This window comes from Vigna angularis, chromosome 1 (assembly GCF_016808095.1).
Source record: "Vigna angularis cultivar LongXiaoDou No.4 chromosome 1, ASM1680809v1, whole genome shotgun sequence".
NCBI lineage: Eukaryota > Viridiplantae > Streptophyta > Magnoliopsida > Fabales > Fabaceae > Vigna > Vigna angularis.
The window spans coordinates 34,201,990-34,346,168 of NC_068970.1; the positions used below are offsets into that span (position 1 = coordinate 34,201,990).

The following is a 144,179-nucleotide window of genomic DNA, read 5'->3' on the forward strand; positions in this document are numbered from 1 at the left end:
AAAACAAAGGGGTGGGGGGCTATCATACAAGGGGTTACATATAATAAAATCTGAAACAAATAATAAAAGCATAAAAATAAAATAAAAGCAAGAGAACATCCCAATAAGAATAGGGGTGCAGAGATAAAAACGAGAGGTGCGGAGTAAAATTGAGGCTCTTTAGTTTGGGCCCAAATCCCCTTTTTTTCTTTGTATCTGTCATGGGTGTAAGGATAAAACTGGAGGTGCATCCCGAAATAGTGTGCTCAAGCCTAATTCTTTCTCTCTCTTTTTTTTTTGCATAAATAGAGTGGGCCTAAGCCCGAACGAAATGGGGGTGTGAATGGAGTTGTGTATGTGGCAGGAGGAAAAGGACGCGGCCCAATAGCTAGGTCCAAAGACTCTTTATTCAGAATCCCATTAGGGGTCTGTTCACACCTTCTTCATTCTTCCATTTGCCAACCACAAGACAAATATCTCTTCTCCCAGTCAGGAATTCTGATAAAAAGCGTCTTCCTTGCGTGCATTCAGCCACCTCCGTCAAATGGTTGCTTCCTGCCACAGTCTCCTGTTCTGGTCCGCTAAGACAGTGTAGATGCAGCATGCATAGCATGCATGGCGAGCAGAAGATTCCCACCAGAATGGGAGAAGGCGTGATGGAACCAAAAAGCCAAAACGCTAAAGTTGGCTCAAATTGGACTGACATTTTTATGTTTTGTTTCTTTTTTTTAACATTTGACAGAATGAATTAAAGTAAAAGAACATAAAAATAGAATAAAATAAAACAAAATAAAATAAAACAGACTAAAATAAAATAACTCTAAATAAATAAATAAAATTAGAATAACCAAGAATAAAATAAGAATAAATAAAATAAAACACAATATAATAAAATAGAATAAAATACAATACAATATAATAAAATACAATGGCTCAAAATAACAAAATAACCTAAAATAAAAATAAAAATAACAATAACATAAACAGAACAACATAAAAAATAAATAAGATAAAATAAATTTCATTATTATTTATTTATTTACCCGGACAAAATTGGGTGTTGACAATCTCCTCTTATGTTTTTAGTAATAGCTCATATTCTGCTTCTTTTGACTTGTCAAATGTTGCGTAGTGAGCCTATTTTTCAAACTCGGGACATTCATACTAAAAGTGGCCAAGCTTGTGACAGTGAAAGCATTCAATGAGTGCTCGGTTTAATGGTTGTCGTCCTCGACCTCTCCCACGACCACGACCACAGCCAAGGCTTGTTCCAGATCAGTCATCATGAGTTATTTTCAATACTTGTTCCTCTAGTTGAAGACTTCACATTCTTTGTTCATGGATGAGCAAACTGCCATGAAGTTCATCAATGATGAGAGTGCTTAAGTCGTTAGACTCCTCAATGGAACACACCACGTAGTTGAATTTTGCAGTTAGCAATCGGAGTATCTTGCAAACTATCGTGCTAGAATCTACTTTCTCATCGTTTGATTTCATCTTGTTAACTATACTAAGAGTGCGTCCTAGATACGCATATACTTTATCCCCTTCTTTCATACTTAAAAGCTCAAACTCACGGCGTAATGCTTGAAGCTGAGCACGTTTTACTCTCGTTGAGCCTTGATATTTCTTCTGCATGGATTGCTAGATTGCCTGCGATGTACTTTTGTCTAATATGGTTTCAAAATCTCCCGAACAATAGCTTGGAATAGGTAATTTTTTACCTTTAGATCCCTTAGATTGGCCTTAGCCACATTCTTGAATTGAACCTCAGTGGATGTGGCTTCAAGGACTAGTATGCCCTCTTCTACGAGCTGCCACAATACTTTACTTCGTAAGAAGTTTTCCACCGTCGTAGACCAAAAGTCATAATGGCCATCGAACCTTGGTATGGCCGGTTGCACGAAATTCTCTGTGGTAGACATCTTTTTTTTTTTCACACGTACTGTATTTTCACACTTGGATGTTTTGTGGTTCTCTCACAACACTCTATACTCACACTTTGTACAAGGCCCCTTATGGAGCTTTGATACCAAATGTAGTAACTCAGAGTATACAAGACACAGAATGATGCAACAAGAGAATCTCTTATTCAATAAACAGAGGTGGCTTATATAAGCCTTTAAAATAACTACAAAGCTTAAAGTGTCATACTACAAGGCAGTAAAATAGGCACGTAAAAAACAACAACGTAACAACCTAAAACCAGTTCAATCCTATAAATAGGGAACCTTATGAGTACGTGATAACAAAAACTTAACAACTTAACATGTGTAGAGTTAACTCACTAAAAATATGAGTTAGTGTACGAATAGACTGATATAATGTGAACTGTAAGACTCATCTAATTAATGTATTGACAAACACATTCAATATGTATTGTTTGACTTGTCTAATCAGTATATGGATATATTTGTCTAATGTGTATTATTAAATTCGTCTAATTAGTATATGAAAAAACTTGTGTAATGCATATTGCAAGACTTGCCTAATCATAAAATGGATAGATTCGTCTAATGTGTATTAATAGATTCATTTAATATGTGTATGAACATATTTGTCTAATGTATATTGTTAGATTGGTATAATCAGTGTATGGACAAACTCGTCTGATTAGTGTATAAACATAATTGTCTAATGTGTATTTTTATACTCATTTAATCAATGTATGAATTGACTCATATAATATTTTTTGTTATACTCATCTAATATGTATATAGACAGACTTGTCTAATGTGTGTTGCAAGATTTATCTAAGTCGTAAATCAACAGGCTTGTCTAATATTTATTAAACTTGGGTAATTTATATGTTCAAAGAGTTGGCTAATGTATATTACTAGAGTTGTCTAATAAATATATCAGTGACTTGTCTAATGCGGATTGTTAGACTTGTTTAATTAGCATATCGACAATCTCATCTAATGTTTTTTGCTTTCATCATTTAATCAATGTATTCCCAGACTTGTCTAATAAATTTTGTTACACTTGTATAATCAACGTATGAAATGACTTGTCTAATATTTCTTGTTATACTCATCTAATTATTGTATGGACAATCTCATGTCATTTTTTTTACTATATTCTTCTAATTAGTGTATGAAAGACTTATCTTATGTGTATTTCTAGACTCGTCTAATCAATACATCGATAAACTCACATAATATGTATTGTCAAACTTATTTAATCAATATATAGACACACTCATATAATGTGTATTGTTAGACTCATATAATAAGTGTGTATTTAAGTTCATGTAATGTATATTGCAAGTCTCACCTAATTAATAAGTGAACAAACTCGTTTAATGTGTATTACTAAAATCGTCTAATTTGTGTATACTCAAACTTGTCTAATGTATACTATTAGACTTGTTTAATCAGTGTATAGACACACTCGTATGGTGTTTGTTGCTAGAATTATTTAATTAGTGTATAGACGTAGTCATCCAATCAATGAATCAACAAACTCGTTTAATTAGTGTTTGTTGCTAGACTTATTTAATTAGTATATGAACATCTCATGGGTATTTCTAAATCTGTCTAATCAATAAGTGGAATAATTCATTTAAGAGTTTTTGCTATACTTGTTTATTAATTGTATGGACATATTCATCTTATGTATAGTGTTAAGCTTGTTTAATCAATGCGTCGACAAACTCATTTAATGTTTTTTTTACTCATCTAATAAGTATATGCTTAAAGCCATTTAATCAATGTAAGAAATACCTCTTCTAATACTTTTTTTTGTTATACTCATCTAATTAGTGTATGTAAATACTCCTTTATTGTGTATTACTAGACTTGTCTAATAGTTTTTGTTATACTCGTCTAATTAATGTATGTACAAATTCGTCTAATGTGTATATTGTTAGACTCATAATATTTTTTGCTATATTTTTCTAGTGTATGTTGCTAGATTTGTCTAATCAATGTATGTCTAATATATATTTGTAGACTCCAATAATGACAATATAAATACATTAGTGGTATATCTTAAAAAAATTAGTTTGTTAGTGTTTATTTTTTGTTTCTATCTTACAAAAGTCTTAAACTTTAAATTTTCAAGTTGAAAATGGAAAAAATTATATTCAAATAATATAAGCAAAATTTATAATATTATGAAATACGATTTTGTTATTACAAATATCTAATTTAAACCTTACAAATAAACAAAATTTATAATATTATGAAATATGATTTTGTTATTACAAATATCAAATTTAAACCTTACAAATAAACTATTAAGTGCAATATTTTAATTTATTTTATTAAAAATATAATTATTTAAAACTTTAGGCCAATTTCTATGTACATACTAAAAATATTAAAAAATATTCATAAGAATATTTATATTATAAATTAAAATAAAAAAGATAAATATAATTTGTTTAAGACAAAAATATTACATTATAATTTATTTTATATTATAGTGTAAACAATTTGTAGTATCAATAAATATATATTATTTTTTAAAGGTTTAATTATTCTAGTGATCCTTGTTTTTATTGGAAGTCGTAGATCGGTCTCTCAATTTTTTTGTCTTAGTTGGATCTATATTTTTAAAAAGTTGAGCCAATCAGGTCATTTTCATTAGTACAATACTAACATAGTTAAAGAGGGTGTTACGTGTCAGTTCACAATTTTTTTTTTAAATATTTTTATTTTTTTCTATTTAAAAAAATTAAAAAGATTGCCACATATCAAACTAAACATAGCACCATGTGGCAATAACAGTGTGACATGACAATGACGGTGTCATGTGTCACTGTCATGTCACATGTAATTGAAATAGTCTCAATTTGGTCCTTATATTTTTATTTTGTCTCAATTCACCAGTGCAAAAACAGTGTATAACGTCACGCGTTCAACGTCCAACCACTCAATAGCCAACGTTAAAAATTACTGGTGACATTTTTGTAAATAAATGCAATTATTAAACGTCATTTAGAATTGTAATTCGACGTAAAAGAATATTAAACGTCGAATGCCCCAACATTAGACATCAAAAGGTTAGTGAATTCAATAAAAATTTGAACGGGAGATTGAAAATTCATTCACTTCATCTTAGCGCGTGAAACCCTCTTCTTTGCTCAAACTTTTCTCGAGCGAAGTTTGACGACCATCACATGTAATTTTTCTTTCATTTGATACAAATGCATGTTAATTTACTACTTTGGGTATGATTTTCGTTTGTTTTGACCGATTATTTTCGTGTTTTTTTCCTTCATAGGTGCATTCTGTTTTCTCTCTCACTTGTGGCAACACTTTATTCCGATGAACCAAGGTTAGTTTTCGTTTTCGTTTTCATTTTGAAGAACTTATTTGTTGAATTTTTTTGTTGTTATTTTTTTGTTAAACTTGTTTGTTGTTGTTGTTTGGTTGAACTTGTTTCTTGTTGTTGTTTGATTGAACTTGTTTGTTGTTTGATTGAACTTGTTTGTTGTTTGTCACTGTTGTTTGTTATTGATACTATATTGCACGTTCATAGTGCATAATTTACAAAATACCAAAAACTGAAATTTGTTATTTTTCTGCTTTTCAGGTCTCATAGAGTTGTAAAAAAGGATCACAATTAATTAAAAAAAATAAAAAAAAATGATTAACGTTGTTTATTGATAAAATTCGACGTCAATTTAACGTCTCCCGATATGATGTCTGTTCACGGTTGAAAATACCGTTATTTGTGATGTAATTTTGATACTAAATACACCATTTTTCACTTAGAAACTTGCTTAGACTCATTCATTTTCATTTAATTCTGTGAATAAGAGAGTTGAGGTTGAATTTGATGATTTTATGACTAATTTCCCTTGTTTTGATAGGTAATGAGAGAATGTGGAAAGCAGAGATGAAGTGCTAAGGAATTAGAGCTCAAAAAGGCTTGGAAAAGTACCTAAATGAGGAATCGCACGAAGCTTGGGCGCCCTGTCCGAGGTTTGAGCCTCGAAAAATCGACGTCCACCGCCCGGGCGCCCTCCTAGGCCGCCCGGGCGGCGGCCCTCGAAGCCTGGGCGTCCAATTGAAGGCTCAGGCCCTACATGAGGATCGTCCACCGCCCGGGCGCCCTAAATGGGGCGCCCGAGCGTCGCGCGTCGCAGATCCGACCAAATTTTTGCTCTATTTAGACTCTTTTGGACCAAGCCCTGTTTCTACTCTTTTTCCAACTTTATTTAAAGGACCCAAGCGCTCTAGGTTTTGTATCTCTGGCTGGAGCAACACAACAACACACTCTTCTACTCTTTAAAGGTGGATCTGGAGGCGGGAGCTTCCTCTTCTACTCTTAGGGTTTCACTATCTCATGCTTTTCCATTATTCATATAGTTTCTCAATTTCTGTGGGGAACTAAACTCTATTTGTTGTTGGGGAATGATGTAACCTTGTGAACTCTCATGTATTTGAATTGATTCTTAATTTATATGTTTTTTCATTAATTATTAGGGAATTCATTTGTTTCAATGCTTGCGCTATTTAACTCATTTAGTAGCATGATTTATGAATTGCATGAGTGCCGGGAGGTTCCTTACAATTCAGGTTCTTGTTGAATTCTCCCAAGGGAAATATTTCTCAGGGATGAGAGTATGAGTACTTGGTCGTCTTAAGCTCTTGATCTTCAGACTTAATTTTCTAGGAATGCTAGGATTTGCACGAACTAGGAATTAAGGCAGACTTATTACGCCGAGGGATCGGGTTCTAAGTATTTTAGTGAGTGACGTTAATATTAATGTAAAAAGAAGAATTCTTATATACATGAGAGTAAACTTGGTGAAATCAAACCCTAACAACATACTCATCTCATTTTATAAACAACCTCCGTTCATTTTTGTGCTACTCTACTATTGATCAATTTGCGTTCATATTTAATTTTTTGTCTTTGCATTTGAAACCAACAATCTCATTTTATTTAAGTTTTAATTAATTGAGTTATCACACAATTGTTTAGTGTCGAGAGTCTTCAGGGATACGATACTTGGTCTTACCATTTTATATTACTTGTGCGATTCGATACACTTGCCGATCCATCAACAAGTTTTTGGTTTCGTTTCTGGAGATCAAAAATATTGTTAATAACGTCGTTCTCGAATTCGACGTGAAAGGCCCAAAATATTCGACGTTGTACGGTGTTTTTGTACTAGTGATTTAGTTCTAATTTTTTTTAAAATAAATTTAATGTGTATATAAATATTATACAAATATTTGTACTAATTTTTTTTTTATTAAATATTTTTAACAATATTAATTTTCTTTATATTTTACACTAAGTTAGTTATATTATGTTCTTTAAATATACCTGTCACATTTAAAAAAGTGAGTGGTGAAAGTAAGAATTGAAATAAAATGTGGAAGAGTCTGGAAGAACATGGAAGAAAAAGAATGAGCAAGAGAAACGACTTTTAATTAGGGTTTTCAAAAAAATTTCTCCAATTTGTTAAAAGAAATAAAATTCTACGTCATTAACTTATTCACTAAGCCACGTCATTTGAAAAATTCACACATGTGTGCTACATCAATGTTTCTTTTAAAACTCTTATAAGTAAATTTAAAGAACATAATTAACATTTATATAATTAACTCAGTGTAAAATATAAAGAAACTTAATATTGCTACAAAGTGTAAACCTTTGGATGGTCTTCATATTTATAGGGAAATCTCAATTGGGCCCTCTTGTTGAAAATAGTCTTAATTGAGTGTTAAATTTTGAAAAATTGTAACAATTACGCCTTTTTCGTCAAGTGTTGACAGACAATGTCAAAGTATGCTGATGATGGGGTGATGCTGATTTGGATTATTTTGTTAAGTGGAAATTTTAAATTATGACTTGTAATAATAATTTTAAATTACATCTCTGATTCTAATTAAGTAATGCAATTAAATCACCTTAACCTTAATTATCTCAATTAGCTTTTGAAAAGAACTAATTCACCTAATAACCCTGATCAGAAACACATTTTTCCTAAATTTGGCTTCCTCTTCTTCGCTCACAAACCCCAGCATTAGAGGTTGAACGAGGAGAAAATGTAAATCAGTGGTAGTGGAAGTTGAACGAGGAGAAAACAGGGCTCGTGGAAGAAGATTTGTGGTTTAGCTTTCACAATTTGGATTCGCGCAAGTTTGGTTGTGGTTTTGAATCGAAGATGGTTGACAGTGGAGTTGAATGGAGGTTTCACGGCGGCGCGATTTGATTTTTAGGGTTTCCTCGACATGACAAAATTTAATTGGTTTTTGGGTTGCGACGAAACCCATTCGACAACACTGATGAGTTGTTGGAAGTACTTTCTGGCGAGGTCTTTGGAGAGTTTGGATTTAAGGATGTCGCACTAGTTTCATGACTGAAACCTCATGCTTGATCTGCGTCACCATTCGCTCTTTCTTCAACTTCTCTTTCTTTATGACCTTGACAGCGACGTTGTCATTGGTGATGAGGTTTCTGCCGTAGTAGACCTTGGCAAAGTTTCTCTGCCCCAATATCGCCCCATCTTGTATTTACTGAAGATTATATTTCTGGGATTTGCATGGATAATAAGATTTACTCATTCATACAAATAACTTATGCCCAAATTTTATTAACATGAGTGTTATATTTTTATAAGGTTTATTTAGGGAAACATTCTTCTCATTTTTGTGCTCTTGTCTTACATATTTTCCGTCAAAGTAATAAAACTTTGCTATTTTTCATTTTTCAAGTAGATGATAGTTTTTTTTTGTTTTATAATTTTATTAATTTTCATAATCATTTAAGGTTTAATCAAAATATTATTTTAAAATGAAATAAAATGTCATTTAAAGATAGAAAAGAGGTGAATGATATTTATTTAAAAGAGAATGTTTATTTAAAAAATAGCAAAAGAGGAGAATATTATGTTATTAACTTCAAGAGAGATAGTGTAGTTTCTTGGGATGATATATTCTTTTCAAAATAATTTTGTTGAAAGCATAAGAATGTATCAGGAGTGTGCCCTCCACTTATCAAACTTTTGGTAAAAATAAAAAACATTATAAAAGAAATGCTTCTATATATCAGAAGCCCATGATTTACATGAAACTGGGTTGAACATAGAAATGCTATAATGGGCTTAGTAAAAACACCATAAAAATAATGAATTGAAAAAGAAAAATCAGTAAAAGTAGGAAAACCCAGACCGAAATCCGTTGGCGTCGCCCGGACTCGAACCGGAGACCTTCAGTGTGTTAGACTGACGTGATAACCAACTACACCACGACACCTTTACGTTAGTACTGGATCAAAGTATTTATAATACTTTTAAATAAGTGGATGAAAATTATTATTTAGCACGTTTCTTGTATTATCGAAACAAATTATATATCTCGGTATTGTTTTCCTTATATTAGTCGTATACGTTTTCCACTAGAATAATAAAATACGATAAATATAGTTTTGAATGAATGCTTAACTAGCAAAATTTAACCATATTTTTCTACAATATCATATAGTTCTTAAAACATCAGCTAAAGTGAAAAATATTCATTATTTAGAAACATTAATTTTTTTTTATGAAAAAGCATTAACATTTATATTTGTCTTTAAAAAACTAAAATGTTAATAAGTCACTGTTTGCATATTAACAAGTATTACGTGTATTGTATGTGTATTTGTATATGCAAGTTAAATGTAAATATAAATAAAGAAAAAATAATTTACATCTAAACAAGCATTGATTTAATAAATAAAATAAGTGATTATATCAACAATAATTTCATTACAGAATGATTTGGAGTCACAAAATGAATCACTTCAGTTTAGAAAAATTATATTTTTTCTTATAACAGTTGGAACAACATTTACAAGATATAGACATGTCCTTTTTAGATTAAACATGATTTGTCTATACTTTGATGATCAAGTAATAATTTGTTTCAAGCTATTTGGTCTATCCGGAAGACAAAATATATTTGAATCTCGTAGTAAAATATGTTAGAAGTAGTCAATTATACTTATATATGATACTTGAGCGTAATGGAAACAACTATTCTAATTATTCTTGTGTTTGGGTATTATAATATTCTTGTGTATGAATATTCACAAGTATCTTTGTGAATTTTATTTAAATAAAAAGTAAGTAATTAAAATAAAATTATTAATAGAAGAAATCTTAATCATTGAATAATGGTTAGAAATTTAATTTTACTTATTTATATTTTAAATCAGAGATATAAAATTGAATTTATTTTTAAAGATATTAACTTTTTAAAACTTATACTTTATGGTATTACTGGTTTTTATCTTTTTTAAGAAAAACTAAATTTATTTTCACTACCACTTTATTATTATGCAATTTTATTTAGGTTATACTTTGAACTCAATTTTTTGTCTAAATTAATTTTCTAAAAAATTATTTTTAAAATGATTTTATTTGAAATAAAAAATAATGAATTATGTTTTTTAATTATTGTAAATTAACCACAACATTGAATAAGGAAGCGGCACTGGCCTACGTATTTTTTATTTGAACATTTACATTTCTCTACCTTTTTTATTTATTTATTTTACTTTTCAATTTTCCAATCTGTGACCTGGGTGAATAAGTGATAATTAGGGTTTTCAAATTTTCCCAAATTCATTCTCCATTTTCTTCATTTTTTTAAAAAATTATTTTAAGTAGAGAAATACTTTGCAGAAACTAGAAATGAAAATTTGTTGGGCTTAGTAAACCCTCTTAGAGAACTTGAAAACAGAACCCGACCCGTTTAACGTTGAATAGCAAAACCCCATACACGTTCTTTTAGCCATTCTTCTGCAAGTTCCAAATTCCAATTCATAGTTACTTTGCAAGTTACCACGCAGTTACTCTCATTCCACCATGCATTTTCCTCCAATTTCTCAGCAACCAAACACCACCTGATTCTGTCATGAACTGCTTCTCGCTGATATCATCATACGCCGCCGTCGTCGGAAGCGCAGCTCGATTAATCGCCAACCGTTCCCCTCACGGCTGCTCTTTCCCGACGTTGTTAGAATTTCGAGGAGTTAGGTCTTTCCGTTCAGAATTCGTGTTCACCACTCGCTGCTTTTCAACGAAAAAAGGGCGCAAAAGTGGTTCTAGTTCTTCTCGGTTGCACAAGCCCGAACCTGAAGCACCAGTCATGGAGAAGGAGAAGGACGCTTTCTATGTCGTTCGGAAAGGGGACGTTGTTGGAATCTATAGTAGTCTCGCTGATTCTCAGGCTCAAGTTGGACCTTCTGTAATTTCTCTTCTGAACCTCTCATCATATAATCTTGGATTGAGTTTAATTTTCATATTCGGTCGTATTATAGTTGTCTTATATAACTTTTAAATTATTATTAAAAGCAAACAATCCTATCCTACTCGATGAAATGTGATGAATGACACAGTAAGGACATTCTAGTTAAATTCAATTTATTTTTACTCTTGTTTAAATGACAAGATTAAGTATTTGTGACTGTTTTGAAATTTTCTTGGGTAGCAAAATTGTTAAGTGAGGGGAGTGTTTGATTTCAACTGTGGAGTGGTTTGATTGACAGCTACTATGCCATCGGGAAAATTATTCTTATGCCCTTGTGATTTCTTGAAAGTTCACACTTTACCCCTGCCCCTTTTAATACTTGCATAACCCCTGCAGGAATACATCGGTAATGTCTTTCTTTGATTATAAGGATATAGTGTCAAGATATAATGTATTTCAAACAATTAAGAGGGTTACCATAATCATTATTTGTTAGAAAGCCAGGGATTCAGTTGAGATTTGCCAGTGTTAGGATAGTTACCCTATTTATCATGATTATATTGTGTCTAGGATTATGCTATTTATCATGATTATATTGTGTCTAGGGTTACCCTATTTATTATGTTAGTGTGTATCAATTAGGAAAACATGTTAGATCTTCTTTTCCTAAAAGTAATTCTAGTTTTTCCATCATCCATTCTGATATATGGGAACCTAGTCGTATCTCCTCCTTTGGTTTTAGATATTTTGTTACCTTTATTGATGAATATTCACGATGTACTTGGGTTTATCTTATGAAAAATCATTCTGAATTGTTAACTATCTTTACATCCTTTTTGAATGAAATCAAGAATCAATTTGGTCAAGTAATCAAAATATTAAGAAGTGATAATGCAAAAGAGTATTTCTCATCCTCCTTTTCTGCCATCTTGAGTTCCCATGGTATCTTACATCAGTCTACTTGTCCTCATACACCACAGCAAAATGGTATAGCAGAACGAAAAAATAGACACTTGGTTGAAACTGCTCGTACCCTTTTGCTTGGTGCCCATATTCCTGTCCATCACTGGGGATGCCATCTTAACTGCATGTTATCTTATTAATAGGATGCCCTCCTCCTCTCTTAATAATAAAGTCCCTTTCTCCATTTTGTTTCCTAATGATCCTCTCTTTCATACATCTCCCCGAGTGTTTGGCTGTGTATGTTTTGTTCATGACATGTCTCCAGGTCTAGACAAACTCTCCGCTCGCGCTCTCAAATGTGTCTTCTTAAGCTATTCTCGACTTCAAAAAGGATATCGGTGTTACTCTCCTGAAACTAAGAAGTATTACATGTCTGCCAATGTCACATTCTTTGAACAGACTCCTTACTTCTCTCCATCTGTTCAGGATGTTTCTATCCTCCAGCAGGTCCTTCCTATTCCAATGGCTGAGTCAAATAGCTCCACTGTCTCTGTCATTCCAAGTCTTGATCACAATCCTTCTACACCTGTTTCTCCACATACTGAGATCATCCCACACAGGGCCCCAATGGATAGTCCACCTCCCCAAGACAATGGTGAATCTCCTACTTCAGATTCTTCTCCCTCGTCACCTCCTCCCACGCCTCCTGGTGCAAATGATTCAGCATGGCCTATTGCCCTCAGAAAAGGTACTTGTTCCACTCGAAACCCTCATCCCATTTATAATTTTCTAAGCTATCATCGATTGTCGCCCTCCTATTTTTCTCTTTTATCCTCAGTGTCCTCTGTTGTTATACCCAAGAATGTGAAAGAAGCACTTGGTCATCCTGGATGGCGACAAGCTATGATTGCAGAAATGCAGGCTCTTGACCACAATAATACTTGGGAGTTGGTGCCCCTTCCCCCAGGAAAAATGGCGGTTGGTTGTCGATGGGTGTATGCAGTTAAAGTTGGCCCTGATGGTGAAATTGATCGGCTCAAAGCTCGACTTGTTGCAAAAGGTTACACTCAGGTTTATGGTCTTGATTATTGTGACACTTTCTCTCCTGTAGCCAAGATGACTACTATTCGTCTCTTCTTTGCCATGACAGCCATTCGTCACTGGCCACTTCATCAATTGGATATCAAGAATGTCTTCCTACATGGTGATCTTGAGGAAGAAGTTTATATGGAGCAACCTCCTAGGTTTGTTGCTCAGGGGGAGTCTGGTATGGTATGCAAATTGCATCGATCTCTATATGGCCTCAAGCAATCCCCACGTGCTTGGTTTGGAAAGTTTAGCTCCATTGTTCAAAAATTTGGGCTAAAATGCAATGAAGCAGACCATTCAGTTTTTTATTGTCATTCTTCTCTCGGGAAATGTGTTTACTTAATAGTATATGTTGATGATATTGTCATCACAGGAAATGATGCTGTTGGAATATCTCAACTAAAAGAGTACTTGTGTAGACATTTTCAAACCAAGGATCTTGGAAGTCTCAAATACTTCTTAGGCATTGAAGTAGCGCAATCAAAAGATGGAGTTGTAATCTCCCAAAGGAAGTATGCTCTTGATATATTACAAGAAACAGGCATGATTGTAGACCAGTAGACAGTCCCATGGACCCAAACCAGAAATTAAGGACAGAAATTAAGGACAGAAGAAGGTAAATTATTCTCCGATCCAAAGAGGTATAGGAGGCTGGTTGGAAAACTGATTTATCTCACTATTACAAGGCCAGATCTATCCTTTGCAGTTGGAGTGGTTAGTCAGTTCATGCAGGCTCCATGTGTTGACCATTGGAATGCTCTCATTCGCATTCTAAGGTATGTAAAGAAGGCTCCCGAGCAAGGATTGTTATATGAAGATAAAGGAAGCATTCAGGTCTCTGGGTATTGTGATGCAGATTTGGCAGGTTTACCTATTGATAGACGGTCTACTACAGGATATTGTGTTTTTCTGGGAGGAAACATTATTTCATGGAAAAGTAAGAAACAAAATGTAGTAGCTCGATCAACTGCGGAAGCCGAGTATAGGGCAATGGCATCACTAACATGTGAACTTATATGGGTGAAACAATTCCTTCAAGAGGTTAAATTTTGTGACATCCATACTATGAAGATGTATTGCGACAATCAAGCTGCTCTCCACATTGCATCAAATCCAGTATTTCACGAGAGGACTAAACATATAGAAATTGGTTGTCATTTTGTTCGTGAAAAGTTGTTAACCAAAGAAATATGTACTGAGTTTATTGGGTCAAACGATCAACTCGCAGATGTATTGACCAAGTCATTAAGGGGTCCTCGGATTGAGTTTATTTGTTCCAAGCTTGGTACATACAATTTGTATGCTCCAGCTTGAGGGGGAGTGTTAGGATATTTATCCTATTTTATCATCATTATAGTGTGTCAAGGGTTACCCTATTTATCATGATTATATTGTGTCTAGGATTACCCTATTTATCATGATTATATTGTGTCTAGGGTTACCCTATTTATCATGTACTTGTGTATCAATTTATTCTTATAAATAGAAGATTGTGAGAGGATCAATCAAGCCCTCTAGAATTATTTTACAGTTTCAATCTTAAGTGCCAGTATGTTACTGATCTTGGGGAGCATGTTTTTTCTTTGTTAGCAGTCGAAATTCATATTACCTTTTATTGTGCTTCAACATTACTCTTCATTTCATTGTGTTATTATCTGCTTGACTGGATGCAGTGGCTATATCTGTTTTGTGCTATTGAGGATAAGTTATTACTTTTTTCTGTCGGTAGTAGGTTTAAATATATGCTTCCTTGTGTCACTGGGTAGGTTTGCAATCCTCCTGTTAGTGTGTACAAGGGATATTCGTTATCAAAGGACACTGAGGAATATCTTGCCTCGCATGGACTAAAGAATGCATTATATACAATTAGAGCTGCGGATTTGAAAGAGGATTTGTTGGGCATGCTTGTTCCCTGCCCATTCCAGGTAAACAGCTGTTGCAACGCATTTGAATTTTAATTCTTTTCAACAAAGGCAAGGTTATCATTAGCTATATATGCTTGATCTCAAAGTAAGCATCCTTATTGTGAGTTGGTGATGTTTACTAATTTTTAACTGGGGGGAATTTGAATTGATGATAAAATATGCTCTCATGATGTAAAATCTTTCACATTCATATTACTAGTGCATTGGTCGATTGATGGGAGTAAGTCCTCTTTTACATGAAATTTTAACTAGACAAACTTATATATAGAATTCTTTAAATTCATAGGTATAGAAAGGTATATTTACTGAATGTATTGTGTGTGTTATGCAGACCACACAGTATGTATTTATACTAATTTACAAAATCAATTATAATAAATTTCTACCTAATAATCAGGAATCAATCATCCTAATTTCCTAGAATATGTAACTATTAATTTCCTACAAATCTGTAACAGCTAATTACATTCTAACAATAGGTTTTATTCCTTCCTGATTATAATTTTACATACAAAACCCATTCTGTGGTATTATGAAGTAGGTAGTCGGTTGTTGCATTTAAAAAGTTTGCTAATAAAGATATTGATCTATACTTATAGATGGCATGGCACATTTTTGTTTCCTTGAACTGTGTTTTCTCAACAGATATCCTCTTAATTTCCTTTAAAGTTTGAGGTTTGTTAATCAAACAAATAAGAAGATTTATTATGTATGTCCCAGGAACCTCCTACCAAAGAGGGCAAATCAAATATGGACGTATCTAAAAAGAGATCTTTGGGAGTGCATGGACAGGATGAGGTGAGATCAGTACAATTTGGAACTATAACACCACTATCAGCAAGGCAAAGTTCCAGGGTTATGTATCTGTTACTTACTGGCTATCACTTCTGTTACAATGATTAGTCATATGCATCTATCAAGTCTATTACTTCCATTGGAATTATTTAAATATTCTTATGACGTCCTCTCAAACCTTGTTTCTTTCATTCATCTTTGTAAATCATAACTTTATGTTATAGTTGACTGCATGGGATTGCATATCATGGAATCTTATAATGGTTTTGAAGCATTGTACAATGCTATATCTATGACGTAAAGATTTAACTTATTAAAAACTTAGGTCAATGTTTGGTAGTTGGTAATAACTCAATAAAAAGAAGATTACAGTACAGCTTTACTGGACTATCATCTGCATTGGATACTACACTTGATTTCCACCAATGAAACCTTATTTCTAGAGTCTGAAGTAAATTGTAGCATGAGAAAGTGTAGTGCCGCTGTGTGTAATGTCTGTGAAACCAGTTGTTTTTATTTCAGTGCACTGTCAAAACTTGTTTTTATTGTAAATATTTTGATACATTTATTTGCTTTGCAGAAAGCAATAGTTGAAGATCCCTTGAGAAAGCAAGTCAAGTTAGATCATAATGCTGTAACCGAAGCACCTTCACAAGCAACTGTAAGTGAAATCATATTGATACTCATGTATTTAAAAACATGTTTGCTTGACGCTTTCCTATTTCCAGAAAAGTTATACTTGCATCTCTTGCAAAAAACCTTCATGTGGTTCAGAATCTAGCAATCTAAATTGGTAAAGTTGAAAATTATGAACATTAGTATCCACATCATTTGCTGAAGAAGCCCTTGTAGAGGCTCAATATGCATGGTTTGGTAAACTGAAGAAGCCAAGATGCTAAGTTTTGAACCACTGGGTGTTTTCCAATTGATTTATAGTTGAAGGGGGCTTCCATGCATTTTAGCCAATAGTTATCATTTTAATTGGAGACTCAATTTATACTGTGGTCATTTGATGGCTCTCTTGTTGATCTCTGTACAATATGGAATGAAATGTTTTATAACTCATCAACTCATTTGATGCTTTTAGATCTCTCTTATTCTAGCATTCTAGTAAAATGTAGCCTCATAGTTGCCTATCCTTTTTTGGTTAATCAAACTTATGTATCATTGTGCAGCGGACTTGTATTCTTGAGTTTGATGGTGCGTCGAAAGGAAATCCTGGAAAATCTGGTGCTGGGGCTATTCTGCGAGCTATTGATGGAAGTTTGGTATGCATTTGATGTCTCTGTATCTAGTCATCATTAGCATACAACTATAATCTCTTTAACTATTTTTACTTTAAAGATTTGTAGGTTACGTGAAGGTGTGGGTGTGGCAACTAACAATGCTGCGGAGTATCGTGCAATGATATTGGGAATGAAATATGCTCTTAAGAAGGGATTTACTGGTATTCGTATCCAAGGTGATTCCAAACTTGTTTGCATGCAGGTTGGTTATTTTATATTCTTTTCTATGTTATTTTATTCTAGTATAGTAGCATTATTAAAGTTTTAATGACATTTACACCCCTTCATTATGTAATTCTATGCCCTTGGATTCTTTATGCAATAGCTACTGCCTGAAACAGATTGATGGTTCCTGGAAGGTCAAGAATGAGAACTTGTCTATATTATATAAGGTGGCAAAAGAACTGAAGGATAAATTTTCTTCATTCCAGATCAACCATGTTCTAAGGGTAGGTATAGTTTACTGAGCTATTGATGTAGATGGATTTACATGGTGTTTGTTATAAGTTATAGCTTTGATTTGGAGAAATAATTGTATATTTTTCAAAAGATCTCCTAGGAGCAGGCAAAAATAAGTAATTATACTTTCAAAATAAGCCAAAACTGATAATACACAATTGTCATTATCCAAAAAGAGAAAATTAATGTTTTCTGAAAAGCTGATAAAAGCATAAAATGAAGCATTGAAAAACTGAATAAAAATTTCAATAAGGTAATGCTCCTGTAACCTTCTTAATGGCGTGATTTCTCTCCCCCTTGAAAGATTTTTGTGCTTGCGAGATACAAATAAGTTGTAGGAACAAGTTTAATTCAAGTGGCCATCCCTTTAATTATTTAACACTACAAAAATTCAATGAAAGAAGAATCGTTTATTGCATATGCTTTGCTACAGAAGTGTTGTACTAAATTCTAATATACATCATCCCCTCTTTGGTAGAATGTGCTTTCCTAACGTCAATTTTATGATGACTTTATGAGCTTTATTTCCTTGTTAAATTTACTAGATAATCGAGTTTTGCATTTAAGTATTATATACGTATCAGAATAATACCACTGAAGGTTTTCTTTAAGCATTTCCTTAAAATAATTTTCTTTTTACCTTGTGAAGAACTTCAATTCTGACGCTGACGCTGAAGCAAATTTGGCTATCAACCTTGCAGGTGAGGTCTTGAGAATCTTTAGTCTTTTATATTCATTGATCTCTTGTTAAATGCATGTATTAAATTATTTTAAGCTTTCGCTGTTTATACAGATGGCCAAGTCCAGGAAGAGTGTGTATAATATTGACTGATGGCTGCTGCTGGGTGGGATTTGTTGCTGGAACACGTCTGCAGTTTGAAGAAGTGTCTCAGCAGTTATATAACTTATGGGCTCAGCGTTTTGAATTTCCATAACTTTTTGGCCGCAATGGAAGATTCCCATTACGACTTATAGACACTGCAATCATATCAAGTTGAGTTCTTTTTTTTCATTTTTGAGCATACTATCTTACAGTCTAAAGAAAACACGATTCTTGTTCAATAACACTAATATTATTACTTAGTTGAAAATGTTGTTTCATTATTAATTTTGTATCTATTCAGGCTCGATTTACATGCACGGTAGTGTTTCAATTATTGTAAGAATATTCTGTAAACTAATGCTTTCAACTCCTGCTAACCAGTGAAGTTGATATTGGGAGTATATTACGGTTATGTATTGATGTGGATCAGTTTAGATAGACACAAAGTTCAGACACTTTCTGTATTATATTAAATGACATGTAAAATTAATCAATTCATTACAAAAAAAATATTTAAAAATTATAAAAATATTTAAAAATACAATATGATCAACTAATAATAATATTAATGATATTTCAATAAAAAAATTACAATATCATACAACAATATATTATTATATTATTTATAATATTTTAATATTTTTTATTTAAAATAAATTTTTACAAGTTGAGTTTATGATTGAACTTTCAAATTTACGTAAATTTTCAAGTTTAATAACCTTTCTCAAGTTTAATAACCTTGCTTGGGACACATTGATTCTAATGAGGATGTAGCAATGGATCCATGGTGTTTTGAGGTAGATTGTCCCAATAAATGCAAAAGGAGTTGGGGTTTTCAAGGGCTACTATAGGAAATTTGTTAAAGATTATGGGAAATTGGCTAAACCTTTAACTGTTCTGACTAAGATAGATGAGTGTAGATGAACTTCTTTTGAACAACAAGCTTTTGACCACTTAAAGGAGAAGATCACAACAACCTCGGTTCTAGCTTTACAAAATTTCAACCAAGAGTTTGTAATTGAAAGTGATGCTTCAGGAGGAGGAATAGGAGCTATTTTCACGGACCAATCACGTATTCCAGCAAGGCTTTGGGGGAGCGAAATTTAGCTAAGTCTGCTTATGAGAAGGAGCTCGTGGCCATGGCATTGGCCATCCAATATTGGAGACTGTACCTGTTAGGCAGAAAGTTCATGGTGTCCACAGATTTAAAAGAGTTATTTTTACAGAAGATACTACAGGGGATCAACAAAATTTGTCTGCAAAGTTATCCAGGACCTCATTACTGGCCTACCGAAGTCCAAGGAATATGAAGCCGTTTTTGTTGTGGTGGATCATTTGTCAAAGTACAACCATTTTATCCCAACCAAACACCCATATACTGCAAAAATTTTGGTTCAGATTTTTGTCAGAAGTTGTAGACTGCATTGCATTCCAACCTCTTTCCTGGTTGACCGTGACCCAGTTTTTGTCAGCAATTTCTGGAAGGAGATCTTTAAATTGCAAGGAGCTCAGTTGAAGATGAATACGACCTATCACCTCCAAACAGATAGCCAAACACAAGTTACGAATAGCTATTTAGAGACATTTTAACGATGTTTCATCGCAGATCAGCCGCGGACATGGGTGGTTTGGATGTCATGGGCTGAATATTGGTACAACACCAATTTCCACAGTTCCATAGGAACCACACCTTTTGAGGTGGTGTATGGACGGCCTCCACCAGTCATTACCAGATTCCTTCCAAGGGAGACATGTGTTGAAGCCGTGCAGCGTGAGCTGTTAGACCGTGATGAGGCACTAAGTCAGCGGAAGCAACATCTGCTTCGATCATGGAGAAAAAGTTTCAGCATAGGAGTATGGGTGTTCCTTAAGTTGAAGCCTCATAGGCAACAGACCTTGAAGTCTGAGATTTGTCCTAAGCTTGCTCCTAAGTACTATTGTCCTTTCCAAATTACGGGGAGACTAGGGGCTGCGGCTTATAGACTTCAACTTCCTCCGGAGTCACGTATACATCCTGTATTCCACGTGTCACTAAAACGTTGTTGGGACTTCGATATTGAGAAAACTTTGCCTCCCGGACTGGATTTGGAGATTGTTCGAGATGTTGTACCTGCTGCAGTGTTGGCTACACTCTGTTGGAACTGGCTCTGGGCAAAATCTGATTTCTGTATTTTCCTTTCGTTTGCCATTCACTAATACTGGGATTTATTCCTTTCGTATGAATTGTTCTTTCTATTATAATAACTATTCTGTCTTTGGGTTTCCAACAGTTTGTTTAGAAATAATTAAATATCAATTGGTGAAGAGTTAAGGCAATGTGTACAAACTTTGACAAGAAGTTGAAAAGAGGATGAAAGCATGGTAAACAGTGAACGAATTAAACCTCTATCTGCATTTTGTTGTCCATCTTAGGCTCAGGTTATTTTCTCTTTCCCTAAAAGGAATACACGTTCTAATATAAATAATTGCTAATAAATAACTATTTCAAAATCAACAACTCTAACAATCCTAGACCAAAAAGGCACTAAAGAAATGGATATCAAAACTACTCATTTAGGTCTCTTACAGCAAAAGCACCACAGTTGTAACAGGACCCTATTTACTATTTCTTATCAACTTTATTCCATTCTCTCCAGTCTTTGTCCACGTTATTTTGTGCCCAAGTGATAGCAGCACGTGCAGCTATTGGTCCACCAGGAAATCCTTGCTCGTTCAGGGTATCCGCCATGTCAACGAAAGGAAGGACCAGAAGTGTACCAGGACCTCCATACTCGGAGTGTAAGAAAGTGCTAAAAATCTACTCCATTAAACATAAATCACACAATTCAAAGCAGGGTTAGTATGGACACAAATATTTCATTAGTCAACTCAACTCAAATAGCAATGGTGCACATAGAAAACTATCAGTTGAGCTGAATTCAAGAACAAGACATTCCGAATGCACAGTTCCAATTACTAAAATATGGAAATATTACAAAATAGACAAATAAAATCACATCTTCCCTATTTTCTTTTCCTGGTTGTTTAAAAGTCCTTACATTGTCAACTCCCTAGTTTCATAAACTAATACAGGAGTTTAACTCAGCTTGTAAACTTTCACAATCTGATAATAAAAATAGATGAAACAAGTTTAAGTGCAAGTAAAACAACCTAGAACACGGGTTTCTCTAACATACACATAAAATCTCTCTTACGATGCCAAAGCATAATAGAGATGACTACTTATCTGAATTTTATATATACAAATTAAATATTTTTTATCAGAGGCATATTAATGTTCGAAAGCCAAATTACTCAACATCCATGACATATTCATGATTAACAGTAATAGGCCACGGGTTTTAAGCAAAACCTACAAGAAATAACAACAAAAGTCAACGAAAAAACCCATTCAAAAGACTTTCATAAACATTCAATAAAAGGAAGAATGGGTACTGCACAGAGAAAAGAACAGGAAAAGTTGAGAGGTTAGAATTAGATGTGTAGGTAACTACATCTAATGAAGGATCTTCTAAATCCAGAGATCTCAATGAAGCTGTCATTGAGGTCAAAATGAGATTTCGGAAAGCCTCACTCTAGAGTTGTTGTCATGGTATGATTGCTATTTGAAAATACACCACTAGTTCAATATATGTATCAGAAGACGTTAGTTCATATGCTGAGGGAAACCTAATGTAATAATTCGCATCACTTCTTGGTGACTAAGATCAGAGAAACCAAAAACTCAACCAGGAAACATCTATAAAGGATCATTCATAACTTACTTCTCCAATAAAGGTGCACAAATACATTGCATGCAAGGTGACAAGGAATGCTTTTAATGATTCTTTAGCATGCTGAGAATCATACTACTATAACCAACTAATCATTAAATCATATTCCCACTCCCAAATTCATGGTAGTTATTGTAGGTTCTTTCCCAAATTGAAAAAAGAAATACATAATTCAACTCAACAAAGGGTAAAGAAACAAAAAAAAAAAACATGAGGATAACCAAATTAACGAAAGAAAAAAAGGGGTAGTAGGGGACATGAAGAAGGAAACCAACGAACCTCAGTGCAAATTCCTACAACTTCCTCAACGGATTCTCCATATATATCCTTCTTTGTAAGCTTTTGGTGAAGGTGGCTTTTGAATTTTTCCGTCTCCTGCAAAAGAGAAGCAAAAATAGAAAGAAATTGGAAAGCGAAGTTAATTTATTAGTTAACAAATAGAGAGAAGAGAAGAAAAAAATGGAAGAGACAACTGACGGCATCTGCGAATTCGGGAATTGGGTCAGGGAATTTGTACTCAGCAGCTCTCACAAGGAACCTTTTCGTGGATGAAAATGGTAAAGTTGGGAACTTTCTTCTTCCTTTGACAGAAGGAAATGAGAAGCGGTGCTGTTTAAATGTGGCAGAGGTTGAGATTAAGCGGGGTTGCAAGAAGCACAAGGGAGTGGAGGAAGGAAGCAAAGAAGCAATGGTTGAGGAAGAAGATGAAGAAACGGAGAAGGGTGGAAGAGAAGCAGAAGAACTCATTCTGCAAATCGCCTCCTTCTTCGTTATCTCTTCGCTAGTTAGTTCCCTCCGTTTACTCCTATTCCTCCTAAGCTTGTATATTATCAATTTTTTAATATTTTTAAATAAGGTATAAATCCTTTTTAAATTAATTTTATCCATCCCGTTATATATACATAATAGTAAAATACTTACCAAATCAAAAGTTAGATCTTTAAAATATTAAAATTATCAAATTGTTAATTAATTATTTTTATTATCATCATAGTTATTATTATTGTTATTATTAACATATTTAATATTTAATAGTTACTTTTAAATATTTAATATTTAATATCATCATAATTATTATTATTATTGTTAATTAAAATATTTAATAGTCATATGAGGTGTTATTACATTTAAAATCAATTCTTTTATAGAATGTGAGGTAAATATGTTTCGTATTTATATTAAATATATAATTAATTCATAACCAATTATGTTTTTTAAAATAATTTTTTGTTTCCAAACTTATATAAAAAAACACGTATGCAAATTATCTTATCCATTATTAACCTAATCAGGGGACATTACAAAACTTTACTTTCTTACAAACATAACATACATAATGTTGATCTCCATTTTCTTTGGAATATTTGATAAAATAACGAAAATTAAGTTGCTTTACATAAAGAGAAAAAAATGACTATAGTGAAAATTGAATTGAATGGTATGTATGTATATATGTATGTATGCATGTATGTATGTATGTATGTATGTATGGATGTATGTATGTATGGATGTAGGAAAATGTTATTTGGACAACGAAATTTTGACACTGATTTCACAACGCCACGTGTCGGCTCTGCATTGGCTAAATAATTTGAAAATAAAACAGAGAAAGGGTTACGGGGCGAGGGGTATTTTGGGATTTTCAGACTAAAATTTTAAGTTTTGGGTTTGGCGGTTTAGGGTGGGAAAGACGTGCGTTCAACCCTTCCATCTCGTGTCTTGCTCTCTCGCTCTGTCGTCCATCTTCGAAGCTTCCATCTTCGCTGTCGTTCTCTCCTCCGTCTTCAATACGTGCGTTCAACCGTTCGATATTCTCTGTGGCTGTGTGGTCCATCTTTACCCTAATACGGGCGTTGAACCCTTCCATCTTTTGTGTGGGTCTGTCGTCCACAGGGAAACCCTTCCATCTTGTGTGTCGCTCTGTCCTCCATCTTGCCCTTGAAACAAGATTTGGAAACATGGACATGGTCATCACTACAAGGTTTGATGCGTTGCAATCGCGCGTTGGGAACATTGAACAACAACTGCAACACTTCCAAAGTGCTTCTGAAAACAATCCTCAGACTTAGAATTGGTTGTTTAGGCTTTATTTTCTGCATTATAAAGAACTATGTACCACAGTTCCTACTTTGATAATTTCAAGTCTTTAATTTAATGAAGTTGTTTACTTTAAAACTGGTTCCTCAATTCTCGACATTTATTATGTAATGTTCAATTTATGATACACTTAATACCATTGCAGTTGTGAGTAAAACACCAATACCACTAACCAATACCACTTAATGACATTGTAGTTGTCTGTAAAACTAAAACACTGTTGAACCAAAGTAGTCAGCTGTGGTGTCATGGGTGATCATTGGCAAAAATTGTTACTTTCAGACACAAGTCCACTTGTATTTACTTGGTGTTGGTGTTTCAGTGGTGGTAGAGAGTGGAAAGTGATGGGAGGTGACCCCAAGAAGTGGAGAAGAAGCCATTCTTACTTAGGGGACCAAGTTGGACAAGTGCAGAGCTAATATGCAGAAAAAACACTATGGTAATCGTTTACAGTGTCCTTGTAATCGATTACAGTGTCAAAAAAGGTGTAAACTTGATTTCCAAGGCATAATTTGAAAGGTCTTTGAGTCTAGATTCCAACAAAACAAGAATCAACTCATTTGGAGTTCGGTGGAGAAAGATATGAGCAAAAGAATAAGCAAAGGTAAGAGTTGGCAAAAATATATGAAACGCTAACTTGAAAGAATAAACTGTAACAACTCAGATGTCCAAAAATTACAAATTAGTAGTCATTGGAAAGATTTTTGAGTCTAGTTTCTAATAAAAAAAGAATCACATCATTTGGAGGTCGGTGGGAAAAGTTATCAGTAAAATAGCCAGCAAAGGTCAAAGTTGACAGCATGTTATCTCACCCAAGTTGCTCATCTCATAAACATTGTTTTTTTCCTCCATCATGGGGTGCCAAAACATCACTTCTCACCCTATACTCACACTTAACAACAAAATCAAGTGAAAACCATGGGATTTATGCCAAAAAATTAAAAATTTTGACTATGGTCACCTAGGTTACCACAACTGACTCCTCCAGTACAAGTTTTTGTACAAATCCTGAATTTTGTTCGTGTAATCGTTTACAGTGTCCTTGTAATCGATTACAGTGTCAAAAAAGGTGTAAACTTGATTTCCAAGGCATAATTTGAAAGGTCTTTGAGTCTAGATTCCAACAAAACAAGAATCAACTCATTTGGAGTTCGGTGGAGAAAGATATGAGCAAAAGAACAAGCAAAGGTAAGAGTTGGCAAAAATATATGAAACGCTAACTTGAAAGAATAAACTGTAAGAGTTGGCAAAAAACCATGGGATTTATGCCAATCATACTGGTTTTCACAATGGTCGCCCACGTTAACCTGACTGACTACCTCTGTTGGACTTTCTGTACAAAACCTTATTTTCTCTCGGGTAATCGTTTACGAGGGAGTTGTAAACGATTACCACAGCCTTTCTTCAGCACTCTCAGTCATCCCTTGCACAAGTTGCTACCCCCACTCATGAGGGGTCACTCCACACTCCTTGGGACATAATCACATCACCAATCACCCTCTCCCACCACTGAAACACCAGGACCAGCCTAAGACAAGTGCAAAAGTGCCTAAAAGTCACTTTTTTTTACAATGGTCACCCCTGTGAATCTGACTAACTACCTGTGTTGGACTTTTTGTACAAAACCTTATTTTCTCTCGGGTAATCGTTTACCAGGCACTTGTAAACGATTACCACATCCTTTTTTCAGCACTCTCAGTCATCCCTTGCACAAGTTGCTCCCCCCACTCATGAGGGGTCACTCCACACTCATTGGGACATAATCACATCACTAACCTCCCTCTCCCACCACTGAAACACCAGGAACAGCCTAAGACAAGTGCAAAAGTGCCTAAAAGTCACTTCTTTTGACAATGGTCACCCCTGTCACACTGACTGACTACCTGTGTTGGACTTTCTGTACAAAACCTTATTTTGTCTCGGGTAATCGTTTACCAGGCACTTGTAAACGATTACCACATCCTTTTTTCAGCACTCTCAGTCATCCCTTGCACAAGTTGCTCCCCCCACTCATGAGAGGTCACTCCACACTTCTTGGGACATAATCACATCACCAACCACCCTCTCCCACCACTGAAACACCAGGACCAGCCTAAGACAAGTGCAATAGTGCCTAAAAGTCACTTTTTTTGACAATGGTCACCCCTGTGAATCTGACTGACTACCTGTGTTGGACTTTCTGTACAAAACCTGATTTTCTCTTGGGTAATCGTTTACCAGGCACTTGTAAACGATTACCACATCCTTTTTTCAGCACTCTCAGTCATCCCTTGCACAAGTTGCTCCCCCAACTGATGAGGGGTCACTCCACACTCCTTGGGACATAATCACATCACCAACCACCCTCTCCCACCACTGAAACACCATGAACAGCCTAAGACAAGTGCAAAAGTGCCTAAAAGTCACTTCTTTTGACAGTGGTCACCCCTGGCACCCTGACTGACTACCTGTGTTGGACTTTCTGTACAAAACCTGATTTTCTCTCGGGTAATCGTTTACCAGGAGTGTGTAAACGATTACCACAACCTTTCTTCAGCACTCTCAGTCATCCCTTGCACAAGTTGCTCCCCCCACTCATGAGGGGTCACTCCACACTCATTGGGACATAATCACATCACCAACCACCCTCTCCCACCACTGAAACACCAGGACCAGCCTAAGACAAGTGCAAAAGTGCCTAAAAGTCACTTTTTACAATGGTCACCCCTGTGAATCTGACTGACTACCTGTGTTGGACTTTCTGTACAAAACCTTATTTTCTCTCGGGTAATCGTTTACGAGGGAGTTGTAAACGATTACCACAACCTTTCTTCAGCACTATCATTCATCCCTTGCACAAGTTGTTCCCCCCACTCATGAGGGGTCACTCAACACTCCTTGGCCTCACAGGACATCACCCCCCACTCAAATTATGATTCAAATGAACTGGTTTTCACATAAGTCACCCATGTTACCCATAATGACCACTCAAACACCAACATCTTACAAACAAGCCTGCAACTTAGCAAACACAAAACTTTACCACATTCTGAAATCCACAAACCCACAACTCATAATAACAATGGTATTCAAAAAATAAAATATGAGACCAACTCAAACAAAAACTCAAATTTTATATCATTCAAATAAATCCGATACATTACACTTTGTTTTCTTAATCTATTTACAATGATTACAATGATCATTTACTTTCCATTAATCAACTAAATACACATATCACTCATTTTTTATTCTAAGCACTACGGTTCCGGTGTATGGAGTCCTAAGTGCTCTTCCCTTGTAACGCATTCGGGATCCAACCCTAACATACGTCTTCAAAGGTTGTTCATTTCCGTCGTCGGACAATGGTCACCGGACCTTGCCATTCAGCACGATAACTTGTACGAAAAACACCACCTTTACGAAAATGGAGGGAGACAACACCACGCACACAGAACAATCACATACAAAGCTAAGTCAAGAGGCACGAAACACGACCTTCAGGAGATGGGACCTTCACGAGACGGGAACTTCGTTTCCAATGAAACAGAGAAAGGGGTATTTTCGGATTTTCAGTTAAAAGAAGGGTTACGGACTTCCATTTCGAAGGTTTTTATAAAATATTTTTTTTAAACCAAACCAATGAAAATAGGACACGTGGCGTTGTCAAAAAAGTGTTAAGAAATGGTTGTTGGAATATCGCGATCCATGGATGTATGTATGGATGTATGTACTGTATGGATATCCGTCATGGCAATGGACCGGTCGGGGAGACAATTAACAACTCAGTAATCAATTGGTAAAGATAACCATTAAGGTAATTAAAGGATAATCAATAATAGTAACCGTCATTGATTGACAGTTAATGGATTAATGAAAGTTGATAAACTCATTTTAAATATATGTTTAACAGAAAGTTAGGTAACTAATTCTGATGACTAACCTTTATTACAAGATTATTATGCAAAGTCATTAACTTGAGTTATAGAGTGTTTTCTACTAGGATAAGGAGAAGAGAGAGAATAACGTAACTGGATGATAGAGCGAACAACTTTGAATGTTTTGGAATAGAGATCTCAATCTTACCGAAACAAAATATATATATATATATATATATATATATATATATATATATATATATATATGTGTGTGTGTGTGTGTGTGTGTGTGTGTGTGTGTGTGTGTGTGAGAGAGAGAATTTAAGCATATATTTTAAACATAAAATAGTAGAAACCAAAACTTATGAGTTTTTATGAATTTATTCAACTGTTAATTTTAAGGTAATTTATCATAAATTATGTCAATTTTCTATCAAACTTTTATTTTGTTTGAATTCATACTTTTTTTTGAATGATTGAAAAGTAAATATCTCATTTATAATTTAACTAATGAATTTTGTTATTTTAGTGACCAAGTTATGGGATTAAGTCAACTGCTTATTATATTATATGTCTTGAAGATTTGTTTGTCTTTGTCATCATTTTTCTTAAGTGTTATTTTGGTTAAATTAGAAGGTTATTTATAAAAGGTAGTTTAATACTAAAGTTAGTAAAAATTTGGTCGTTCAAGTAATTAATGTATATTAAATGTAATTATCTATCTTTTTATCTTAAACCTCAATTTATAAATTTTGAAATAGGCTTTGAATTAGCGTTGGTCTAATTACGACCCAATTGATGATAATCATGTTTTGCTTTAAGCTAATTAATGTCAATGGTAATTTCTTAGTGCTTAAACCATTTGACTCATCGATAATAACTGATCGTCTGTTCATTTATCTATAGCTGATTGTCTGATTATACGATACAATTTGTAAACAAGTTATTCTCTCGTCCCATATATAAAATGTTTACCAATTATTGGCTTAATCAAGTTTAGTTTATAGAATTCTTTTTATCATTTGTTTTTCAATCACTTAAACACCTTAACTCTAAAGACCTATGTTATCTCTAGTTCATTCTTAAATTTATTGTGATTTCTCAATCACAATATAAGAACGCATATCTCCTTTTATATTATACTTCTTTATAGGACTCATTTACAATTAGAAATACCTACTTGATCTCATCTATCATATAATTACTAAGGCATAAATTATCTCACCCTGATCTCTAATCTCATGATCTTTGAGCATCAATATTTTTCCATAAATGTTTACCTATCCTTTTATCTCATTACAAATATTTACTTCCTTGTAATATTTTAGGAACTTTTAATTATATATATATATATATATATATATATATATATATATATATATATATATATATATATATATATATATATATATATATATATATATATATATTGTAAAACAAAATATTAGAAAATGGCAACTTATACTTCAAGTTATAGAGAATGTTAACTTTTCTAAAAAACAATCAATTTAAAGCAGAAAGTCATTACTTTATCATTATATTATTAATATTTATTGTCAAAAGAAATCAATAAAAGCAGGAAGGCTCTAAAAAAATTGAAGATATGTTAAAGTTTTTAAATTTGACTTAATTTTTTACATATAATGAGATGTGTTAATATCAAATTACGAGAGAGACAAAAATAAATCAACTTTTTCTCTTATAGATATGATATTAAGCATTATTCGAGAAGAGTGACCAATTTCGATGGATGGAAGGACATATTTCAATAATTTAAAATGCGTTCCCAATCATGTTCAAAAATAAAATGGTAATTATTTTGAATATACCAGATTTTTATAAAAAAATAAGTAAAAGATAAAGAACCGAAATATCTTTTAAAAAAAGATTAAAGGTAAAAATGAATGTTATAAATAAATATAAAATATTAAGTATAATTTAAAAAAAAAACTATATATCATGGTATGTAAAATACGCCATTATTTACTAAGGTAAAATATAAATAAAACAAAATATAATTTATATTAAAAGAATTAGATAAAGCATAGTTACAATTTCTACACAAATTTGGGTTCAATTATTAAAATTTCAGAAGAAAATAATTACTAAATAAATTCCGTTGCTGAGTGGTAATATTAAAATGTATGATCTAACCTGCCACATATTCTGATTAAACTCAGATATTAACTAGCAATTATACATGCCAACAATGGGTCATACACTTAACAAGTAGTGTACCCTATTTTTGAGTTCAAACTCCAAATGCAACATAAAAATGTGCATGTTATGAAAGTCATTCAAGGGAGAATCACATTTTCTTCGATGCGAATACAGGGTTCGTTCAATTTAAAGGGCCGCCATTTAAGAAACACAGACAAAAAATTAAGATTCAAAAATATAAACTTGACATATCTTGAAAATTTTCCGAGCTCCATAACAACTACTTAAGCATCCACAAGCTAAAGACAGATCACTACAATATGTAATCAAGGTCACAAACAACTATCTGTTTCCTCCATCAGATAACACAGCACAATAAAATGTCAAAGGCTATATAAACTGTACTGTGTGATTAATCCTCTTCTCTTTCGGGAGGCAAACCACAAGGCAGGAGCATTTTCTGCACAAAAGATAGAACTTGTCATATAAGGAATAGCTGATGACTGAAGAGTTGTAAACAACGACACTAAGGAGAAGGTTAACATGACAACAACAAAAATCAGAGTTCTCTATTAAAAAAAAGGGACATTCTCCGTGTTCTCATTCTCTATAAGAGACCTTTTCCATTTTTCTCCCACTTCAATCTCTTCATACATCGCTCTCTATAATTTTGGCTATCTTTCACTCCGACATTCATAGTGTTCAGAACACCCATGCCACCCTCCCATTTGTGAGGTTTACTGAGAAAAAAAACGAGGCAAACCTTTTGCACGTGTATGGTGTGTAAGTTGTACCCTGGTTCTCGTGGTTACAAAGGAATGCAAAATTTATTAAACATAGTCTTACATTAGTGTTGGGAAATTAAGTACAAGCTCACTGGAACAAGTTTAAAGAAAAACACAAGAATGCTTAGAATACCATTCACAAACAGCAGCTTGAAGAAGAAACAAAGCATACATACTAGAAACAATTTAGCATCGTTTAATTAGAGGATTAACGAAGTCTACTCTACACCCACAAAAAATTACTTTGAAACGAGTTTCTCTCTGTCGGAGATACAGTTAAAGCTTCATAGATTACAATCACTCTCACATACAATGAACGTATAATTTCTTTCTCTATTATCGTTTGGTACATAAGATTTCTCTCTCTCTCTCTGAAAAGAAACAATAAAATGTTTTCCTTGTTTTCTTAAAACAAATGGCCCATTGGTAAGTTGCTTTTGAGTATCTTTCCTAAAATATAATTAATCTTATTTTAGATTTTATATGAAGAGATAAAATGATTGATGGTTCTTAATAAAGAAATTGCATTATGCATATGCAAAAGACCCGGTGTCCTACGTTTTGGACATTGGTTGCGTTGAGGAGTCATGCATGCTCCATAGCTCTTAAACAAAAAAACTACTCATCCCTCCCTACACTTTCCTGATAACCCCTTACCCCCGGGCCAAAATAACACCCTCCAAAACACGGGTAATTAAAAGAGAGTTCTAAATAATTATGACTAGTACTTAGCAGACGAGCAAGTTACTGATCGCAAATAGTCAGAACAAGGTAAGTCCAAATGGGATATTTCGTTGAATAGACAGATCAAAATCCCATAATTTGGATATTAGGCTACCAGTCTGATTATGCATTTTCTATATAAAATACAATGACCCTTGAATTCACTATAGGACACGACAGTGCAAGCGGTTACTTGTATCCTATTTATCAGAAACAACACTCTCTGAAAAGAAATAACAACAAACTAATAAGCAAGCAACATGTATCTATAGTTACAGAACTATGTACCTAGAATAAATTCACATATAAGAATGGAAAAAATAAAACAAAAAAGGACAACCTCTCTAAAATAACAGGAATAAAGGTATTCAAAATGACAATAATAAAGGGATGCAACAAGTTTACGAAGTTCACTTCCTCAACAAGCAAACAATAACAGCAGCACTCAAGAACCTCATCAGAAAAGCATTACAAGTAACAAGTGATTTTCTTTTCATCTTTTGTTTCAAAAGCCCATAGACAACCTGGTTGGTCGAAATATATTTCACTACAAAGAAATGTTAGCAACGCACTCTTGTCTATGCAATTGGGCAAAATTAACATTCAGTTACACTAGTAACTGATCCCACTCCTCGTTCATGAACTCTCCGAATACAGTAGAACACTGAAAAAAAAGTGTATTGCTAGCATTTATCTTTTCCTAAGATGACAGTGAAACAAATAGTGGTTATAGATAAAGACCTGATTCAATATCAAGGTAGAAGACAAGGCGCCTCTATTATAAAGTAGAACAAAAAATGAAACTATGTTGGGGAAACAAAGAAGAAAAAAACACATATGTCCAGAGAGAAAGATAACCTGCATAAAGCTATAGCGTTCCCTTCCGATAGATTCATTTTCAGCAATACCAAAGTATGCCAGTAAAGGGTAGTGGCCAATGTATGATGCATAGCTATCACGTTGAATGTTCACTGCCCATTCACTGCAAACACATACAAGCAAGAAAAACAAACGATTGGAAAATAATTTATAAAAAGATTAAAAGAAAACAAATTTAGAATGAATTTTGGGGAAAAAAGAGTGAGAGCGAAACTGACAATCTGTTCAAATCGGCATGACCAGTTCCAACATATTTGGCTTGTAGATGCTCGAGCTGAGAGTTGATGTTAAACCTATCACTGGCCTGCATAAAACGCCCAAATTAATTTTTGCATCAAAATTTCAAAACCCTAATAAACTCCATATCACCCTCTGATTGGAAAATTGAAAAGTAAAATAAAAAGTTGTATTGCAGCCTTGGGAAGAAATTGGTAAAAGAGTGTACCTGCATGGTGTGTGATTAGTGGGTTGAATGGAGTTGCTATGAACCAAATTACTCCACCAATGCTTAAGGATAGATACTGGGAAGAGAGGGTTCTTGGTGGAAGCGCCTGAGGAAACCCTAGAATGATGCAGAGACACTATCTTGACCGATTAATCGGTGGAACAAAGGTTTTAAACGGTGGAAAAGAGGAATGAACGGAGGGAAACAGGTTCAATCGGTGGAAAGTGATGTTTAATCGGTGAAAATGGAATACAATCGGTGAAAGATGGTGGAAAACCTAGAAATAGATGTTCGAGGGCTTAGGAACTCGAGGCTGGAAGAGGAAAATGCAGATCTGTGAAGGCGATGAAGATTTACGAAGGAGACGAGGTGGTTCTGTGATGATAATGGTTGGCTATGAGGAGAGAATTGTCTAAATAAATAAATTTGATGGTTTAATTTTATATTTCTTATTATTTTATAAATTAAAATTAATATTATCAACTATATTTAATGATAATGTGGGATTTAAGGTGATGTGTAACGTAACTAAGTAAAATCATTACATTATTAATAAAATATAAAAGTTAAATTAAATTTGATCGTATTTACTCTGAAGTTATATTTTACGATAAAAGATTTGGATTTTGACAAAAAAATATGAAAAAAAGAAAATCATAAAAGATTTATTACAAAATTATAAAAGCTAAATTAAATTTATCATATTTACTCGTCTGAAGTTATATTTTACGAAAAAAGATTTGGATTTTGACAAAAAAAAATTGAAAAAAAAGAAAATCATCAAAAATTTATTACAAAATTATATAAAAAAGTTTCTATAAATTATTTTTAATTTTGGTAGAAATTCATTTAATTTTTTTCTATTTTTCTCTGCTATTTTTTTTAGTTTGTCCCCATACAGAAGTGATAACATTGGTTTAAGTTTGTCCAATCAGAAGTGATAACTTTGGTTTTATTTTGTATTTTGTGTAGTTATAATAAGATAATGAAACTTATAGCTAAGAAAATGTAACTAATATATATTTTTATATTTTATTATTTTTGACATTATAATGTGATTTTGTGAAAACCTTTTTAAATGAAAATGTAAATTTCTTTTTTCTCGTATTAAAGAAAAAAATCAGACTCTTTTAAGAAAAATTAGAATGAAGTATTTATTTATGTCAAAAAGGAGTTTTCTTTCTCTAAATTTTTTGTATTTTTTTACAGAGATTTCACTCAAATTTCATTTTCTCTTTGAGCATAGACTTTTGAAGTACCTTGAAAATACTAGAAAGGATTGAATAGTGAAAATTTTTTGCAACTCTTCTAAATTAACACTTTATCGAGCTTTTGAAATTTTTTTAAAATAATTGTAGGCTCAACTTAATTGGATTTTGTAATAATTGTTTTTAATGTGTTATTCAGAATATATATATATATATATATATATATATATATATATATATATATATATATATATATTACAGAGGTTTATTAAGAATTTTCTTTATGAAATAAATCGTTTAGCTTGAAAGATTCTTGTGTTTGGAAATAAAATCAATTACAAGTTTTTACAAGATGATCGTTTAGCTAAGAGAAGAGATAATTGCACAACAGATTCTATACTGGTTCGTTCCAACTAAGTTATGTCTAATATCTTCCGTTGAGAGTTCCACTATAATCTTCACCTGATTACAAATGAGTATTAGCACCATTGTTGATACTTAGCAATCCTGTCGAGATTTTGTTTGAGTATTCACATCATGGTACTTAACAACCTTAGCCGAGATTTCCTTTGAGTATTCACATCACTCATGGTACTTAACAACCTTGCTAAAATTCCTCAACTCAAACAAAGTTCACTTGTAAGTATTTTAATTCTCTTAAGAATTACAATCAACTATTGCTTACAAGTAGTTCAGACTATATCTCTCTCACAGAGAGGATTTGATTACAATACAAAACAGTCTAAACACTCACAAACGTTTCTCTCTTCTCTTTTACAATCGTGAGTAATATGACAATGAAGCTTGAGAGTATCTCTTTCTCTTTTTCTGTTCTGTTCTCTTTTATTTTCTTAGCTCATATGTATTTTTTCTTGAGCTCTTTCTCTTCTTCTTTTCAGGATGAATATGTGTTGTAAACTTTTCTTTTCTTATGCTCTTGAGCTATTCTCTTGATTTTCTTCTTGAAAAATTTTCTATTTATAGGTTTCATGGATATATGTTCATTAGACTCAGTTTGTAGTGTTTTCTTGATACTTGTGCTTTTTCTTTTTTCTTTGCCCAGCAGCCGTTGCGTAAGTCAACTTTGTTAGAGCAAACATGCTTTTTGAGACTTTGCTTTAAGTGAGGAGGAACATTTTGTGAATATCTTCTTTGTCTGTAACGTCCACTTTTGAGACTTTGCTTCAAGGGAAGAACATTTTGTGAATATCTTCTTTCTCTCTAATGTCCACTTTTTAATATTTGAATATTGAGTATTTAATGTCATTTAATGCTGACTCAGAACAATAAAGTTCTTTTTTATTTTCTACCATTAGATAACATTTTAACATTTTTTGATCAAGCTTTTCTTTAAGGATATCAAACATAGATATATACTTCAAAGAGATATTTATTAAACTCATGACATCATTTAATGAAATAAACTTCTTTAGCTTTTGCATTAAATTTTCTTACATAATTTAATATTTAAGTCTTTTAATATGTTTTATCAAATACATTATCGGACCTATTTTTGTTTTCAAAAGACACTGAATACCTATTCAAGATATTATACTTATTTGCTTACTTTGAATGTTTTAATAGTTTTACCCTTGTATTTTCAATTCCTTATTTCTTATAATCTTTTATTCAGAAAAGTATTCAAAAACATATTTTAATTATATCATAACATCTTATAAACACGCAATCAACTTTAGATGCAAATTGTCGCTTAATTATTAAAATATTTCCTTACTTTTTACAAAACTAATGAATGAAATATATGTTTGGATACTTATAAAATTGGAGCATATATATTTAATTTAGTTTTAAAAACTAATCATATTTATAATTTAAAAATTTATCAATATAATAACAAAAATAACTTTAAACTTAACTCAAATATATAAAATCAGTTTATAAAATAAGTTTATAAAATAAAATTTACAATTATATATATATATATATATATATATATATATATATATATATATATATATATATATATATATATATATATATAATCAACACGGAATCTCCAATAGTAAGAATCCAAATTTACATATCAATTCTCAACAAAAAGAACTAATTTTAAGAGTTTTTAGAAGTATGCCTACCTATTTGTAGTTTTTGAAGTAGTAGAACACATATTCTCTACAAACAACTTCAAAAATTATGCTCAGATGAATATCAAACTTTCATTTATAATTTAGCTTTTTAAGAAAGATAAATATTGTGAACAAAAGTACAGTGACTTGATATTCCAGCCTCTAAAACAAGGAGCACACGACCTCGGGTATTTGACATACCCCAATAATGTGATATATAATTTCCTGTTCATTGTAACAGTGGGGTTTTCATCTTAAAGCAAGCATGACTTCAGCAATAAGTGGCTTCTCTTAGACAGTATAAATTCCAAACTTTAACTTTAAACCAAACACTTCAGTTGCCTCACTTCATTAAGATCAGATGGAGCTTTTTATTCAACCAATAAAAGCAACAATTTAATCAACATTTTTTCTTTACCTTTGCAGATCATGATGCTAGAGTTGTAGGTGGACAATTATCAACGGAACAAGCCAATATATCCCTGTACTCCCTGGATATTCTGAAAGAGTCATAAACTTGTCCATCACTGCTTTTCTTGTATTCAAGCAACAGGTTTGATTGGTCAAATGCTGTAAGCTTGACAAATCCAAAGTCATGGTCTTTAAATATACTCCATCTGGTGTTTATGGGAGCAAATTCAGCAAGGGATGCTCCTCCTCCCCCAACCACTAGATGTATTGTACCATTCAAGGGGCCCTTGTAACTGTGCTTCTCTTTATTAGTGCAGATATTCTGTGTAAGGAAAATGGCAGTTATTTTTTCATGTTTAATGGTAACAGAAAACAAGAAAAAAGTGTCTAGGATAGTTCAATCATTTTGATTCTTGATGACAAAGTGACGGCTAGAAAGCACAGATTCGATACCACATAAATATACAGGAACATGGTAAAGTTAATAATCATAAGCTATGACACAGCTATAATACCCTGTATTAAATTAATCTTCATGTAGTTAAAAAAGATGCAAAGTTATTTTAGACAACAAAATGGTAGAATTTATCTTATTATAGTGGGGTTCCAATTTATTTTGGTATAAAGTTCACGTACCAAAAGTATAGAAAGCTAACAAGTAAGAAAATTTTTAATAACAAAATGACCATAATTTAATGTATATCTTGATGATCAAGCTGACAGTGAGTAAAGTGAGCAACAAGAAAAGGATAAGATGAGTTGTACACTACCAAATCGAGAAAGGCTATTTTCAAGCCATGGCATATACTCATCTCGAGCTTCTACAGAGAACTCAAGGAACAAAGTAAAAACTATCTATCTCTGAAGTTAGACAAAATACCTGATACACAGGGCAAGTTCTTTCGTAGTTATGGACATGTCCATACATTGCTATGTCAACCTTATACTTTTGCCAGAGATATTGAAGCTCCTCCCTTCCCATTGGTTCTTCAAAAGAGCCTTCTGCCACATAGAAGTCAGCAGAAGAATAACCAAGTACCCTATGCGCAAGAAATATCAGCCATGGCTGTTTCTGTCGGTCAACCGAAGCTAGGCAATTTTCAATGAATTTATACTGTTCTGATCCTTTTCTCCAATCGAGTTCTGTGTTAGCTATGCAGAATCTGAACATACCATAATCAGCTGAGTACCTGGCATAGTAAAGTAAGTTTTGAAGATCTTTCTGGAGGAAATAAAATCATTAACATCTTTTTATGGGTATACTGAAGAAGCTAACAGAATTTACTAGGTTAACTTAGTTTAATAGGTTAACTTAGTTTTATTTGGTGCAAGAGAAGGGCACGGCTGTGCAACTTTGATGTTTTGAATATATGTTAAAGATGCTAAATGCCTACATCCATTAGAGTTTTATAAAAGGGAACTTATTAAACACATGCTGAAAGGTTGAAATTATAAAGATATTTTACCAGAAATTTTCCCTGTTCTCAGCTGGTACATAAAACATGGTTTGAGACGGTACACCACATTCACCACCAGAATCCATGGTCCCATAAAATGATCCGGTCCCTGGCCAGTCACGTTCATGATTGCCACTAAAAGAATACCATGAAAAGCATAAAATGACATAATCAAGAGTAGCGGTAAACATACAAAAATGCAACTCATGCATAACAAGTCAAACCTTGCCGTCATATATGGTACAGTTGATGCAATTGGCTCGATTTGTGCAGTAAACTGATCCCACTGTGAAAGGTATCCACTCGCATAGCATAAATCACCAATGTGGAAGACTATATCTACGTCTTTTAAGTCTTTTATAATCTGTTTAGTAGTGTTGAGTGAGCCAGGCTGGTAATTATTAAATTCATTGGAGCCATCAGCTTCTGCCTGCGTGTAAGATAAGAAAATAAAAAGTAGAGTAACCAGTAATTAAATCAAAAGTAAGAACACCTGATATCTTTCCAGGGTATAAATATTTTGACATTCCAAAATATATAAGTTAAATTCAAACATAAAATAAAAGAAAGGAGAGTAGTTATAATTGGAATAACCCATGGATGAAAGAGAAGACAAAGAAGTAATAGAGATTTAAATCAACCTGATCAATCTTATCTCTTTTTCTTATATGTAATTATGAATTCATTTATACAAATTGTATCTCCAGATTTCAGAAGATGGTTATAACTAGAAGAGCCACTAGAGAAAATAAAAAGAAAGAAAATTACCTTTCCCATATCACCGAATATGACTACACGTTGCAAGGAATTTTGACCTGGAAAAGGAGATGCTTTGAACTGGTATTCTTCACTCCATATCACTGTACCATTAAATAGTCTATGCCCCAGCTTGTATATGTACCTGAAAATAGAAAAAAAGAAAATACATTGCAATTTGGGGTTCGTACAGTGAACTGCTGCTGATAAAATCAAGATGTTCCTTCATACCACAATATTTGAAGTTTTGAACCAATATATACTTATGTTACTTATGATAATACACGTCATGCGGGGCAAAAGAAGTACATTTGGTGCCAAATCCTTTCTACTTGAATCACATGCAAATTTCTTGGTTTCTTGATAGTGGCTATTCTTCCACTTCAACCAAATAGAACTACACCCAACCTAGCGTTTGTTTTCTTATAATAATAGAAGTCACGTAGGAAAATAGTTGCATATTTGGAGTCAATCCTTTCTAATAAAATCACATAAAATATCTTGGTTACTTGACAGTGGTTATATTCATGAAATTTCCCATTCAATCATTTATAAGAACTCCCAATATTGGAATTTGAAGGATACCTGTTCCTGTTTTCACTGAATGAAGTTATCCATCAGCATGTATTTCCGTTCATCACAATAATATTCTGATACACTACAGCGTCAGCACTCATAATTACTTACCAATTAGAAGTAATTCCAAACATCGAAATTTTAAGATATTCATGTTTAAATCTGTTAGCATTTTTATGTTCTAATTGTTGGGAAATCTCACATGGCATCCCTTAATTCTTAGAGTGCAGTTTATACATCTGTTGGACAACCTCACTTACTGCCAATTAGTTTTAAGTTGAATTTGACATGGCATCAGAGCCTATAGTTTATGTTAGTAATTCCCTAATATGTCAATCAGAGAGTTTTCACTTATTAATTAAAAGTAGTTGTGAATAAATTTATACATCTTGCATGATGTTCTACATAAATTTGTGAAAATCAAATGGATTAACAGGGATCATTTCTAGTAAAGTTATGGTTGGAAGGTGCACCTTAACTACAAAGGAAGTCTTACTAAATGAAACTATGTAAGGTAATAAAATGCCAACATGTGCATAAGCTGTGTTATAGTGAATGAGTGGACAAACAATAAAATATTTTATCAGAAACTAAAAATATCTCACCAAAAGTTGAAGTAGATCCTATTTTGAAATTAAAAATTAGAATAGCAAATTAATAATATCAGTTGTCAAGCAAGCAATCATAATTATTCTCAAATAAGATATAACATACTCTCTGTTGGGCCACAACTCCTTCAGAAAACTAGTGTGCGTATATCCTGGGTCACGCCATCCAACAGTTCTTGCTGGTGCACCTACATATATACATGAACATAAGAAATTGAACGTTTTCAATTCCACTACTTCCTCTTTATGAAAGAAATTTGCAAATAGCCATCCACATTTTAAAACGAAAATACTATTACCGACACAATAAACATGATTTTCCATCCCAAAAGTACCTATGACTCAAATATAGTTAAAATTAACACTAGAAGGTAGCAGAAGAGTTGCATACCACACATGGTGTTGCGATCAAAAGTCAGTGTCCCAGCAGGAGATTTCACACGGTTCCCTCCTTTAGGGCCCCATTCCACAAAAGGTTCAGCTTCACTGATTCCATATCCACTTGTCCATGTTACAGTCATCTGTTACAAGAACAATGTAAATAATCTATTGATAATCCTAGATATTCTTAATCCACATATATAGTGTTACAGACGAATATTAACGTGGTAAATGCAGAAGCGGAAAATATCAAGAAACTGGAGAACTATTTATCCTTTGCAATCAAAAGGTAACTACAAGAAGTCGAAGCCTCCAATGTTCTAGAGCATAGCTCTAACAAAATATCAAAAAAATAACAGAATGCCCATCCCCCACTTCCTCACGAGTCTAAATAATAAAAATAATCGTGTTTAACAACCTCTCCACTACTCATGGCACCTCAACTTTAGGATTTCCCTTCTTCCTTTTAGGCACATACATCCTTCATGCCTTAGGTGTCTCATGCCCCTCATGGACCACTGGCTCTTTTGGCCCATAAACTTGTTGGGCTCCAACACACGCATTTACCAACAAATATCATTCTAAGAAAGACTTTGAGTTCTAATCAGAGCAAGCTCCTGCAGCACTAATACTCATGAGAATAATATCCAGATCCGATAAAAAAAAGGCAGTTTTGAAATTGCAATAGAGGGAGCTTAAACTTACTTCATTCCATGTTTTCCCTTGTGCTAATCGGGGATATACTGGTGCATTTGGATTGACGAATGATACTTTATTTGACACGGCAACGAGCTTTGGCTGTTAAAAATAATTTTAAAAAAGAATAAATAGAAAGATAAAGTTAAGCTCAAAATCCACATTTCTGGTCACAAACGTCATATACACAATAAAGAAAAATAGTTACATATGCAAACAGGACAAAACAATCAAACTAACCTAACACCACTGGTTGGGACAGGGAGTACACAGTCACAAATGCTTTATAAATAGAATTTGCAACAGAAGTCCGCAAATGTATGCGTACTGGTAGGAATTTCTTTTCATGGGAAGTGGGAGAAAGAGTTATGGCTGTTTTACAGTGAAAGAAGATAGAGACTGGAACCATCTCAGATATTATGAAAGATGGAGCCGTCTATGAGGTGCTCAGATAAATCGGAGATGAACAATAGGATGGTATGAGCATGGTGACATTAGCCTAGAATCCCTCAACAATAAGACGAGTAGAGCTCCAAATAGTTGACTTATAATGGATTTCATAAGACAAATTTACAATCATAATACGTCTATTAATTTGATAAACAGGAGGATTAAAGGGTAGAGGAGTTTATCTGCATACACTTGTTAAGCCACCTGTGAAAAGGGCAAATGAGAAGTCGGATCTCTGATTAATCAACTGAAGCTTCAAGGAACCTTTTCCTGTGGTCTTGTAACTATTACTAGAGAAATTGGCATATTGATACTGAAATCAGAAAAGGAAAAGAGTTTAACATCAAAACATTTTAACTTCAAAGCTTTCTTTAGCTAAGGATCTGTGTCACACCGACCTTGATAGGCGCAGAACATAGAAGTGGGGGATCAACCCTTCCGTTTTCTGCAGGGCATGTAGAAGCACTGGAACATGCGAAACATTGGATTCCCAATCAATGAATGGAACAAGATTCTTGATTCTTAACTCATACTTATACACGAGCAAGTTCATGATGTGAAGCCTACCTGAAGTTTGCAGGAGAAAACACTCCAATCCAATCTTCTACAGTGGGTTTCGGATTACTGTATTGCAGCGTAACCCATTCTGTATTTTGTCCCTAAACAGTTGCAAGCAGGATCCATCAATTTCTGCTACCAGAACTTATTTTAATCGTAGGCAAGTACTTAAAAGCAGAAAGTGAAGCGGCTAAAAACTAAAAGAAAATTCTTAAAAGTGCAGTCAAAGCGTACCGTCAAGCCAAGGACATTAGGAGTGGCTTTGATATAAGCACGTTCATCAAGAGCAAGTGTTGTTTTATGAATGGCAACTTTGGAGAGAGGTTGGTGCCCATCCGACACTGCTAGCTGAAAGGTTGCAAGAACAACAAAAGAGAAAAATAGATCTCTTGACTTCCACATCTCACTCATCATCATCATCATCTGAAAAACATCGAAAAATTATACTATGAACCAGTGACTGCCATATTAATCAACATCTACCCTCTTCCCAGAACAAAATAAAAGAATAAAAAAAACAGCTATAGTCGGATTTAACGAAAAGGATTAGTCCATTACAGTCTTGCGAACTAAGGTTCCAACTTTTGCTGCGAGAATTCTCCTCGTTGAGTGTCTTTTTAACACCTGAACAAGTATTGACTGTGGTGAAAGATGGCCGGGAGGGAAAAAAACATGAAACACATAAAGGGTAAATCTCCAGCCACTAAAATTGCAATGTGAAATTAAAACAAACAAATGGGTGGCATGAAAATTAATAACCAGTTCCCAGATGCATAAAATTGAAAGTCAACTTGGCATGTGAGTTGAATCAAATGAAGGTGTATAAGAAACAGTTGCGGCCTTATGGGAAGAACAGATCATGAGATGAGAGGCAACTAGTTTTACTTTATCACATCAGTCGGAAAAGAAAAGGTGGAAAAGAGAAACCTTAAAAGTTAAAACATCTTTCGCAAGTGTTCAAATTATTTCATCTTTATACGCAAGCAAGGCTTTCCATTTCGACAAGTCAACCACAACCGTTAGATATGTATCTATTTAAATAAATGGTTTGGACTGATAGATTGTGATGAATTTTATCTATAATTTAAAATTAAATCTTAAATCCACATGGATACTAAAAATATCTCAAACAAATTCCATCTTCCAACTTTTTATTAATATATGACGGGTTTTTTAAATAATAAAATATTATTTCAGTGTATACGCTGTGAAAGAAAAGTTATATGTCCATGATAAAAAAAATTCAAAAGTTAAAAATTATCATAAAGTATCAATCATTTATAGTATCGTGGTATCCGTAAAATGGAAAGATATGTGTGCAAGCATCGTAATAAGAACATTTTTAATGATAAATGATAAACAATTATTTCAATAGTTGTTGTGAAAATCGATATTTAAATGTAAAATCCATTTATTATTTACGAATTAGATGAAACGAATAGTAGTAATATAATAAGATCAATAAAATCATCAGACAAAATCATAACATATTCATATTCTTAGGTGAATGTATTCAGTTTAAATAAAAATTAAATCTAATTAAAATTTTATGTAATTAAATGCAATGTTATGTATATTATTAACATTAATACCACCCATTTAAATTCTCTTTTTCGTTTTGCGTTTTACATAATTAAAATTTAATACAATTCCAAATTTATCTTATTGATAACATTCACCTTTTTGAATGAATTTTAATTAAAATAAAATACAATTAAAGTTAATAAATAGAACTTTAATTAGAATAAAATTCAAATCTAATAAAAAATAAAAAGTATTTTTTTTACATTATTTATCTTCATTGAATTTTAACCAATTAAAATAGAACTCAATTAAAATAAAATACTCTTTTCTCTTCTACTCATGAAACTCTTATGATTAGGATGGTAAGAAATTCACAAAAAAAGTGATCAATTTTGTTAATGTCTATGAACAAAGAAATTTTCTTTATTTTAATAACTTGTCATTTTTATTGTAGACAAAAAAATCACAATTTATGATTTTGTAAATCCTTTCACTTCTGAAATGCAACACATTATCTATTTATTTATATTTCATTTTAAAAATTTATAAATTATTTTTAAAATATCCATAAATATCTACCAATTTAAAAAAATTCACGTTATTTAATAAGTAACGAAGAAATTAACTGGATAAATTTTCTGTTACTTTACCTAAGTAGTGAACACTGTCCTGTCTGACATGTCCATTGTCATCTTAATTATAATAATATTTTAATATAAAAAAACAGCACAATTAAATGTGCGTGGTTGTACCAAGTTTGGTGAGTTACCACAAATGAATTACAAAGAACGAATTATTCTTTATGCATTGACAACAAAAAAGGAAAAACTGATGATGTAGATAAAACCCTAAACCCTAAATTCGATATGTTATGTGATTGTTGTCACTCGTTCTGCTTTGGTGCTTCATCTCCAAAACCCACCAATTCGCTACCAGTTCTTCTCCCACTTCCTCAAACCAACCTTCCCTTCTGTCTTCAAACCTCGTCCCTTCTCTCTAATCACTCCACGCCAAACACATGCTACGCCCTTTGTTAATGCTGTTGCATCAGCTTCATCATCACAAGCTTCCAATGGCAGAGACACTTTCTTTGTTATTGGCCTCAACAGACCCTCTCTCGTTCAGGTCCCTTCTCCTCTTTTCCTCTCGCTGATAGCTTATTTTTGTTTTCCTTTTTCTATCTGAACAAAATTCAAACGCAGTTATTTTGGCGTTTTTGTCATTGTCATCCAACCAGGTTCATAGTAAAAATGTTGGCTTAGGTTACTGAGATGAAATTTCGATTCTGATTGGAGAAGAACACTAAAAGCCCAACTCTATGTTTTGTCCTTTTTATTTATTGGGATGCTGGGGCTTATGATGTTTATATCATTGATTCGTGTTCAGGCTTCTTCAGTACCGTCTGTGATGTCAGGGAAGGATGTTGTTATTGCCGCGGAGACTGGGAGTGGTAAGACATACAGTTACCTAGTTCCTCTTATTGATAAGCTAAGGGATGCCCAGGAACATTCTCTACATGCTATGTCTGATCAGGAAGCGACCCCGACACAAAGTTTTGCTCATCCTTTGTCCGAATGTGCAACTTTGTGAGCAGGTAGTTAGGATGGACAGCACTCTACGTAGGGATGATGGTGAGGCGATAGTCAGTGTGGCTGCCATTTGTGGTAGGAAGGTAGTGATTGAGCAATATTTATGGTTATATGGAATTTGTAGTATGCTTTTTTTGAATTTTTAATAATAAGAATCATTTTGACCAGGGATGGCCAATTCGGGAACCTGATGTCATTGGGACAACACCTGCTGCCCTTCTGAATTATCTTGACCTTGATAGAACTCGCCGCATGGAATTTATGCGTGGTGTTAAATATGTGGTATGTCTAGGTAATTTGAGTGCCACATTTGTAGGCTTTTGTTAACATATAGGTAACTGATGCCGCATTTGCGGGCTTAACTTAATACCTCTTTAAGTTTGCTTTTGAGAGTTTTGTGTTAACAAATAAAAATGTGTAACTCGCGACCCCTTAGTGTGTACAAGGGATATTCGTTGTCAAAGGACACTGAGGAATATCTTGCCTCGCATGGACTAAAAAATGCACTATATACAATTAGAGCTGCGGATTTGAAAGAGGATGTGTTGGGCATGCTTGTTCCTTGCCCATTCCAGGTAAACAGCTGTTGCAATGCATTTGAATTTTAATTCTTATCAACAAAGGCAAGGTTACCATTATATGCTTGATCTCAAAGTAAGCATCCTTATTGTGAGTTGGTGATGTTTACTAACTTTTAACAGGGGGGAATTTGAATCGATGATAAAATATGCTCTCATGATGTAAATATCTTTCACATTCATATTACTAGTGCATTGGTGATTGATGGGAGTAAGTCCTCTTTTACATGAAATTTTAACTAGGCAAACTTATATGTAGAATTCTTTAAATTCATAGGTATAGAAAGGTATATTTACTGAATGTATTGAGTGTGTAATGCAGACAACACAGTATGTATTTATACTAATTTACAGAATCAATTATAATAAATTCTCATTTAATAATCACGAATCAATCATCTTAATTTCCTAGAATATGTAATTATTAATTTCCTAGAATATGTAATTATTAATTTCCTACAAATCTGTAACAGCTAATTACATTCTAACAATAGATTTTATTCCTTCTTGATTATAATTTTACATACAAAACCCATTCTGTGGTTATATTATGAAGTAGGTAGTCGGTTGTTGCATTTAAAAAGTTTGCTAATAAAGATATTTATCTATACTTATAGATGGCATGACACATCTTTGTTTCCTTGAACTGTGTTTTCTCCACAGATATCCTCTAAATTTCCTTTAAAGTTTGAGGTTTGTTAATCAAACAAATAAGAAGATTTTATTATGTATGTCCCAGGAACCTCCTACCAAAGAGGGCAAATCAAATGTTGACGTATCTAAAAAGAGACCTTTGGGAGTGCTTGGACAGGATGAGTTGAGATCAGTACAATTTGGAACTACAACACCACTATCAGGAAGGCAAAATTCCAGGGTTATGTATCTGTTACTTACTGGCTATCACTTTTGTTACTATGATTAGTCATATGCATCTATCAATTCTATTACTTCCATTGGAATTATTTAAATATTCTTATGACATCCTCTCAAACCTTGTTTTCTTTCAATCATTTTTGTAAATCATAACTTTATGTTATAGTTGACTGCATGGGATTGCATATCATGGAATCTTATAATGGTTTTGAAGCATTGTATTGTACAGTGCTATATCTATAAAATTCGTGTAGTTGACGGTGCCATCTATGTCATAAAGATTTAACTTATTAAAAACTTAGGTCAATGTTTGGTAGTAGGTAATAACTCAATAAAAAAAATTACAGTACAGCTTTACTGGACTATCATCTGCGTTGAATACTACACTTGATTTCCACCAATGAAACCTTATTTCTAGAGTCTGAAGTAAATTGTAACATGAGAAAATGTAGTGGTTCTGTGTGTAATGTTTGTGAAACCATTTTTTTTTACTTCAGTGCACTGTCAAAACTTGTTTTTATTGTAAATGTTTTGATAAATTTATTTGCTTTGCAGAAAGCAATAGTTGAAGATCCCTTGAGAAAGCAAGTCAAGTTAGATCATAATGCTTTAACCGAAGCACCTTCATAAGCAACTGTAAGTTGAAATCATATTGATATTCATGTATTCAAAAACATGTTTGCTTGACACTTTCGTATTTCCAGAAAAATTATACTTGCATCTCTTGCAAAAAACCTTCATGTCGTTCAGAATATAGCAATCTAAATTGGTAAAGTTGAAAATTATGAACATTAGTATCCAAATCATTAACTGAAGAAGCCCTTGTAGAGGCTCAATATGCATGGTTTGGTAAACTGAAGAAGCCAAGATGCTAAGTTTTGAACCACTGGGTGTTTTCCATTGATTTATTGTTGAAGGGGGCTTCCATGCATTTTAGCCAATAGTTATCATTTTAATTGGAGACTCAATTTATAATACTGTGGTCATTTGATGGCTCTCTTGTTGATCTCTGTACAATATGGAGTGAAATGTTTTATAATTCATCAACTCATTTGATGCTTTTAGATCTCTCTTATTCTAGCATTCTAGTAAAATGCAGCCTCATAGTTGCCTATCCTTTTTTGGTTAATCATAGTTATGTATCATTGTGTAGCGGACTTTTATTCTTGAGTTTGATGGTGTGTCGAACGGAAATCCTGGAAAATCTGGTGCTTGGGCTGTTCTGCGAGCTATGGATGGAAGTTTGGTATGCATTTGATGTTTCTGTATCTAGTCATCATTGCCATACAACAATAATCTCTTGCTTGGGTAGGTATAGTTTACTGAACTATTGATGTAGATAGATTTACATCTTGTTTGTTATAAGTCATAACTTAGATTTGGAGAAATAATTGTTTATTTTTCAAAAGTTCTCTTAGGAAGCAGGCAAAAATAAAGTAATTATACTTTCAAAATAAGCCAAAACTGATACACAATTGTCATTATCCAAAAAGAGAAAATTAATGTTTTCTGAAAAGCTGATAAAAGCATAAAATGAAGCATTGAAAAACTGAATAAAAATTGCAATAAGGTAATGCTCCTGTAACCTTCTTAATGGCGTGATTTCTCTCCCCCTTGAAAGATTTTTGTGCTTGCGAAATACAAATAAGTTGTAGGAACAAGTTTATTCCAAGTGGCCATCCCGTTAATTATTTAACACTACAAAAATTCAATGAAAGAAGAATAGTTTATGGCATCTGCCATGCTACAGAACTGTTGTACTGAATTCTAATATACATCATCCCCTCTTTGGTAGAATGTGCTTTCCTAACGTCAATTTTATGATGACTATATGAGCATTATTTCCTTGTTAATACGGACCAGAGTAATACTACTGAAGGTTTTCCTTTAGCATTTCCTTAAAATAATTTTATTTTTACCTTGTGAAGAACTTCAATTCTGATGCTGGCACTCAAGCAAATTTGGCTATCAACCTTGCAGGTAAGATCTTGAGAATCTTTAGTCTTTTATATTCATTCATCTCTTGTTAAATGCATGTATTAAATTGTTTTAAGCTTTCGCTGTTTATACAGATGGCCAAGTCCAGGAAGAGTGTATATAATATTGACTGATGGCTGCTGCTGGGTGGGATTTGTTGCTGGAACACGTCTGCAGTTTGAAGAAGTGTCTCAGCAGTTATACAACTTAAGGCCTCAGCGTTTTGAATTTCCATAATTTTTTGGCCGCAATGGAAGATTCCCATTACGACTTATCGACACTGCAATCATATCAAGTTGAGTTCGTTATTTTCATTTTTGAGCATACGGAAGATCAGAATATCTTGCAGTCTAAAGAAAACATGATTCTTGTTCAATAACGCTAATATTATTACTTAGTTGAAAATGTTGTTTCATTATTAATTTTGTATCTATTCAGGCTCGATTTACGTGCACGGTAGTCTTTCAATTATTGTAAGAATATTCTGTAAACTAATGCTTTCAACTCCTGCTATCCAGTGAAGTTGATATTGGGAGTATTATGTATTGATGTGGATCAGTTTAGATAGCCCCATTCCCTGCCTGTCATGGTGAATGATGCTCTTGAATTGCTTCGTCATTTAAAAGGGATTGTCATACTTGTATGCACGAACTTAGATTTTGTTGTGTATGATCGCATAGTAGCGGTGAGATAAATGCTTTAAAAAATGTTACTTTCCGCCATAATTTATTATTTCATACAAACAGGGAGTGAAATCATTATTAATGTAAAGTAAGATCATGATCAGCTATATATGAGCCTTGTAAGATGCAGCTATACATTAGCTTTTTTTTATAAATTAAAATTGTGAATATCGATCGAGAATGACAGTTAGGTATCATTTGCTAGAGAAATAATCTAGTTGTTTGTGATATCAGCCCAGTAGGCCCATTATTTGGAGAGTGTATGACACGAGGAAAAGGAGGGTGAGAGAATGATGAGCTGACACGAGAGTGTGTTGTGCACGAGATTTTGTTATATTGGGGATGGTGAAGAGAGAGAGGGTATCGTTGGTTACTGGAAGTTTGTTATGGGCAGGGAGCAATAGTTCTCTTTTGGAGCTACGTTCTGTGGACAAAATCTGATTTCTGTATTTTTCTTTCGTTTGCCATTCAATAATATTGGGATTTATTCCTTCCTGTGTGAATTGTTCTTTCTACTATAACTATGCTTTCGATTTCCAACATTTTGTTCTGACTTGCCGGATTCTTAGGGGTGAATTCCACCTAAATCGAAGAAGCAAATAGAAGCAAAAGTGAATGTGTTGGAGGCTGATGTGGCCAGCCTTAAGCTTACGCTTGAAGCGATTCAAGCACAAAATGCAGTTGATCATGGAAAAGCTAGATGCCTTGAATGATCAACGAAGGAAAAAACACGATTCTCTATCGTTACAGAGGCCCGTGGCGAAGGGGGTGTTTTTGAGCAACTCTCTGAAATTAAACAGGAAGGGTGTGTGGATGAATATACTCAACGATTTGAATGTCTTACTATAGAGGTGAAACGTATTCCTGATGAGCAATATGTTTGTAGCCTTCGTTCGATGGTTCCTCTATCGCAGGCAAAGTTGTTGAACCTAGCTCGTGTTATTGAAAGAGAAGTTGCTAGAGTAAAGGCAGTGTCCAAGCCGAGGCAATTCTGGTTCCTTTAGTGGATTTGAGGCCCAGTGGAAATAGAAGGAATGAGGATTCGGGCTGGATTCATGTGGGTCGTGGAAAGGATCAGTTCAATGAGAAGGGCTGAATAAAGGACGTTTTGGGTATGCAAATCCCTAGATCTGAAATTAGAAGAAGCTGATTTTTCCATCGATGCGTTTTTATTTGATGTTGAAGATATTGATTTGATATTGGGATGCCATGATTATCCACATATGGAATTACAATTATTGATTGAAAAAACCATGAGATGGATATTTGTTTGCATGGAACCGTGGTTACAATTAAGAACAATGACAACAAATAAACTCGAAATGTATCTTTTTTCGATGTAATAACTCAATCTTTGAAGGTGGTAGAAGATTTCTATTTTGGAACAGAGGTTCGTCCTCGAGCTCATCTAGACAAAGACAACAAGATTTTAAACCCATCATAATGTCAGGAGTTAAAAAGTAGATTTGGAAAGTGATTAATGATCCTCGGGGTTACTTGGTAAGACAAAATTGTTTAGAAAATAAATCATCTATAAACAATCCAGGTTTTGAAATTTAACAAAAAAATATTCAACAAAATATTACTTATAAAAAACAAAGTCTTAGAAAAAAGAGCGTTTAAAAGAACAGAAAACATAAACATATTTCTAAGTGATCATAAAAGAGAATACCTAAACTATATGTTAACAAACATGTACTCAATAGGATAATATGGAAATCTACTTAATCAAGATCAAAAGTGTCTAGGCATTGATCTACAAGTCTTCTTATTAAAGAACAAAGTAGTTACAGCATTTTCCGTAAAATTCTATATCGTTTGAAATGATGTTTAAAGAGAGTGTCTGATTAACTAGGAAAATCCTACATGAGATTAATATGACATTGTGCTTATAATATCTATTCATGAAGTATTGAAATGGAAAAGTGTAATGAAGCTTGTAAATATAAGTTGAAAGATCTCTTACAAAAGAAGAAAAGTGTTTTACAGTAGGCATCGTCTAATAAATATTAGTTTTGAACAATAGGACATGGTCCCAAACTTATTACTGAAAAATGTCTAATCAAAGATATCATTTAAAAAAGATGTGCAAAACATTATGACAAGTTCTCAAGCTCTGAAATTAACATATTTATTCATAAGAAGAGATAAAATGTTAAAGCCTAATACTCTATATTCAATTTGTTAAGAAGTGAACTTTAAGCCTAATTCAACCCCACAAAATCGGTTTGTAAGATGAGGTCTGCATCCACTTATATATTATAAATTAGCCTTATCTTTAGTCGATGTAGGACTTCCAACACACCGCCCTCACGCCGAGGTATAGACATCATCTCAAGCGTGAGACTAAACATTAATGGGTGGTTTGATAATGACCCGATAGCGGGTGGAACAACATGCCCAACAAACAACAAATATCTCTAGGATAAACTGTAATCATAGCTCTGATACCATGTTAAGAAGTTGATTTATAATAACATTAAATGCCAAAGACAGAGTAGGAAGAGACTCAGACAACCTGCTCTGATACCAACTTGAGAAGTGGACTTTAAGCCTAACTCAATCCCATAAAATCGGCTTGTAAGATGAGGTATGCACCTACTTATATATTATAAATTGACCTTATCTCTAGTCGATGTGAGACTTCCAACACAATCAGTGTCATAAAAGAAAGTGTTTTATAAAGAAACATCATCAAAAGCGTGCTAAAAACTATATCTCAAGATTGCTTTTCATTTACAAGCGTCTAACGCTTAACACAGTCTGTCAATATTTGAAAGTTGTACTTGAACATCAAGACTTATTGTTGACAAGACAAATGATAAAGTGTTTTGAACAAGAAATGATAACTAACATCTTTATAACGATTGAAAATACTGTTATTTGTGATGTAATTTTGATACTAAATGCACCCTTTTCTGCTTAGAAACTTGCTTGGAATCATGTTTTTCTGTTAAGTTGTGTGAATAAGAGAGTTGAGGTTGAATTTGATGATTTTAAGACTAATTTCCCTTGTTTTGACAAGAAATGAGATAATATGGAAAGTAAGGATGAAGTGCCATGAAGATGGAGCTTAGAAAGGCTTGGAAAAGCACTAGAAGGGAGGATTGCTCGAAGCTTGGGCACCCTTTTTGGAGGCTCAAGCGCAGCAGAGTGTCGCTCACCGCCCAAACGCTCCTTCTGGGGCGCTTGAGCGCCAGGAGCACGAAGCTTGGGCGTCTTGTCTGAGGCTTGAGCGTGGAAGACCACCGCTCACCGCTCGGGCGCCCTAAGTGGGGCGCTTGAGCGCCGGCGACACGGGCTTGGGCTTGTTTCTGTTCTGTCTTCGCTCTATTTAAAGGACTCAGGCGTCTTAGGTTTTGTATCTCTGGCTGGAGTAGCATAACACCACACTCTTCCACTCTCTGAAGGCAGAAGCTTCCATCCTCTACTTTTAGGGTTTTGCTATCTCATGCTTTTCCATTATTCATCTAGTCTCACCATGTCTATGGTGAACTAAACTCTATTTGTTGTTGGGGGATGATGTAACCTTGTGAACTCTCATGTATTTGAATTGATTCTTAATAACACATGCTTTTTCATTAATTATTAGAGTAATTCATCTGTGCTTATTACATGCATTGTTTAACTCTGATGTATGAATTGCATGAGTGTCGGGAGGTTCCTTACAATTTAGGTTCTTGTTCAATTCTCCCAAGAGTAATATTGCTCAGGAATGAGGGTGTGAGTCTTGGTCGCCTTAAAGCTCTTGATCTTCACATTTAATTACTAGGAATGCTAGAAATTGCATGAACTGGTGGTTAAGGACAAACTTCTTCGCCGAGGGATCGGGTTTTAAGTGATTTAGTGAGTGACGTTAACATTAATGCATAAAGAAGAATTCTTACATACATGAGAGGGAACTTGGTGAAATCTAACCCCAACAACATATTCATCCCATATTACAAACAACATCCATTCATCATTGTGATATTCTGCCATTGATCAAATTGCATTCATATTTAATTTTCTGTCTTTGCATCTGAAACCAATGATCTTTATTTCTTTAAGTCTTAATTAATCGAGTTATCACACGACTGTTTAGTGCCGAGAGTCCTCTGGGATACGATACTTGGTCTTACCATTTTATATTACTTGTGCGATTTGGTATACTTGCCAATCCATCAACACGTCTATAGACGATCAAAACATTGAATGTTCATTAGTGCATGTACTGCACAGTAATGGTTTGCTTGTATACTTTGTCCTTGTTATTTGTGTAAAACTGGATTACACAAAGGATTAATCAGAACATTTGCACACATTGGATAAATACATTGAGAGAAGTAAAAGAACCTTTCGCGAATGTTTCTCTTGAAGACTTATACTTTAACAAGTCGTACAAGCTATTCTTCAAATCTACTAAAGCATTGTACATCTGCAGAAAAGACCTGAGTCAAATCAAGCTACCAAAGCAGGCTATGAAGCCTATATGAAATCAACTTTGATCCCTCAAGAAAGGTTATATAAAGAAGATCAACTAAAAAGAAAAATAGGTTGATTAGAGAAAAGAAGAAGAATTGTTGTTGAAGTTGAAAATAAGAAGAAGAAAGAAGATGTGGGAATAAAAGAGATAAAAAGAGAAAGAGAGATAAAATATGCACAAGAAAGACCATCAAATATTAGTTCTACTCCATCTCAATGCTTATATCGTCTAATGATCTTCAACCTACAAAAGATGATGAAAGCAAACTCAAACAAGATAAAATATGAAGAGAAAACTATCATCACATCTAGTCTTCTATTAAATCTTGAAGCCTTTAATGTCTGATGCTTCCAAAATGAAAGGAAGAGAAAGAAGAAAAGAGAAAGAAGAAAAGAGAAAGAAGAAAAGAGAAAGAAGAGAAGAGAAAGAAGAGAAGAGAAGAAGAAAGAGAAAATCTCATGAGCTATATCGTTTGATGCTCTTCGTACAAAGGAAGTGACCTCATAAGTTACAAGACTACATTTCATTATATTTATCCTTTCATTGAGAGTTAAACATATATACCTTGTAATTTATCCCACAATATATTTGGTGTAAGTTCTGAAGAGAACTAAAATACTTGTAACTAGGAGTCAGTAATACTCAACTAGGCAGCGTATCAGGTAGATACCGAGATTGTCTAGGATGTTAAGAGTGACTATAATACTCAACCAGGAGTGGATTATACTCGAAACCAAGAGTGCTGTAAGAATACTCAGTTCAAACAATTGTCTAGAGATAGATCCTGGAGAGGCTAAACTCGAACTAGTTGTGTTGACTAGGGGATCAGGAGTGTTGTAAGATTACTTGCAACAAGGAGTGGGTTAAACTCATGTAATATTTTATAAGATTAGTGGAACCTCTTAAGAGTTTTTAAGAGAGAATTAGATGTAACTTAGATTGAGTGAACCCGTATAAAACTTGTTTTTCATTATTCTTCCTTAAAAGCTTTTACAAAGTCTTTTAAAATGTCATAGTCTAAATAAATTCTTATTTACTCATCTTATGAAACCAACATCTAAACAAAACACACATGTGCATACTCTTATCACAAATTATTAGACATTGCTCTGTGAAAATATTTTGAAAATACTATTTACCCCCCTCTAGTGTTTCCTGTGTTGTTTAGTACCTCCTAAGAGGAATAAAGAGCACAATATTACTTTGCTGGAAGGACAAGGCCCATTGAATGTGAGGCCATATAGATATCCTCACCACCGTAAAGATGAGATAGAAAAAAAAAGTAAGAAAGATATTGTAGTCATGAATTATCAAGCGCAATCATAGTGCTTTTTCTAGCCCAATCCTTTTAGTTAAAAAGAAAGATAATTCATGAAGGTTATGTGTGGACTATAGAGTTTTGAACAAAGTTACAATGCCAGATAAATTCATAATCCTTGTTATTGATGAATTATTAGTTGAAGTGCATGCAGTTAAACATTTCTCTAAGTTGGACCTGAAAGTTGGTTATCACCAAGTGAGAGTTAAGGCTAATGATATACATAAGACTGCTTTCAGAACCCATGAAGGTTACTATGAGTCTGGTCATGCCCTTTAGTCTTATGAATGTATCTTCAACTTTTCAAGCATTAACGAATGATGTACTTGGGCCTATATTAAGGAAGTATGTTCTAGTATTTTTTTTAATGACATTCTCATCTACATCAAAGATTGGGAGACCCATGTGCAACGCTTAAGTGAGGTGTTAGAGGTGTTGTTAGATAAAAACTTAGTAGCCAACAAGAAGAAGTGTTATTTTGCTCCAGTTGTGATTTAGTACTAGGGACCGTGATTATCAAACTTTCGAGTTAACTTAATTACGACTTCCATGATCAACAACTAATTTCAGTAAACAAATCTCCAATTTAATTGAAAAAACTCTAATTTTTGTCGATGAACCTAATTTTGCTCCATGCATCTTAAATGAAAACAATACCTAATTCTGAAAACAAATGTTTTTAACTACATTTTTCTCTTTTTTATGTTCAAAATAAAAAAATCTACGTCAATGACCCACATCACAATTACATTCTGCCATGTCGTTTAGAAAAGCAATACTATCATGTCATGTTGATGTATTTTTAACACTATTTAGCTAATTCAATAGTAAAGATATAATTGATTCAATTTATAAATAAATCCAATTAAAAAAATAAAATAAGTGAAAGATTAATTTGAGATTAAAAAAAAATCTTCAAAATGATTAAACCATTAAAATAAAATTCAATTCAAATAAAAAGATTATTTTGTCTTCTACTCGTTAAACTCTTATTATGATTAGAATGATAAAAAAATCACAAAATGATAAAAATAATTTATTATAGATAAAGAAATCACAATTTACGATTTTTGTATGAAATGCAACACATTATCTATTTATTTATATTTTATTTTAAAAATCTATAAATTACTTTTAAAATATTTATAGGTATTCATAAATATCTACAAATTTTAAAAAATCCAAATATACGCCCTAACTGTCTGTTGTCATATAATTATATTAATATTTTAATTTAAAAATATCTATAAATATTCATAAGAAATATATAAAGTGGTCGTTAGGTCAAGTTGGTAGACTTTGAGGTTCCGGATCCAATCTTGTATTTTTAAAGAATGATTAATTTGGAAGAAAAATGAATTAAAAAGAACAAATTATTATTTATGCATTGACAACAAAAAAAGGAAAAACTCATAATACGATGTAACTAAAACCCTAAACCCTAAATTGCATTATGATGTTATGTGATTGTTTGTCTCCTTGAAACAAAGCAGAGTTAAAAAAGAAAAAGATAATTTTTGAGTGAAGAAGGAAGTTCCAATGAATGTCACTCGTTCTGCTTTGGTGGTGCTTCATCTCCAAAACCCACCAATTCGCTACCAGTTCTTCTCCCACTTCCTCAAACCAACCTTCCCTTCTGTATTCAAACCTCGTCCCTTCTCTCTAATCACTCCACGCCAAACACATGCTACACCCTTTGTTAATGCTGTTGCATCAGCTTCATCATCACAAGCTTCCAATGGCAGAGACACTTTCTTTGCAGAAGAAAACGTTTCCTGGACTTCACTTGGTCTCTCTGATACCATTTCTAGAGCACTCTCTGATATTGGCCTCAACAGACCCTCTCTCGTTCAGGTCCCTTCTCCTCTTTTCCTCTCGCTGATAGCTTATTTTTGTTTTCTTTTTTCTATCTGGACAAAATTCAAACGCAGTTATTTGGGCGTTTTTGTCATTGTCATCCAACCAGGTTCATAGTAAAAATGTTGGCTTAGGTTACTGAGATGAAATTTCGATTCTGATTGGAGAAGAACACTAAAAGCCCAACTCTATGTTTTGTCCTTCTTATTTATTGGGATGCTGGGGCTTATGATGTTTACATCATTGATTTGTGTTCAGGCTTCTTCAGTACCGTCTGTGATGTCAGGGAAGGATGTTGTTATTGCCGCGGAGACTGGGAGTGGTAAGACATACAGTTACCTAGTTCCTCTTATTGATAAGCTAAGGGATGCCCAGGAACATTCTCTACATGCTATGTCTGATCAGGAAGTGACCCCGACACAGAAAGTTCTGCTCATCCTTTGTCCGAATGTGCAACTTTGTGAGCAGGTAGTTAAGATGGCCAGCAGTCTACGTAGGGATGATGGTGAGGCCATAGTCAGTGTGGCTGCCATTTGTGGTAGGCAGGTAGTGATTGAGCAATATTTACGGTCATATGGAATTTGTGTATGCTTTTCTTAAATTTTTAATAATAAGAATTATTTTGACCAGGGATGGCCAATTCGGGAACCTGATGTCATTGTGACAACACCTGCTGCCCTTCTGAATTATGTTGACCTTGATAGAACCCGCCGTATGCAATTTATGCGTGGTGTTAAATATGTGGTATGTTTCAGATCTCATGTATGTTACGGTAAAAGATATATGAATTAAACTATGACTCTTCTTACATGTATGATTATTACTTGTATTTCTAACTGTCAGGTGTTTGATGAAGCTGATATGCTTCTATGTGGGAGCTTCCAGAATAAAGTAATCCGTTTGATAAATTTGCTCCGCTTTGATGAAAAGGTCTTGTCTCGATCAAAAAAATCAGTAGCAGAGTTTTCAGCGAAAGATGAATCTTCCTTGTCATCAGAAGCTGCTTTTGAAGGTGAAGAGGAACTTCAAACTGAAGCCACCTTAGAAGAGGATGACACTGATAAAGAAGATGATATTGTTGATATTAATAATGAAGACACATCTGTTAAACAAAGAGACTGGAGGAGAGTGAGAAAAACTTATGAACGTAGTAAACAGTATGTTTTTGTTGCTGCAACACTTCCAGTGAATGGAAAGAAGACAGCTGGAGGGATATTGAAACATATGTTTCCTGATGCTGAGTGGATTTGTGGAAACTATCTTCATTGCCACAATCCGAGGTTTTTTTTGTGTTATTTTCAATCACGGCATCTCATTTTTTGACATTGTTACTCAGCTGCTCTTGGTGAAACAATGACATGTATTTTTCAAGAATTAGAATAGGAAAATGATTAAATGTCTTAATGATGATTCCGTTGATTTTGAACTGGAGATGAGATAACAGGAATGTATGCGGAGAAAAGTATAACTTAAAGACAACTATAATCAGAAATGGTAGGACTATTTTAATAAATATAGTTTACTGCCTATTGGAATATTTGGATGAATTCCTTATAAGTATGATCATTGGTGTACCTTCACATATAGTTTGAGTTTACTTCAATTGAATATTAGCAGACAGTGAAGAATTATTTCAGACATTTTAGCTTGTATAAACATGCAAGACAAATGGCTTTATTATTCATAGCAAGAGCTTTTTGGGCTTGAATCATGAATGAGGCACTTTACCACTTTACTTTTGGGTAAAAGTCTATTTTTGTGATGAATAAAAATTAATAACTCAGTTGTGGATGCATTGATGCCATACCAAATACTGATTCTTCAAATGCTTAAGTTATTAGACTGAGGCCAATAAGTGGTTTTATATTTCTATCCAGTATTAGTGTATGGCTGGAAGATTGAAATGACTCCACTTAAGTGACTGGGAAAAATTTAGTTGTAAAAGGGTTACAGGAAAATGTAGTACTAGCTAGGCCCTTATGTTGTCGTCCCTGCAACTTATGTTGTCGTCCCTGCCAACCTTTTGTTGAAAAGTCTATTTTCCCCGTTTCTAAATTCTCTGTTTGGATTAGTTTCTCGTCTATGAAACAGAATTGAAAGGATATCATTCTAATTAGCATTTGAGAGATTATGAAATCATTCACTTATCCTCCATGGTAGGGCATAATATATGGCTTCTCGAACACAAGATTTTTGGCCATTCTTTGTTGAAAAACATATGAACTATATGCTCTGCATCTTTTTGAACTCGTGTTATTTTGAGATCCAACTAATCCTTTGGCCATGTTTTCTTTTTTAAATTTGATGTTATTTTTTTTTCAATTTTCAGATTGGAGCAAAAATGGATAGAAGTTACCGTTGATACTCAAGTGGATGAACTCATAAAGGCTGTGAATCACAGTTTCAGATCTGAAGATTTGGTTAATGCTGGTGGCATTCACAGAACAATGGTGTTTGCAAATACTGTTGATGCTGTTGAAGCTGTGGCAAAGATATTACTCCGATCTGGAATTGAATGTTCACGCTATCATAAGAATTGCACATTGGAGGAGCGAGCACAGACCTTAGTTGATTTTCATGATAAAGGTGGTGTTCTTGTATGTACTGATGCTGCTGCTCGAGGTGTTGATATTCCAAATGTTTTACATGTTATTCAGGTATAGTTCACCTTTTACTCTAGTATAGTAGTTTCATGGTTCAATTATTTTATTCTGATAACAAAAACTGTTTATCCTAGGTTTCAAAACAAGCAAAATAAAAGAAGATTTCATTAGATATTAACTACGACATGTTGATCAAATGAAGGTTGTTGAATATGTTGAAAATTATCTATGGGATTAATCTCCTTGTGTTGAATATACACATAGGGTCCTTTATTTATAATAGAAGAAATATGGGTTAAGCCCAAAATACAAATAAGAAATAATAATAAATTAACTAAAGATAAAAGATAAATATAAAATAAAGATAATATATCTAACAAAGGTGTTACTACTATACATGTTAGAAATTGGAAAGACTATACACTAAAACATTAGAATTCCAAAGTTTTTAATCCCATTAATGCTACACCATTTCCACGGGTGATAATTTGTTTTAAAGATCAATTATCTGTTGTGTTAAGATTCACTTACAAGTTGCTAGGTATGGGTCTTGACTCTCACATTGGAAGTATGAGATTCAAGTGTGGGGTTGTATGAAGCCCAAATATGGATATGGACACGGATATGACACGGACACAGAGATACGGCTAAATTGAAAAAATATACAGGACACGGCATTTATATACATAATAGTTTCAAATTGTCAACTAACACAAAAATGAATCTAATCTATCTTTCTAATATCCAAAAAGCAAAAGTAGTGATCATATAAGATTTGTTCCTTACTTTTATAATCATAATAAAAACTTATGTAATAAGTTTACAAGTTTATGGGTTTTTTAGAAAATCATTGGATTTGTGGTTATTAACATTGTGTTAGAGTCATGTCAAAATCATGTCAAAGACAAAAAAATGTCTTTCAAATTGGACACTTTACCGATACTTGTGTCGAATGAGTATCATACGCATGTTGGTGTCCGATACATTGGACATGCCATTTATGAGGCATGTCCGAGCTTCATATGTGGGGTTTGGCTTTTTGTGGTATGGGTGGTGTCATAGTTATGCAGCATGTCTCAGCTGCAAAATGAACAATGTTGTGATGGCATGGCTGTGCTTGTTGGGACTAGTCAAAAGGTTAGCACACAGTCAGCCCAGGGGGGCTCTGGGGCCGAGTTCTGGTGGGAGGTTAGGATCCAATTGTAAGATATGGGGCCCAGGTTCCACATTAGAAGTGTGGGATTCTAGTTTGGGGTCTATAAGACTTGGGCTCTCCAATTGCTATGGCTAGCTTGGTGGTGGGTTCACCTAAGGTTCTTATCAAATTGCTTCATTAAATAACACCAACAAATATCTTTTTTTTGAGAATTAAAATTGTTAGAAAGCATCTCCTAGTTAGGGAAATATCTCATATTTAGAGTTGTATTTCTATGCTAATTCACAATATCTTTAGAATATGATTTGGTTTTATTGTGATTTGAATGTTAGTTGATAAGGGTTTCCTTGTTTCATATAATTTGACAACGTTACTAGTATTAGTCTGTATATAAATTCATCTGCCGAGGACCTTAATTCCTCAATCAATTCACGTATTCTGTCTCAAATAAATTATACACGAGCATAAACAACCTATTCAAGTGGACCTCCAATATCTTCTGATTTGTGAGACTATGATAGAGGTATAAGGTCTATAAGATTATGCGGGAAATTGTAATTCTGTATACTAGTAATTTAATGTTTTAGTTGATTGTCATCTTCCAATATTGATTAATTACTCTGAGAAGGAACATATTGTGATCAAATCGATTGAAGCACGATGACAGAGTGAGAAGATGTGAACATGACACACTAAAGGCAGTAACAGAAATAATGGATCTATTTTAGGCCTTAAAAGTCAAACTCCTTTAGGGAGCAAAAAAGTGTTGGCCACATCAAATAAGAGGACTTGTTGGGAAATTTCTGAGTTTTGACTTTTGGTTTGGAACGAATGCAGTCTGGGGATAAAGTGGTATTTTATACCACTAAAGTGCTTTTAAATTCTTACAACTAATCAAGTGTAGCCTGAAAAGTTGAATTATCTTCCCTACCCGATTTCTTTATTCATTTATCTGGGTTACTTTATTTATTATGGGACTCTGAACTCAAATCATTACACTACCGTGCACGTATCTGTCTCTTTTATTTCCATCTTATGAACTCTGATTCTGCTATTATGACACTGCTTCATGCATTTCAGGCAGATTTTGCTACTTCTGCTGTAGACTTTTTGCATAGGGTTGGTCGTACAGCTAGAGCTGGTCAAATTGGACTTGTTACTAGCATGTACACCGAATCCAACAGGGAACTTGTCGATGCAGTTCGTTGGGCAGAGAAACGTGGTCAACCTGTGGTAAATTTTAATATTCATCGGCCTTACACATGCAATGGAAAGAATACCAATTGTGGTTGTTCCAAGAAAAATAATTTTGTAATTGTAAAATTGGGTCTTGAGGTTTACAGTTGATGCTGGTCATGTATGATGCCGGGGTTAACTAAGGACATTTAACATCTTCACACATTATTCAAACACTATAAATCATTGATGAATTCCAATACTTGTGAGTAATAGTTGCCAATTTACCACAGGAAACTGCATTTAGCAGGAAAAGAAGCTTCCGCAACAAGCTCAAGAAGAGGGGTAAACTTTTAACACTTAGTCCTACAAAGTTTTAAAAGAAACATTCTATATGAATATGTATACCCTAAATATTGATGATCAGCGAATATGTTTAAGTTTATGAGTAACAGAAAATGCCTTTGAATCTTGTCCCAATTGTCATCTTGTCCCAATTGTCATCTTGTATTTGTAACAGGTACTAACAAAGTCACAGATTCAACAACTAATAAAGAGAGGGCACTGGCATGAGAATACTAGAATGCACTAAGTATGTAAAACAGCATCCTCCAATGACAAGGTGAAGAACATTATGGGCCTCTGCATTTAAAAGGTATTAGTTGTTGCACCTACATGGCTCACAGTATATGACACTCATTTAACGGATCCTGCCATTTCTTAAGGATCATGTAATTTCCATGAAGCCGACTTCCATATCAGAGTTATAATTAATACAGACAACTATTTTTGTAATGAGCAGTGTCTTATCCAAACTTAGTTTCTGGAATGGCATTTTCCCATCATCTTTTAAGGTATCTTAAGTATGGAAAATATCAATAGTGTGTCTGCATGTGTCCAAGTTCCTAGCAAAGTTCATGATTGTGGGAAACGTTTACAGGAGCTGTTGGTTTACCTTCGTTCCTATAATTTTTTTTTCATGTAAATTATGAGCGATTGTATTGCTCTCTTATTTTTTCCTCAGTACTTATAACTGTAGCTTAAAGATTCCAAGCAGCGAGACCTATCAAATACCACAGATTTGTTTACATGTTTACATTGTTGATGGGTACATTTTAATAGACTCGGTTAATTTTTGTGTGGCACAATTCAAATTATCATATCTCTATGTTTTCGAGAGTTGAAGTTTGTTTGTTTTAGAAATTGAAGTCTGAGTGGTAAATATAATAATACTTTTGATACAAATGTAGTTTCACATTATGTCCATGTCATTTTTGGATATTAAATTGTATGGGTAAGGTAATTCATTATTTGTGTTGTATAGAAAGCGAGGAATGTTCCTAAACTTAGTAATCCTTTCAATATCTTTTACATTAAAATTCTTTTTATACTTCCTAAAGGTATGATGAAAAATGTAACTCATTTTATGATTTTCTTTCTTATACGTAGATATTTCATTTTTATAACATTTTATTCCTATAAATCAAGATTAAATTAAGGAAGTTATAACTATACAATATGTCGTACAGTTACACGAATTTATAATTTAGTTAATAAAATATATTCATCTCAACAAATATTAATGATTTTGTAATTATAAAAAAACTTCAACATTTCATATTTGTAGGACTGCTCACATTTGTATGGGTGTTTGAAAATTACTTTCTATGTAAACTTTAATGTGGATGGTAACACCAAAGGGTGTATTAGTTTTGTTGAAAGTGTAGGTATTTTTAGAAGTAGAGTTGAATGTATGAGATGTTTCTCTTCTTATGTTGAAATTAATATTACTCTAAACGCTGAACTTATGGATGCTATTATTAGAGGTTGAACTTCATTATGGTTGGAAAATAACTTAATGTTGATTATTTAGATTCAAAGGTTTTGTCAGATCCCATTTAAAACACACTCAAAACTCCAAGTAGTGGGATCCATGTGCCAAGAAGAGAGTGAGCGTCTCAGCTAGTGGAAAACAGGTGGTTGCAGGAGAGTGACCGTTCGGTTTGGATGACGACAGTACTTAATGCGAAATTTCAAATGTCGTACCACTTCTCTGCATGTCTTCCTTCTTCTCCTCCTTCTTCATGTCGTCCGGTTTGAACTATTAGGGGCCTGTTTATTGAAGTGGATAGGTAGCGCTCAGTTATGTTAATTTTTAAGAAATGTTATTCCAGTCGTACTTACACTATGATGAGAGTATATGATCGTATTTCAGTTGAATGTATTAAGAATGAAGTATGAGAAAATTTGAAATGTGATGTAAATGAACTAGTTTGATTATGAACGAGTATTCCAAGAAGGAATATCTTAGAAAGTGATTATTGATTGGTAAAGTATGAATGTGGACAAAGCTTAGCAGGCGTTCATCTTGATATTCCATGATTACTCGTTCTCATGTAGAGAGGAGTAAGTCATGTGTGGGAATGGCAAGAGGTCCTAGTCCATAAGGTTAACTTGGATGGAACGGATCAACCTCGGGTGGCAGCTGTTGAGGGTATCCCAATTACTACATCACTCGGGTGCACGAACGTCGTAGCTACACAAGATTCATACAGTTCGGACAGTCAGAGTCAAGTGGTCGTTATTTGCATGCTTTGATGTATGAATGATGATTGGTGTGTTATTGGTTTAATTATGAATGTTGTATGTTGTTATTGAATAAATTAAATTACATAAGCTTACCCTGTTTATCATTTTTGTCTGTGTTGTGCGTCCTGTCGTTGTCCTGGTGCAATGATTATCCGTGTGGATGTGAGCAAAAGGAGAAGAGCTGCTGGAAGAAGTATTGGAAGACACATCAGAAGTGAAGGCCGAACCTTGAGAACGTTCGGTCTGTTGTTAGCTTTATATTTTGTAAGACCATTCGGTATAAGTTATTTTGTAAATGTTCAGTCTAGTGGTAGCTAGCGTACGATTTTAAATTTCCTACTGTTATGTAAGGCCGCTCGGCCGTAATCGTACTTCACTGTGTGTTGAACTGATCTGTAGTATTGTTAATATATGATTATTCTCTTATATGATTTTACACTGTATTTTTGAGATGTTACAGGTTTCCATATCTTTTATGAAAGAGAAAAAAATGTACTAATAAATAACCTAGTTTGAATGTAAAGTTTAAATGAAAATTGATCAAAATCTTTTCTCACATGTCTTACGAATTTTATAGAAATAGGTTTAATTTATCTGAATATATGTTTTCTTTGTATTTTTCTCATAGTAATAGTTTATTGAGAAATTAAGGTGAAAAAGGGTTTTTTATAGATTGCAGCTTTTAAAAATGATGAAAACAATAATTTTAAAAACGACTCCACTGGGGATCGAACCCAGAATCTCTGGTTCCGTAGACCAGCGCCTTATCCATTGGGCCATGGAGTCTTGTTTGATACAAGACTTATAACTACCCTTCATATACTTGATATGTCTTGTTAGCCTTTTTCTTATCAATAAAAGAATTGGGCAATGGATGCATACATATTCATGAACATGTCGTAATTTTTCTTAATAATTGACTGCTATTAGTTACTTTGATTAGCTTATAATTTGATGTGATCAAAGTGATTTTGTTTGACAAGTAAGTTTATTTATTTTTTTTTCATTTTTTAATTTCTTTTCATAATCTATTTCAAGTAGTTTATAACTTAGTTTAAGCTTGTAGTCTTTTTTTCACTTTAATCCTCGTAAATTTGCTAGATTTTTTCTTCTTCTAAGTTTCAATTTTAAGTTTTCGCCCTACTACTTTACATTTATCAATTAACTTAAGATATTATTATTCACTTTATATCCGTATATTTTCAATTAATTATCAATTTTCAACTAACCTATAGATTAGTTTTTATGAAAGATGCTTTTAAGAGTATACTTCCTCCTTCTCAATTCATTTTCAATTTTAAGATTAATTCACACGGGTCAATAACATCTAATAAATGTAAATTTGAATTATTCTTTATTTAATAGCATATGTCCTAATGATTAGTAATAATAACTTGAAATGTTTACTTATCTCAACTAATTCCAATAATAATAGTTGTGAACTACTATTTGTCATCAACTTATTGTCTGCATTTACTTTTATACTTTTTTATGTAATCAATTTGGACCCATCGACCTTATTTAAAATATAATTAATTCTTTGTACTCTTTGTATTTCATATTTCATAAATAAAAAGCAGTCATTACTCTCTTAGATAAATTAATGAATAAAATGAATTAAGAGATATAATTAAGAAAAAAATAAATTTTGAAAAATCTTCAATTTTAACGTATATTGAATGACTGATTACACAGGTATATAATAAAAATAAGATCACATTTTTTAAGAAAGAAATTATTACTCATGCATGTCATTGGAAATATGATTTCTGTTGCTGTATAGGGTTGATTAAATCAATAACATTAAATGCTATTTTCAGACTCAAATATAGTCAATGATGAATTAATACTTCACCCGTTCAATTCTTTAATGTCACTTAAGTTTTTGTACCTAAAACCTAAAAAATACTAGTTTTATTTTGTAACATTTGGCTTTAAGGTTTGATCGAACAGAATAATAAAAGCATTGATTTTTATAATTTTTAATAATATTTTTATTATTTAGATAAAACATCACTGAAAATAATGCATTTTCTATTTGTATAATATATAGTGTCAACTTTTTATTTTTCTACAAAATATATATCTTCCTTTTTTACGATATATTTTTTTTCTTTCCATCAAACATCTATAAAATAGAGTTGTCTTCATCCTAATGAAAATAATTATTTTAGTTCTATTTAAGATTAAAAAATAAAAGTACAATTAGTTAAAAATACCCATTATATATTATAGAACTTTACAAACAACAAATAAGTAGAAATATTTTTTTTTGAAAAAATAGAGAGAATACCATTCTTTTTATTTTAAGTTTATTTTGTATAACTCATGCGTGAATCCATTTCTTTTACCTCTTGTTTTTCTATAAGTTTTCTTTTATAATTTTAGAAAACATATGTACATGCTTCGTAGTTTACATTTTTTTTAATTTAAATCTAACTCTATTACTCATGTTTTTTAATATCGAATCGTGTTATGTGGATGGTAACGAGATAATGAATACATTTTTCCAGTTGAATTTTTAAATAGAGTAAGTTTATTTTATTTTCCAATTCTTTTGATTTTCATATGTTTTTCTTTGTGTAATTGAGAACTTTAACCTTTAGAATATTTGTAATTTGTGTTTTGATTGTTTTGGAATTAAAATTGTAGGAGTTTAGGTTCATAGCAATAGTTTTTTATCCTAATTTTATGTCAATTCTAGACATGAGGATTAATTTACTTAGTTTTGTTTCTCTTATAAGTATAGATATAATATCGAGTATATTCTCTCTTCTCATTGTAAATCTATTTAAAAAGATTATTCTATTCATTATATTTATTAATAAGATACTCCTTTAAATATTACTTTAATATTATTAAAAGTATTTTAAGTGCATATCATAATTTGTTTATTAAATATATATTACTATCATATGGATACAATATCTATTAGGTGAAAATCAATAAAGTGACCGCAGTACAAGAAAGTAATTTGGTATTTCAAATTTTATTTCAGCTTAACCGAAACATTTGAAGACGAAGTAAATAATCCAAGTATATTTTTTATAGATATACTTTTGAAAGCAATCGAAGTTTATATGTGATATAAAAAAATTAAAATTATTTAAACACAGAAATGAGAGCATGCTTCAAACAATGGAATGCAAAAATGGGAAGCTACATGTGTATGACATGGGCAACACAATGAGAAATGCTTAATGTGTGAGCAATCAACCAAGGCATTAGCAATAGAATAAAACATGACCTTGATGAACCTACGACAAAGACCAAAACACGTCAATGTGTGTTTTTTCATTGCGAACAAATATTAAACATACCAAAAAAATGTGAGAAAGAGAAAAACAAACCTCCAAAACAACAAGGAATGGTTTGTGAGGAGAGATGAGAAAAAGATGCTTTGTGTAAGACCTAGAAAAAATATGTACATGAGATAAAATAGATAATAAATAGTAATATGTATTTAAATTATTATTATTGTATTAAAATATTCTATTAGTGATAGCTTCAACAACAACATATAAAATTTGGCACCGTTGTCGGGGAATACGCTTAGAATTTTTAATAATTTGATGAGTAAGAAGCCTCACCATCCTCCACTTGGTGGATTTCAAGCCTAGGTCCATGCAACTCATCATCTTCACGAGTGAAGATTTCAAAGCGCCAAATCCTAATTAGGATAACTACATGATCATCACGGTCGAGATCGTTCGGTACAGTGTGAGCAAGGTTCTCATCGACTAAGGCAGCTCCGCCAACAACCTCTATTGGAAGACTTTATAGAAGATGGACCTTTCAAAAGATATGGTCGTACCATATAACGAACAGATAGTGGGGTTCACCAACGACCGGGTGGACACACGTGACTATGTGGATTTGAGGACCAGGCTAGGAGCTGGGCGTGACACAAAGGAGTTGAGAGTGAGGTACCTGCTGGTGGAGGCAAACACCTCGTACAATGTGTTGATCGAACAACCATGAAGAATGCTACGACGTGATGCCTTTTGACTTGGGTTAAAGATTAATTTAGGCCATGTATTTCGACTAACTAGTATAGGTTTTTTTAAGGCTTGTATTAAGGCCTAGTTAGTGTAGGGTTTTTCCTTGCTTAGTTGTCCAAACCATGTGGAAAGTATATGTCACGTGTCATGCTTCCATTGGAGATGATTCACTACAATAAAAGCGCGTATTACCGAAGGTTTATTACCGACGGCCTTTAGGCCTTCGGTAATGCCTAATGCCTCATCATATGCGAACCGCATCTTCGTCCAGCCATTCTCTCGAGAGATTCACCCGTACACATCTCTTTTTCTCTCGAACCTCCGCTCGTCTCCGATCCATATTTCAAGTTCCTCCGCCTCAAATCTTCATCCACCAGCCACGGTTAGTCTCTAGATCTTCATTCTCCCGTACATTTCTCCTTTGCCTCAACCTAATCCACCATATAATCCACTTTTCACCGGTTAAACCTATCCTCACTAATCTATCTTCACTTTTTCCCGATTAAAACCTCTTTTCATTCCATTCCATCGATTCAATCGTGGAATCCTTTCTTTCCACCGATCAAAACGTCCGAAATCCACATCCCTAGAATCTACACATATCAAACCACTCAATCTAGGATTTGCCTCCGTTGTCCGTCATCCAATGTTCTTCTTCTTTGATTTGCTCGATCTGTGCCAGTTTCCATGGTTCTTCATCGATCCGCCTCGACCTGGAGCTATCAAGTGGTACTCAGAGCCTAGGTTTGGCGCATTTGCACGGAGCTAAGAATTTTCTTTGCCTTTCCATGTTGTCTTCGATTAATTGTCTTGATCTGTTTTGATCTTGTATTGATTCAATCTGTGCGTTGGTCGTTCTCCATTTTCTGGGTTATAAATCTGTTTCGAGTCATTTGTCTTGTTTGTCTTCATTGTTATGAGTTTCGTGTTTAGGATTCTATAATTTTGTGTATGTGCGTTTTGTGTGCTTTGAGTTCTCTCCACATTCGTTTAAGGGTTTTAGGGCTGGCTAGGTTCAGAATTGACGACTCGATTTTGGGTGAAAATGGGTGCTTGATGGTTCAAGCGTTGGTGGATTCCGAAGGGAGGTTCGTGGATATCTCAGCTGTGTGGCCAAGTACCATGAATCCTGAAACCATTTTGTGTGAGAGTATGATTTATCTCGAGGTTGAGGAATCCAAGGAATTGTTGAGTGGACCATGTTATAATCTCAATGACGGTAATTTGATTCCTTAGTATATTATGGGAGAATCCTGTTTTTCCATTTTTGCCATGGCTTTTGACGCCTATAACAGAGTATAAGAAGGATAGTTTTGGCTCTGTGGAGAGGGCTTTCAATTGTGCTCATGGTAATGCAATGAAGTTGATTGGGAATGCCTTTCCGGCTTTGTGGCAGCTTCTCGCGACCTCGAGGAAGTAGAAGCTAAAGTGTATTGAGCATTTGTCATTTGTGAATATGGTAATGTTGTATCAGACTACATAGTTCTATATCAGTATTCAACTTGTTTGAGCGATTAATTTTATTTATTTTAGAACACTGACAAGTACTGGTTTGGGTGGCCATCTTTATGGAGATATTGGATCACTGTCTGAATTGGAGATTTTGTAAGTATTTTATTCAGTATATTCTTTTGTTATATCTACCAAAGGAAATGATCAAGTCATAAATTAAGAACATGTTAAAATTGAAAATAATGAGAAATTAGATAACTGTTGTGACTCGATCTAAGAACAGTATAAGCAGAAAAGGGAACATGCATGAAAAGTCCAGCTGTAATAACTTGTACTTATCTACATATATATCATCTGGATTGTCTTGATTCTCTTCTGAAAGCTCCAAAATGGTAATTTGCATTTAGCTTAATGTTTGGAACATAGGAAGTTACGATGAATAATTTGCTTTAAAATGTTATTGATTCATATCCAGTAATGGTCATGCATTGCATAGAATACGATTCTCCAATAATTATCCCAGTGATGCAGATAAGTACAAGTTTCATTAAAATGTCTGAATCTAGTTCTGGAATAGTTTAAATCTTTTTGAGTATATCTGGGTTGCTTGGAATGGAAATTGAGAACTGGAAGTTGATTTAAATTGTTTCAACACATGTTTGGTTTTAACATAATTACATTGACTCTTGTTGAGGAATGTTTAGAATTATATCTAACTGCATCAGGCTTAGGTGGTAGTTGATAAATGTTAGCGACAAGGGATTTACCGAGGGCTCTGTGACCGTCGATAAGCCGTCTGTAAATACCCTTTTCCGACGGCTTCTGGCTATTTCCGAGGGCTTATGGCCTTCGGTAATGCCCTTCTTTTTTGTAGTGGATTTAGCTTTAGTAATGGTCACATGACATTCTAGAAATGGAGAGGATTCTCCCTAGTTAGTGGCCATATGTCCTTCCCTCATTAGAGAGGGTTTGTGGACACTTGTCCACTCCTTAGAGGGCCACTTTCTCGACCAAAAGATGCTTAGAAGGGAAGACATGCAAAGTTTCTGTTTTTATGGTTTTTAGGAGGCACCCTTAGCCTATAAATAAAGGTTTCTCCTCTCATGTATTCACCTTTGATTTAGAATAATGTTATGTTACCCATTATGAGCCATAATACTCTACTTAGATTAAGACTAGAGCATCTCATGTGGTCCCTCTAATCACCTTCCTCTACAAGTTGGCCTAACCTCTCTTTGAACCACCAAACACCACAACACCACTATATCACCACCTAAGGTTGTGAGCCTTCTTCCTTCTCCAACCATTGCTTACACATTCCTTGGCCATTGCCCACCATATTCCACACCAACATCACCTAAGGGACCAAACACCATAACCTCTCTACTAGTTTTGGCCCAACCTAGCTAGAAGTTTGCTACTATAAGAGCATGGCAACAATGTTAGGGTGCCCCCGACCGAGCGCCATAACATTGTCTCCATATGGTTGTTCGCTTAGTAGGAAATGGACATTTGGGTCCTTTCTTGGTCGGTTGAGCATAGAAGGTGTTCCTACTAGTAGCAATAAACTACTTCACCAAGTGGGTGGAAGTTAAACCCTTGACAACCATCATGACACAACAAGTACAAAAGTTCATCTGGAAGCTCATATGTCGCTTCGGCCTTTCTTGGACTCATTATTGATAATGGCAAACAATTCATCAAAAATAGGTTAGTCGAGTTCTTGGGCATCAAGCATGTAACCAATTAGTTCTATGGAACACTCTTAGACAATCAAGTTGAAGCGGTAAGTAAAACCATAGTAGTCGAGTTGAAGCAGAGGAAGCAAAGAGAGCTTGGGTGGAAGTCAAAGGTATTTTGGGGATACCATTATTCACTGCACGGTACAACCTCATGTATGGTATTGACAACTTTTAACCTCACATATGGTATTGACGTCAATGAAGCACACCTTATAGTGGAGTTGGACACCTTGCAAGCAAAAAGAGAAGTAGTAGTCATGCGTGTTGAAGCTTATATATGGGTGATCGCTTGAAGATATAACACAAAGTTCAGACTGAGACACTTCAATGAGGGCGACTTGGTATGGAGGAAGACGTGTGAAGGTCTCAAGAATCACTGAAGACTTCAAGAATGAAGCTTATCGTTAGACAACCCGAATGACTCTGCCATCTTTATGAATTTCTTTCCAATGTAACAATATTTGATTCTTTAAGAAATCAAGTTGCTCTAAAACTCAACAATCAAATTAGTTATGAAAGATTAGAATCATAAAATTGTTGAAAGGCAGATAGCAATCTGTCTATTTATAGATTTTTCAATACTAATGCAATTTAATCGATTAAACATTTAATGTAATCTGTTAAGATTTTTCTTCAGCTTTAATAATTTTACATTTGCATAAGATTTAACATATTAAAAACACATGCAATCGATTAAACAAAATATACAAGCCACAATATTCAAAATATGACTGTTATTGACAATTATGGCTTTAAAAAAAAGGTTTTCACTTAAAACGCATTTTAACCGATTATGAAATAAATGTAATCGGTTAAGTTTCATATTTATTTTCAAAATACTTCAATGCACTCAGTAATCATGTATTGGCATAACGTGTTTTAATCGATTATACAATTAATGCATACAGTTAATCGATTATTTCATGCAGATATGCAATATTCAAAGTGTTTCAATCAATGATTCATCTTCAATTAATGAATACATATATCAAACAGTTCAAGCACAAACACAAATATAATCAAACAATTGATTTGTCATTTTGTTGTGCAAGAAACAATAAAACATTTCTTTTGTCATCATAAAAAACACATTTGTGGAGATATGAATTCAGCTGTACATAACTCCCATATCAACAATTTAAAATAAATTTTATTCGAGTAACATTTATTTGATGAAATATACTAATGTTTTAATTTTATTTTATGATACAAAATAAATACGTATAGAATATAGGCGAAAAAATTTCTAAATTTTTAAAAGCTATTACATAAAACCGTGCAAAAAAGTCTATCAGAATAATGACTCGTTAAATAATCAAATTTGTTTTATATAGAAAATAATTAAATAAAAACAAAATAAGTGTGGCACAAGACCAATTTTACTTGTGACACGATGCCAAAATGTTTTAATCAAGAGATATATGGAAATTTCTAAACTATAACATTTAGAGTGTTTCTTGTTACTCTTTTATTTTTACATTTATTATATTATTAATAAAACAATCTTTTAATATTATTAAAAGTAATTTAAGTCTTAATAATGATATCATAATTTTTGCTCATTAAATATATATTAGTATCTTATGAATATAACACCGAATAGATAGAAATAGACGGGGTGAAAACCAGTCGGACCTATAGAGTGATAGATCCGACCTTAGACATAACACTAGTTTTGAATTGAATTTGAAATGTTAATGTAAGTTGAAGATTATTTAATATTAATAGTTGGTTGGAAATTACTCTTCCGTTAGTAAATTGGGAATGGATAATTTTGTAAACTTGATTCTTGAATAACTTTCGTTTCCCCAATCAGTGTTGTAATTACTTCCTCTTGCTTTTAAGTACTTTACCTGACTTATAAAAATATCATAAAGCATTGTTTCGTTTGATCCATAAACACACGAGGAAGATCTATATCCATAACTGATACATTGATTGAGATAATCAAGGAACAGCAGGCAGATAGGAAAAGTAAGTATGAAATACAGAATGCATTATGCAGTGAAAAGTAGAGAAAGGAAATGGAAATGGATGGAAGTGTGTTCTAGGGACACTTAGGTTTGTTTCCATGAGTGATCATGTCTGTGTAACACTTCCCACACACCTCTCTGTTCCCATAAGTGCCTGGAGGAACACAGTTGCACCTTGAACAGCATGTCCCGCAAGCTCTTCCGCAGATCTTTGGCCTCGAATGCAAACTGCATCTCACTCTGCACCTCTCTCCACAATCTTCCAAACACACAACAACTAAATTTTCATTCTTTCTAACAAAATCTTCAATCTTTTTCTTTTTTTTTTTCACACTTTCACTGCAACAATTTATGGTAACCCTTTTCCGAGTTTTAACTTCTGAGATAAAAGGAAGTGAGAAAAGTAAATAGAGAATTCATACATACCCACAAATGACAAAAACTTTCTGATGGGTCCTTTCACGAGCTGCAGAAAAAGGAAGCCAAGGCAGTGAAAACAGTGATAACAGGCAAAGAGCAAAGTTAAAAAGGTGGCTAAAACGACATGCAACCTCAGAATGGGTGAGATGGCCTTCAAAGTTGACATCAGAAGCAGCTTCCGTCACCTGCAAATTAAGCTCAAAGACTAGAAAGTTAAGGGAAAAGTTTTCTAATTCTTATGATGGAAAAAATTCTGATCTAAGAGTAAGCATATATGTGTGTATGTTTGGGGGAGTATATATCTTGAATCTTACATTTGGCATGTAGAAGAATGGTGTTGCCATGAGCAGCAGCAGCAACAGTAAAGTCTTCCTTTTGTTCTCCATTTTGGAAGCTTTATCTTGCATTTGAAGTGTTGTGAATTTGGTATGAGGAGGATCTTCAAATGTTGAGTGAGATATCTGAAGGGAGAGGCATGTTTTATAGTAGGCTTATTCATGCAATTACACTGACACCCTTTCTTTTGTTATTAATGTCAATTACTTTTGGCAGTCTGCATATCGAAAACCAAAGTTGATTGAATTTAATTCATCCATATATTCAACTCCATAATTTTTACAAACCATTTTCTTCTTCTATTTTTATCTTGCTTATTAATTAATTTTATACTTGACACACCTTACTTATTTAACCAATGAAATCAAAAATAACTCCACCTATTTTTAAAAGTATTGTCCTTTTAATTTATTTGAGCTAACTGTTTGCTATCTTTTTCTAAGATTAATTAATTTTTGTTTTTAATATTTTCATGACATGAAATCAGAAAAGTGTCATCCATTCGAAACCGAAATTTGATCAAATATGATTTTATATATGTAAAATTAAATATATATTTACGTATAACAACTCTGTTTAATATTTCTGCAAAACTTTAGACTACAACAATTATTTTAAAAATATAATTGAAATACAATAATAAGGTAATTTATATTATCATATGCTTAAAAATTGATAGCTTTTATAATGATTACCCTAAAACGAATTTTTCCAATACACCTGGACACATATTGGAGGGGTTGAGTTTGACTTTCCCATCTCAATATAGAATGAGACAAATTCAGGTTTAAAGACGGATATAAAAAACCAAATAAGGTCATCTTTTTTTAAAAAAAATTTAATTGTTGTACATTTTATATAAATCGTACATTAAAATTATAATTCATTGTAATGAAAATGCTTATAAAAATGAATATATAATAAATCTCTTAGAAATAAAATTAAAAAACTTTTTGGTTAACAGTGTAACTTTATTGTATTGTTTGATAATTTGTATAATATAAGTATTAAAATATATGTAATAACGTGATAAGTTTTGTTGAATATATTTAGTGTATATGATAAAGCAATCGGTGAGTTGGTGATGAAGTATGAAAGCATAGCAGTGAAAGACAGATGGCCATTGAAAAGGGAGGAGCATGCATGCATGAGAAGAGAGAAGGACAAATGTACAAAGCTTCAAATTAATGGTTAGCCTTTGTAGCATAGATATGATAGGAAAATGCCAACAATCTATTTTAGAGTGTCAGCAACTGCCCCATTGCGGTCCATTTACAAAAGGCTACCTGGCTAACCATGCCCTCAGTTTGAGGACATTGACCTTTTCAAACTTCAAGAAATGGGGCCATGTCAAATAAATTACTTCAGTGTCATAAGGAATCTTTTAGCTCTTCTTTTCAAACTATGAAATTTTTCTAAGAAGTGTCTCAAGTATGTATGTTTAGTCCTTAAGTTTTATTAAATTATTTTGTTTTTAGACTTTAAATGTTTGTCAATGTTCTAGAACTAATTTTTTTTTTGTAATTTGAAATTTTTTAGAATTGACCCAGTACTGTTCATGCAAGTGAGTGGCCCAACCCATGGTGACTTGCAGCAGATAAGCGTAAGGCAATCAGAATGCCACGCAATCTTATGTGAGAACCAGCGTGAGAGGAGAGAGAACGGAGCCACAGTGAGGTTCTCCAGGCGATGAGAGCAGCAACGACGTCAGCCCAGATCTGCGGCCGAGGAGACGACGGTTGACGACGGTGAAGAACACAAAGATGAAGAGGATGATACGAGAGGTAAGAAAAACCTTCTCTTTTCTTGTTATATTATGTTGTGTAGTGTAGAACAGAGGAAAATGATTTATAGTGCTTCTTCTTACATAAACAAAGAAAGAGAGCTCTATTTATAGAGCTCTGTTTCAACTAACTAGAAAACCTAACAACATTAAAACCCAAAACAGAATACATTGAATTAGTGTTACTGTCTTTATGACAGTAAGGAATCAGTTTGATTCCCAATAGCCTCCCCTCAAGCTGGACGGTGGATGGTCGTCAGTCCAAGCTTGGGAAAAATGAACTTGAACCGGACGCGATGCGGAAATTTTGTGAAGATGTCAGCCAACTGCTCGTCGGAGCGCACGGGAAGGAGGTTGAGGAGGTGTTCTTGAACTTTCTCACGAACCACATGACAGTTAAGTTCAATATGTTTGGTCCGTTCATGAAAGCTCTGGTTGTGAGCTATATGTCTGACAGACTTGTTGTCACAATACAAGGCTGGAATTCCTGACTCTTCTATTTGAAGGTCTCGTAGGAGGTAACTGAGCCAATGTATTTCACATACAGTGGCTGCAAGAGCTCTATACTCAGCTTCAGTGGAGGATCTGGAGACAGTTCTCTGCTTCTTAGATTTCCAAGATACAAGAGAGGACCCAAGGAAGATACAAAACCCTGTTGTAGACCTTCTGGTGTTGGGACATGTCGCCCAGTCAGAATCACTAAAGGCCTTTAGTTGCATAGGGGAGTCAGAAGGAAAAAACAACCCTTCTGAGGGCTTAGATTTGATATATCTGAGAATGTGTTGAATGGCCCGATAGTGATAGTCAGTAGGTAATTGAACAAATTGACTAAGTAAATTAACTGAAAGACATAGGTCAGGTCTAGTATTTGTGAGGTAAAGCAACTTCCCTATTAGCCTCCTGTAAGGACCAGGGTCATCCAGGTAGCTTTCCAATTTGTACAAGCAGCTAGTGTCAATTAGAAAGGGAGTGATCGAAGGCTTACAACCCAACATTCCCGTCTCTTCCAGTATATCTAAGGCATATTTCCTTTGGCATAGGTGGATACCCTTCTTAGATCTGGCCACTTCCAGTCCTAGGAAGTATTTGAGCTCTCCTAGGTTCTTTATTCGAAACCTATTGTGAAGGAGCTCCTTTATGCAGTTGATCTCCATCATAGAGTCCCCTGCCAACACAATGTCATCCACATAGACAAGAAGAGCAGTAAAACCTGTAGGTGTCCTTTTAGTAAACAAGGAATGATCAGACTTAGATTGGACAAATTTAGCAGTTATTAGGAAGGAAGAAAGCTTGTCAAACCACTGTCTACTGGCTTGTTTCAAGCCATACAAGGATTTGTTCAACTTGCAAACCTGTCCTTTATTATATATGTCCAAACCTGGAGGTGGTTCCATGTAGACTTCTTCATTAAGATCTCCGTGTAGAAAGGCATTGTCAACATCCAGTTGATGTAGAAACCAATTGTTGGAGGCAGCTAAGGCAATAAGTAATCTGACCGTGGTAAGTTTAGCCACAGGTGAGAAAGTGTCCAGGTAGTCTATGCCCTCCTGCTGTGTGTAACCCTTTGCCACTAAACGGGCTTTGTACCTTTCAATGTTGCCATCAGCCTTGTATTTCGTTTTATACACCCATTTGCACCCTATGGCAGTCTTCCGTGGAGGAAGTGGGGTCAAAATCCATGTGTCGTTGTCTTGTAGGGCTTTGATTTCTTTCTGCATGGCCTCCACCCATTCAGTCATCCCTCTTGCTTCATTGTAGGATGTGGGCTCTTTGTTCCCAGTGACAATCATAGTGTACTTTAGATGTCTGTCTGAAAGACTATCACAGCACAGCAGGTCAGAAATAGGATAGGGGGTTTTAAAACCATTTTTGACAGTTGAGGATTGATTCACCTGATGTATATAATCTTTCAAGTATGTGGGAGTCTTTCTGGGTCTGTCAGACCTTCTATATCTCTGAGTGTTTGGACTGTTGCTTACACCAGAGCTGCTACCTTCAAGTTGAACACCTTCATTGTCAGAAATCAGCTCTCCTGACCGGTCCATTTCTGTTTGTTCAGCAATGTCTAACTCATCATGTTCATCATTGCTAGTAGGATACTGGTCTCTTAGAAGATCATTTAGAGTATCAGCTTTGTCCCTCTCAACATCACAGTTTGCTCTGCTGCTTTGGGGTTCTTTGTAAGGGAAAATGTCCTCATGAAAAACCACATTCCTGCTTATAAAAAGTTCCTTGCTATTTATGTCAAGCACAATGTATCCTTTCACGCCACATTTATATCCTAGAAAAATTCCTTTTCTAGCTCTAGGGTCAAGTTTGCTTCTGTTATTCTCTAGAGTTGAGGCAAAACATAAACAACCAAAGGTCTTGAGGTTTAAATAGGTGGGAGATAATTTGTAGAGAATTTCATGAGGTGTTTTCTGGTTAAGAATGATAGTAGGCAATCTGTTTATTAGATAAACAACATGGCCAACAACATAAGACCAGTAGGCAGTAGGGATATTTGCCTGAAAAAGGAGACTACGGGTCACATTTAGTATATGTTGATGTTTTCTTTCCACAACAGAGTTCTGTTCCGGGGTCTCAACACAACTCTTTTGGTGGTTGATACCATGCATATTATAGAAATCAGCACAATTAAACTCAGGGCCATTATCAGATCTAACAGTTTGAACAAGTTTGTTAAACTGAGTTTTAATCTTAGTAACAAAATTCTGCAACAGTTCTCTAGTCTGACCTTTATTGTTCATAAGAAAAACCCATGTATGCCTACTGTAATCATCTACTATGGTGAGAAAGTACTTGTGACCCTGGACAGAGACAATATTAAGGGGACCCCATATATCACAATGCACAATTTCAAAGCAAGCAGTGGTGGCAGAAACACTTTTAGGAAAAGATAACTATCGTTGTTTAGCATAGTGACAAGTGTCACAAACAGTATCAGTGTCACCTTTAACATAGGGAAAATTTTCACATATATGTCTCATAACCTGGTCTCCTGGATGGCCTAATCTACAGTGCCACAGGTTTACATTAAGATTCCTAAAAGAAAAAACAGTCTTAGTAGTATATCTTTGATCAGATTTAGGGAAAGCTTGTAGGTAATAGAGGCCCTTCCAAGAGTTAGCACATCCAATCATATTCAATGTATGATTCTCCTTTATGTGGCAAGTCTTAGAGGAAAAGGTTAGACTGCAATCCAAGTCTTTAATGAGGCTTCGAATAGAAATCAAATTAAAACAAAATTCAGGAATATATAGAACATTGAAAATGATAAAATCCTTGGAAAAGTATACAGTTCCAGCATGTTCAGCAGTTATAACAGTATTGTTTGGCAGTTTCACAGAGATAGGTTTAATTTTATAAAAAGTGACAAAATTTGTCCTATCATGTGTCACATGATCTGTGGCACCAGTGTCTATTATCCATGAAAGAATACCTTGCTTATGTTCAGTGTCACTTCTCTGGACTTGATTAACTTTGTGAGGAGGCTCATCAATCTTGTCCATCATTCTTAGAAGTTTTTGCATTTGTTCAGTCGTGAAGGAGTTGAAAATGTTGGCATTATTGGCCTGGTGTGTACTCTGTTCCCCACCTGTTTCAGTGCTGTTCTGGCAGGCATTAGCAGTGCCCCAGTCAGTCTTCTTGTCGTGATTGCTGTCACCCTTCTTATACCAAGGAGGATATCCATGCTTAGAGTAGCATTCATCAACAGTGTGATTCATTTTATTGCAGAATGAGCATTGCTTTCCATAGTTGGGATTCCTGCCCCTTCCTCTCCCTTGGGCACGAAATCCAGGGCCTCTTCCCTGGCCCTTCCATTGACTGTTCTTATCAGTAGTATTTGCAAGAACCTTAACCTCGAGAGAGCTATGTTTCTCTTGTCTCTCTTGTTGCATAATGAGAGAAAAGACCCGATTGATATTAGGTAGAGGGTCCATTAAAAGAATTTGAGTCTTGATAGTACTGTAAGAGTCATTTAACCCTTTCAAGAAACATATCACATGTTCCATTTCCCTATATCTTAAGGAAATTTTGGAGAGATCACAACTACACTGAATCTGACATGTGCAAGTGGGAATGGGTCTTAAAAATTCCAACTCCTCCCATAGAATTTTCAGATCAGTGAAGAATTGACTCACTCCTCTTTCTCCTTGCTTGATGGAGTGTATGTCCTGCAGTAGGTCAGAAATCTTGAAATGATCTCCTTTGGAGAATCGTTCTTTCAGCTCATCCCACAGTTCCTTGGCCTCTTCAACATAGATGACACTTTCAGCAATCTGTGGGGAGAGAGTTTTTGTTATCCAAGAAAGTATCATCACATTACATCTTTCCCATGCATCAAACAGTGCATCAGTTTTCTGGGGCTTCTTTATGGACCCATCAATAAATTTGATTTTATTCTTGGAGAGCAAGGCTCTTCTCATACTTCTGCTCCATGAGGAGTAATTGTTCTCATTTAGAATCTGTGTAATGAGAGTGAGGCCTGGGTTCTCACCTGGATGTAAGTAATAGGGGCTGATTGGGTTGGAAGATTCACTTGAGTGTAGGTAGTAAGAACTGGATGGGTTAGAAGATTGATCCATATGAAAAGGACTCAAGAAGAACCCAAGAGGATACCAAGAAATGAATCAGAGGCAACGGAAGCAGAGCAGGTACTAGACCTGCTCTGATACCATTTTAGAATTGGCCCAGTACTATTCATGCAAGTGAGTGGCCCAACCCATGGTGACTTGCAGCAGATAAGCGTAAGGCAATCAGAATGCCACGCAATCTTATGTGAGAACGAGCGTGAGAGGAGAGAGAACGGAGCCACAGTGAGGTTCTCCAGGCGGTGAGAGCAGCAACGGCGTCAGCCCAGATCTGCGGCGGAGGAGACGACGGTTGACGACGACGAAGAACACAAAGATGAAGAGGATGATACGAGAGGTAAGAAAAACCTTCTCTTTTCTTGTTATATTATGTTGTGTAGTGTAGAACAGAGGAAAATGATTTACAGTGCTTCTTCTTACATAAACAAAGAGAGAGAGCTCTATTTATAAAGCTCTGTTTCAACTAACTAGAAAACCTAACAACATTAAAACCCAAAACAGAATACATTGAATTAGTGTTACTGTCTTTATGGCAGTAAGGAATCAGTTTGATTCCCAATAAAAATCAATTATAATATTTTGATGTAAAGATTTATAATCTATTTTAAATATAAAACTAAATATTAACAATGATTCAATAAGTAATAGAATAATTAATACAATAAATAACATTTTTTTAATAACAAATAACATAATATGTCAAATAAATATCAAATTTTATTAAAATAAACTAATTAATAATTTTTATATTATATTAAGAAATAAACTTTAAGTAACTCAATTCTACAAAATCAATTCTTAAAATAAAATCTACTGGTATATTATAAATTAATCATATTTCTAGTTTTATTTATATATTATAAATTAATCCGATTTTTATAAATTAATCTATCTCTAGTTTTATTTATATATTATAAATTAATTAATATTTAATTGATGTACTATTTCAAACAATAAATATGTTAAGACTAAGAAGTCCTTATAACATGATTGAGTTAGTGATATTTACAAACCATTACTAAATTGGTACGAAAGTGTTACTAGTACATATATTAGTTTTAATAACATGTAAAAAATGTTGAGCTGCTTCCTTTAAACTGGTGCATATTGTGTCCAGCTTGTTGAAATCCAGAGGGCTCATTTTCCTGTCATGAATGACACCAACATATTTTGATAATATAAATAAAACAGAAGCAATATAGACTAACATTCCCCCCAAACACAGGGTTATTGAAAAGAATCAATATGTTAGAATTTAATCTACACTATCACCAAAGGCATCTGCACTACTACTTCCGGATGAAATACCAGCAGCATTACGTTCCTTCTCAGCCTATCGAATACGAAAAATACGAAAAACCTCAAGTTGGCTGTGTAATATTTTATTCTGAAAAATATAGAAAATTTATGTGTTAGATGATAACATCTAGTGTACAATATAAGTAAGAAATCACAACAAGCAATCACAAAATGTCACACGGAGCTCAGACTTCTACACAATAAAAATCCTCAATGCATTTCTCACCATGGCAAATAGAACAAAAGTTATATACCTATTTCACCGAAGCAAATGTTGTAAAACTTATAAAAGAAATAAGAAAATATTGTTTGGAAGTTAAAAGATAGTTATGAGTATGACTAGTCTGAATGAGAAAAAATGGAGAGAGCATAGTAAGTAGAAAAGCAAACCCTTGTGCTTTACGCCATTTATCTTATGCAGCAATCCGTGCGGATTGTTGTAACTGCTGCCTTTGCTTTTAATGCCTGCAACAGGGAAATGAAGATAATGTCAAATATAAAATTTAAGCATCTTCCCTGAGGTTACACAGTGACATAATCTGTTCACCAAAATAAATACATTAGCACCAAGGAGAAACTATAAGTCTCACAAATTATGAACAAACTGATCAAGGTTACCTGCTCAGGAACACCTTTGCTTCACCTGTGCCAATTTCCATCCGCGTGAATGTAAGTCAAAGCAGTTCTCTTGTCAACAGGGTTGAATGGTAGAAAGTGCACCTCCCTTATCCCAGCCCTTGCCTGCACAAAGCATACACATATATATATATGTTCACATAATTCAAGCCAGAATATTTCTATAATGAACACAATGACACTCAATAATGAAATTTAACAAATATTTAGAATGCATTCGTTTAAGATATCATCCAAAAACAAAGTGGTCAAGAAATGGCTTCTGAAACTTCTTTTCATGTTTGGCTAAGCTTTTAGTCACTTACACTTTCATGTTTGGCTAAGCTTTGGGATCAGCCAGCATTCCAACAATGGCAGCATCTATGGCATCCTGGTTTTCAGTCCTGGATGCCCAGGCAGCAAGAAGGATGACAAGAATCAAAATTAATTTAGAAAAAAAAGATTCATACCAAGATATCAAGTTTCCGGTTAGGATTTAAGATTTTGATTGTTATTATTTCTATTGGTTATTATTCTCTTTGTACAGCTAATAGCTTAGATTGTAACTAATTCTGTTATGATTCGTTATAAACTAGTGCATAAATATCTGCATCTTCATCATGCAAAATAAGGAAAATATACAAATCATTTTACTTCCTTGTTTTTCTTCCTCTGCATTCCATGAGTTGGAATTTCAATATTTGGTTTGAATGATGATTCCCATTATTTAAGATGATATCAGAACTCTTCAATTGAAGAGTTCTGGTGTGCCTCTGATCTTCATTCAATTCTTGCTCCCTCTTGATTTCTTTGTGATTTTTTTTATTTACCAAGCCAATCCATGGCTGCAATTGATTAAAATAGTCCTTACTATTTACATTCCGGAGACAATCCCTCGACAGCGTTGATATCTCTTCTTTTAGATCCAACCAATTACAATTCATGGAGCCGAAGTATGCTAACTGCTTTAAGTGCAAAGAATAAACCATAATTCGTGGATCAAACCCTGCCAAAACCATCCACAAATGATCTCCTATAACCTGCATGGAAAAGATGCAATAACATGGTGGTCTCATGGCTGGTGCATTCAGTTTCGCCTTCAATTCGTCAAAGCATATTATTGATAAATCAAGCTGATGATATTTGGAAGGATTTGAAGTTCAGGTATTCTCAAGGTGATTTACTAAGAATAGCCGAACTGGAACAAGAAGCTTCATCAATAAAACAAGGTGACACATCTATTTTAGAGTAATTTTCTAAACTTCGTGTAATCTGGGATGAATTGGAATGTTATAGACCAGATTTGTCTTGCACATGCATAACAAAGTGTCTGTGTAAAGCACTCACTGAAAGCATAGAAAGAAAGAAGCAAGATCAAATTATGCAGTTCCTAAGTGGATTAAATGATCAATATAGTGTTGTAAGAACAAATATTTTGATGATGGACCCTCTTCCTCCTATTTCTAAGGTTTTTTCTTATGTTGTTCAGTAGGAAAGACAATTTACTAATCTTAATATGAATAATATGAGTATGACAAATGCAGCCACAACAAATGCAAATAACAAGGTGTCTTGCACATTCTGTGGAAAAGAATACCACACAGCTGACAATTGTTACAAAAAGAATGATTATCCACCAGGATCTCCAGGACCTTCAAACAGCAAAGGAATAAGAGGAGGTCGAGGCTATTCATCAAATAGAGGAGGCTTTGGAGGAAGACCAAATTCAAGTTCATACAACTCAAAATTTTGCACTTTTTGCAATATCACCGAACACATTGTTGGTGAATGCTTTAAGAAGCATGGTTACCCTCCTGGGCATAAACTACACAAACCTGCTATGGTGAATAATGCTGCCACAAGTAACATTGAAGGAACCATTGATCAAACCCAAGTACCTGACTCGAATGAGTTAAAAATCACCCCTCAGATATATCAACATCTAATAGCCCTGCTGCAACAGCAAACATAATTGGGATCCTCTATAATTACTTTCCACATAAATCAAATTGGTACAACTTTCTCTCTAAATTCTTCTTTTATAGGTAATGTGTTACCAATTTCTCATGCTACAGACCATGTCATATGGATTATAGATTCAGGAGCCAGTGATCATGTATCTTCTTCCCTAAATCTATATTCATTCTATAAAGCTATTGATCCCATCATAGTAAAACTACCAAATGGGCAACAAATCATAGCCTCATATTTCGGAACAGTAAAGATTAAGGATTCTTTGTCTATTTCTAATGTCTTATATCTGTTTCCAAGCTTACAACAACCCATAATTGTTAACTAATATTTCTTGACAATCAATGTTTTATATAGGACAGACACAACAAGAGGATGATTAGTATAGTTGATGCTCAAGATGAATTGTATACACTCAAGACCTCTTTTTTTAGCTCCATCAACACCACATTTTGTAATAAGGAAGCCATTGATATTTGGCATTACAGATTAGGCCACCCCTCCCATGATAGATTACATGTAATGCAACAGATATATCTTGTGAATAATTTTGATCACTCTTTTATATGTACACCTTGTCATATGGCTAAACAGAGAAAACCTTCTTTTCCTCATATACTTCTCAAGTTTCTTCTATTTTTTCCTTATTACATGTTGATATTTGGGACCCTTTGCTGCTACTTCCATCCATGGTCATAAATATTTTTTAACCAATGTTGATGATTTTTCTAGATATGTATGAGTATTTCCTTTAATCTCAAAAGCTTAAACTCAGTCACATTTACAATCTTTCATTACCTATGCTGAAAGACAATTTAAAACCAAGGTCTTAACCATTAGATCTGACAATGAAGCTGAGTTTATCATGGCAGAATTTTATAAAAATACTGGAATTGTTGACCAAACAACTTGTGTTGAAACTCGCCAACAAAATGACTTAGTTGAAAGAAAACACCAACACTTATTAAATGTTACTCGATCCCTCCTTTTTCAAGCACACTTACTAAACATTTTCTGGTCTTATGCTGTTATTCATGCCTCTACCCTCATTAATTGCCTTCTCACTCCTCTTCTAAATAATTGTTCCCCACACCAACAATGATACAATTCTCCCTTTGATATTACCACCCTTAAAGTTTTTGGCTGCATTTGCTTTGTCAATACTTTATCAAACAATAGACATAAACTCGACCTAAGAGCTTTACCAACCATCTTCCTTGGCCATAAACCACAAAAAAATGGTTTTATCACCTTCAACATAATAATTAGGGCCATTGAGATTTCTAGAAATGTTGTCTTCCATTAAACATGTTTCCTTTATCATAATGATTCATACATCACTCCTAATCCCCACCTTGTCACCCACCCACCTTTGCTCTATATTTACCAATGTATGCCCACACCTCATACAGATACTTCACATCCTTCTCCACCTATTTCACCTTCCACCCTACCTGCTCGTAACATTAGAAGATCCACCCGACAGAAAACCAGACCTTCAAGACTATCTAAATTTGAAACTTCCTATGCATCACCTCTCATTCCTCAGGCATCAAACATCCTCTTGCTTATTTCATTTCATATAAGAAACTTGCAACACCTTACTATCGATTTATTATGGATATCTCTACTAACATTGAGCCTAGATCTTATTTTGAGGCATCCAAATATCCTTATTAGGTTAAAGCCATGGATGATGAACTTGATGCATTGGCCAGAAATTACACTTGGGAAATTACAAATCTACCTGCTGACAAAACTGTTGTAGGCTGCAAATGGGTCTTCAAAATCAAATACAAGGCTGACAGAAGCATTGAAAGATATAAAGCCAGATTAGTAGCTAAGGGCTACACTCAAATTGAAGGTCAAGACTACTTACATACTTTTTCTCTAGTGGTTAAAATCACAACTGTCAGACTGGTTATAGCCCTTGCAACAGCACATAATTGACATCTTAAGCAACTATATGTTAATAATGCTTTTCTTCATGGTACATTAAATGAAGAAGTTTATATGATACCTCCTCTAGGGCTCAAATGTATCAAATCCAATCAAGTATATGCAAGTTACAAAAATCATTTTATGGTCTTAAACAAGTAAGCATCAATGGTATGCTCGTTTATCTGATTTCCTCTTATCTAATGGCTTCCTTCAATCTGCATTTGATCATTCCTTGTTCACAAAACATTCTGCTTCCAATGTCACTATTTTAGTGATTTATGTTTGTTAAAATAGAATGACTCAATTTCACACACCAAGAGGGGGGGTGAATTGGTGAAGTATAAAAAATAAAACTTTCAAAAACTTTTTCACCAAAAGAGATGCCTTTAACCTTTTCTTGAAACGCAAGTTAAAAGATTTTGAATGCAGTGGAAATTTAATCGAATGAGTATAAAGTATAATCGATTGAATGTAAAAGAGTAAGGATAAGAAAGATCAAACGCTAAGTTTTTATACTAGTTTGGCCAAGCCTACATCCAATGTCCTTCCAACCACAGGAAATCAATGCACTATAATGATCAAGGTTTTTAGAGAGACCTCACGTCAAAAATATAAAACACCTCTCTAACCCTTTAATCAAAATATAGGCAGTACATAAACAGACTAGCAGCAATCATCCCATCTCCTGCAATCTAACCCCTTTGAGACACCCTCAAAGTCAAGAACACAACAATTCCTTCTTCCTGTAATCACAACAGGGAACTCAACCCAATCTTCAGCAGATTGTAGAACCTGATCTTGCAGTAGACACCCAAATGTGTAGATAAATCAGACTTTGAAACTCAGCAGTCTTGCTCTTCAAGAAATCACAAGTAGTTGATCACCACAGTCAAACTAATTTCTTGGAGCTTTTTCTCTTTTTGTAAGCTTTACACTTTTCTGCAAAAGAATATGAAAATGTTAGAATCACAAAAGTTCTTACAGAAATCAAATTCGCGTCAATGTATAGGTAAACTCATATCAGACGCAATATAATCGACTTCGCTACTAATGCAGTCGAACACACCAATTCAATTATAACAATTAGTAGCGGTCAAAGTAATTAATTGAATTCACAATTAATGCAGTCGAATAACATTTAATGTTTGGTCAACACATTTAAAAATATAGCCGTTGTGATAGTTATATCAAACATTAACAGATTTCAAAACAATAACAAACTTAATTGAATACATATCGCATGCAATCGATTAATCAACAATCATAAGCAAAGTTTTGAAAACTTTTCTCTTTGAAAAACTCTCACAACACACTTGAAAAAAGGTTTGTGCAAAGACACAAGTTTTAATCGATTCACCCCATAATGTAATCGACTTAAAACTGTTGTTTTGCCACACAATTAAAATTCAACATTAGTGCTTGTGATTTTTCTCATCCAAAAACATGTGTCATGCATTCATGTATAAAATCACATATATTGTTACCAATGAGGAGCATTGGTGTCTTGAAGATATTATGGTTTTGATGATGCTACAAGATGAAGAACTTGAAGACTTTTGTTGTACTTATTTTAAAAGCATTTTGTAGAATTAATTGTATAGGAATTACTATGTTGATGTAAGAACACTTAGAAGTTTTCTTATTTAGAGAGTCTTTGCGCAAAAATCGATTATTGGGTGTGATAATCGATTATCATGAGCCTGTTTGGAAAAGAGTTGCTCGCACAAATAATCGATTATTGCTCAGGATAATCGATTATTCCAGTTCGAGCAAATAATCGATTATTCCCTAGGATAATCGATTATCACTTTTTTGAAAACCCCATAACGGACACAAATAATCGATTATCACTTATGATTATTGATTATCACTGGCAGTTGGGAGATGTCTTTTCAGTTTCTAACCTTGCACGAAGCTGGGCTTATAAATAGAGGTCTTCACAGCACTTAGAATTCAACTTTTCATTTTGAGAGTATTAGAGTTTTGTGCCTAAGGGAAGCTCTCTGAGAGTGAAAAGGGATCTATGCCATTTGAGAATACAGTTTGTCTGAGGAAGTTCCCAAGTGATAGAGTTGCTTAAGTCAAGTCTTGTGAATAGGAGAAGCTCGCGCTTAGTGTGTCTAAGGTCGGAGCGGTTCTCTTCAAGTTGGCTGAGCAGGTTCTTTCGGTTCGTTTGTCGAAGGAAGGTGCTTCCGTTCGTTTGTCGAACGGTTCTCATTTCTTAATCTTTACTTCATATCTTGTAATCTGTACAAACATTATTTTAGTGAAAAAGGTTAATCATTATTCATAGTGATTAACGACTGGACGTAGAATCTTTTGATTCGAATTAGGATAAAATTTCTGTGTTGATTTTCTTGAACTCTACACTCTTTAAACTCTTAGCACATCAACTGTTTGATAAAAGTTCACTAAGAAAATCAATTTTTGAAACAAACTAACATGTTTTCCGCTTATTTTATTCCGCTGTGCGACTCGACGATACCAGTTGTCCTGATACTGACAATTGGTATCAAACTTTCAAACTTATATAACACAGTGAAATGCAATGAACAACACAACAACAATACAATCATGTTCTCATATACGCATATAACATATATGCATAGAACATGTAACACAAAATACACATGTGTTATTAATTATGTGTTGTCATCATCAAAAACTCAGATATTACTGAGATTGTGGGTTCAGCTAAATCAGTGCTCCCCCTATTAACAATCTCAACAATGTTGATGATATAGTATTCACAGGAAATGACCTAACATAAATCACTCATATTACTCATCTTCTTGATGCAACATTTAAAATTAAAGACCTTGGCAATCTTAAATTCTTTCTTGGACTTGAAGTGGCTAGAAACAAAGAAGGTATTTCCATTTCCCAAAGACAATACACTCTGGACATTCTCTAAGATGAGGGTTACTTATACTCTAAGTATGCTTCCACTCCTTGTGACTATCGTACAAAGCTGAGCACAAATTTTGGCCAACCCCTAAATGATGCAGCTTCATCATCTTATAGACGATTGATTGGTAAATTATTATATCTCAACAACACTAGACCAAATATTTCATTTGCAATGCACCAACTAAGCCAATTTATCTCAAACCCTAGCACAGAACATCAACAAGCAGCTTCCAAGATTCTTAGATACATTAAAGGTGCTCCTGGAAAAGGGATTTTCTTTCCCAGCAATAACATCATACAATTGAAAGGCTTTAGTGACTCTAATTGGGCAGGCTGTATTGATACCAGACAAAGTATCACTTGTTACTCTATCTACCTTGGCTCTTCACTTATTTCATGGAAATCGAAGAAACAAGCCACTGTATCCAAAAGTTCCTCAGAAGCTGGATATAGAGCCCTTGCTACAGCCACTAGCAAAATTCAATGGTTAACTTTTCTTCTACAGGATCTTCAAGTAACTTTCAACAACCAATAGTATTGTTTTGTGATAACAAATATGCCCTTCATATTGTTGCAAATTCGGTTTTCCATGAAAGCACGAAACACATTGAAATAGATTGCCATATTGTAAGGGAAAAACTTTATTCTGGCTTACTTAAATTATTGTCAATTCCTTCTGCCTGTCAGTTAGCTGACATCTACACAAAAGGACTACCTCTAGCAGCTTTCAAATTTATGGTTTCCATGCTGGGAATGATTAACATTCATTCTCCAGCTTGAGGGGGGCTGTTAGGATTTAAGATTTTGGTTGTTATTATTTCTATTGGTTATTATTCTCTTTGTACAACTGGTAGCTTAGATTGTAACTAATTATGTTATGATTAGTTATAAACTTAGTGCATAAATATATGCATCTTCATAATGAAGAATAAGGAAAATATACAAATCATTTTGCTTCCTTATTTTTCTTCCTCTACATTCCATGAGTTAGAATTTCAATATTTGGTTTGATTGGTGATTCCCATTATTTAAGATTTCCCAAATTTGGTTTTTATGAAATGAGCTAAAGTAGTAAAACTAGCAAAGTCATTCACATCAAGCTGATGAAAAACCAGAAGGTCTGAGAGGCCGAACTCTTTTAGTGTTTCAGGATTAAAGACACAAGTTTGAAATAGAGGAAGAAGAAGAGAATTTGTGTCGTTGCTGACGAGATCTCTAACATCGGCACCGATGATGATGTTTGGCGACAACGCCTCTCTTTCTCCTGGTGTGCACTATAGAGGTTGAAGATGATGGAAGAAACCTTGGGTGAATACAGGGAGGATGGTCCTCGATCTCGCGTCAACGCGACGCTGGAGTTGCTGACGAATGACGACGCCGACGTCGACTGTGGTGGCTGAGGTATAGTGGGTTCAGGTTGAAGATGTGAGAGCCACCAAGTAGGGGGTTGCATTTTGCAAATTTTTGTAGTTTTCAACATAGCTGCGATGAAACCTCACCACTTTTAACCATCTCATTCTTCTTCCTTTGATGGGTTTTGAAAATCGGCAGAGCACTAATGTTAGCAGGAAGCTTCTTATAATCAAAATCCTTTTCCATAATGTCTGCACATAAAGAAAAAAAAGTCAATAAAATCAAAATCGAAAGATATATACTAGATGAGATGCATGAAGAATTATCCAAAACCAGGCAATTGGATCCTCAACTACCTTTACACATGTATATGTTTTATGACTTTGTGAGGAGAAGTGTGTATTTAAGTCTTCCAATATATAAAAATAGTTCGAGGAATAAATTTTTTTAAAATGTTTTCCTATATATAAAAAATAATTTGAAGAATACAAGAAAAAGAGTTTTTTTTTTAAGATTTCTATTTATACAACAGAAACTTGGTCAGAAACCATTGTTACAACCATGAATAATAAAAACTACATTTATGAATTTTAATAAGAAAATAAAATTGTGTAATTATGAATATTAATGAGAAAATAAAAATGTTGGTCAACGTTTTAAAACAAACATTTCTTTTGACAATATATTCTTATTTTATAACAATCTTCACATATTGCAAAAGAAAGATAAAAAACTTTTATCCTAGGTTTCATAGGATATAATGCATTAAAGTTGGTATAACAAACTATATAAATCAGTCTTAGATCAAGAAACTGAACACAATGTAGTTGGTATAACAAACTATATGAATCAAAGACAATTTATGTGTGTTAGAGGTTTATCAATCAAAATACACCCCCTATTATCATTGTGTTGTGCTTATTAGGTCATGCGCATGCCTGGTATTCGTGAGTACTCTAGAAATCATGCAAAGATCTCATGTAAACAACTTCACTCGATAGTCATATAGGTGATTTCATCAACTATATGTTGCAAATCATACACCACCCATAAGGAATATGAAAATCATTAAAAACTTTGTTTAAGCTAAAATTCTTTCACCATACAGAATTTTAATAACAAAGTTTAACCTCTCATAATGCAGTCTATAGCACTTTCACATACCATAGGAATGACATAATTAATTAAAATCAATTTAGTGTTATCAAAACTAACGAGTGACTTGTTTTTACCCATATGAACCTTATTCATAGGATCTCCAATCACAAAGGTTGGGTTACCATAACTTGTTTGTTTGCAAATGGCTTAAGTCTCGTTCCCCTCGATGTTTCTAATATCATCTATCTTCTTAGGGGGTTTTTCAGAGGATCTGCTAGATTTTGTTCTGACTTTACATAATCAATGGAAATAGCTTCACTCTTTAGCAGCTGCTTCACCAAATTCTCTCAATTGTATATGTCTATTCTTTCCATTGTAATTCTTGTTTTTAGCTATAGCTATTGTCGATTGGCAATCACAGTGTATTGACACCGATGGGGTTGGTTTCATTCTTAGTGGAATGTTCGCTAAGATGTTTTCCAACCACTCAGCCTCCAGCCTTACTAGTGCAGAAATAACGTTTAACGTTACACGTTTAACGTACAACGAAAGAAAATCCAATGTAAAAAATGATCGGTGACAGTTTTATAAATAAAACGCCATTATATACGTCGGTTAGAGGGGTCCCCGACGTCACTTAACGTACGATGTCTGTTCCCCAAGAGTCCAATGTCAAATGATTTGCATACAGAATTGAAAAGTCAATGTTTTATTGCCTTTAGACATCAGCTGCATGCCCCACAACGTCTAATTCGATTTAGACGTCGGCTCCCCCTCCGTAGACATCAAAGATGATTGCAACTTCTTTAAGGACTAAAGAAAAGGAAGTGGAATAAGGATTTCTAAAGTTCTTTCCTTATCTAAGTCTTAGATTGATTTGCTTTGCTAAATAACATCTACATTGTTTTGTAGGTCACAAATAAAGGTTGGAAACCATGCCTATGCATCCTAGGAGGCTTGCTAAGCTAAAGGAAGCAAAGGAGATCAAAAATGGAGAAAAAAAACTTCATTTTCGGATTGCATCCAGTGGCTTATGGATTGAGACTGCAAGGCAAAATTGTCTTCCGGATTGTGCAGGGCGCCTAGCCATAGCCTTCCTGAGCTCAGCCATTTTCGACAACTTTTACACTTTTAAACACGTTTTTAATGTGTTTCGTTTGAGACTTGTAGCCCTAGCTCTGAAACGTACCTAGCACTCTTCTTTAGTTATTAGAGAAGCTTAACAATGCCTGAAATGGAGTCCTCTCTTCTTCACCTATAAAAGAGAGGCTCTCCCCTTTGTAATTTCCAACTTTGAAATGATAAAGAAATGTTGTTGAGTTTACTCTAGACTTATCTTTAGAGTTCAACCGATCTTGTGCTTATTCTGCACTCCCTTCTCTAGCTTCCTTCCCTTTTGGAAGGCTTTCTGAGCTTGTGAAACTGCATACACTCACCAAACCTTTACTGAACCATTTCACAAACACTTGGCGTGCACCAGAAACATCCTTCACTCCTCCATTCCGCTGCGTCCGTTTTGAGTTTGGGAGAGCTCTCACTTGAAGTGCGGAGCTGCTTCCGTCAAAAGAGGTCCGAAAATACCTCATTTTAAGAGCTAAAATTAATTATTTTTATGACTTAGATGACAACTGCATGCCCCTGATGTCTAATTTGATTTAGACGTCGGCTACCCCTCTAAACACATAAAAAAGGTCCAAAAATACCTAATTTTAAGTGTTAATATTATGTTTTTTATGACTTAGACATCTTGTTATAGGTACATGGACACCGTCATTGTGGACTAAGGTCGGTCTTCCATGTACGAATTTGTTGAACCTCAGAACATTCAACCTTCTAGTAACACACTTGAGAGCAAACAAAATGAATTTGACTTAATTTCGTAGCGCTTCAAGAATACATCACTATATCAGAGGACACAATTAAGAAGATACGACAAGAGTGGGTAGTTTATCTTTTGTAGAGATGGACTTAGGACCCATGGCCATCCCTTTAGGAACAATTTTATTGTTATTGAATACATTAATAAGCTTACTTTTGATAGTTTAAGCTTTGAATTGCTTTTTAAATGGTTTTAGTATTATAATGACTTGAAACATTTAGTATATATATTTTTGTGATTCTTATGCTCCAAGGGTGTGTTTTTCTAATTCTTTCAACCCTTCTATTTATAGGATCAAGGTGAGTTTGCTAGAATTGGATTGATTTTGAAATTCGTACTTGATTTTTGTAATTAAAGTAACCAAATCTATTAACAACTAATTTTATTGAGCTATTCTTCAATCTTTAGTGATTTTCATTACTTGTATGGTTTGGTATACTTGTCAATTTTATAACAGTCAACTTGACATCCACTTTATAATTATTTAGATGATAATCATTGAACAATTTGAATATAATAATTAACATTCTCCATCATCTTCTCATCTTTTTTTTTCATATAAAAATGACTTGATAATTTCTTCAATATTTAAATCTCAAAATACTTTTGTGTGAGCTTTAATCCTTTTTATCTTAAAGGGAGTTTGATTTGGAATTTTTTAATTTTATTTTCTCTATAATCTTACGAAATTTCCATTAAAAGAGATTTCTGCAGCATATTTTATAATATCTCATTAGTCTTGAAACCCATATCAAAATATATAAAGCATATATATATATATATATATATATATATATATATATATATATATAAAGCATTTATATATATAAATATAAAGCATTTATATATATATATATATAAAGCATTTATATATATATATATATATATATATACGATAAAATGATCGTTTATATAATTCAGAAGCAAATTGATTTTGAAAGATAATTAGTTTTTCATTGATCTATTAAAAAAATCATGTTAAATATGATGATTTTAATACGACAGTTCTAAAAAAATTACCATAATTCTCCTTATAATATCAGTTTTATAACTGCCACAATTTGTATATATGACATTTACAAATGTCACCGTACCATTTTCTTTTCTCATGTGCTCATTTCTCCCTCTTAATACTTTTTTTATTGTTTAAACAAAAAACTCATTCTCATTAAATTATTTTTCCTAGAAAAAAAATTAGTTTCCAATATTTTTCTTATTTACAAAATTTTTCTCTTATTTTCAAAACTCTTATTTCAAAAACCATTCTCATTTCTAAACCTTTCAAATAGTCAAACTAACGAACCTCGTCAAGTCTTCCACGCAAATTTGTCAAACTTTCATACTTGAACTTTGTTAGACCTTTTATGCAAACCCTAGTTGAGACTCATTGGAAACTCAAATACACCCTCACAAAAACCTTCACAATAAACTCTCACCATCATCTCTCCTCTTGAACTAGGGGGCAAAAGAATCTGCACCCGTGAGTATCCGCGTGTAAAATCTGTTACGAGTATTTAGTATCCACGAGCAAGAGGTACTCGCGGGTAGCGGGTAATTTAATACTCACTCGTTAACGGGTTAGATTCGGGTATCATACTATCCGTGTCTGCGGGTATCCGTTACCCGTTTAAAAAATTGAAATTACAATTTTACCCATTAGGTTATAACTCTTCAATCTTTAACTTCTTTATTTTTTGCTGTCAAATAAATAGGAAACATAAATCTCAATTTCCGTTAAAAAGGTTGTTTTTAATTTTGCTCCTCTATTATGGTGCAAAGGAAGTAAAGGGAAGAAATCAAATCAAACCAAATCGATTTTTCTTTGGGCTCGTTTCTTCTTTTTCTTCTCTCTCAAACTTCCTCGAACCTTATCTGCAATTCCCTCATCTCCGCCGCCTACCAACAACAAGGATCATTGTCCCTAGCGACGTCGCAAGGACCTCATGCAGCCGTAGCGTGACACTAATTTGGCGGTGCCGCTTCCTCTTCTGCCATCCACGGCTCTGCCTGCGGCAAGCAGTAGAGCCAGCCACCAGCAGCAGCAACAACAGGTGATACAGTTTGCGGAGCTTGAGAGACTAAACTGCATCGGGAGTGGTCTACGACGTGATGAGATTCAGATCTGAGATGCTTTGGTGCATATTGGAATGCTTTAGTGCAAATCTGAAATGCTTTGTTGCAGATCTGAGATGCTTTGGTGCAAATCTGAGCCTGGACAAAATGAACTCAACAGTTTTTGGAGTCCCGATTTCTCTTTGAAGTGAAGATCCATGGTTTATGAGTTTTGAAAAAGAAAGAAGAATAGTGTTTGGGCCAAAATTTGGGCTTGGATAATTGGAAAACGATTATCCAACGGATATCTACGGGTTAAAAAAAATCTGCGAATTTCTTAATGCGGATACCCGCGGGTAACGGGAATGGTATAGGTACAGTTTTTTACTTGTGGGTCAGGTTCAGGTATCACACTATCCGTGCCCGACCCGACCCGACTCGTTGTCATCTCTATCTTAAACTCTCACCAGAAACCCAAATAGCTCACTGCCACCATCATCCCTCTTGAAAAACTCACTACAAAATTATTATTGTGAAGGATATGAGGTTTACCCATCAAAGAGGAAGAAGAAAAAGATAGTATCATTATATGCTTATCATATTGGTTGTGGTACAATATCATGATCGTGAAAGAAACTACTCATTCCACCCTCAATAACCAATGGGAAATACATTGTGCAACCTAAACATTTTGGTCAAGAAGATTTTTGGAAATAATAAATCATAAGCAAAATAATCCATAGATATAATGTGAAACAAGTTTGTAAATGCATTATGTCAAAATATAATGTTTCAAAGATATAATAAAAAACAAGCTGTCGATATTTGCACGAGATTATTAAAAGTTCACTTATTTTATGAAGGAAATATCCAGTATGATAACAATGTAAGTTTAATTAAAGGAGACAATACTCAAAATTAATCAAGTTTACTAATAAATATTTTTTTTATTTGTGGATTTTCTCTCCATTTAGGTTGTAATAATCCTTTTTCTTATTTATTATTATTAATGTATTTTTATGAAAATTATCATTCAGTAGTAATAATAGAAAATGATAAGTTATTGAATAAAATTTAAGAAATTCTCAAATGCCACTTATATCAAATATTAAATATAAGAAATATTAATCTTTTTTTTAAGGTTCATTAAATCTTAAAAATACAAAAATCTTATATAACATTATAAAAAAAATAGAAGCATAAAAACATAACTTCATCTTGTATTGAGAAGGATAACATTATAAAAAAAAATAGAAGCATAAAAACATAAAATTGAGAAGGATACAGCAGTTAGCAGAGAGTAGATATGACTCAAAACTCAAATTCACCGTGTTAGTAGCTTGTTTTGTTGTTTGGACTGTGGCTGTTCTGCTTCATTACGACTGAAAGTGAACAGCGAAGCATGGCTAGCATGATGTCAGACCCGTAAACGGGACCGCAAAACTACTTGCACCGAGCAACTTTCTCTGCACCCCTTTTATTGTTTCTTACCTAAAGGACATTAATTAGCTCCAGTGTCCTATGTTGGTTCGGTGAATTTGAACAAATTTGTATGCACTCCCATTTCTCGTACCATACAAAACTTTATCCAATACCTATTATTACACTATCTAAAGTCCGAGGAATATGCTTCTTGGTGACGTGTTTGATGGCTTTCCAAAGTTCATACTCTATAAATGATGCAAACAAGGGTCACTGTTCTCATGTTTCAAACCATTCAAACGTTGAAGAAACTTTCGACAATCTTAAGAGTTTTCAAAAACAGTAAAGTAAAAATCTAATTATACATGATAAAGTTGTACTTAAATGATAGTGAAATTACAATGTATAAAGTATTTAATCTAATGATAAAGTTTAAAGTTTTATTAAGTGGTCAAGGAGTATAAAACACTAAAAATCTTAGCATTTTAGTTGTGGTTGAGTATTTGTAATAGCAGCCGGGTAGAGCAAATTCAATATGCATTAAGCAAACAAAAAAATTGTTCCCCGACTGCTACTTATGACAAAGAATGTGTTGAATTACAAGGAGTATGAGTTTGTTGAATAAGAATGGTATGAAAGAGCAAACGCTGCATGTATTGCAGCCCCAATAGGAAGAACATCTTCATCAATGAAAAAGTAAGGACTGTGAGCAGGATATGTGGATCCACTCTTCTCATTTCGTGTACCCAGAAGGAGGAATGTACCTGGTACTTTTTCCAAGTAAAATGCAAAATCTTCACTCCCAGTGAAGAGGGGAGCTAATTCTATGTTATCTTCTCCAACAATCTTACTAGAGACTTGGTGTGCTAGTTCGTATATTCTTACATCATTTGTGGTTGGAGGGATTGTGGGATGTTCATTACCTAAGAACTCAACCTCAGCATGGCACCTGTGTACTTCTGCCTGCCCTTTCACAACCTGCCCAAAAGAGGTTACATGCAATTCAAAATCCTCTTAGACAAATCTCTTTCTATCTTTAGTTTTTGCTTCTTAGTATCTAGAGCGAGCTGCATTTCAATTGATGTGATTTGTGTTAAGATTTTGTTATTCTGAATGCAAGTTATTGGGGAAACCAAGTATAAGATTCATCCTACATAATATCTACTGAAAGTTGTTTCTTCTCAAAATCAATTTTTTTATCTAAAATCATGTTGTTAACTGAGTATTTCAACTTGATGCTGGAAATTAGTTCATGACAGCTTGATAAAACAATATAGAATGGTCACAACCAGACATTTACCTCTTCTATCCTTTTCCTCAGTCCATAGAAGCTCTTTTTGCTGAATGCTCTAAACGTACCTCCAAATGTAGCTGAATCAGGGATGATGTCGTGAGCATACCCTGCATTGATCATGGCCACAGAAAGCACCTGCCAAACTAAGATCTCTGAGTAAAGTTTTGTGGAACTAATAAACCACGAAGAGAATCAGTCATACATACTAATTAATGCGCCAAAAGTTTCATCTTGCAATGTATTTTTACAACTGAATTTGAGAATTTCACTCCACCTGAGAATCCAAAGGATCAACCTCCCTTGAAACAATGTTTTGCAAGCTAATAACTGATGTTGAAGCAGCCAAAACTGGATCATAGCAATGCTGGGGAACTCCTGCTAAACCCCGTTTTCCACTGATTTTTGCTTTGAAGCCTCCACATCCAGCTAAAAACTCCCCTGGCCGTGATGCAACAACACCCGTTTCGTACTCTGACCCCAAGTGCAAGCCAAGAATAGCCCCAACATCTTCAAGCACCTTTTCTTGGATCATTTCTTTTGCTCCTGTGCCTCTTTCCTCTGCTGGTTGGAATATTAGAACAACAGTAGTCTGCATGTGAAGTTAAAAGTTTTCAAAGGAAGAAACACATATTATGGTACATCCTAAAATGTTCATCTTCCGATTACACTTCACCTGTAACATGTCCTTCATTTCTTGCAGTATCTTTGTTGCCCCAAGTAGCATGGCAACATGTGCATCGTGTGCACAAGCATGCATTTTTCCATCTACTTTGCTCTTATGCTCCCAATCAACCCTTTCCTGTTCCCAGTCACATATGTCAAACTAACCATCAATTACTTGCCAAATTTGTCCTAGAAGATAGCATTGGTAAAGAAGGTTACGTTCCCATTCTCAGCCTAGTACAAATGTATAAAGTATTGCAACGGTATATACTGATATCAAATGATCAAATTGATTACCTTATTTACTCACAAATGGGTGGTTTCCAATATAAGTAAACAAGAGATTAGAAATCTGAGTAAAAGAAGTTTGTGTAGGAGGAGTAATAGGATAATACAGAAAAAAAAATCCTGCAGAAGTTGTGAAAGGAAATTAACTGATTTAATCCATTGGAATATTAATGGTGGATTAAGGTGTGAATTTCAGTACAGATCCCACTAAAATTATGGTCACAACTTTCCCATATAATAACAGTACTCCAGGTTGTACTTAGTGGAATTCAATAATAATTATCTTGCCACTGTTTCCTTTTTCCACTTCTGAAAACTATTTCCAGGTACATGATCAACAGCTTTCAAAACTAATACAGGATGCTTTCCGCTTCCTCTTGTATTTTGGATGAGTGAAATTAACAAGCAGCACGTAATCCTCGGATTCAAACAAACACCAATTCCCAACTCAAGAAGACTACAAACACAATTAAACTTGTTCCTTTCTTTTACGAGTTTTGTCCACCCAGGAAACATAACTATTTGCTAGGATCCTTTTTCTGATTTGTTTTTCACTAAAAGAAACAAAAAAATCAATAGCCAAAACCAGCCAGAGCTTAGTATCCGCAAACACGAGCATGCATACATGTCCATCACTTGTGTCCATGAGGCATCAAAGAAGAAAAGCTTGGAAGAACAAAGTGAGAAAGAGAAAAAAGACCTTAACGAACAACACAAGACTGTGTGTGGTGTGCAAAATAGTAACACTAACCTGAATTGGCAAAGCATCCATGTCTGCTCTAAGAGCAACAAAAGGAGGAGACCCAGAACCAATTTTGGCAACCACACCAGTCCCAGCCACAGGCCAGTCGTAAGCAACACCCAACTGGTCAAGCTCACGCCTGATGAGAGCACTTGTCCTGAACTCCTCATTTGCAAGTTCTGGGTGTTCATGGATTTCCCTCCTTATTCTCTTCATCCATTTCACCGTGCCAGGACTGTTAGCTAGCTCCAGAATCTTCTGCTTCAAAGAAGAAGAGCTTTGATTGGTAAACTCATTGATTGAAGGAGTTTGAAACGTGAAAGAGAAGCAGGTGGGTAGGAACAGGAAGAGTAGGAGAATAAGTCTAAGATGGTCCATGTGGCCAAGTGGTAGATATCAAGAAGGTGAAAAATGAAAAAAGCTTAGTGCATATATATATATATATATATATATATATATATATATATATATATATATGAAAAGCCCTGACTAGACTGGATTTTATTATGTCCACGTTAGAGAAAATCCGACCATGCTTCTAAGTATTGGTTGGCACATCAAAAACAATTGCTTTATTCTGGTAAAAGGTTATCTGATTGTGTTTGATTTCGTGCCCTTACCGAACTATATGTTTACACCAAACTATTTCCTCTCTTTGTTCTCCGTTCAGAGAGAATAAATTTATTTTTTAATTAACTCATTTGTTTAACTTAAAACTATTACATGTCATTTGTTTGGCTGTAAATTTTGAGGGGCAAAGCATTATGAGAAGAAGAAGCAGTGGAATTTGAAGTGTGAGGATTGTTGGAGATGAAAGTTTGAAGAGGGAAGTGTTTACTTTTTAAGGATGTATACTTGCCAACAACTTTGGCTTCTTGTGGAAAGTATTGTGACCACATAAACTTTTAGTCTTTGTCTGGTTTAGAAATTGATTGTTTGAATCCCAAAGAAGGACATTCCAACCACCTTCAAAGAATTGAATCCCATGAATTTGTGCAATCCAAGGTATAGTTGGTCCTCTCCATAGCAGTTTTACACCAGCCAAAAAAGTATGGGGAATAATCTTATTATCATCTCTCAACAATTTTGTATAAAAGGTGAATATTCAAACTTCAAGTATGGAAGAGTAACAAACTAACTTGTGGATTTGGAAGACCTAATTTGGTAAACTCACATTATCCTCATTATTCAATGGGTAATTTGTAGTTTTTAATATGTAAAAGAGATTGACAAATTTCCTAGAAGCTTCTTTTCAGTGTTTATTATACTCATTCACCGTGAAATATGATTCATCTATTTTACATAAACGTTATATCTAGCTATATAAAGAAATTGTGTCTGGTAACTCTCTTTTTGTATATATTTCATTTTCGTTTTCATTTTTTCTCTCATAAGAACATAATAAAATATAATAATAATTATTATATATATATATATATATATATATGTGTGTGTGTGTGTGTGTAATATTTAATAGTTATAATAGATTTTTTTATTATAATAAAAAACAATCACACATACACCCATGTTTTTCCGCTGTTATTGATCTACAGAAGATAGATCTTCTTTTCACAATTTTACGTAATGCTATTGTGCAAAACATTTATATTTATCTTCAGATGTTTTCTTTATAAAAATTATGTAATTTTTAATATTTTTAAAATAGAAACTAGTATTTTTACAATAATATGATATAAAGTATATAAAATTCTTATAAGAATAAAGGAAGATAATAATAATAATGAAGGGCTGTTGCTAAGCTGTCGTAAACAATATATGTACATTGTCGCGTTTGTCATGTGTATTATTAGTGATATTTTTTCTAATGTAGATCACTAAAACAGAGTGGCTTTTTTTTATTTAATAAACTTATTAAAAAAAACATTAAGTTAATAATAAAAAATATTATGAAGAGATGACATTCCTTCGGTATATTCAAAAAGTAAGAGGAAAATTATATTTAGAAAACTTCAATAAAAAAAAATCATGACAAGGATAGAACATTTTAATCACACAGAAAGAACGGAGAACTAAAAATTCAAAGCACCTTTGGAAGTTGAGTTTTAAAAGAAGAGAAACAAGAAGATACCTTTTTTGTGTGTTTAATAAATATTAATTTATTTTATTCGAAATAAAAGAAAGAGATAATAGTTTAAAATAAATTGAATATATTAGCGTATTTATTTATTTAATAAATAAATAAAATATTTTTTCTCCAATTAAATATTATTATCCTGAATATTTTCTCTCTAGCTTTCGTGCTATATTTTGTTAAGTTTTCTATTTAAATCTATCACTTACTCGTACCCTATTTATATTCTCCATGATATATAACCTCTCCAATAAAAACTATTATAGTTAGTAAGTGCCATTCAAAAAATAAAAACTCTTCCGTTATTATAAAAGAAGTTAGTATTTATATAAATATTTTAATTTGCAATAAATAAATTATAAAATTACATCTAACATAATTAAGTAAGGTAATTGGATAAAGATAATAATTATATTATCCAATTAACAATAACATCATTCAATTAAGAAAAAATAAAACAAAAAAGATTTAATTAATAATAATTTTTTTTAGTATTCAATAAACTATGAAAATTTGATCTGTTAATAAAAAATGTTTGAGGTGAAAATTTGTATTTGCATGTGGAACACGTGTTTGTGTTAGCACATGAGTAGGTTAGGAGTTTTAGTATAGGAACTATAATGGAAACAAGTACGTGCAAGCCTAAAAAACTTCTGGATCATGCCTCATGGCATTTTATCTTTTCTTCCTTTAACTTAAACCACATGTTTCACTTTTGTACCAAAATATATACTTCAATTAAATACCTAAATTATTTGTATGGTTCCTAATGTTCTTCATTCTAGATAGCAAATTTTCCTTCTTATTTTTAATTATGATTTGAACTCAATACAGTAATATAATTAGGAAGAAATTATGGAGCATCAAAAGAAGTTTTCCAATAGAGAGATAAAGAGGTAGAAATAATTTTAAGTTCTCTTTTTTTTTTCTTCAAGAGTTATAATAGCGTATATAAATTATCATTGGTTGTAATTTATAAATGATATGATATTTTTATACATATGAACAAGTTAGTCAAAGACTTAAGTATAAATATAGTTTAAACCTCAAGTCTAATTTTGTATCGCATTCTAAGGAAATATTTTTATCATGAAATTCTATATATTTTTATCACGATATTTTGAAATGCATATTAATAATTTAAGAGAGGAAGTTATTCATTAACTATATTTGGTCTTCATGTCTAAGCAACATGCAGTCTGTCTTTTGGGTCTATTCACTATTGCAACAAAAGTTTTTGACAATTGTTATTTTCTGACATTCAATGTTAAATTCATATTCGACGTCTTATTGGAATATGTTAATTTTAACATTGGATCCCTTTTCTGGAAGTCAATTTTAACGTCGAACCCCTCATATTCTTTTTTTATAAATAATTTGTTTTTATAATATTACCATACCTGAAATACAGAAAACGAACACATCATAAAATTGTATATATTATGAGTTTCAAGTAATGGAGAATAACCACTCAATGTCGTCGTCAAGAACCGTCAACTCGTGTACAAAACTACATCATAAGCCAAAATTAATCGGCTCAAACGAAATTTAATCGATGCAAAAGAAATTTAATCGGTGAAAACATAAGTTAATCGGTGCAAAATAAATTAACTCGAAGAAAATCAATCAAAAATACCTTGCAGCAACAATGACGAACGCAAATTAAACGAAAACCCAAACGATAACGCGAAAGAAAGTGAGGCTCGCGTTATGAGGTTTTTGGGTTTAAAAGGGCATTTGACATCAGTTCCCTCCACCACTGACGTTTAATTGCTAAAAAATTCATTTTGGCGCTACTTTGGAATATTTTCATAGCTTATTGACGTCCGAAGAAGAGGATGTGATGTTTAATGTGTATTAAATGTCGACCTCTTCTACATGCAAATATGAAAAGGTGACCTTTCAAATATGATTTTGCAGAGGATTTGACGTCTCGTCTACGGGTGGGCCGACGTCTTTCTCGTAAAAAAATTAATATTAGCACTTAAAATGAGATATTTCTGGACATTTTTTATGTTCGTGACAGGGGAGCCGACGTCTAATTCAAATTAGACATGTGGGGGCCTGTAGCCGATGTCTAAAGGCAATAAATCAATGACTTTTCAGTTCTGTATGCAAACCATTTAACATATAAGCTTGGGAGAGCCGACGTCTATACCTTATTTGACATCAGAAACCCATTTAACCGACTTCTATAATGATGTTTTATTTACAAAACTGTCATCGATAATTTTTTACGTTGGATTTCGTTAGACGTTAAATGTGTGACGTTAAATGTTATTTTTACACTTGTGATTAGAGCAAGCCCCAAGGTAAAGGTTGTGGTGTAGGAGTAGTCTCTTCAATCATTAGACACAGACACACAGACAGACACACAAACAGACACACAGACAGACACAAACACACACAGACATAGACATAGACACACAAAGACAGACACAAACACAAACACACACACACACACACAGGCACAGACACAGACACACACACACACAGGCACACAAACATGCACATGTGCGCACGTGCATGCTTACGCGCACGCACAGGCACACACACACGCACACACACACACACACACACACACACTATCCTCCTCAATAAGTTGAAAGATGAATATGTATATTTACTTTATATGTATATTTTACTTTATAGTTCAATAACTTTATAACAATTTTGTCTCTAAAAGCACTTCAATGGGTTATTATTGTGTTTGTTGAGGAGGGGGTTTACTAGGAAGATACAACATCAATGAGACTCGAGCCCAACCATATAAGAGATTGATGTAACATCCCAAAATTTTTTGCCTTTTTAAAATTCAAAAAAATTAGAATATTGCAATAATACAATTACGGTAACACCCCGAACCTCAAGCTCAATTCTATACAAAAGTTTACAGCTCAGACTTAATAGTAAAGATAACATTGAATCCTTCTAATACATTCTTCCATCTCTTCCTACACTTGCGCCAGATCACGTGACATTCCTTCATCTGCTCCCGTATAACAAAAACGTTATACGATCATCGCCAAAATATGATTTTCCAATACATGCACAAATAAGTAAGGGTGAGCTAACATGCAATATATCATTTATAAAAAATATGCATAAATGCTTTGATATAAACATCATATAATACTTAGGTTAGACATCCCCATATACCAACCTACCAAAATTTCTACTAGACACTCATACGGATGATACATTGATGAGCTACTGGACAAAGCTATTCCCCAAACATTTTAACCGGATACTATTTGGACGGACGCTATCTGCCGAACACTATCTGTCGAGCCCTATCCGCCGAATGCTATCTAATGAATATTATTAGACTGAATCCCATTTGAACGAACGCTAGGTGATCATGCACAATTGAGCCGAACGCTAAACTCAGAAAACCATAATGACCGAACACACTCATAATGAACACTGAGATCAAACACTAGGCCGAACGCTAGAAACCGAACGCCAGATCGAATACTGATTGCACGAACGTTAAGATTGATCACTTAGGCTCGACACTAGACATCAAACGCTATTAGACGGATACCATTAGGTCGCACACCAAGAGACTGAATGCTTAGTAAGATCAAACACTTAGACTTCACTATGAGACAACGCACTCTACTAGAACAATTACTATTATTTCGAACACTATTCAAACGATCGTTCAAAGATCAAATCTCGCGCACCACAGATTAAGTACCATTCGGACGAACGCTTAATTGATCACTTTACTGGATTTAACACTATCTGAGGGTAACCTCATCGAGACCGGATGTTCCCTACGTATGACCACTAACCGTTAACAATCCTTGTCTGAGACAAGCGTCATCCAAACCGAGCACTACCTATGAATGATCACTGCCTGAATCATGCATCATCACGACTAATCACTATTTATTAATCGATCGCTACCTCAACGAATATCAAGGCCGGTCACTCCCCATAAATGATTGCAACCTCAGAGCAACATCACCAATAAAGATCATTCTCTAAGAACCATCGCTACGAGACAAAACACTAGAATAAAGAACGCTTGAGTCTGGGTTAAACGCCTAGAGTACTCTGCTGAACACCTCAGTACTGACCGAACGTAATCAAACTAAACCACAGGGTACCAAATTAAGATCAGACGCTAGCTACCTCAGAACAACTAACATCAAGATCAACTGTTACATATTAACGCTTGCTACCTGAAAATAAATAATACCAAGACCGGACGTCACTAATAATAACGCACGCTACTACCTATAGACCCAACAAGTTTTACTTCCCGTCTCTCTCGAAGAATTATTCCAAATCCAGCTTTATCTGCACTACCATTTCTCCCGTACCAGCACGATCATCACGGGTGGAAACCACAGCCACAACATGCAAGATGAATAACCAGAAGTATCACATCATAACCCATTACATATACTATAACAATTCCCATGATAAATCGACCCACATGACGCTGCAGACTAGTCTTTCATAAACTAATGTCTTTTACTTGTAATTCGTCGTCATAACCTGCTCTCAATAATAGGCGACCCGAGCCGTCTTCCATCGCGACTTCAGACCTATCTCCTCGACTCCTCAAGGACTAACGAGTAAAAACATCGATACTACGCGTAACGATGCACTATACTCAACACGAGCCGAAGTCATTGGGCAAGACATTCACCTCCTCGCGTAGAAGAAGGTGACACTCGAATCTCCGTCTCACGCGAGACTAGCAAAAATGCTAAAAAGGACAGACGAAGTTACAAGTAAATAACATAGTGTATGTACCACCTCCAACAGAATAAACGTGCTCAATCACGAATTCATACATATTCTCAATAACATGTATAAATAAACCAATATTGGATCAAGGAAATAACCAACAATTCTCAATAATTGCTTCAAAATACTCCCACGGATTCATACAATATTGTCGAACACTATTTCCAACTCGGATACTGTCTGGACGAACGTTCTGGGATCCATCATCATCAACGACCGAACGCTGCCTATGGACACCAAATGTTATTAAATCGAGCCCCAAATGACGAACGCTCAAGAGCAAGCGTAGTCGTAACAATACCGCTGACGAGTACTTCCTGAGGATTAATATCATCGAGAGCGAACGCTCACAAACACAATTAAACCAAGGACGAACGTCCAAGATCCAAACCGAACACTTAAAGCCGGACGCTCAAGATTGCTACCCAAGAATTCCAAGTTAAGAACGAACGCTTATACTCACTAATATCTCAATACCGAACACTCAAATCAAACACTATTAATCCCAATACGATTAGGACGAACGTTTTGATACTTAGTCGAACCCCTAGGTCACTTTGTAGAACGACATTAAAAAGAAGCCTGACCGAACGACATAAATTAGCAGCTAACCGAACGGTGCTTAAATCAAAACTTAACCGAACGCTCATCACTAATACCCCAAGGCCGATCGTTCAAGATTCAAAACTTAAGAATAAACAACTTAAAACCGAACGCTCACTTATACCCAAAAACCGAACGTTCAAGATTCAAACCTAAGAAGGTTAGCTTATGACCGAACGCTATAATCACTAACACCTCAGACCGACCGTTTAAGATTCAAACTTAGAATATCAATTTAAGGCCGAACGCTCACAAACTAAACCTGAGAATACCTCATCAAAATCGAACGCTTACTATTACCAATGCATAATCAAGACCGAACGCTAAGGATCACCAGCTGAGACTACCAAATTAAAACCGATAGTTATAATCACTATTATATGAAGACCGATTGTCGAACGTTCACTTATACCCAAAAACCGAACGTTCAGGATTCAAACCTAAAAATCCATATTAAGGACGAACGATTGCAATCACTAATACTCAATACTGAACGCCCAAGATTACTTCTTGTGGATGCCAATTTAGGGACGAACGCTCAAGTTGGAACCTAGAATACCAATTGATAACGAACGCTCACAATCTGTACAATGCGAATACTAAACTAAGTACGAACGTCTAACATCTCTAATTCACTGGATAATATCTTTGACGAACGTCAAATATTTAACTAACACGAATGCTGACGCTCGTTACACGAGAATACAAAATCGGACGCTCACAGAACAAGCCCAGAACGAACGTAACGCTCGTTACTGGAGGAGGCAAGACCGAACGGTTAAATTGTCTGACCTAGGTTGAGCACTAGTTGAGCGAACGCTCGTTCTACACGTTATAATTTGGCCGACCACTATTAGGTCGAGCACCAATTGGACGAACGTCCAATTTTGACTCACCAAAATTGGACGTACGCGCATTCTGCAGAATTCTGCAGAATCGCACCAGATTCCAGAGAAACCCAGAAACCCCCCATTTTCATCCCCTTCTTCCTAGATTTTACCCAGATTTGCAGCAAACACATAATATCTCAAAAATCAAGGAAATAAATCAAACTCCCCTTACCTCTTGAAGACTTCCTTGTAAATTTTGGGATCTATCTCCTCCTAGACGTGCAGATCAAGATCTCCTTGCAACCTCAACAGTTCTTCATTTCCTCTCCCAGATCTTGCTGCAAGGACTCCACTCTCACCAGATGCCCAACCCAGATCCTCCTCTCAGCCCTTCTGAAGTTGGTACAGCTTCCCATGGGTGCTCTTTGGACGGCTGGAAACGGGAGAAAGGGTTCCCACCCTCTGGCTGCTCTCTCTCTCTCTCTCTCTCTCTCTCTTTCACATGCCAAAAATGAAACCCTCACCTTGCTAAGTTTCCTGAAATCAGCACCTCCAATAATTGCATCCTAATAATGTAAGAGGTGGGTAACCACCATGTCCCCACCATGTCCCCACCACTTCTAAAATACAGGTTCTTACAATTGACACTATTCTCTACCCAAAATCTTAAGTCAATGGATTAATGGATCTTCACTTTTATACGCTGCTCCATTTTTTTATTTTCACCCAATGTGAAACTTAAACTCACTTAGAATTCTAACAATTACTACACTAAGATATGTATAAAGTACTCCTAAATCTTAAGTGATATGAGACTTTTAGACATACATTATTAAAGTCTCAAAGATTTTTTGGACCTCAACCAAAGCATTCAAAATGATAAGTTGTCATATTTTATGATATCTTAGGTTTATTTATAGTCACAAGAACAATTATGATTTAATGTGCATGTTGGTTAGTGGGAAGTGCAAATTGTTGTTGTCACTTGCTTCCTAAGCTAGCAAGTGTCATGATTTGAGTGGTCCAATTTATCAGAGTTTATTTTTAAGTGCTCTATGTACAAGTAAGAAGAATAAGTGATTAAGGATTATAAAAAGACTCAATTTTACTGCTCGACACTTTTAGTACCTAGAACATCACAAGAACATTGTGTTTGTATAGAAAGGTAGTAGAATATTTAAACCTTGTATTTGTTGAAAGACATATTTTTTCTACCCAGTGAGAAAAAATTGTGATATTTTAGATCATTCACTTTACTCACCAAACTCTTAGCTAAGTGTGATTGTATTTCAAACTATACTTGAGTTTTTAGTTAGGAGTAATTACAAAATAATACTTGTGTTGTTTTAGACAAAAATAAATAAGGTTCAAATAATATTTCGTTAGTATCTTTTTAGCATTAGTCTACAAGGGACTAAATTAGTTAAAAACTGGACGTAGTTTACATTTATAGATGAATCAATATAATTTTTTTTAACATAATTTCTTTTTATCATTAATCTCATATATTGGATCTTATAAAATATTAATCAACTAAAGAAGGAGAGTTTCTCAAATTAAATTAAAAAAAAAGTTACAATAGTTTGTCTGACCATATTCTATCAAATGTGGTATTGTGAGTTGTTAGCCAAAAATTTTCAGAAAATTTAACCCTCCCCTCATTTGTATTTCACTTGTTAGCCAAAAATCAACATTGAATGACATTTTTTTACATGAACAGTATATTATATTTCTCTAACTAAATAATTTTCTAAGAGATCTGAAAGATCTTTCTTTTTGTTTTCATTATCAATATTCTTACCTCAAGTCCGCGTCCATTTTGAAATTGATGATTTTATTAAGATTTTATCCTTAAAAACTCTTCAATAAAAACGTTTTAAATGGATTTCAACCAGTGGAGAGACCTAACTCACCATGAGTTTGAGCTTGGTTGGATAAAAAATCTAAAGAAATTTTTTTTATTATGAGTCAAAATCAATTTAGTTTAATTTAATGAACCAAATAAATTTGTGCTAAATTATAAGTTGATTTATCTATTTTCATATTAGAAAAAAAATACGATTTGAAAATATAAAAGGTCTTAATACTAGTTAATTATTTAAAAATCAATCTTATTATTTATACTTTTTTATATATATATATATATATATATTAAGTTTTATAAAATTGTGATATTTTTCACAAAAGTGCAATTAACATTTTACTTTCTCAATTAACGCCATAATACCACTAAATGTGTAAATTAATTCACTCAAAAATATTATAACTTGTATCGTATAAAATATGGGCCGATCGGTTATTGAATAAGGTCGATCGGTCTATCCGTCATTGATCAACTTGGTCAAATGGTTTGGGCCGTAATTGGGCCTACAACGCTACTAAGCTACTTCAAATGGTAATTGGGCTAGCGCATAAGTTGTTAATGGGTCAATAGTCCAGTGGATGATAAAATAATTAAAGATATATGGTTAAAAGATATTTAATAAACCAAATCCAAAATATTTAGTTGAAAATATTGATAAAGTCGTTTATGGGTAACTAACCGGATCTCCATGTAAGGTTGTTTTTATTTGATCTATGAAACACTTATAAATACATTGGCAGGACCAAAAGCCAGGTACATTCCATTCTTGTTCAACTGACACTTCATAACACCCAAACATTTAGTATTGATAACCATTCACTAAATATTCAACCAAGAGCCGAGGCTCTTCAAATCACATGCCTAACTTGAGCGTCAGAGTATCTTTTGCAGGTACCTCCCCCCCTGGAGCATGAAGGCAACCGACCGGCCTAGACTGACGTGACCGAATGGCCCAGACGGGCGTCAACCAAGCGGTCAGACTGTGGAAGCCGAGCGGTCTAAGCGGAAGGAGCAGGAGAAGCACGTGGTTCAAGCATCAGAAAGGTTAGTGTCTTGGTCTTGCAAAATATTTACTGAAACAGTTTGGTGCCCACCGTGGGGCCAAGAGCAAGTAGAAGACGCCCAGATGGTGACCACGAGGAGCATGGACGGAAACCAGAATACTAGAGATTTGATAGCACAAATGCAAGCACAAATACAAGCACAGGAAAGAACCATACAGGCCCAGGCCCAAGCACAACAAGAGATACAGCGAAAGCACGTAGAGAAGATTGCGACGTTAAGTGCAGAACGGGTCCATACCGAGCGGTCCGCCTCAAACCACGAGAATGGAAACAAGGGAAGTAGTAATCGGTAGCCATCCCAACATACAAACCCAAGCGGTCGACGAAGGAGAGGACTTTCGCCCATCCAACCCGTTCGGTCAACCAGCTTACTCCCTTTTACGGCGACCATCATGCAAACTCCAATGCCAGAGAAGAATCCTCTGGTATTAGAGAGGTATGATGGCTAACCGGATCCCGACAATCATCTTAGGAACTTCACCAATGTAGTGGTGTTCTAGACGGACATTAACCCGGTCATATGCAGAGCCTTCTCCTTATCTTTTAAGGATGAAGCATTGGAGTGGTATAACACTCTTCCCCCAAACACAGTGGATTGCTTCGCCACTATAGAAACCCTCTTTAGAAGGCAATACGCCTCCAATCAGAAGTAGGAGATAACACCAGTGGAATTAGTAAATATTAAGCAAGAGAAAGAGAAAACTTTGAAAGCTATAATGAAACCGCACAACGAGTTAAAGATGTTAACCACACTTTTATCATCAGCAACCTGCCTTCATGTCTAAGGCCAAGATATTTTGCTGAAAAATTATATGCGTGACCACCAAAAACAATGGATGAACTTCAGGAAAGGATAACTGAGTTTATTCGTATGGAGGACATGCGAATGTCACAAAGAAAGCAACAACAGGAAGTTGATGTAGGCAGAAAGAGAAAGGACAACAGACAAACGTTCGGCGACATTGACAAGGGAAGAGGGTCTTGACCAAAAAGACTTCCCCCAAGTGCCTAAGTTTGATCATTACACAGCTATTAATGCACCTAGGGCAAAAGTCCTCGCGGAAGCTCTTGGGGTTGAGCTCCTTTTGGTCAGGAAACATCATTCACATAAAAATGTTGATGGAGGAAAGCACTGCCAATACCATCAAAACCTGGGATATACCACCGAAGAGTGTGTAACACTCAAAAATAAAATCGAAGAACTCATTCGTGTAGGCCATCTCCGTAGGTTTGTGGAGAAGGATCGTCCACGGATAAGAAACTCGTCAAGGTCTCCACAAAGAAATACCGAACGACCGCATAGAAAGGAGGAGTGAAAACATAGGCGTGGTCGCAGCCGCAGCCATAGCTCTGACCGCACAATCCTGAGGCGTATCGACTAGAAGATATGATGAAAAGTCTCTCCTAACACTAGGATTGCGAATCATCTCAAGTTTACATTAGTTGAATTTTGATGTCATGTTTTATTTCAATTAAACTATTTTGATAAGACTTACGTGTTTACACTTTTGGTATGAATAAAGCTAGAAAGTTCCTTTCAATCACATATGTTCAGTCGTTCGGCCTCATTGGTATTCAGTCGTTCGGCTTCACAGTGCAGGTGTCAGGACCATACAAACCGCTCGTCCAAAAGGAGGGTAAGAATCGAGAGGTAAATCCCTCTCGTCCATTAGGAAATTCTCCAGCAATTCCTAGGTCGAAGACCGAGAAGTAAGCCATCATTGGCGTCAACAAAGTCCAGGGAACGCTCTCCAAAAGCCCCTAGTCCTAAACCGAGCGGTGTTGCACGTCCCTAAGGACTGACACTCTCGTCCTCTATGAAGTTCCAAAACGGACTCCTATGTTGAAAAACCGAGCGGTGTTGCACGTCCCCAATGACTGACACTCTCCTCCTCTAGGAAATTCCAAAACGGACTCCTATGCTGAAAAACCGAGCGGTGTTGCACGTTCCCAAGGACTGACACTCTCGTCCTCTAGGAAGTTCCAAAACGGACTCCTACGCTGAAAAACCGAGTCGTGTTGCACATCCCCAAGGACTGACACTCTCGTCCTCTAGGATTTTCCAAAACGGACTCCTACACTGAAAAACCGAGCAGTGTTGCACGTCCTCAAGGACTGACACTCTCGTCCTCTAGGAAGTTCCAAAATGAACTCCTACGCTGAAAAACCAAGCGGTGGGGAACGTTCTCAGTGAACACTCACTCTCGTCCTAAACCGAGCGGTGGAGAACATTCTGAATGAATGCTTACTCTCGTCCAAGCCGAACGGTAAAGCTCGTTCCCTAGGAACAACTCCTAGGTCAAAGTCAAAGCAAAAAGGTAAAACCCTCTCGCTAGGAAGTTCTCCAGGAACTCCTAGTGTAAAGCCAAACGGTAAAACCCGTTCTCTAGGAAGAACTCATAGTACAAAGACGAACGGTCATTCACACCACAAACACCCAACAACCCTAGATGGTAGAAGCGAGTGGGACAATCATTATCGACCATTCGCAGCCGAACGGTCTTGATTACATGGTATAACCATTTATTTTATTTTACTTCAAATTCGATTATTTTTCCTCCTTGGTACAAGTAAACAGCAAATACAGCCTCCCTCAAACTCATAAGTCCTATAGTTAATCAAGGCTAAAGCTGAACGATTACACTCGGATTTGGGAGCATGATGTCTCGTATGAAATATGGACCGAGCGGTTATTGAATAAGGCGGATCGGTGTATCCGCCATTGGTCAACCTGGTCAAATGGTTTGGGCCATAATTGGGCCTACAGTGCTAATAAAGTACTTCAAATGGTAATTGAGCCAGCGCTTAAGTTGTTACTGGGTCAATAGTCCAGTGAATGATAAAATAATTAAAGATATATGGTTAAAAGATATTTGATAAACCAAATCCAAAATATTTGGTTGAAGATATTGATAAAGCCGTTTATGGGTAACTAATCGGATCTCCAGGTAAGGTTGTTTTTATTTGATCTATGAAATACTTATAAATACATTGACAGGGCCAAAAGTCAGGTACGTTCCATTCTTGTTCAACTGAAACTTCATAACACCCAAACATTCAGTAGTGATAACCATTAACTAAATATTCAACCAAGAGCCGAGGCTCTTCAAATCACACGCCTAACTTGAGCATCGAAGTATCTTTTACAGGTACCTTCCTCCTGAAACATGAAGACAACCAACCGGCCAAGACTAACGTGACCGAATGACCTAAACGGACGTCAACCGAATGATCAGACTGTGAAAACTGAACAGTCTAAACGAAAGGATCAAGAGAAGCACGTGGTTCAAGCATTAGAAATGTTAGTGTTTTGATCCCACAAAATATTTACCGAAAGATAATTGAATCCTTTATTTCGATTAGCCAATTATATTAAATATTTGAAAGAAGGTTTTACTTGTTTATTTTTTTTAATTTTCGTGAAGTCATGTCACTCATTTTACCCGTGTAGATAAAAAAAAAGAACCAAAAAAGAAAGTCAACGGAAGCTTTTTCCAATTTTCCATCCGGGGATATCACCATTACATCAACGTACACCTTTGCGTGGGTTCTTTTTCTTTTTCTTTTTTCTTTTCACTTTTTTATCTTGCGAATTAAATTAGTTACTCATAGAAAAATATATCTTTCCTCCAGAACATTCAAGTTGCTACCATTTATAAAAACTAATTTTGATAATTATGACGTATGTTCTCCTATGGACAGATTCAAATATGTGTCACAGTTTATTCATAGAGATGGTCAGCAAGTTATCAATAATTTATTTTTGTTAAAAAAAAAACTGATAAACTATTTTAATTTAATCTAAACTAAATTTTTAATTCACGTGCATAAGAAGACACAGTGTTAAGAAGGATCGTCACATTTTGTTAGTGGCAGAACATACTTTGACTAATCTCTCGATTAAAGAAATGAAACGAGAGTGTTTCTTATTTAATTTTGTTTTGTTTGTGTTAAATTGATGAATTTGAGGTTGATTTTGCAGGCATGGGACCATGACGTGTACGAAAAAAGCACGTTTTTCTCGATTCTGATATAAAATGAAATTTATTGAGCTGCCTAATTTGAAGCATATTATTCTGGGTGGTTCTGTCCCATCATAATAGAAAATGTACTTATGTTGTATAATAAAATAATAGTAATAATGATGAGCAATTCCACAAGCACCACTATTTTATTTGGTTTCTGATGAATCATCATTTCATCAACTTTATTCTTAAAAACATAATCATCAAGACTTTATGGGTAATCTTTTTTCCATAACCATCACTCTGATTTCACGATATGCTTGACAATGATTTTTCATAATCGCACTTATTCAACGTGATTTTTATCATCCCACACTAAATTTCTATATTGTTCAGTTCTAGCACGTTTCTTGTTATCGGAATCTTTCCAGCCACTAACTATCGATTCTCAATCATTAACTACTTTTTCTCTTTCTTTCCTTTTTTTTTTTTTAGTTTTCTACTGGCTTTTTAATTAATTGTGACCAAATAATCGTAACCGTCATAGTGTGAATTTTAATAACATGATTCATTTTAATTTTATTAAAAATAATATTTCTTATCAACATAAATAAAAAAGACTAATTGATATCAACCTACAAGTAGTTATCCTAATGTCTTGATTTTTTTCATTTCAAAATTAGTTTTAGTAAAATCAACAATCTCCCAACCAAAAATCAAAATTGATGAAAGAATATAGAGAAAAGAAATATGAACTTGCGATATAAAAATTTCAAATTCTTATTGTAAAACTTAAATTTTTTTAATTTTAAATAATTCAATTACTATAATAAATGTTTATAATTTCAAATTTTTTTAAAAAATTCCACAATTAACATATTTTTTTTATTAAACATTTTAAAAAAATTCAATAAAATAATTATCATTTTAAAATTTCCTATCCAAATTACTACATGTATTTTTATTGAGTTTAGATTATGTTCTGATAAAACATGTGACAAAATTCTAAGAATGTCTTTTCTAAGCAAACAGTGGAAATTTTATTTAAGAGTTTTTTAATATCTATTTAAGATGTTTGAGAAAAGTATGTAAAGTTATTAGTGAATATTATTTTCCTGTCCGAACTCCTTATATGACATTATGAGAATATGATCGTCTGTATGTCGTTGGATTATGTTGGATTATCCTGATCTAATGGTGGATAATCATCTAAAAAAGTATGACTAACAATTATATTCATTGAATGTCTATTAATTAATCAAAACTGTTTTTAGGTTTTTGTTATTAGGTATATATGTCGTGTAAGTATAATATGTTACATGAAATGAAGTATTTTCCACTAAAACGTTTAAAAAAAAATATACTGCACATTATTACCAAAACTCTAGTTTATCCTAGAGTGCTAAACACACCAAATTTTACAATGTATCCATACAAAAATATTATAAATTTTATCAAAAGATACAATCTCATGAAAAAACAATTAAATTTGAAATACCTAATATTTATAAATTACAAACAACCATTCAATTATTCAAAAACATTTTACTGGGATATTTAATTTTTTATTTTTTAGATAAAAAAATTGAAAACTATCTAGAGGAAATTTTTTATTTTTCATAATTTGTTTCTCTCTCTGATAGACTAGCTCTCCAATAATTGAAAAAAAAAATCGAAAAGTAGCCAACGAGGAAAATGCTGTCAGACTTAGTACAAATAAACACAGTAATAACATCTTCCCATAAGTATTTATTATAAGAAAAAAAACTATATAAAATTAAGTTTCAGTTTACTAGTTACATAATAATTTATTGAGAGTAAATTTATGAGTATAATGCAGGGAGTGTTGGGTTGGGGTCCAGCGATAGAATTATGTGAGCACAATGCATGGATGCATTTATCACATGGAAATATAGAATGGATGTGGAGTGACGCCCAACCAAACATGAGGGAATAGGAAAAAGAAATTAATTTCTGTTAGTTTATATAAAAAGATAGATAAATAAATGAATTTAAATTTGAAAAACAAATGTTTTGGTTCCAAAAAAATTGGTGTAAAAGTTGTTAAAGAAGATAGTGAGGCAGTGGTAGCCGATGGACGATGATATTCCCAAACAAGTCAAACAAATGAAGTTTGAGTGGTGAGGGGGATTGATGTTGATGCTACTTTGCTCCAAATCCTTTTCACATTCAACTCTTTAATAAAATAATAACATCACATTTCACACTCCCTTACGTCATTATCAAACAAATTACCCCTCTTCAATATAATTTACTTACTTTTTAACATATCATATTCACTCTATATTTAACTTATAATACATGCAAATTTAACTTTTTTTTATATATAAAATTGAGATAAGTTTATAAGTTTTTTTCATAAGAAAGAATAATTTCAAAACTTTCTAAAATCATGCTGTAAGATATAATATAATATTGTACATTGTCTTTGTTAGAACGATGAGTATTCACAATTCCAAAAGTAATTTAGTTATTTGTTTCCTTTTTTTTCTTTTCGTATATTATCTTCAGTTTTTTCAGAAATTTGAGTATTTTTATAAGTAAAAACATTAGAGTGTTCAGGTATTAAATGTAATAATCAATGTAACCAATTATTTTACTTAAACTTCTTATTTATATACATTTTAATGAATTTTTACATATCACTTACTTAATTATGGTTCAATGACCCCTTAATTACAATTACAATACTGATTTGCATTAATCTTTGTAGGCATGCTTAACCATATTAGTTGTGTATCAACCAAAATTTGTGAAAGAAACATCATGAGCTTTCTTCACTATCAAAAGTGTTCAAATAATCGAACTGGACTCACATTATTTACAATATAAAGAAAAAATATATATTGTATATTTAAAACATTGTTTTAAATAATTTGTAATCATTTTAAAATAATAATATGATTCTTTTCTATGGTAAATTTTATTTATTTATCCATTTTTTAATGTAAGTAGACAACATCATTATTTGATAATGAAATTAATAAAAATAGAGAATGAAAATTCACTTTTAGTTTTGTTTTCAAGGACCATCTATAATGATGATAGAAGATGTGTCTTTTCACCTAGATACTAAATCTTTATTGAACATTACTTTTCAACAACTTCCTTCCCAATGACACAAAAGTTCATTGAAGACACATTTTACTATTATCAAATGTGAATTTCATTTTAAATTAGAGAATAATATCTATGATAATCAAAATATTTGTAATTAGTATTATTGACCAATTTAGAATCTAATTAATCACTAATTACAATTTTTACTCGTAAGACTATTTAGTTTAAATATCAATAATTTTTAGTGTATAAATTTGTATATAAATTAGTCACTATAGTGATCAATTAGTTTTGATCTCTAATATTTGATTGTTATTTAAAAATTTTATTGTAGTGATTTGTTATGGTAACTTTACTTTTATTTTAGGTCATTTGGACCCATTATCATGAAAATGAAATGAAATGATCGATAAATGTTGAGGTTTTTTAACTAAGTTGTTTTGTATCTCTTATATGTTTTATAATTATTAAGCTTAATCAAGTTGATAATTTTATATAACAATTTGAACTTCACTAATATATTTTTAACAATCTATCAAATTTATATTAATTTCACAAGTAAAACATGATAGGAATGTCAAATATATATTGGTCATAATATAATAAAAAATAGATAACAATATAGACTATTATTACAATGGTTTAATTTAATAAAATAAGTTTAATGAAAATGATCATTTGTGTGACAATACATAACACGAATAATAATACTTTTTGTTTTTCTATTCAATCAATCCTTATCTTTTAAACATTATGATACACCATAAGGATGTAAAAAATCTAGATCGTATTTATCATCATGTTAAATATTCTTCAAATATACACTAAGATCAACAATATATTGGTTAGTCTAATCTTTAACCATCTTCAATATTCCTATATATATCATTGCCACAACATGTTTCTTAATTTAATTAAAAAAATTCCTTATACATTATATATTTTTTATCTCATTCAGATTTTTCTTTTTTGACCCATTGTATGTATTTGCCAATTCTTTAATAACACTACAATTATCATACATTACAATATCATCTACGAATTGTTATCAAGTCATACTTGCTTCTCAAAAATATGACTATACTAGCAAAAAAAAATGTACATGTTCATAATATAAAAAAAGAGAAAAAAGTTTAACTAACTATTATAAGATGACGATGATGTTGCAATAACAAATTAACAAGTGAGATAAAACCTAAATAAGAATATCTTGGTGGACAAACTAAGATTTTTACTTTCAAATTTGATTACATAATTAAGAAAACTGAAAAATTATTGAAAGAAAGAAGAAGTCGTGTGTCACAATAAGACTTAAAATAAAAATTAAAAGATATCACTTCAACTTTTCGAAAAAATATTAAAAATCATGTAAGACGACTTCGTATAAAAAATTTAAAGTTGAAGTTGCGTATTAAAACACACTTTTTATTTATTAAAAGTAGAAAAATGTTATAAATAAAAGTCATGGATTACAACACAATTTCCTTATGATGAAATAATGAAATTATTCCAAAGTACGAGTTGTCCATTTCTAATAATCATTTAAAAATTATGCATTGTAATAAATTCTTAAAAAAATTGCACTTTGCTGCTTTAACCTAAAATCAACTGAACGTCAAATTTTGAAGTTGCCGACTCTACTTCGGACTCTGACCACACAAATATCTGCAACCATATGCTATTTCTATAAAGTATTTTATAAATTTTTAATCAAAACAACTTCGTCGTTGCTTTTGTATTTCCATGAATAAAAAAATTATTATCTGTTTGGATGTTTTTCTTAAAATTATATAATATAAAAGTAATTTTTCAACATAATTTTTAATCATTATAATTTAAAATTTAAAATTATACAATTCAAAAACTTTTTTTTTCATGTGAAAAATAATTTTAAACGGTACAATTTAAAACATTATTTTTAAGTAAATTCACAATTATAAACAAAAATGATAGTAGTTAGATACTGGAAATGGAAAAAACACATATGTATGCATGTATGTCTATTTCATTATGATAAAAAGAATAAAATTATTATTATTACATTTATAAAAAAAATTAATTATTTAATTATAGATAGTTTTAATTTCTTTTATAGGTAATTGTTTTTATTATAACTAATCATTGTAGTTTAAAAAGTGTTTAAGTATAAAAAAACACAGTCAAATAAAAATTACTTAAATTTAAAAAATAAAAAAAGACATATGGAAAATAAAACCGGTAATGTAATTAATTTAATTTAAAAAAAATATTTAAGTGGTAAAACAGAAAAGAAAATATCTATACTAAAAAAGATAATCTTCCTTTATATAATGAGGACAGGAAGAGGAGAGGTGCAGAAGAAAACTATGGGAGTGCAAAAGAAAGGACACAAGTTTTAAATAAATGTAGAGAGATGAGGATCCAGCCCAAAGTTAATTTGGTGGGCTCTTGGATATAAGTAGCCAGCCCAGAGAAAAATAAATTGATTGATATTTAAAAAAAAATGTAATAAAAAAGAGTTGACTAATAAAATGGTGAACCATTGGTAAAGAATATTGAATTTGGACCTCAAAAGCAATCATGGTTAAAGGAGGATCATTAACAAGGGTAACTAAAAGTAGGCATGAGCTCCCTCTCAATTCCTTCAAATTTTCTCAAAAGCTTCATCAACTTTAATGTTCATAGAAAGAAATAACCAAACATGAAATACAACAACCCAATCACCATTTTCCTCTTCCTCTCCCTATCATTCCTCCCTTCCATGCAAAACAAACTCACTCCCGATTACTACAAAAAAACCTGCCCCACCTTCCTCGACACCGTCCGAAGAATCGTTAACGAAAAGCAGCATAACACGCCCTCCACCGCCGCCGCCACCCTCCGCCTCCTCTTCCACGACTGCATGGTCGGCGGCTGCGACGCCTCCATCCTCGTCACCTCCAATGCCTACAACAAGGCCGAGCGCGACCACACCGTCAACCTCCCCCTCTCCGGGGACGGCTTCGACGCCGTCTTGCGGGTCAAGAACGTCCTCGAGCTGGAATGCCCCAACGTCGTCTCGTGCGCCGACATCCTCGCTGCTGCCGCCGGCGAACTGGTGGCGAACTCCGGCGGCCCCACCTTGACTGTCCAATTCGGGCGAAAAGACTCCCTGGAATCCAAAATCTCCAGCTCTGAAAACCAGTTCCCATTACCGAACATGACTATGTCCCAAGTGATCACCCTCTTCACCAAAAAAGGGTTCTCTGTGCAGGAAATGGTGGCCCTTATCGGTGCACACACCATAGGGATGTCCCACTGCGACCAGTTCGCCCACAGGCTCTTCGGCTTCAGCAAAACTTCGGAAACTGATCCCGCCTATAGTCCCGAGTACGCGGCGGGGCTGAGGAAGCTATGTGAGAACTACACGAAGGACTCTACCATGGCGGCTTACAACGACGTGATAACTCCGGTTAAGTTCGACAACATGTATTTCAAGAACTTGCGGCGAGGGTTGGGGTTGCTGGCCACTGACTCCGCCCTCTTCACTGATCCCCGGACGAAGCCCTTCGTTGAAACCTATGCCGATGATGAAGGGAAGTTCTTTCAGGACTTCTCTCGCGCCATCGAAAAGCTCAGCGCCTTGGACATTAAAACTGGAAAGGAAGGAGAGGTGCGGAGCAGATGTGATTCTTTCAACTCGCTTAATTGATGATCTCACACACAAATATTGCACTTTTCTCTTTCTCTCTCTCTGCAAATTCACTTGTTCTTCACCTCTTCCAAATAAATTAAAAAATGTGTATAGTATGGCGATTTAGCTCGAATAAAATTTCTAGTTTTTTTTATTAACTTCATCAAATTTTGAATAAATATTATATTCCTTTTTAGAAGTACATGAAGTGGATATTTTAGTTTATGTCGGATCAAATCAAATAATTTGCACATACTTTGATGACAAATTATGAGATAAAAATAAAGAGTATTTAACAAGCCAATGTGAAAAAGTTTTATGTTCATGTATATTTACGATTCTGATTTTTTTTTCAGTGTGAATTATGGCAATATTACTTTCTATCAAGATACAGCAATGTTTTTAATAATAATATGTTAAATTAGGATATTTCATAAAAATATAAATAACTTTTTTAATAAAAATAGTTGTAAATTGGTGATATACAATTGTGGTTGTCTTTTCTACCTATTCTCATCTGTTGACAAATTTACGCGTGTAAGAACAGCCCTGTCCAAATTTGGGTTGCTTTTTGCACACCCTATTTTATTCTTTATATTTTAAACTGAAAAATTCTACTAAAATGTCTTAAACTTTGATTTTTTTTATGGTATTCTCAATTTTTATCTTGTCAAAAATACTTTTTTTCATCCACATCATCATATATAATATTTTATTTAGTCGTATATATGAGTATATGTAACAGAAAAGTCTTAAGAGTTTTATACTTAATACCTAGGTTTTGATGTGGTAAAATAATAGTTTATATTTAAAACTTGGGTGTTCTTGTATAAGAACCTTTACTTTAAGAATAAAAACTATTTAATTATGTTATAGAGATTTACTTTAATTAAACTACATCTAATTTTCCTTCAATGAGTGTTTGAAGGATTTAACTAAAATAGAGATCACATGATTATTTTTTATTGTCAATTTTAAATAATACAAGTTACATGGAGTTATTCTTGGATATTCATAATATATTTTCTTCACTAAAGACTATAAGTTATTTTTTTTCACCAAGTAACTTTTAATTTTTATTTTTTTAAGTATTCTTTTATTTATACTCTTAGATATAATAAAAAAGTTGTTTAGAATATAAGAAAAAGAATTATCTATAAGAGGGGTATGAAATATGATTGTTTTTTTGTTCAAGTTAAACATCCCATATGGACAGGAGGAGCTTCTTAACGTTTTTCTTAAAGAAACCCATTTTTATCCTTATTTTTTTCTTTCTTTTTTTCTCTTTTGCACTTGCATACATTTTCTTGTCTTCCCTTGGTTGTTAGGAAAGAGTTTCTCATAATCCTGTATACGTTTTTTTCGTTCGCATGTTAATATTTTTTAATCAAAATTGTTAAAAGGAGATTTAAAGCACAAACATTTGTCATGGGTGTCTCTCCCTTACATTACACTGTGTTCACTTAGGGTGAAACACTATTCACGTATTATTGCCAACAAAGAATAGAAGAGAAAGTCATGTTCACTTGAAGAGAAATGCGTGGAAGGAATGAAAAACAATTGCAGGATCCAGTACTTTTCAATCACCCGCTAAGAAGGCGAGATTTGGAAGGATTGCAGTTCAAAAGTCTGATGTGCCCCTCTACATTTTTCTAATTCCACTTCCAATTTTGCTACTTTAATATAATCGATTCTAAGTAATAAAACATCGATTCTAAGCATTATAAATTAAGAAAAGAAGTTGGCTACACTGTGCACTCACGAGTTACTAAAAGTGAAAGTTGCATAGAGATTCCTAAGCCTTTCTGATGAGCATGCTTCACAGGCATTGAAGATTCCTGCATGCATGAGTCACAGTAGACACTGTATTAACTTTGAATAGCTTTTGACCATCGAACAACCATTAATATGTGGTTGGTCTATGGATCTTGTTGTCTTAATTGAGCCAGAAGAGCATTGTCTTGTGCAAGTGAATGAAGGAGCATTGTTTGCAAGTGTGTTTATGCAAGTATTGTTTGGGGCGTTGAGTGTGGACGAAGAGAGAAAGCTAAGGTCAGGTTAGCATGATTGTAGTTGTTTAGGCAAGTATTTGTTATTTTTTACGTTGCAGGATTAGTGGTAGATGAAGAAGATAAGCTTGATGGCTGGATGAGATGAAGAAGAAAGTGGTTTATGAAGAAGACGAGTCTGTGAAGCTGGAGAAGACGAAGAAGGTGAAACCTTATTCGGTTCCAAGACGCCGTATTTGGTTACAGGCGTGTGAAGAAAAACATGGGAAACCGTATTCGGTTCCCATCCCTGCGTATTCGGTTCCCCCAGTTGTATTCGGGTAGAAGCGCTTGTGCTGGGGACATTGCAGCGTGGATCCGGTTCCAGACGGCGTATTCGGTTCCCTTGGAAGAATATGCTTCATTCTTGCAAATCGTGATGGCGCGTTGATGGTTGAAGAAGGTGGATGTTGCAGTACCCATGCGACAAAGGTGGTGGTTGATGTAGTGCGCATCCGACGATGGTTGAAGCAGTGGACGAAGCTGTCCGTGATGATGGAGGATGAAGCGAGCATGTGATGGTCCTTGAAGCAGTGACAAAGGTGTTCGTCATGGTGGAGGATGCCCACACAACATGATGCAGAGAAGAATGTAGGATTTGGCGGAGGTGGTTCAAATATGAGCACCCCTAACCATTTGTTTGTGATGCAGGTGTTCAATGGAGTTGTTGGAGGTATTGTGAACGTGGTGAACGTCAAGCATGAAGGTTGATTGCGAAGGTCGTGCGTGGGTGAACATAGTTTGTGGTTATTTATGCATCTTTTTCGGGCAGCAAAGATGATGCAATTTTTTAGTTGAAGATTGAAGATTTTATCTTGTTTCTCTGCATTAGGAAACCTACGCTGAAGGCTTGAAAATGGTAGCACAAAAATAGATTTATTTGTTGCCTTCAATTTGGGTTCTTGATCTCGTTTTCTGATTTGTGTGTTTGGTTTGGTGGAAGTTGGGTGCTTACTTGACTATGATGTGAAGCTTTGGTTATGTGGAAATTGGTTGGACAGGGTCTGAGCAGAAAATTGGTCCACATATTGTCTGGCTTGCTTTTTGTGGTTTCTTGGCCTATTTTCAGGTATCTCATTTTTGTGTTTAAGATCATGGTTTTTTATCTTTCATACGACGAAGGTGTGAGCTGTATGTAATGTTGCTTTGTTTGAATGTTTTGATTTTAATGATAGGATAACAACTCCCTTAAAGCTCGCTACTTTGCCGCTTTTGTACCTCTGTTTAATTGCTTGAGGCTTTTGGTGAATGGTCTGCCATTGGCTTCTGATGAGGGACTGTTAACACATTGACAAGTGTACCAAATCGTATCAAGTAATATAAAATGGTAAGACCAAATATTGTTTCCCAAAAGACTCGTGTTTACTTAATAGTTGTGTAATACCTTAATTAATCAAGACTTAAAAGCTATTTTGTTGGTGTTTAAATGCAAATGCAACAAAAGTAAATATGAATGCAAATTGATCAATTGAGGCTTGACACAAGAATGAATGAATGAGGTTGATAATATGAGATGATGATGTTGATAATATGAGATGATGATGTTGTAGGGGTTAGATTTCACCTACTTCACTTTCATGCATATTAGAATTCATCTTCTTCATTGGAATGTTAATGTCACTTTCTAAATTACTTAGAACCCGATGTCTCGGTGTAAAAAGCCTAGTCTTGATTATTAGAAAACAATCCCTTAAAAACCCTAACAATCAATTCCGCATTAAGAAAAGAAGCTTAAGACAACCAAATGTCCTATCCCTATCCCTAAGCAATATTACCTTTGGGTGAAATCCTCCAGATCATGATTCATAAGATATTTCCCAATACTCAAATAAATCAAACATGAAGTCATGAGTGACCAAAACATAACAAGCATTAAGAATAGAAGAAAATCACTAACATTCAATTAAAGAAGCATATAATGTTTAAATCATATTCAAATACATGAAAGTTTAGAGGTTACATCATCCCCAACAACATGAATGAATGAATGAATGGAAACCCTAGAAAGTGAGAAGGAAAGCTCTCGCATGCCCAATCTCCCTCCAAAGGGTCGAAAATAGTGTTTCCTTGCTTTAGCTGCCAAAAGATGTGAACCCTAGAGTGTGGAAGCCTTTAAATAGATCAACATTGGATCATGGACCAACGTCGCTAGCACTCTACGCCCCAACTAAGGGCGCCCAGGCATGACTGCAAAGAGATTGGCCCTCAACGCCCTGGCTGAGGGCAACCAGGCGTCCTATGGTGTGGTTGGCTGGCGCTCAGCGCCCCTAGAGGGGGCGCCCAGGCATGCTTACGAGGAAAGTGGTGCTCAATGCCCCAAATGGGGCCAACCAGGCGTCCTTGCGAGACTTCTGACCTTGAGGGCCCCTAAAAAGGGCGTTAAGATATCGGTAAGTGTATCGAATCGTATGAAGTAATAATAAATGGTAAGACCAAGTATCGTTTCCCAAGAGACTCACGATACTAAACAGTCATGTGACTACTCAACTAATTAAGACTTTTTGTAAAACAATTGAGGATTTTGAATGCAAAACAAGAAAGTAAATATGAATGCACTTTTGATCAATTGAAGAAAACACAAAGTTTAATGGATGATATTGAAAATATGAGATGAATATGTTATTGGAGTTTAGATTTCACCTAGTTTACTCTTATGCATATATGAATTCTTCTTCTTCATTCAATTGTTAACGTCACTCTCTAAATTACTTAAAACCTGATCCCTCGACGAAGAAAGACTATCCTTAATTACTATACCACAATCCCTTGCATCCCTAATAATTAATTCTGCATTACGATTAGGAGGTTAAGACGACCAAAACTCATATCCCCATCCTTGAGCAATACTGCTTTTGGGAGCAATTCTCCAGAACATGAATTGTAAGATACCTCTCAGTATTCATGCAAATCATACATCATAGCATGAATGAGTTAAACATAACAAGCATTGAGCGAAGAAGAATTACCCTAACAATTAATGAAAAAAACATATATAATTAAAATCAATTCAAATACATGAGAATTCACAAGGTTACATCATCCCCCAACAACAAATAAGGTTTAGTTCCCCATCGTCATGGAGAAACTAGATGAACAATGGAATGAAAAAGATAGAAAAACCCTAAAAACTAAAGAGGAGAGCTTTTGCATCCATTTCTGCCTCTAGAGAATTGAAGAAAATATGAATTTGTGTTAATTCTGTCAAAAGATACTCTCTTTAGGTCGAACAAATCCTTAAATAGGGCTGAATTGGATCATGGGCCAACGTTGACACCACTCAGCGCCCCACTTAGGGCGCCCACGCGTGAGACGTTACATATCAGCTGGCGCTCAGCGCCCCAAAGAGGGCGCTCAAGCGTGACTACGACCTTTAACAACCTTCTCTTCTGGTGCTCTTTCTTTCCTTTCTAAGTTCCAACTTGATGACATTTAACTCCTCTTCCAATTCATCCCAGTTTCCTTCAAAATCAAGGGAATTTAGTAATAAAATCTTCAACTATAACCTCAACTCTCTTATTCATCAAAATAAACTAAAAACAAGAGAACAAGCAAGTTTCTAAGTCAAAAAGGGTTCATTTGTTATCAAAATTTACTCTCAAATAACAGTTAAATCAACTGTTATCAAAGGGAAACCAAGCATCCTACAGTCCTTCTTCAGCCTTCTTTCAGCCTTCTTTCCCAGTTCTTATGTTGTCCCTCCTGGGTTCCAACTCCTTGATATTTTTGCTCCGCTTCCAATCATACCAATAGCCTACGAAATTGAGGGAATTAGTGATCAAATTCATAAAGTATAACATCTCTTCACTTATTTACTAAATTCAACTAAAACAAGAGTTTAAGCAAGCTTCAAAGTCAAAAAAGATTATTTTAGTTTCAAAATAGCATCACAAATAATGGTAAATTCAACCGTTATCAGGGACTCATCAAATCATTGACGAGAGAAGGAGATCCACAGTAATTTCTTTTTTTGTCACTGGTTTTTTGTTTTATATGCTAATGGGGTTGTTGAGAAATTGCAAATTTTGTCTAGGCAAGCCATTAAATGTTAATTTTTTTCCTGTAGAGAATTGCTAAGGGGCCTCTTTATTATGTTTTGATATTGATCTTTTGTGCTCTTATGTTGCGGCTTGAGTCTCGAATTGGTGTGGTCTCGTTGGGAATGATGTGTGGACTTGGTTGTTTCTTTCTTTCCACTTTGTTGAAGGTAGATTATCATTTAACAAAGTTATGATTTTATTATTTGTTCAAGCATGATCTAATATTCATATTCACAGGTTTGGTTGGTTTGGTGTTACTCTATTCTTTGAAAAACATTGAAAATTACCATCTATCTAAACTTGAGAATCAGAGAAGTGAATCTTGGACAATCTGTGACTACATTGGTTGGAGGTTCAGTGCAAAATTTTGCCTTATTCTTCATATCTTCATAAGTCTTCAACAGGTAAGTGTTATATAATGTTTATTTGTAATAAATATATGAATGCCTTAATGTGTTATGTAATCTTTTTTGCTTTATTTTTAATGAATATATGAATGTATTAATGTATTTTGTTTATTTAATATATGAATATAAGATATATGAATATAAGATATATGAATGCATGAATAAACTATGTTTAATGAATATATGAATAAACTATGTTTAATGAATATATGAATGCATGAATTTAACTATAGTGTGAATATTTGTTTAAGTAAATATGGATGGAAGAAGAATTAGATTTGTCTTATTTGGATGGTGAAGATATAGATGATGATGTGGTTGGTGTAGACCTTAATATAGTCTCAATGCTACATCGACAATTACAAATAACCACCTCACTAGCTGGATTAACAATGTTATGCATTGTTGGACATGTCTTGAATATATTGAATATGTGTTCGAGTGATCCAAGTAGTGTTAGCAATTTCGTACCTGATAAAAACCGTCACAGGAAGCAGTTAATGTCTTACCTTGTGCATACTAATCGATGTCGCGACATTATTCGGATGGGTCCAGAGGCATCTACTAATCATTGTTAGAGACTAAGAACAACTGGGTTAGTTAAGGACGCCATTCACTCCATAGTGGAGGAACAAGTAGCTCAATTTCTTCATATAATTGGTCATAAGGTTAAGAATCGAAGTGTCGCATTTTTCTTCCATCGATCTGGGGCGACGGTTAGCAAACACTTTCACAATGTGTTGGATGCTATTTTAAGTCTAGAATCAGAGTTTTTAACTCAACCATCAGGAGATGGGGTTAATCCATATGCTATTTTATCCTTACTTTAAGGTAGTCATTTGATCATAATTGAAAATGTAATTTTATCAAAGGATGATAATGTTATTCAGTTGTATGATGACTTCTTAATTCAATTTTTAGGATTGTTTAGGGGCCATAGATGGTACTCATGTTCGTGTAAGGGTGCCAAGAATAGATGCTCCGAGATTTCATGGATGAAAAGATTGGCCAACTCAAAATGTGTTTGTCGCGTGTGTAGAATTTCTGACATTGCAGAGACCCTTCTATCTGGATTTGATCAAAATTTTTTATTCAAATCTTAGTATTTCTGGAAATGGATATATTCTCAGTGAGGTCAACAAGAGAAGAATTAGATTGAAACCTGTTGATTGGTTCAATGTTGCTCATATGAAGTATGAGGGTCAAAAATTGTGGTATGCAAATCTCCCAGATGACTTTCCCTATGATGGAGACATGGCATTAGGTTCTATGGTTAGACTAGAAATGCAGGATCAACGTGTTAAAACGGTTGGTTCTTTGAATATTAATGATAGACTTTTGCATTATGTTATTGTGCACATGTTGACTCCACGACCTGGAAATTTTGCAAAGTTATTGCACGAGGATATCTTTATGTTATGGGTGCTTAAAAATAATATGCCTATCAATTGGCCTCATCACATCATGCATCATATGCTTAAATGCAAGGCCGGTAACACACCCCTATCGTATAGTGTCCTTATCACCAAAATCATGCAATATTGTGAAGTACATGTTGATGCCGATGCCAGCACTCAGATTGCGACCAAACATCATTTTTCAACTAATTCTTTGAAAAGGTTGAATATTGTTAATGTCAATGGTGTTTGGCAACACAACGTTGGTGATGATGAAGACAGAGAGCAACCAGAACATCATGACAACCATGTGCAACCTCCTCCACATCTTTCAAATCCTAATATGATGACTCAAATGTGGAAGGGGGTGCAAGACTTGCAGCACAAAATGCAAGGTATGGAACAAATGTAGGTGCGGGTTCAGCGTATTGAAGATAACTTGGCAAACTTATCCCTCGACATGAACCGACAATTTGCTCACTTGAATCAGAATGTTAACTTAATTCTTCACCATTTATATGATTAAGTTCTTAACTATTATGTGACTGTATTACATGACTTATTTGCTTAAATTAACTTATGTGTTTCATTTCTTACATTACCTATTTTGGAATTGTACTTGCTTTGACATCATCATACTTTTATTTATTGTCAACTAAATGAACTGCAAATCAGATGGATTCTTGAAATATTGATGAATTGGAAAAGCAAATTACTCAAGCAACAAGACTATGCGCAATTCTTGAACGACAAATACAGGCCATGGAGCGTCGAAATTCCCTGTTAACAGCTAGGATTCAGTCATCTAATCCAACTTCAGAAGAAATTCATAACTTATTACGGACTATGAACATTCAAGATGATAATTTTCTATCTTCACATTCATCCCATACAAGACGTCTAATAGGAATGCCAATACAATATCATTTCAATAGATTGCTGACATACTTCACTGAAGCAATTTCATCATAAACTATTACAAATATATTTGTATGTTGTTATGTTCGCACTTTTTTTATGTCATGTAATATTCTAACTTCGTTTAATTATTGTTTCTTCAAGAGTATTCAATCTCACTTCCATAACAAATAAAATCATACTAATTGGTACTATATTATATTACAAACAAATATTACATTTAAAATTAAATTCATTTTACTAAATTATATTTTTTTTACATTTTAAAAATTAATTTTAATAATTATTTTTAACTTTTTACTCTTTATAAACATTTTTACAATTAAATATAACATTAACAATTAATCATTTATATTACTTTAATAACTAGGGACATTTTGGGAATCTTTACTTCTTACCAATTAAACACATTTTTTAAATCTGTCACATAAATCAAATTCTACATTCTCACAAACTTCACTTCCAAATTCACTCAAATAAACAACAAAAAATTTACCCTCAAATCCATTTAATCACTCTTCCCAAATCATCTCCTCCAAATACCCTAAGTGAACAAAGCATTAATGAAGTATTGAATAAACTAAAACATGATTACATTATTAGACTATAGCACTTTCGTGGCTTATAAGGTAAATCACCTACGCTGCTTTTTAATTGCTATGACCAATCACAATATGTAGAATTATTATTTAAACTTTTTCAAAATTAAATGATTTGAGAGAAAACATTATATCAAAACTATTATTTAAACATTTTTATTTTAGTCTCTGTAGGTAGTAATGTGTTTTATCCTTATAATTTATTTTGCACTAACTCTTTATACACATCAAACCACAATGGCATATCAAATAAATCTGATCACAAACAAGGACGACTTCAAGAGATTAGAGTGTTTGGTGCTAAGACTAGTTTAGAATCCTATGTTTACGTATCCAAAGAGATTTAACTAAACCAAAATTATGTCCATTGGTACTAAATTTCATCATAACCTAAACTAAAACCATAAAAAACAAACAAGGTATAATTAGAATATGTTTATAGTGCAATTTAATATATTTAGTTAAATTTTAGTAATTCTAAAAATAATTTAAGAACCATAATTTAGGGGAATCTATTAACTATACGAATAATCTTTTTGACGATATCATACCCAAAATAACTTAAGCTAGAAATTTTACTATAACAAGAAAGTTGGAATAGTTTCAATACAAAATAATCAATTGTAATGTGCTGACTGGGAATTGTCGACATTAGTAATGAACTATGAGTTTTGCAATGTCTAGAAAATAACAAAGGCACTATAACATAAGGAAAGCAAATGATTGTATATGTAGCCTTTAATCTCATTTAGATATTGTAGATAAGACTTTAACTCCGTGTCACTCTTGTCTCTTCTTGCTTAAGAAATCCATGGCACGAGCTTAAAAACTGATGATAGAGTACCTTTTCAAATATTTCAGCATTTGACATAACAATAACAAATAATAATGGAGTTAGCAAGTTGGAGTTAGAATTCAAAACCTTTTCCCACATAACATAGAAAAAAAGTATAGTGGTTGTCATTCAACAAGCTCGCAAAGCAAACTTTTTTTAGAAAGGAGATGGTAAACTTAAACACGTATATGTGGTCCTAGTAAAATTATGTTAAGTACATCATCTTTTAGGCAATGAAAATGGTTCAAACATTGCCCAAATATTGAAGCAAAGTACATAAAAAGATACCTTAACTGCCATTATCTTAGCTTGCCCATTTTGAAATAGTTGATTCTGATTTATCAAAGTCAAAATGGGATACAGAGAACTTGTTAGCAGTAATCACTGAATAACTTGTTAAGACAATAATAGAGTTCAATATTTAGCAAACCATAGCTCCTCTCAAATAACTGAACAATTAGCCAAATTTCAACTGATTTTGTAACTCTTGTAGACTTTCTGAAGCTTAATTTCCGCTAATTCAAGCTGTGTAGAAGATGTTGGAGAAAACATTTGTCTTGGTCTTGGTTTGTTGAGCATATCTTTTTGTTAACGATAACAAGAATGTCGTTTTGAGCTTCACAAACCTAAATCCCCAAATGCATGCATTAGACTGGTTTCTAGCTCTAGATTTAGTAAAAGATTAGAAAACCATATTAGTACACAAAACCATCTCTACTGCCGCTCACACCAAAAACAACACTACCGAGTTCGCTTCCGCCACCTCCCCAACCTTCAACTCACCATTATAACACCAGTAAGAAAAATTTATTTGGTTACGATCAACTATAACTCAAATGATCAACTATATAACTGGTTGTGAATCATGAATTCGAACAAACAACCAAATATGCTCATGAATAACGGTACTTCTTGTGAGGTTTATTATAGAGACAAAATCAACTTTCCTTTAACTTGAAACTTGCTTAATCCTCTCTTTTATCTTGTTTCTGTAAATAATTGTAGTTTAGGTTACACTTAGGAGATATCATCACTAATTCCCTTATATTGTAGGTTAATTCTGTACTTTGGAAGAACTTCAACCAAATCAAGGCGCTAGAACTTAGGAAAAGCACCAAGAACATCAAAAGCGTGATCTCATGAAGTGCAAGATCAAGCTTGGGCACCCCATCCAGGACGTTGAGCGCCCTTCAGTTCGCAAAGTTGGCGCTTGGGCGCCCTCCTATCTGGGCGTTGAGTGCCATTTTTGCTTATGTGGCATTTCTTGACCTATTTAATGGTAACTTGCGAAGGGAGTTGTATCTTTTGGCGGCTGAGCACGAAAACACTCTCTTGGAGAACTTGGAGGCTAGCTCTCCTTTCTTCTTCCTTGGGTCTCCAATTTATTCCATTGTAAGCTTGATGGAGAGCTCCCGAGTTTGCTTTTGCCACCCCCAACCTTCAATTCAAAATTGAAACACTAGTAAGAAGAATCCATTTGATTTTTGTATTGTATGATCGTTTGGTAATTTACAACATGAACCGTCAACTATAACTCAAATGATCAACCATATAACTGGTTACGAATCATGAACTCGGACAAACAACCAAACTCGTTCATGCGATGTATAATTGAGACTAGATAGTCAATTACCAACTCGGAGAGCAAACCAACAAGCTCAACCAACCATTAAACAGACTGGTCGGTCATACATTATACTCGATGGTTAACCTCCGGCTTGGAAAGCAAACCAACGAGCCCGATCGACCTCCAAATAGTCCAGTCGGCCAGTCGAATAGTCAAGCACCAACATGCCACTAAGCCTGGATGATCACCAAACAGACCATCCAGCCTTGAAATGGCCCAATCAGAATGAACGAAACTAGAGCATATTCACCTTATTAACTTAATATTAAAGTAAGATTACTTACAAATTGGTCGTAATTAGGACGACGTTAATCAAAAGTCACTAGAAAACTTATAAATAATGGTTTGAGGTAAGAAGGTAGATTACTTGTATTAACTATTACATTCATTACTATATGTCAAATGTTGAACTAATTTTGTTATTAGAGTACCTACTTCAAGTACTCGACCAATTTAAACACATAGAAGACCATTCAAACAAAAAATTGGATCTCGCACAATACAAAAAAGTCCATACAATTAATCTTGACCCTATACCGAAAACAGTTTCAAACAAAAAAAAGTGTAAAATCACAAAATCGATTTTATATATCTTCAATTACATCATAAATGCATTAAATCCTATAAAAAAAATGCTTAAATCATAGAGCATTAATATATATTGCATCATGTGTCATTGTTGCGACCGCACCACTACTAGAGATATGTTTTTGTTTGTCATGATATGCTCTGCTCTTTCAACTTAGTGAAACCTAAATCAGTTGATCAAAATATGAATTCATGAATATATAAAATCCATAAAGGTTAGATAACCAAAAGGCTAAAAACCATTTTGGAGGGAAGAGAAGATATTAGTAATTAAAGGTTAATTTTTGTTTTATTAGTAATTAAACGTTAGCTTCAGTTTTTAATTTTTTGTTTAAATAATATGGTTAGTTATTGACTTATTATTCAGGGATATAGTGGCTTATGTTTAGGAAACTGCCCACAACGTGCAAAGTCTGTTTTTCTTTGTTGCAAAGTCTATTTTTCTTTGTTGTTGTAAGGCTATAAAGCCTATGGTTTGTTATTTGAATGATTAAGGAGAGTTTGTTCACAAAAAATAATGAATACTTTACCTTTTGTGTTTACAATTGGTATTAGAGCTCCTTCATAGGGGCATGACCATAATTTTATTGAGTGTGCGAGCACATCTTAGGGAAAAAAAAATAGAAGCACATAGATAAGAAGAAGAAACATGGGAGATTCAAACACGGGCAAATATGTGCAACCTGCAATTTCTAGATTTGATGGACACTATGATCATTGGGAAAAACTCATGTAGAATTTTCTTCGTTCTAAGAAATATTAACCGTTGGTAGAGCATGGGATTCTAGTTGTTGTAGATAAAAGTTTCGCGTCAAAAGTTGAACTTAAAGTCATGGAAGAAAGATAATTGAAGGATTTGAAAATAAAGAACTATTTATATCAAGCCATTGATAATGGAATTTTAGATACTATCCTCAATGATGATACCTTTAAAGACATTTGGGACTCTATGAAGCAAAAATTTCAAGGATCTAAAAGGGTGAAAAGAGCACAATTGCAAGCACTATGCTGAGAATTTGAAATTTGACATATGAAGAAAGATGAAACAGTGAATTCATACTTTGCCCGCACCTTGAAAATTGCCAAAAGTATGAAGGCATGTGGAGAAAATGTGCAGAAGAATATTATTACTGCAAAAAAATTGCGGTCCATGCTTCCGAAATTTAATTATGTTGTGTGCTCGATTAAAAAATCAAATAACTTGGACACTATGACGATTGATGAACTACAGAGAAACCTTTTAGTTCATGACCAAAGGATGGTAGGTCATGACGAGGCAAACCAGGCACTGAAAATTATGCATGAAGGCATGAGAGGAAGAGGTCAAGGAAGAAGAAGAGGAAAAGGAAGAGGTTCTTTTCATGGCACAGAAAGAGGCAGACAATCATTCAACAAAGTTGAAATTGAATGTTTCAAATGTCACAAATTTGGACATTTTCAATATGAATGTCCTACCTGGGAGAAAAATTTAAATTATGCAGAGGTGAAAGATAAGGCAGTCTAGAAGGATGAACTCTTGTTAATGACTTATTTTGAGTTGAAGCAAGGGATGATAGACTAATGATTTCTTGACTTCAGGTGTAGTAACCACATGATTGGTAATAAAGAATGGTTCTCAAAATTAGATGAGAACTTTAGACATGCAATAAAACTTAACAATGACACACGAATGACTATAATAGGGAAAGGTAGTGTTCGGTTGAATGTTAATGGAGCTATTACATGTAATCTCTCATGTGTACTACACTCCAGAAATGAAAAACAATTTAGTAAGTATAGGACAACTCCAAGAAAAAGGCTTGTCGATAAAGATTCATAATGAGAAGTTTAAAGCATCTAAGATAGGACAAATTATGGAAATAGATATGAAGGCAAATATAATGTTTGTTCTGAAAGCGACCAAGGCACCCTTACATTCAACATGTTTCCAGATAGAACTAGAGGAAGGGACATACATTTGCCACAACCGATTTGATAACTTAAGCTATATTGGTTTGAAGACACCTTTCTCCAAACAAATGGTGAATGAACTGCCTATTAACATAGTTCCAAGAGAGTTTTGTACGCACTGTTTGGCTAGGAAGCAACACCGAAAGCCTATGCCCAAGAAAAGTCCATGGAGAGCATAAAAAAAGCTTCAACTTATGCATTCAGGTATATGTGGACCTATCAATCCAATATCAAACAACAACAAGAGGTATATTCTGAGTTTAGATGATTTTTATCGAAAGAATTGGCTTTATTTTTTGAATGAAAATCAAAAACCTTTTTACACTTTAAAAGATTCTAGGTACTGGTTGAAAAAGAAGTTGGTGTAACTATTGAATGTTTAAGGATAGATAGAGGAGGAGAATTCACTTCAAACAAATTTTGTGAAATTTGTAAAAGCCACGTCATATGTAGGAAATTGACTGCAGCCTACTCACCTCAACAGAATGGAGTTGCTGAAAGGAGGAACAAAATAATTATGAACATGGTGCGATCTATGCTGATTGGAAAACAAGTTCCCAAGATATTTTGGGCTAAAGTTGCTAGGTGGTGTGCTCACATTCTCAACAGATTACGAAACAGGAGAAAGTTTTTCAGATGATAATGACCTAAATGTAATGGTGGTCATCGAAGATGACCTAATCTCCTTTGAGGAAGCCATTAAAAGTGAGAAGTGGAGAAATGTTATGATTAAAGAGATGGAATCAATAGACAAAAACATGGCTTAGGAGTTGACTAACCTGCCAAGAGGAGTAAAGTCAATTGGAGTCAAATGGATCTTCAAAACCAAATTTAAAGAAATGGGAGAAATAGACATGTTCAAAGCCATGCTAGTAGCTAAAGGGTATGTACAACAATATGTAGTGGATTACATAGAGGTATTTGCTCCCGTTGCCAGACTTGACACAATTCGTTTAATTCTTGCTATAGCAGCCCAATATACTTGGAATGTGTATTAGTTAGATGTGAAGAATGAATTTCTTCACGATGAACTTAAGGATGAGATCTATGTGCAACAACCAGATGGATTTGTGAAAACGGTTGAAGAAGAGAAGGTGTACAAATTAAAAAAGGCACTTTATGGCCTTAAACCAGCACCGAGAGATTGGTACAACAAGATAAAGGCTTATTTTGTTCAAAATGAATTTGATAGATGTCTTTTTGAACATACACTATGTACAAAATCAAATATGGGAGGTAAAATTTTAATTGTAAGTCTTTATGTGGATGACTTGATATATATTGGAAATGATGTGAGTATATGTGATGAATTTAAAAGATCCATGATGACATAATTTGATATATCTGATTTAGGCAAAATGAGGTACTTTCTTGGTGTTGAATTGATACAGAATTCAAGTGAAATCTTTATATGGCAGAAGAAATATGCTCAAGAAGTGTTGTCACAGTTTGACATGGAAAATTGTAATGCAGTTAAGAATCCAATTGTTCCAAGAACAAGATTGACAAAAAAATGATGCAAGAACCAAGGTTGATTCAAATTTGTTCAAACAAGTAGTTGACAATCTTATGTATTGACTGCAACTCAACCAAATTTAATGTATGGTCTAAGCTTGATCAGTAGATTTATGTCCAATCCCATTGAATCTCACTGATGTGCAGCCAAAATAATATTAAGGTACTTGAAGGGAACAAATGAACTAGGCATCCACTATAAAAAGGGGGAAAACGTAGAGATTGTAACATACTCAGACAGTGTTTTGTCGGGGATATAGATGATCGAAGAAGTACTTCTGGATCTGTATTTTTATTCGGCTTTGGAGTAGTCTTATGGTCCCTCAATGAAACAATCAGTAGTCATATTATCCATCATAGAGGTTGAGTATATAGCTGTTGCTCTTGTGCATGTCAATGCATTTGGATTCAAAGGGTGTTGGAGAAGCCGAGTTTTAAAGAGCAGAAGAAAAAATTGGTTCTATGTGACAACAATTCTATGATACAATTATCAAAGAATCTAGTGTTTCATGGGAGAAGCAAACATATAAACATTATCAAAGAACAAAATAACACATTTGAATTTTTCTCTAATCTTTCGTTTTAGAATATAAGTTTTCAATTTGATGTTTGGACTCAACTAGTTCCTGTCTAGATCACTATTTTGTTGTTTTAAAGAAATTATATCGTCTTTAGACGCTTTCAAGTCCTTTTTCAAAATTTCGTTTTCTTTTGAACTTTTTCGATATTACTTTCTTAATAGTTTGAAAGCTTATGACAATTTTGATGAATTCAACAAAAGCTCATTATAAGCTTGAATGACAGAGGTAAGAGAAATTTACCTCTTCATTAGAGTCGTTTGATGAATATTCAACAGTGTTTGCCATAAGGCACAGGTTTGCTTCTTCTATTTCTTCTTCCTCGGACTTAGATGAGTCTAAGTCTTCCCAAGTGCTTATAAGTACCTTCTTTTTATCCCGTTTAGGGAAAACCAATTTCTTTTTAGACTTCTCCAAGTCTGGGCATTTGAACCTAAAGTGCCCAGGCTTGTTTCATTCATAACACACAATTGGCCCTTCTTTGTGCTTTTTTGTCTAGTCGTTCTTAGAAGTTGATATGACATGTCTACCTCTAAAAGGTGTGTTTATCTTTTTTCTCCACATAGAGTGGATCTTCCTTGAGATGAATAATGATTTATCTTCTTCTTCTTTCTCCATAGAGTCATCATAAGCGTTTGACTTTTCAAACGATTCTTCCACCTTAAAGGCTTTGGTGGGCGTCCTTCTCATCAGTCATTGAGCCTTAAGAGAGATACTTTTCTCCTTTCTCAACATCTCATCTTGTTGTAGTTCCAACTTTTGGACTTTAAGGATGCCAATAAGCTCTTCGAGGCTTAAATTGTCAAATTTCTTCCTCAACGTTGTTACCTACGATCTTTATTGTCTAGGGAGACTGCGCAAAATCTTGTCAATATGATCAAAATTATTATAAGAAGCGTATAGTGTTAGAGTTTAAAATTCTTTTCATAATTTAGTTCTAAACGTTATTTGCAATGGTTAAATGGTCAGCTGATAGTGTTGAACACTTAAGGATTTTAAGAAGTGTTTAGATAACTTTTAAAACAATAATAAGAAAGAATAATTATTTTTATATTAGTTCACTCCAATCTAAGTTATGTTCAGTTACCTCTTAAGTACTCTTAAGGGGTTCTACTAATAATTGAAAATATTATAATGAGTTTAACCATTCTTGGTTTACAATGAATATATCTATTCTTGATATTAAATAGTCCAACTCGTTTAACTGTCTTGAGTTAAACAAACAAGTATTTTAAATTAATTTTGATTGTAAAAAAACAACAAAATAATTTTATGAAACAAGTACAAATAATAACTATCTTTTTAATATATGCTATTTCATTAGACACTTTTGTTAAATTTCAAAACAAAGATTGTTAGACAATGTTGTTTTAATAATGTACACATTAAAAATTGATCACAAATAGAAGTGTAGTTATGCAAAAGCCATTTACTTACCTTTAAATCCCTAATCTCTTTATTGAAACGATGATATTTCAAGAAATCTTGCAAATTCATCGCCGTGCATCCATTCAAATCAATGAGAATAAACACTTAAATCATTCTTTCATATATTCAAATAGTACATTCCTATAAATGAACACAAATATAACATTAATATACATATGGTACTTTTTCTCAAATTATCAAAATATAAATAATTACATCTAATAATTTTAAATGATTAAGATACTTAATTATTCCATAAACATATACCACTAACTATTAAGAGGAATGAAGTGTGAATCATTCCAAGTACCATATAAATTTTAAAAAAAATTGAAGGCGAGGTCTTCATGTCACTGTTAAGATCCGTCAGTGGAAACAAGTGAACGAAATAAAAGTAAATTTAATATTTGTTTTTGTAAACGTTAAATTATTTAAATGTTTTATGCAAGGAGACAATATGATTATACTAAAGGAAAATTGAATACTATTTTATAAAATAAATTAATAACTTGTACAAAACAAAAATTATAGGTTTTAATGCAAAAAAAAAGAGAAATATCTACGCAATGAGTGCGCGCAGGTCAATACAATCATTTGGGACGCATGTTCCGTACCAAAAACAAATATTTTATGCTTCTACTGGGTTTGTTTTCATCCTGTGAAAAAAAAAATCTGTAAAATGATATTGATTACCTCTATAATAAATTATGGGATTGATTATTATATTAATATTACAATATACAATTTATTATATAATACAGATTTATATTTTTCTATAAAGATAAACTTTAAAAAATAAGATTGAAACAGTAAAAAATAAAATAATTAAAAAAATATATTACTATTTTTTTATTTCTTTCGTTTAATTCAATAATATTATTTTTATTCTCGTTCTTTTTCTTCTCACTTTTGATAACCTCTCCCAAAAAAAGACTTGGTAGATTAAATAATGAATATTATTATATCATATACACGAGGAATCCTATAGTGTATGAATGTGTATACAGAGTTCACCATGTCATGTGAGCATGGGAAAGGAAGCTGCAATGAGAACAAAGGAAAGGAAAGAAATTAGAGGGAGGAATAGTGGCAGTGTGAGCCAAGTCCAAATAAGGCCAACAATACCTCTGGGATAAATAATAAAAAATAAATCCTATAATAATGTAAAATATAAAAATGAAAAGGTCAACAAAGTGAAAACCCTCCAGGAACAGGAAGAGGAAGAGGAATTGGAACCGTCGCTGGAGTCCCTCTCCGGTGCTGACGTGGCACTGGATCCATTGTAATTGGGATTGGTACCGTAGAGGAATTGAATCCCTTTGATATCATCCTGCGCCAGCACCACCTTCTTCCTCCGCGAGGAAATCGTCGGAAACATAACCGCTTCTTCCTCAGACGAGTGACCTAACCCTAGCAAGTGCCCAATCTCGTGCACCGCCACCGATTCCAAATCCACCGCCGTCGACAGCGCCGACTGCGTCACATCGCCGGAAACCACCCAGTCCTCGTCGGCATCCAGGTGGAACCTCCCGTTCGTCGGCGAGAACGCGTGTGCCAGCGTCCCCAAACTCCCGTCGAACGGTTCCCCGTCGCCGTGGTCACCGCTGAAGAAACCGATCCTGATGTCGGCGCTGAAGTACGACTCCGTTTCGCGGAACGTCAACGACGTCACCTCCGACCACCGAGCGAAAGCGACAGCGAAAACGCCTTTCACGGTGTCGGTCAGACCGTTGCCGGGGTTGAACGCGTACGTAAGCTCCTCCGTTCCCTCAGGCCACCGCGGCATGCCGGGGAACAGAGTGTAGTGCGCCACCGTGTGGAACCGCAGCTTGCTGGACGACGCCGTTTCGTTCTGCTTTCCGGCGTTCATCGTCGTGGTACCGTTGATTATGTCGGCGACACCACACCGCGGCAGGACGATCTGCCGAAGCGTGGAGTCATCGAGGACACCGGTGACGTTGAGGTTGAAATTCTTCTGGTAGGTTTTGATCGCCGATTCGAGAGCGTCGTCGAACTCATCGGAGAAGTTCGATGGCGGCGCGTGAGGGATGTAGCCGAAGCGCTCGAAGTAGGATTTTAGGTTGGCGAGGCCGTCATAGTTATCGCCGCGATGGCAACCGGTGAGGTTACGAAAGGCATCCCACGCGCCTCCGAGAGGCGCGTGGTCGGGGAGCCAGGATGAGACGTTGGGGAAGAATCGAGCTGAAACGACGAAGTTGGTGAGAGAGAATGAAAGAAAGAAAGCAAGGGTGATTAGTTGGTGAGGTTGGGGTTTGTTCATGTTTGGTTTGGAAGAAAATTGAAGAGAATTTTGTCTGGGAAAGTTGAGAACTGGAGACGACTATAAGAAGTGTTGAGGAATGCATTGTGAAAGTCTTGCTCTGAAGATGTATTTGGTAAATGTGATGTGATGAGCTTTGAAAAACTTGGGCTTCTTCTGTTGGAAATTTCACTGCAAACTCTTGTGTTATTTCAACGTCTTTCCAAGGTAAACGTCAGCTTCTTCATAATACATTTTCATCACATAAATGTATTATGAATAATTAATTATTAAAAAGGATAAGTTTCTTCATTTTTGTGAATATTATTTAAATAATTATATTAATGGATTTTATTCTAACTACTTATTCATCTAAAAATATTAAACATAAAAGACAAAGAAATTAAAGCTAATAAGAAAACACAATCAATGTAATTGGTTTTGTTAAAGTCATTACTTTGTTTCACTACATTTTGCACTTGTTTATCATATTATTCATCCCTCTAATTCTTTCCTCAAAAAAGTCCTAAACTTTTTTTCAATATATAAACACAATCATGATTTTTTATTGGAAATTCCTACACATTCTAGTTTTTTTTTTTAAATTCAAGAGTTACTTTATATGTAGGTTTTACAATCTTTTGGAAGGTTTACCTCTTTGCAAATATGGCTTTTCCAAACTGTACCACTAAAAAAGATCTAAGCAGTTGAGGTTGTAAACGGCTGGAAATAGGTGGTGAAGTTTTTGATTTTTTTATTAGCTTTTGAATTTTTTTTATGCTAGCTTAGATTTTAATATTTTAGATTTGTTTAGATGATACAAGGATAAAAATAAAGAAAAATCTCTTACACTTTTAAGGTGGTTTTGTATTTCATTTCGACCTTTGCTTAGAAAAAGAAAATTGTAGTAGATAATGTAATTTAATGAGGGAGACAAAGTAGTACTGAAAAAAGAAAATGGTTAGAGGCAGAGAGTAGTTGAACGATAGCAACTGAAAAAAAAATATAAGAGAGCTGGCGAACAGTTTCAAAGACTGTTGGGTGACGGCGGCAACTGTCATGAGTTATTACTTTACACGTGGCCGAAGTTTGGTTTCAGGGTTCAAAGGGTTGATTAAATAAACATACAAAAATAATTAATGTTTAACCTTAAATATTTGAAAGCATAAAGTATAATATACTTAATAATAATTATGATTAGTATTTTTATTAAGTTTGTGTTTCATACTGTTTAATGATTTTTATAATATTTACTAATGCATCCAAATAGAGAAAACCTTTTTAGTAGATAACGGACGTTTGAAGTACTGAAAGGAAACTTCAGTCACACATTAATTTATAATAGATCCCAATTGTCTTCATTATGTATATTACTTTTATAAAAGTATATAACATTGATAAATGCAAGTTTCATTTATTTAGGTAGAAAAATGGAAATACAAAATAACAAAGGAAGCGTGTTTCTTTTTTTAATGTTCTCATATTTAAAT

The 144,179-nt window shown here is 33.9% G+C and overlaps 11 protein-coding genes, 1 long non-coding RNA gene and 2 other non-coding genes across 29 annotated transcripts; 6 read left to right on the forward strand and 8 right to left on the reverse strand.

Moving 5' to 3' along the window:
- Nucleotides 1–9,126: 9,126 nt before the first annotated feature.
- On the reverse strand, nt 9,127–9,200 carry TRNAV-AAC (transfer RNA valine (anticodon AAC)). The gene has a single exon. It is a non-coding gene; the product is annotated as a tRNA-Val (tRNA).
- A 1,461-nt stretch (nt 9,201–10,661) lies between these two features.
- Nucleotides 10,662–18,745, forward strand: LOC108321370 (uncharacterized). 4 transcript variants are annotated; one of them, XM_017553110.2, is made up of 9 exons: nt 10,668–11,177; nt 14,939–15,097; nt 15,818–15,952; nt 16,473–16,553; nt 17,068–17,160; nt 17,237–17,380; nt 17,520–17,627; nt 18,287–18,338; nt 18,431–18,745. In XM_017553110.2, the coding sequence occupies exons 1-9, from the start codon at nt 10,845–10,847 to the stop codon at nt 18,457–18,459; spliced, it is 1,134 nt and encodes a 377-aa protein (XP_017408599.1). In that variant the 5' UTR covers nt 10,668–10,844; the 3' UTR covers nt 18,460–18,745. The 4 variants fall into 4 exon arrangements, 3 of the variants coding, with proteins under 3 accessions (XP_052729746.1, XP_017408599.1, XP_017408601.1); XM_017553112.2 differs by having other exon boundaries at nt 10,672–11,177; nt 15,818–15,895; XM_052873786.1 differs by lacking the exon at nt 17,520–17,627 and having other exon boundaries at nt 10,662–11,177.
- Nucleotides 18,746–20,092: 1,347 nt separating this feature from the next.
- Nucleotides 20,093–20,656, forward strand: LOC108321401 (uncharacterized). Its single transcript, XM_017553147.1, has one exon. It carries the CDS (start codon nt 20,093–20,095, stop codon nt 20,654–20,656), a length of 564 nt encoding a protein of 187 aa, XP_017408636.1.
- Nucleotides 20,657–20,813: 157 nt separating this feature from the next.
- LOC108321382 (protein PLASTID REDOX INSENSITIVE 2, chloroplastic-like) lies at nt 20,814–23,059 on the reverse strand. Its single transcript, XM_017553128.2, has 3 exons — nt 22,711–23,059; nt 22,513–22,608; nt 20,814–21,257 (listed from the first exon to the last, which is right to left on the reverse strand). The coding sequence occupies exons 1-3, from the start codon at nt 22,978–22,980 to the stop codon at nt 21,063–21,065; spliced, it is 561 nt and encodes a 186-aa protein (XP_017408617.1). The 5' UTR covers nt 22,981–23,059; the 3' UTR covers nt 20,814–21,062.
- Nucleotides 23,060–30,569: 7,510 nt separating this feature from the next.
- LOC108321365 (uncharacterized protein At4g14342) lies at nt 30,570–33,580 on the reverse strand. 2 transcript variants are annotated; one of them, XM_017553105.2, is made up of 4 exons: nt 33,180–33,580; nt 32,953–33,038; nt 32,714–32,837; nt 30,570–30,807 (listed from the first exon to the last, which is right to left on the reverse strand). In XM_017553105.2, exons 1-4 carry the CDS (start codon nt 33,183–33,185, stop codon nt 30,760–30,762), a joined length of 264 nt encoding a protein of 87 aa, XP_017408594.1. In that variant the 5' UTR covers nt 33,186–33,580; the 3' UTR covers nt 30,570–30,759. The 2 variants fall into 2 exon arrangements, with proteins under 2 accessions (XP_017408594.1, XP_017408595.1); XM_017553106.2 differs by lacking the exon at nt 33,180–33,580 and having other exon boundaries at nt 32,953–33,044.
- A 2,959-nt stretch (nt 33,581–36,539) lies between these two features.
- On the reverse strand, nt 36,540–43,311 carry LOC108321468 (probable inactive purple acid phosphatase 1). 3 transcript variants are annotated; one of them, XM_017553230.2, is made up of 14 exons: nt 43,127–43,311; nt 42,926–42,991; nt 42,602–42,790; nt 42,377–42,468; nt 42,208–42,274; nt 42,000–42,122; nt 41,369–41,461; nt 40,674–40,803; nt 40,389–40,470; nt 39,111–39,243; nt 38,567–38,772; nt 38,352–38,477; nt 37,766–38,075; nt 36,540–37,207 (listed from the first exon to the last, which is right to left on the reverse strand). In XM_017553230.2, the coding sequence occupies exons 3-14, from the start codon at nt 42,788–42,790 to the stop codon at nt 36,902–36,904; spliced, it is 1,857 nt and encodes a 618-aa protein (XP_017408719.1). In that variant the 5' UTR covers nt 42,926–42,991; nt 43,127–43,311; the 3' UTR covers nt 36,540–36,901. The 3 variants fall into 3 exon arrangements, with proteins under 3 accessions (XP_017408719.1, XP_017408717.1, XP_017408718.1); XM_017553228.2 differs by having other exon boundaries at nt 42,926–43,006; XM_017553229.2 differs by lacking the exon at nt 43,127–43,311 and having other exon boundaries at nt 42,926–43,117.
- Nucleotides 43,312–44,675: 1,364 nt separating this feature from the next.
- On the forward strand, nt 44,676–49,475 carry LOC108321364 (uncharacterized). Of its 10 annotated transcripts, none has more exons than XR_008247320.1 (9): nt 44,676–45,016; nt 45,278–45,563; nt 45,649–46,055; nt 46,182–46,269; nt 46,798–46,932; nt 47,487–47,567; nt 48,085–48,239; nt 48,860–48,911; nt 49,004–49,475. It is a non-coding gene; the product is annotated as an uncharacterized LOC108321364 (long non-coding RNA). The 10 variants fall into 10 exon arrangements; XR_001831481.2 differs by lacking the exon at nt 46,182–46,269 and having other exon boundaries at nt 45,649–45,814; nt 45,917–46,055; XR_001831483.2 differs by lacking the exon at nt 46,182–46,269 and having other exon boundaries at nt 45,649–45,772; nt 45,917–46,055.
- Nucleotides 49,476–56,817: 7,342 nt separating this feature from the next.
- LOC108321472 (DEAD-box ATP-dependent RNA helicase 22) lies at nt 56,818–63,262 on the forward strand. The gene is made up of 8 exons (XM_017553237.2): nt 56,818–57,228; nt 57,490–57,777; nt 57,862–57,975; nt 58,075–58,511; nt 59,561–59,888; nt 62,071–62,223; nt 62,460–62,511; nt 62,687–63,262. The coding sequence occupies exons 1-8, from the start codon at nt 56,914–56,916 to the stop codon at nt 62,737–62,739; spliced, it is 1,740 nt and encodes a 579-aa protein (XP_017408726.1). The 5' UTR covers nt 56,818–56,913; the 3' UTR covers nt 62,740–63,262.
- A 2,206-nt stretch (nt 63,263–65,468) lies between these two features.
- TRNAR-ACG (transfer RNA arginine (anticodon ACG)) lies at nt 65,469–65,541 on the reverse strand. The gene has a single exon. It is a non-coding gene; the product is annotated as a tRNA-Arg (tRNA).
- An 8,324-nt stretch (nt 65,542–73,865) lies between these two features.
- Nucleotides 73,866–74,813, reverse strand: LOC108321433 (gibberellin-regulated protein 2). Its single transcript, XM_017553179.2, has 4 exons — nt 74,658–74,813; nt 74,475–74,528; nt 74,350–74,389; nt 73,866–74,182 (listed from the first exon to the last, which is right to left on the reverse strand). The coding sequence occupies exons 1-4, from the start codon at nt 74,748–74,750 to the stop codon at nt 73,998–74,000; spliced, it is 372 nt and encodes a 123-aa protein (XP_017408668.1). The 5' UTR covers nt 74,751–74,813; the 3' UTR covers nt 73,866–73,997.
- Nucleotides 74,814–89,965: 15,152 nt separating this feature from the next.
- Nucleotides 89,966–90,573, forward strand: LOC128194925 (secreted RxLR effector protein 161-like). The gene is made up of 2 exons (XM_052871467.1): nt 89,966–90,307; nt 90,481–90,573. Exons 1-2 carry the CDS (start codon nt 89,966–89,968, stop codon nt 90,571–90,573), a joined length of 435 nt encoding a protein of 144 aa, XP_052727427.1.
- A 6,802-nt stretch (nt 90,574–97,375) lies between these two features.
- Nucleotides 97,376–101,003, reverse strand: LOC108321473 (IAA-amino acid hydrolase ILR1-like 4). Its single transcript, XM_017553238.2, has 5 exons — nt 100,594–101,003; nt 99,565–99,690; nt 99,166–99,480; nt 98,898–99,026; nt 97,376–98,575 (listed from the first exon to the last, which is right to left on the reverse strand). The coding sequence occupies exons 1-5, from the start codon at nt 100,960–100,962 to the stop codon at nt 98,195–98,197; spliced, it is 1,320 nt and encodes a 439-aa protein (XP_017408727.1). The 5' UTR covers nt 100,963–101,003; the 3' UTR covers nt 97,376–98,194.
- A 20,479-nt stretch (nt 101,004–121,482) lies between these two features.
- Nucleotides 121,483–122,579, forward strand: LOC108321440 (peroxidase 31). Its single transcript, XM_017553185.2, has one exon. It carries the CDS (start codon nt 121,531–121,533, stop codon nt 122,518–122,520), a length of 990 nt encoding a protein of 329 aa, XP_017408674.2. The 5' UTR covers nt 121,483–121,530; the 3' UTR covers nt 122,521–122,579.
- Nucleotides 122,580–141,365: 18,786 nt separating this feature from the next.
- Nucleotides 141,366–143,046, reverse strand: LOC108321415 (metalloendoproteinase 2-MMP). Its single transcript, XM_052873829.1, has one exon. It carries the CDS (start codon nt 142,708–142,710, stop codon nt 141,583–141,585), a length of 1,128 nt encoding a protein of 375 aa, XP_052729789.1. The 5' UTR covers nt 142,711–143,046; the 3' UTR covers nt 141,366–141,582.
- Between the last annotated feature and the right edge of the window lie 1,133 nt (nt 143,047–144,179).

Coding starts and splice junctions, on each gene's coding strand:
- LOC108321370 (XM_017553110.2), top strand. CDS start 10,845: ATGAACTGCTTCTCGCTGATATCATCATACGCCGCCGTCGTCGGAAGC. Junction 15,098..15,817: donor TTGTTCCCTGCCCATTCCAG/GTAAACAGCTGT, acceptor TGTATGTCCCAG/GAACCTCCTACCAAAGAGGG. Junction 18,339..18,430: donor TTTGGCTATCAACCTTGCAG/GTGAGGTCTTGA, acceptor CTGTTTATACAG/ATGGCCAAGTCCAGGAAGAG.
- LOC108321401 (XM_017553147.1), top strand. CDS start 20,093: ATGTCATGGGCTGAATATTGGTACAACACCAATTTCCACAGTTCCATA.
- LOC108321382 (XM_017553128.2), bottom strand. CDS start 22,980: ATGAGTTCTTCTGCTTCTCTTCCACCCTTCTCCGTTTCTTCATCTTCT. Junction 22,609..22,710: donor TTCCCGAATTCGCAGATGCC/GTCAGTTGTCTC, acceptor TCTCTTTTGCAG/GAGACGGAAAAATTCAAAAG. Junction 21,258..22,512: donor TTGTAGGAATTTGCACTGAG/GTTCGTTGGTTT, acceptor TTAATGGAGTAG/ATTTTTAGCACTTTCTTACA.
- LOC108321365 (XM_017553105.2), bottom strand. Junction 32,838..32,952: donor CATGCCGATTTGAACAGATT/GTCAGTTTCGCT, acceptor ATGTGTTTGCAG/TGAATGGGCAGTGAACATTC. Junction 30,808..32,713: donor AACGCTATAGCTTTATGCAG/GTTATCTTTCTC, acceptor TCTTTTGTGCAG/AAAATGCTCCTGCCTTGTGG.
- LOC108321468 (XM_017553230.2), bottom strand. CDS start 42,790: ATGATGATGATGATGAGTGAGATGTGGAAGTCAAGAGATCTATTTTTC. Junction 42,275..42,376: donor TTTTCTCCTGCAAACTTCAG/GTAGGCTTCACA, acceptor CGCATGTTCCAG/TGCTTCTACATGCCCTGCAG. Junction 38,773..39,110: donor TATTCGGTGATATGGGAAAG/GTAATTTTCTTT, acceptor TCTTACACGCAG/GCAGAAGCTGATGGCTCCAA.
- LOC108321472 (XM_017553237.2), top strand. CDS start 56,914: ATGAATGTCACTCGTTCTGCTTTGGTGGTGCTTCATCTCCAAAACCCA. Junction 58,512..59,560: donor CTTCATTGCCACAATCCGAG/GTTTTTTTTGTG, acceptor TTCAATTTTCAG/ATTGGAGCAAAAATGGATAG. Junction 62,512..62,686: donor CAACAAGCTCAAGAAGAGGG/GTAAACTTTTAA, acceptor TATTTGTAACAG/GTACTAACAAAGTCACAGAT.
- LOC108321433 (XM_017553179.2), bottom strand. CDS start 74,750: ATGCAAGATAAAGCTTCCAAAATGGAGAACAAAAGGAAGACTTTACTG. Junction 74,529..74,657: donor CATTCTTCTACATGCCAAAT/GTAAGATTCAAG, acceptor CTTAATTTGCAG/GTGACGGAAGCTGCTTCTGA. Junction 74,390..74,474: donor GCCATCTCACCCATTCTGAG/GTTGCATGTCGT, acceptor CTTTTTCTGCAG/CTCGTGAAAGGACCCATCAG.
- LOC128194925 (XM_052871467.1), top strand. CDS start 89,966: ATGCACCAACTAAGCCAATTTATCTCAAACCCTAGCACAGAACATCAA. Junction 90,308..90,480: donor TTCTTCTACAGGATCTTCAA/GTAACTTTCAAC, acceptor TCTGCCTGTCAG/TTAGCTGACATCTACACAAA.
- LOC108321473 (XM_017553238.2), bottom strand. CDS start 100,962: ATGGACCATCTTAGACTTATTCTCCTACTCTTCCTGTTCCTACCCACC. Junction 99,691..100,593: donor TGGATGCTTTGCCAATTCAG/GTTAGTGTTACT, acceptor GACTGGGAACAG/GAAAGGGTTGATTGGGAGCA. Junction 99,481..99,564: donor AAATGAAGGACATGTTACAG/GTGAAGTGTAAT, acceptor CTTCACATGCAG/ACTACTGTTGTTCTAATATT.
- LOC108321440 (XM_017553185.2), top strand. CDS start 121,531: ATGAAATACAACAACCCAATCACCATTTTCCTCTTCCTCTCCCTATCA.
- LOC108321415 (XM_052873829.1), bottom strand. CDS start 142,710: ATGAACAAACCCCAACCTCACCAACTAATCACCCTTGCTTTCTTTCTT.